The 129,685-nt window shown below is 36.5% G+C and overlaps 3 protein-coding genes across 6 annotated transcripts; 1 reads left to right on the top strand and 2 right to left on the bottom strand.

Annotated features, from left to right (window-relative positions):
• Window positions 1-17,375: 17,375 nt before the first annotated feature.
• On the bottom strand, window positions 17,376-35,575 carry LOC129283223 (5-hydroxytryptamine receptor 1A-like). The gene is made up of 2 exons (XM_054919062.2): window positions 34,477-35,575; window positions 17,376-17,491 (listed from the first exon to the last, which is right to left on the bottom strand). The coding sequence occupies exons 1-2, from the start codon at window positions 35,573-35,575 to the stop codon at window positions 17,376-17,378; spliced, it is 1,215 nt and encodes a 404-aa protein (XP_054775037.2).
• A 25,453-nt stretch (window positions 35,576-61,028) lies between these two features.
• On the top strand, window positions 61,029-112,949 carry LOC129283245 (neurofibromin-like). The gene is made up of 57 exons (XM_064095560.1): window positions 61,029-61,046; window positions 62,334-62,477; window positions 63,645-63,728; window positions 66,436-66,623; window positions 71,276-71,382; window positions 71,827-71,894; window positions 72,327-72,402; window positions 73,013-73,158; window positions 73,592-73,831; window positions 74,289-74,477; window positions 75,112-75,231; window positions 75,875-76,006; window positions 76,498-76,694; window positions 77,472-77,655; window positions 78,265-78,451; window positions 78,711-78,784; window positions 79,577-79,738; window positions 80,337-80,410; window positions 81,314-81,409; window positions 81,680-81,737; window positions 82,283-82,396; window positions 82,910-83,055; window positions 83,717-83,798; window positions 84,658-84,791; window positions 85,180-85,296; window positions 86,476-86,657; window positions 87,384-87,595; window positions 88,082-88,165; window positions 89,531-89,808; window positions 90,736-90,860; window positions 91,491-91,662; window positions 92,162-92,305; window positions 92,681-92,779; window positions 93,230-93,397; window positions 93,809-93,932; window positions 95,160-95,294; window positions 95,792-95,962; window positions 96,635-96,736; window positions 97,111-97,245; window positions 97,656-97,721; window positions 98,080-98,283; window positions 98,761-98,858; window positions 99,608-99,782; window positions 100,202-100,318; window positions 100,688-100,805; window positions 101,446-101,586; window positions 102,076-102,281; window positions 103,001-103,062; window positions 103,523-103,760; window positions 104,344-104,484; window positions 105,068-105,194; window positions 105,685-105,772; window positions 106,387-106,990; window positions 107,408-107,505; window positions 108,076-108,212; window positions 108,911-108,957; window positions 109,373-112,949. The coding sequence occupies exons 1-57, from the start codon at window positions 61,029-61,031 to the stop codon at window positions 109,748-109,750; spliced, it is 8,313 nt and encodes a 2,770-aa protein (XP_063951630.1). The 3' UTR covers window positions 109,751-112,949.
• Window positions 112,950-115,633: 2,684 nt separating this feature from the next.
• Window positions 115,634-126,926, bottom strand: LOC129283254 (uncharacterized). Of its 4 annotated transcripts, none has more exons than XM_064113011.1 (8): window positions 126,775-126,926; window positions 122,826-122,989; window positions 121,234-121,270; window positions 120,707-120,815; window positions 119,725-119,796; window positions 119,199-119,274; window positions 118,109-118,185; window positions 115,634-117,319 (listed from the first exon to the last, which is right to left on the bottom strand). In XM_064113011.1, exons 2-8 carry the CDS (start codon window positions 122,937-122,939, stop codon window positions 117,244-117,246), a joined length of 561 nt encoding a protein of 186 aa, XP_063969081.1. In that variant the 5' UTR covers window positions 122,940-122,989; window positions 126,775-126,926; the 3' UTR covers window positions 115,634-117,243. The 4 variants fall into 4 exon arrangements, with proteins under 4 accessions (XP_063969081.1, XP_063969074.1, XP_063969067.1 ...); XM_064113004.1 differs by lacking the exon at window positions 126,775-126,926 and adding an exon at window positions 126,518-126,666; XM_064112997.1 differs by lacking the exon at window positions 126,775-126,926 and adding an exon at window positions 126,369-126,649.
• Window positions 126,927-129,685: the final 2,759 nt, after the last annotated feature.

Raw genomic sequence — 129,685 nt, 5'->3', positions numbered from 1 at the left:
TGCGTATAGGCCTGTACGAGACTCACTGTTTTGTGAATTCAGTTCCCCTTTAAATAAATGCTAATCGGCTACCTACCGACACAACCGACATTCGTTCTAAAATAATAAGAAATCTCTGAGAAAGTACTTTAAGACCGGGACACCCATTGGCCTTTTCCATGTCTACACAAATATGAAGTGTTTGTCGCGACTATCAATAACATTGAAATCGCGCTTTCTCAAACGTGATAGTTACGAGATAGCAATGCAAACATTAATTGTGAAGTTAATAAGGCGCCACCGATTCAAAGTTCATAAAATTAAAAGAGCCACTTGCGAAATTATGACGCTTTGTCTATAAAAAAAGCTTAAACTTCAGTTTAATGAAATCTTAAATCCAATCAAGCGTTGTCTGGAAACATCTTTCCGATGAGGTCGTTCCCTTCAAATTTTTCATGCTACGTTTCGGGAAAAAGTTTGTCGTATCCTGCCATTCAGTTATTAAGTAAACACGAAATCCTGACCCCCCGTAACAAAAATTTGCGATAAAATGAAAACATGAAATCATCATTTTGATTGGTTCCTGGTCATATTTTCTACCCAAATGCGCAAGCAACAATGAGAATTTTATTGGTAATTGGCGATTAACAAATGATCGCAAACATTTTCCTCCTTTAGCCACACCAAGCTAGTCCTCCACCATGTCCCAAAACCGTATCAAGTAAATTGCAGGACGAATCCATGTTAATTGGTTGTTAATCGTTTTGCTTATAGCAGACATAGTGAATTATTCGTATGTTTAGTTTTTTGAAATAGTATACAAGCAGGAGCGTCGTTGCCATCAGGGGGGAGGGGTGATCACCCCCTGATTAAAAAAAAAGAAGGATGCAAAAAAAAGGAAACGAGAAAGAAATATACATTCAAAAATTGAGGTCTGGGAAGTGTAATTATAATTTACCCATATGGAAAGCCGGAGACAGCCTCATCTGCCTGGATTAATATTTCTGTAATTGATGTCTATCCAGTTTTTTTATCATTTTGAAATGCATGTTTTATGCACGTCCGCTCAAAGTATTCCATGTTACCAAAACGGTCACACATTGTTCAGGATATTATTTTTCTTTTTGTGTACGCCTTCGAGAAGAGGAATTATGATTTCGACGGCTTTCAATGAATAGATTAGTCGTCATCTTTACAAGATGACGATATGAGATATGGAATGATGTATCCTCCTATGCTCATCATATTAAATCAACACCTCTCTATAAAAAAATGTCAATTATACCAAAATACGATGTGAAAATTTTCCTAAAAAGAAAAATGGTGGCCTGTTCGGGGTTTCCATTTCAATATTTGTTATCGATTTTCTTGATGCCAGGTTTTCCTCTCATTGCGAATTTCAAATGAACCTTTTTTTTTTCAATATCGTATTAATCATGGTAATTATAGGAGTTTGAGGTAGCACTGACAGCCGAATGAGCGAGAATGGAAAATATGAAATGATATATATTTGAAGGATAAATCCACACGATCAACGGTTATTATCGTGGTTATGAATAAATAGTGAATAAAAAGTGGAGCACTGTATTGATGGTTTCTCTCAATCTCCATGACAACTTGCATAACAAAACAATATGAGAATATACAGCCATCTTAAAGATTATATGGGTCGAAATATCTTTATGAATATTTTTATTATTAGAGAGTTATATTGACGGAATCGATTGACGAGTGATTTACATGAAATTGTACCAAGAGAATGAACTTTCAGATGACGGTTCCTGACAGTAAGCATTGGCAGCAGGAATATTTTCAACAAATACTGTTCAGTGCAAATTTTCTTAAAATCCATGATCCTTTATCAATTTTCAAATGAAAATAAGATATTTTTGTAAGCTCGGACGCTTCAATCTCCTGCTTTTACCCTGTATTTTATTTTCGATCATTTTTAAATGGACCCCCCGAACTTTCATGTTTCGTACTGTCATATTCCTTATGTAAAGTTTTAGAGGAATACATGCGATTTCATGTTTTCAATTGTGAAATACAAAAAATGCAACACTTTTGTAGTAATGAAATTTAGATCTAAAGAGTATTTTATCGGTACTCAGAAATCCTCATACAAATCAAATTTGATCAGACAATCGGATAACAAAGTTAGAGGTGCCGTGGCCGAGTGGTATAAGGCGATTGTTTGAAGACCCGATGATCGGGGGTTCGAATCCCGACACGGCACTTATGCCCTTGAGCAAGGCATTTTATCCACATTGCTGTTTTATCGTACATCAAATAAACGAATAATGATATATGCTATATGCATTATGAATACCAATGAGTGGACTCGTTCAAAAAAAAAGAGCCTACTTACTCATTTCTTCACTTTAGAGTTACATCAAACAAGTCCGAGCAATGTTATGATTGACTATAGGTCCTATATGTTTTTACTATCCTAATTATTGTCGAATTCGATTTTTGGAGGGGATATCCACAAGGTTTTGAAGAATGGCAAGAGAAGTGCTTCGAGAAAAAGAGCTATTTTGCTGCGTGACTTTTGGTTGACGATACTTCTGCACATTCGCAGGTGAACCTCGAGTGTCAAGCCAACGTTATCTTGCACCTACAAACAACAATCCCATAATGTAATTGACTATACTCGTCAAAATGGTATCGATGGAGAGACCCCCAAACCGACATGTTACCTTCTCTAGGTATCGGTGAAGTCAGTACGAGAAAGGTAGAACAAGGTTTTGTTAAAGTTAGTGTACTACAAGGAGGAGCTGTAATAGAGTCATGTACTGTAGATGCCATATGTATTTTGGGGGAAACAAGAAAGAAAATAGATTATTGAAGTCTGTATCAAATTACGATTGCCTTCATGAATTATGGTATGTATGGAGCACATGTGGGAGACTGGAAATCTTGGAGGCATCCATCGGCAACGTGATTTTTTGTTTGGACACGATCATACGACTACATGATCCAAACGGTTGTATTATGGGAAGGAACCGGGAGGTGACTGATAAGTTCATGATTGGATGTGAAGCCCTTTAATGGATGGTTGTGGTACTTCGAATGTAAAGTGTTTAACGACCAAGTCCACCCCATCACAAAGTAGATTTAATTAAAAGGAGAAGGATCCAACGAGCGTATATAACACTGAAAATTTCATCAAATTCGGATGTAAAATAAGATCGTGATTGTAATTATTTTTCATCATTTGTCTGCATTAAGCTTTGAATTTTGTAAATAAAATCCTCGATTAGGAAGAAAAAAGAATTGTATTTTTTAGTTTCGCTTAATTTCACAAAACCTGGTCAGTATGCCAATGCGGGGAATGATGATGTCATTCACTATTTCTTAATTTTATGAATATGAAATATGAAATAATCTAATTTTCTCCTCATTGTCATGTGAAACGAAGTTTTATTCCTCCCTGAACTCTTAGAATTATCATTGCTTTAATATTCTATGATTCAGTCAAGTTGGTCCTTATTTTCAAATCTGTAAAAATTGAGATGATGCATATTAAAACAATAACAAAAGAAAAGAAATAGTGAGTGAGGGGCATCATCGACTCTCTCATTTGTATGTCACCGAATTGTGCATATAACCGTTTTGTGAAAAATAAGCGAAACTTTAAATTGTCATAACTTTCTTATTCTATATCCGATTTTGATGAAATTTCCAGCGTTATGCTTGGTAAATCTGTCTCTGATAATTCAAATCAACATTTCTCTGGGGTGGACTTTACCTTTAACGGATGTGAGCCATAGAATGATTATGGCGTACGCACAGAAATGCACGATCTTCGCAATCATTCACGTTTTTGACAGGGTAAACTTGGAACACGTGAAAGTTTACGACTCGCTTTTAATAACTAGTAAGTCTGTTTACATCTCCATTGTAAATGTAACGCAGATGTAGCAGCATTTATCTGCTTCCGCCATGATTCATCAAAAGTGACAAAATATTGGCCAAAGAAACTTCAAGACTGGATGTTTGTGCAAATAAGACCAAATAATGTATTATGTCATCTATTTTACCGCGATGGCAGGAAATGTAAATCAGAGCCCCACCTAAATAGGGAGATGCGATTAATCAAATCAAAATCACCGTCAGTTACTTCTGTGACAATGAATTCATTCAATCCACTTTTACACAATAATATGAAATTGATCTGGATCAATTACAACCCTTGTAAGACGGTTTCATGTCATGCCTGGTATGTCAGGACACTGGGAAGCTGTTGGGCAGCGAGGGTCATGACTTCTGATGACATTATCGATGGCCAGTCCGAGACACCGGGTATCATGTTTGAGAAGTTATGCCAAGGTATAGATGGGCTTGGATCGACATTATAGAGTGTCGATTACCAACCTTCCATTTTTTACTGTAAGTGTATGTGTAATATTTACCCTCGTACCATTGTGAATTATGAAATTTAATTGTTTGTAATCCAAAGTTAATGGGTCTAGCAAACTAAGACATCTTTGCCAATTACTTGGATGTATAGGTTTCCTTGCCTTGACCATTGAAGATAAGTGAGAATAAGTTCCTTTGCAACAATGCTAAAATAAATCGTCATGGTTATCCAAATGAGAGTAAATAGTGTTAAAGGGATGGTCCGGCTTGAAAATATATATATCTTTATACATAGAGTAGAATTCACTGAGCAAAATGCCGAAAATTTCATCAAAATCGGATAACAAATAATAAAGTTATTGAAGTTTAAAGTTTAGCAATATTTAGTGAAAACAGTCGTCATGAATATTCATTAGGTGGGCTGATGATGTCACATCCCCACTTTCCGTTTTTTATGCTTGAAAATATATATATCTTAATACATAGAGTAGAATTCACTGAGCAAAATGCCGAAAATTTCATCAAAATCGGATATCAAATAATAAAGTTATTGAAGTTTAAAGTTTAGCAATATTTAGTGAAAACAGTCGTCATGAATATTCATTAGGTGGGCTGACGATGTCACATCCCCACTTTCCGTTTTTTATGCTATTACATAAAATCATAATTTTTTCATTATTTCACACTTGTGTGAATAATAAGTTGCAGCAATAATGCACTAAATCAGTTGTCAATCCAATTTTTCTAGTTCTTGGAGGAAAAATTTGAATAAACCTAATTTCATATAATAAAATACAAAAGAACAAGTGGGGATGTGACATCATCAGCCCACCTAATGAATATTCATGACGACTGTTTTCACAAAATATTGCTAAACTTTAAAATTCAATAAGTTTGTTATTTGTTATCCGATTTCGATTAAATTTTCGGCATTTTTCTTAGTGAATTCTACTCTATTTATTAAGCTATAAATACTTTCAGCCCGGACCATCCCTTTAATCAATCACGGTCAGAAGTCCATTCACGGGTGTTGCTACAGTCACAAACAAAACCGACCGGATATCGAAATAGATTTGATCGGTATGGAGTCGGTTTCCGCGGGGTGACTGTGACCGTATAGAGTGACATATTAAATTCTTTATATGCTATGATCCCAACGGAGAAACCGACTCAAGAACCGCCAAAAATTATGACATTATACCCAATGGCATAGCGCCGGTCGGTTTTGAGTCGGTTTCATGGATGCATTTGGCTGCACCAATATCCCTCTTATTTGGCTTTTGGCGTCCTGACCAACGCAAATGTTGTATTATTGATATTCCCATCAGTCACAAGCAACATATTTAAATACTACTGCGTTTCAAAATGATGATGATCAGCGGTACATCTGCTCTTTAATAATTACGTTTGACCTAATTGAGTATGTCAAACCAAGTAAATATCAACAATCAGTAAATCAAAATTGTGACTCTGTAAATCTTGAACCTTGCTCTCTTCATCAACGTGTTTGAGATGTCTTTGAAGATGACTTTGAAAATTTGAATGGCACAAACATATCATGACATGATGTGTTTAGAGGGGATGAAAGCTGAGTCCATTCGATTACTAAGGCCTATCCATGATCTCAATAATCAAGCCATTGTCCGTGCCTGTCCTCAATGGAATCGTGATTGATCTCGAGTATGATGTCAAGGGTATTAAAGGTACTCAAATTCAGTTATCTAATTCAGAAGTCAGTACTTCGTCTTCAGGATGTAAATTAAAATATCAAGTGATTCTTAAAATAATAAACATTGTTTTTTATTAATACATGCACTAAAATAATATCGAGTTGAAATGAAATTCTACCCTTTTTATCATTACCATTAATATATTTGTTTTCGCAGAAGCCTCGGGCATGACAAAGACACGCTTATATCATGTACATTGAAAAGGCAAATGATAAGTTATAGTTGCAAAGGCTCATTAATGAAACACTCATGTCTTTTTTATGTATCGACAAAATTATTTCAGGTCTCCTTTTGCAATTTCACTTCTATTATAGGATAAAAGAGTGAATAATTCAACAAACGAAATAACGAACAAATGAACTGGCTTAAATTGAAATGAATGAATTGAAAAGATTGAATGGAAGTATGAATAAACGAACAGAATAATGTTTAGATTCATGAACGAATATGTAAATAAATAGATAAATATATTTATAAATATATGATATTTCAATCAATGAAGTTCAGATTAATTAATAAGTAACCATTCTAAGAAAAATTGTTGATGCCACTCATGAATGGTTTAAGTCTCAATATGTTTACATTTTCAAGCTTACATAATGGAAAGTCCGTGCTTAAATTATCTTAAAGAAATGAAGAAGAATGAAGTTAATATATAGAACATCGTAATCCCACAAGGTATATGCTACACATGCGTGTCTGGTCACGTGATATATGGTCCAACTTATAGGCCTAAACCAATCCCAAGCGATTTCACTTGGAGGCATCCTTCATCAAAAGAGAATCAGAAGATAATCTAAAGTCGTGAGCTGGACATGAAGATGGAAGACGTCTGGATTTCAAATAGAATTTTCGGTAAATTCTCCCTGGAATCAAATTCATATCTTAGCATACTTAGACATTGCAGCTCTGCGGGGATTTGAGTGTATTTCGTCAGTGAAAATTGAAAACTACGGTGTTTTCGAAGTCTCCCGCAAAAATTGGTTGAAGTGCGTGACGGATTGCATGACACGGCTCCATCCATTTTTTTTTTACATTGGTAGGAGTGTAGACATTGATACATCCATACATTGGCGGCAGAAGCCAAAAATAATTAGGGGGGGGGTCCGCCTGAAATTTTGGGATGGATACAGGTTAAAAATTTGACAAGCAAAAAAAAAAGAAGGTTATCAACAAAAAATTTAGGGGGTTCGCCCCCCCCCCCCCACCTCAAATTTAAAAGTCAAGAGTTTTACTAAATAGCTAATTTACTTAGTAATTAAATAAACAGAAAAATACCAGATACATAATGAGATATATAGATAAATATGTAGGCAAAATACGAGAATGAATGAATTAATAGAGCCAGCACATTTAAATTTTGACATTAATAATAATAACCTCAATCATTTTGCTGAAAGTATAATCATGAAACTCCCTTTCATCATCTCTGGAACTAACAATCAGAAGCAACTAAGTTTTCAGTCAAGTCTTACTTTTCTCTTAGACATTTAAATGCTGTTTAAGGGAGTCCTTCCACAAGAAAATTTCCTCTATCAAAATGACAAAAAAATTAAAATATTATGAAATATGAGTTATTACAATATAAAATGTTATAATGCAATGCAAAGCTTCAAAGTGGTAATTTCTTTTCTGCATCATGCATTGATACTGAAAATATTTTGTATGTTTTCAACTTTGCCTTTGATTATAATGTGTAATTAACTTACCCATTTGTATTAATTACCTGATAAGAACTATAATTATTTTGTTTTATATGTTATTCATGTATTTAGATTGGATGCCTTTTACTTTGTTGATTTATTTATCGCACGGCCCCAATGCAAATCAGACTGTTTTGGTTTTTACCGTGTGAAAATAAAATTCATCTAACTTAACAATTCTAGATGTGATAAGACAACACATTTATGAGTTCCAATCAGTTCCAAAATATCGTATCTGAAATATCATTTAAAATGAAACTCAATCGAATGAAGCCATCACATGCTCTCGTAAAATGCGTATTTGGTTTGATTGATAGGTTAGAAAGGTAATGAGAAGGCTTTATAGGCCTAACCATGTTCAAGCCCAGCGATGTCACTATCAATCATGATTTATATGATAGCTGGTCGGCAGGGGATGGCGTTGTCCAGCTACCTAGATCCATGTTTAAATCACATGTCATGAATGATGGTTCAAACAGTTAATGAGAAGTGTATTCCTGGATCTAACTATATAGATCACATAAAAGCCAACCAGTATAGATAAAAGAGGGAGAGCTGTCACGGAGAGACACACTAGCGTATATGAACTGGGAGCTTGGGGCACTTTACCACCCCCCCCCCCCAAAAAAAAAATGACCAACACAAAGATAACGGAAGAGAAAAAGGGGAAAATGAAAGGGGTGAAAATTATATTGTATCAATTCTGTCAAAATAAGAATTCCGTTTTAAAAAATGTCAGCAAATTTCGCTCCCTCGCAACATATTAGAAATTTGACAGTATATATACACCATGATCGGCCTCCTCAAAGTTTTTTGGTTCGTTACGCCATGCACTAGCGTGACTGGGAAAATCTATTTACATACACCCCCCTTTCCAAATTATTGTGGCAGTATTCCCCTTCCCTATCATTTCTCAAACAGGTGCCCCTACCCCCATTTTCCTGCGTACGCTACTGTAACAAGATAAATAATTATGAAAGCAAAATGGAAATTGAAAAGAAATAATAACTGTGTGAGAGTATGGGGGACTTACAGTAGGGAAGAACAAGAGAGGAAAATGAGTGAAATAAGGGGGAAGGAAGAGAAAATCGGAGGGGGAGAAAGGACAAATGAAATGAAGAAAGTGAGAGGAGGAAACTTGAAGTGAGAGAGGGGAAGAGAGAGGGATAATACAAGGGAAAGAGAGAGTCGAGAAGAAAGTGAAGATGAAGAAGAGACTGAAAGTGATCGGGATGCCTTCTCGGGAGGTGTGATAATTACATCTCGCCCGTCATCACTACTTCACTCATCGGTTATCAATCTAAAACATCACGTGATTGATTCTCATCCATTCATAACTTACACATGTCAAGACGCATTGCATGTGAGAATGAATGAGTCCATTTCTAGATGGTTCCTTCATTGGGTCAGATGCATAAAAAGTAGAAATTGCTTTTGCTATGCTTTTGCTTGATTCCGTATGCATAAAAATGAGCGAGCAAATGGTGACTGACTGCTAGCACTTCCTTGACGATTATAAGCTATTGCTAAAAAGTGTATGCATAAAGCGAATATTTCGCTTGTGCGTTTGAGCGCAGTTGCTTGGTTTTTTTCAAGCTCCGTCAGTGCAGCTCGAGTGTTTGCTTGATCAGGACGTTCGCGTTTTTAAAATCATGTTTATGCACCTGAGAGAAAATCTCAAGGTGTACCGTAGCCGATATGTACATGTTTTCTTCCTAATAAGTGTTACCAAATGCCAAATATATAAAAAGAAACAAGCTAGTTTGACACCACTAGGAAAGGATGTTAGATCAAAGAACCGGTAATTTGCACTGCCTTACCTTTGCGTTCGAGTCCTGCCTTTTCTGTGAGTCGTGTTCGCAGCAGCGTGACGTCGTCTTTGTTCAAACCGCTAGCAATTGCTTGTGCTTGAAGTAATTGCTTGCGAGCAATTGCTACTTTTATGCATCTGACCCACGGAAATAAAAGGAAGTGTTCTTGCACAACGATGCAGAACGCTTTTAAGAACATAGAAAAACTATTTTCAAATGCCTTTCATGAAAAAAGTTCTTGTATAAATTGATGAATATAAAAACAACAATGTCGTCCTGGACTCTGGACAAACAACATCTTTACAAATTTCCGTCAGCTCCGAAACTCAGGACGAACTGCTCTTTTGGTTCAATAATTTTCGACAATTCCAGCTGTTTATTGTAATTTGACAGGCATTGTCAATAGATTTACTTTGTTTTTTAATTCGTTCTGGTTAATGGTGCGAAATCTCACTAAATTCCTTTCATGATCAAAATGTATCCACGTTTCGGCCTCTAGTTTCATATGACTACAAATAGTCAATCCATTCATTTTTATTATTGTTACAATGTCATGAATGTCAGGGGGGCACTTACGCATAATTGGTTTCTATCAAACTAAAAATATCAATATATGAATAACAAGATAGTGTTTTGTCATCTGCTCAATATTTGAATAGAAATCTCTTCAGTTCGCCTGAGATTGAGATGTCAGTATATTGGTTTAAGATATATACAGGGATATTCTAGTTGAAATCAACACAATTCTACTCTCAAATATTCATTTAGAGTTGATAAAAAGTAATTACACTATTAAACAAACGACGCTAACGCTATTGGGAATTTCGAAAATTTAATTTAGGCATACTAGAATTTTTCAAAAATGAGTTTTAAACAGTAATTTCCTCATTTTTTGTCACTCGTAGTTGGCCTGCTGTTTAAGGCAATAATCATCCGATTCATAACAATCGTAAACTGTTTTCCAAATGCTCACCAGAACTACTGCCAACTTTATATAGAATAGTGATAATACTCTGCGCAAAATGTTGAATTGATTTTTACACTTATCTTGATAAATTTGGCCCGAATAATGCTAATTCCCTGGATACTATAATTCTCAAATTTGGCTTCTGGTTGTTGAAAATTAAGTTCCATTTGAATTATATAGATAAGTTTAATTTCACCTTTCGCTCCAACCGGCGCCAGCCCGCAGAGATACCAATATGGTTAAAAACTTTAATGAAATCGATATAATCTGATTTGACTGTACGTGTTGTTTTGTCACATGCATCTTCTCGACATTAAATATGATTATTAACAAGATTATTTATCTTGATTATTACATTATGCGCAAAAACATGTATCGGAGAGGGATTGCGTTGCTTATAATAATTATTGTTATCATGAATGAAATGAATGTTGATTCTATGTACAATGCATGTATACCCCGGGAACGGTAACGTTATATGATCACGAGAGGGAGAATTATACACACCCTGATGGCTAAAAATAGATGTTTTTCCTGGCGATAAAGTGATCAGCGCATCACAGGTTGATTAGATAGTGGAGCGAATATACAGCGTTCGTGAGCCCCATTTTACTGTTTTATTAACGATTAAAAAGAACTAAATTCTACTTCGACGTCAGAATGACGTCATCTGTTGACATAGTATTTCGAGTGTTGGTGAAATGTAACGGGCTTACTTGAATTAAGACCGATTACTTGCCATTAAGGAAGAAAAATTGATAATGACTGGGAAGATATAAATATTGTTGAAATTTATTATGTTCTTGCACGACAACGGGTGTGGTTTCTGACGTACGAGATTTAACTGCAAACCATATTAACAAATTTGGGCGTATGCAAGTAATGTTACATCGATTTGATAATCATTTCAAAACAATTTTTTTAATATTTGTTTTGGCTAAAGAAAATTAGTTTGTGACCGCCACACAAGCTTAACCATAAAAAGCGTGAAAATATGCTGTCACTTCCATTCAAAACCATTCTTATGCTTGTATTATTTCCTGCTATGTATTCATGTTTCGAATGGTTCGTTCTAGCCAAATTAAAAAGTGTTACTTGTCTGAATGTGATTGCGTTCGTCAGGGATAGCGATGATCTAATATCCCCAGATGAAATCTGATTAAGAAATATGAGAAATCAAATAATATTTTTTCATCTCATCCAAAAATTCAATAATACTAACTTATCGTGACTCAACATAAAGCATCTTTTACATGGGATGAAATCTATCACCGTTGAAATTTCGTAAAGAAAATGAGTGAATAGCGTCACCTTACCCTTACCGCCCATGTTAACAGTGTAAGTTGTGAAATGGAGTCAAAATTTTAAAATGTCATATAGCTTTACATTTTCCCTCGTTCTGGTTGAATTTTCAGTGCTATATTTGTTAAAATTCTGTCAAAATATTTAAATCAACTTGGTCTTTAGAAAGGCTTGGCTTCAATTATAGTTTAGATGAACAATTGAAACGCAATTCTCTAAGTGCTGTAATTTGGAAATACATTGATTTGATTTGATTTGATTTATTGTTTTCTTCTGCATCCATAACATTTGTATAATACATTTTTCATAACATAATAAACATAATATGCTAGCATTTTTGGCATGAATCATAAATAAAGAGTATAAAAAAAATAATTCCAGACAAAAATGATTAACTATATGATATTCACAATTTGCAGGAGAAGGATTGTCATCATAAGCAGACTGCTCGAAAAAAATGACATTGAAAGTGACCATACTCTAATCTGATCTAATATAATCTAATCTACGTGAGCTACATCTCTGTGTAATGATCATTATTAAAAGAAGAGAAATCATTAAAAAATCAAAGACAGACTATTTTTTTTAAGAAAAAAAGGAAATGTCTTCAGAATACCATTTAAATCTGATTTATAATAAAAACAAAACAACAGCAGTAGTCTGATCTCGTCATTTACTTATCAAGGCTAGTAGCTTATATTGCTGAGAGCATAATTATTTGATTAGTGTCAATCTCATATCCCCTATAGCGACGTGTACAGGTGGCTGTTTTTCATCCTACATCACATCACTATTTATCATGTTCATATTTGTATCATCCACCTGCTATGGCGGATATCACAAGTTTTCTTTGCCAACAAGAATCAATAATTTCATTACGCACAGATAGCTGCACATCTTCATGTTTTTATCTCTCTTTTTCTATGCTCACATTGAAAATTATTTCTTTCAACTTGTTTGATATTCTACTTTATTACGAATGCTATGTTAGAAACCTGCATGAGAAAGCAATGTGGTAAACCCAGAGCATTGATGGAAGTAGAGAAGAATAGAAAGAATGGGATCCTTGTTTAATAGTTTATTACCAACTTAAAGTATGAAAGAATAAAGAAAATGTAAAAATAGAATGTTTAGACTGGAGATGTGATTGTATGTGGTTAAATACAAACCACCAATGACAGAAATCTAATGAGATGAAACAGCAGAGTGGGTGTGTGCATGGGATTGTGCACTTCTTCTTCTCCTCCTCTTTCTTTTTTTTCCTTCTTCTTCTTAAGGAAAGACACACACTCGCACAGAGAAGTTTTTAAAAAATCACATAATCTTTGGTAGATGTGGAAGTAGTGTGAATCGTTTGTTATCTGTATATGCCAAGAATTTTATGCCTTATTTTAGAAACAATACCATGAATACATCTTTCCGTCATCATCTATAATTTGTATCGAGAAAACACGCACATGCAAACCCACACATCCAACATGCACACTTACACACCCACCCGTACCCCTACACTGCAAAAACTCCGGTGTTGATTTAACACCAGCCCGGAATCTATAAATGTCCACACCAGAGAAGTATTGAAACAACACCAGTTTGGAATCAAACCGATGCTGTTTTAAAACTAATTGGTGTTGTATACACACCTATCTGGTGTTAGACTAATACCAAACCGTTTTTTTTAACACTTCTCTGGTGTGGACATTTATAGATTCCGGGCTGGTGTTAAATCAACACCGGAGTTTTTGCAGTGTAGGGGTACGGGTGGGTGTGTAAGTGTGCATGTTGGATGTGTGGGTGTGCATGTGCGTGTTTTCTCGATACAAATTATAGATGATGGCGGAAAGATGTATTCATGGTACTGTCTCTATAATCAGGCATAAAATTCTTGGCATATACAGATAACAAACGATTCACACTACTTCCACATCTACCAAAGATCATGTGATTTTTTAAAAACTTCTCTGTGCGAGTGTGTCTTTGCTTAAGAAGAAGAAGGAAATAAAGAAAGAGGAGGAGGAGAATAAGAATAAGAAGAAGAAAAAGAAGAAGAAGAAGGAAGAGGAGGAGGAGAAGAAAACAAGAAGAAGAACAACAACAACATCCAAAACAAAAGAAGAAGAATAAAATAAAAGAAAAAGAAGGAGAAGGTGAAAAATAAAAATAAGAAGAAGATGGAGAAGAAGAAGTAGCAGTAGTAGTAGTAGTAGTAGTAGAAGTAGTAGTAGTAGTAGTAGTAGTAGTAGTAGTAGTAGTAGTAGAAGTATAAGAAGAAGTAGTAGTAAAACAAGGAAAAGAAGAAGAACAATACCATAGGTTAAAGAACGGAAAGATGATGAGAATTGTAGACGAGTAAAACGACAGGTCTATGTCTAAGAGTTGAGTATTTATGGAAATACTATATTACGTCGTAGACTCTTATTCCCTCGTGGTGTTCTGAGCTACTTAAAGTGACCCACAGTTTGCCTTTGAAAGGCAATGATGACATTAAGACGGTCAGTTATCAAGACAAAGCTTCCTTGACCCATCGAGGTCTTTAGGAGACGGTCGGCTTCCTTCTTGCTTACCTCAATTGGCAGTCGATGATACAATGGACCAGTCATCTTGAAAACTAACACTCTCCAAGGCCTCGTAACCTTCTATATATAGCCTACTTACTCAATGAACACGGGAACAGTCATACCGATGAAACTGACTCCAAACTGACCGATAATATGCCGTTCGAAATAACGTAATAGCTTTAATCAGTCTAAAGTTTGTTTCACTATTGTAGCTGTAGATGAGGGGCACTCGTCAATAAGGGAAAAAAATATATTGAAGATTATATGATTTGACCTCTTGGGGGTAATAGGCTTACCGTTCAAGATCTATTTTGGGTGTTTGTAAAACATTCTGATAAAAAGTTTTGCGATGTACAGATGAAGTGGAGACATAAGGCAAAAAAGAATCTTATTTACCTGTATATCTTGAGAAAGTGAAACAACCTAGCGGATTTTTTTTTTTTTCATTTTATGTCGTACAGATTTATATAATTGGCAAGTTTAACAAAAGTTTTGTAACAACGATTAGTCTATTCGAAATATGGCGTCGCGAATTAATACAAATAGTGTACAAAATGACTGAAATTGCGATCCAAGTGCGATATGTTGGTCGACAAAATCTTGGGGGGGGGGGTCGGTCTAGATTTTTTCAACTTTTTTTTTATATTTCTGGTGCCAATTGGATCCAGTAAGCCCTAAGGTGGCAACAATTGATGGCTTTAATTTTTCCAATGTAATATTTTTGGATGCTGGAACAGTACCTGATATTGATAGGATTTTCACCAAAAGTATGTCAACACCATGAATTTTAATGTTTCCAAAACCCCTTGAGACCAACATACATGTCCTGTCCGAAGATGATCAAGCAGAGCAATATACATTTCGTTTCCAATTAAACTTCACGATCTGCATCACGTCAGCGTTAACGTGCAAAATGTTATATCTCAATCCAAATAATTCCTTTTCCATTTTGAGTTGGGGATTTCTTCTCTATTTTCCCATTTAAATTATGCGTCAATGTAGAACACCTGCTCCCCGATTCATTGTGACGTTACATTTTATATAATAAGATACATTGAAAGGTGGTGTTGTGGAGGTGACAAAATGTCAAGACATATTCCAGGGCCCCGTAACACAAAGATTAGCGATGAATAGCAAACATGAGAGAAAACTTCTGATTGGTTCCTGGTCAGTATTTTGCGCCAATCTTTGTGTTACGGAGCCCAATAGGAAGACTGTTTCATTCAGTGTTGATCTTGCCCTTAAAAACCATGCTATGTCCCTCGTTAGCAAAATGAAGAATCAAACTAAATTTATTTTTAAAATCAAACTCTATCCAGTACTCAAGCATCAAAATAAAAAATGTCCAAGACGTGGAGCAAAATCACGAATGAATGAATGAATGAATAAAATGGTTTGTTTTCTTCTGACGTGACGATTTCTTTCTTAAGAGCGTGTTATGTCACAATTTAGGATAAAATTAGGAACATTTTCAAAGAGTATGATTTTTTTTACAGTTTTCATCTTCTTGATCCAATGCTGACCGGCAACACAAATGTTCAAACACAGATGTTACAAAATGCGGCGCCACAGCGAAAACCTTTACATATTGAAAATACAGTTGGGCTCTTGATCTACTTAGTATTGAAAAATAAAACTGCATTTTCTTGTCAGACCGTGCTATATATCATCATTTACACATGGGAACAAAACAGAAGGTAGATATCTATCCAACATTAAGGTTTCATCATCCGATTTGTTTGACATTCTTTGATTGAAACTACATGAAATTGCTTTATAATTTAATAACGAGAAACATTCATGTCAGCTTTAGCACATTGGGGAAAAAAGAATTTGGTTATGTTCGTATCCGATATTGCATTTTAGGTCACAATTATATCGGGTTTGTTTAAGATCCTGTTAAACATTCATGATCATAGGGCGAAAGATAATGTTTTCTCTAGGTATAAATCATGGCCCTGGGAAGCGGGGGTGATGCGTGTGTTATTTATCATCACGCAGGTATGATGAGAAGGAAAAATTGAACCAAAATTACTTTATTTTGCAGAGGAACCCTTTTTTTTTGCTTGTCAAATATGCCTTACCCAAATCCCCAAAGCAGCTTTATTTGGGAGTATTTTTTTTTTTGCTTCTCAAATATTTCTTCCAAACCAGCACCCCCTATTAAAAATACTGAGTAACCAAGGCCCTGATATTGTCACTGTACATTTACAGGTATGCATCTATCATGCATTGGTAGTAGAATTATGACCTTTCGTCGTGGTAATTGTCATCACCAAAAGTGATTAGTGGTAGTATGAAGTGTTCGTAAGTTGTAGACAACGTGTTTTACGTATCCCGTACACGTATAGTGCCCCCGAAATTTTGAATTTTCAGGTCATTATAATTATGCTATATTGCCCCCCCCCCCCGCCCGCTTGGACCGGAGTTACGCCAATGGATAAACCAAGGAGTTACAAAGAGGAGCATTGTGGAGACTGCATGGAATAAGATGACATCATTTTTCTATTAAAAAAAAAACATAGGTCTATAGGGCCTAAAGAGTATGAATGCACTCCTCAACTTAAATTCTACTTCTTTTGCTGAATGAAATAATGTTGATAATAATAATAATATTGTTTTGAATAATCGTCTTTTTTCATCACTTGACAAATAAAAGGGCAATCGGTCCCATCTGTAACGCCAAGAAATTTGTAAGTTTGGCACACTTCCTTGTTCTCACAATACGAATGTTAGAATTTCCCACATTCATCGCCTCCATAATACGTCAGCAAGTATACGTGAAAATAAAACCGGGATTACCATGAACGTGATTGGTTTGCCTCATCTAACCACGTGATCTAGTTTAATGATGGTCGATTCGAAAGGTTAAGTGCCGGGTTACGTAATTCTACGCACACGTTCGTCTTACTTTATTGTTTCGTTTAGTGGATTACTGAATCTGCACTATTTTGCGAAAGAATTTAAAGATGGCTGCCTGGTTTGACTTCAGCTGAACTGAATGATATACATGTACCATGGGTCGGTTTGGAATCGGTTTCATTGGTGTAGCGTGTGACTGTGATGTTGATGGGTAAAACTAGACAAGGACATTTTTGGTAAAATATCAATATTATACATTACCCCCCCCCCTCCTCCATCATCCTCCATTGATTCTGTTCTGTCATTGATTTGGCGTCGACTTAAGTGAATTGTGACAAATTTAGTAAACAAAAAACGTTGATTAAAATTGTGATCTTGAAAATTACTATACAATGACTTAACATAAAAGAAATTGTAAAGTTTTAGGTGGTTTGAGCTCCCCCCCCCCCCACATCACCCTCGCCGATCCACCCCCACCCCATCCTCAACCGTTCAATAGAGTTAATAGGGAAGCTGAAACCACACCAATTTGGAACACTGATCGATTGCAGACTTGCATCCATTATATAAACGGAAGCATGAAAGAGGCTCATATACCCTTAAAAAGTGTCTGAAAAAACCTGGATGAAAGTATTAATTATTGGAAGTAAAAGGAAAAAAAAGGCAAAGACATCAAATTTTGCTGAGTGAGAGGGTAGTTAAGTTCGGCACGCATGCGATGGCCCATAAACCACTAAGTAATGACTGTCGCTCCCATTCCACGCAAAGCTTCGTCTTGGGATATTATCGGGGACTTATCCGTCTAATCTTGCGTTTTGATAATTTGGGGGAAGAAATTGTTCTTGACAATTTTCAAGTTGACAAATTAAAAGATTGACAAGCAAGCACATGCTTCTGACATGTTAATGGAAATCACATCAACTCCATAATTCCAAACACATTTGATTAATTGGTGCGTGCAAGGATACACGCATACTGATGTGAAGAGCAAGATTATGGCGGCACCATTCCTTTTTGTTTTCCTGATATTTTCACAAAATAGTTTTGTTATATTTGTCGTGCATAACCCTTTCATTCTGTATGGAACCAGCTAATCGATATACAGGGTATTTCTAAAAATAAAGGTTACCGAAGTTCAAAGGTCAGCTATATCAAAGTACAAAATATATTATTGTGATTACATAACTAAGTAACTAATCAACTTTAATTTGACACATTCCTTGCGTCACAATTGTCACGGGCCATAAAGTTATGATCTATCGAAGGCAAAAGGTACAAAACCCACCTTTTCCAAGTTTTGGGTTTTAATGTAGGCGTACATGCACGAAACCCACCTTGTTGTAAGGTCTTTGTTTCATCAGTTTTCCCTTACAAATTTCCGTGAAATGCTATCCCCTCTGTTAACTTATTGTGGGTTACTGGCATTTGCATATTAACTGCCTATCTTCAATCTCTGTTGAACACGTCACGTCGTTTACCCCTAACTTTTGCACCAACACTCTCAACATTTTCACAATACCTCACAGTCGATGGTGTATGTCTTGCATTGCTCTTCTAACCATTGCGGGATTGTGACGAAGAACATTTATCTAATGCTAAACATGTACCTGCAAGTCAACAAGGGTGTGCTGAACGAAAATTGAAACTAGACACCAGTTTTGTAACATTTACTCGCAAAAAAAGTTTTAAGAAGGGTCACTTTTCACCGAAATTTGCCGGGAAAATTTCTGATGAAACCAAAACATGTGTTTCGTGCAAGTTCTGTCAAAATCTGTCAAGGAAAACATGAGGTCATCAAAATGCTGTTGGGGCTCTGTTCTGCCCCCAACCACGGTACGCTAGTGGTCATGATTCTTCACTCATCAGATTGCCGAATGCAAAATTTTGGTTATGTAGTCTTATGATTACAGAATCATATATTTTTTTAGTTCCTCTCCACAATATTCATTACCCATTTTGTTACAGGGGGCAAGATGGGGTACAATTTTCCTTTCAAACATTCCCTTTTTCTTAATATAAATTCAGATCAAATTAAGGGTATCGTTTCTCAATACATTTTTTTAATGTTTATTAAAATATACATACAAAGACTATTGTTACACTACTTGCCAATTGACAGATCGATCACTAATTTTCTCAATAAATTGTTGACTTATTATCAACAGGTATATAATATCGAGACTATCGCTGTAGCACACACGCCACTTAAAAACTGTTTGACCTCCTCAGCAGACAGTCTAATTTTGAATGACTCCGTAAACTTTGAATGTTCGGCAAACTGAAGGGTCCGTATACCACTTTTTCTGAACATGACGAATATCTAGTGCTTATGCGCCAGTACTGCATAGACAGAAGTCACTCGAAGAAAGAACTGGACCGGGAAATAGAAATGTACTTCCTGTAACATTTTGAAAATGTTAAGTAATTGGGGGAGACATTTTAAAAGAAATAAGAGGGAGAGGTGTAGACTGCGGAGAATATCAATGACGGAAAGAATGAGAGAGCAGTGTAGAGTGAAAAACAAGAGAAACGAAGGAAAGAACAAAGTAGAGATGGGCATAGAAAGAGAGAGGGAGGAGCAAACAGAATAAAGGGAGGTGAGAAAATTAGCTCCTACTAATGATGTAGTCGCTCTAACTCAGAAAAGGCCATCAGAAGATTAATACTAGTCATGATCATAATGATGGGCAGACTTCAACTCGGGAATTGATTATTGTATTGACATGGTAACATGACATTTGTTGAAGGGGACATTTGTAGCAACAAAAGAATAATATAAAGAGAGAGATAGACAGACAGACAGACAAATAGAGACAGACCTACAGACAAATAGACAGACGAAGGGGAAATTATTAGTTAAAGCTACTTTGTATGATGTAGTCACCCCAACAGTCAGAAAGAGAAGACAGGCGATTGAAAATATTATCATGATCAGGGGCGGCGAACCTGGGGCACAGTGCCCCCATACTTTTTGAAGCACTGACGAGTACCCGTTTTAGGTGTTACCAAGTGCCCTTTCGCGTATAGGCCTAATAAGTGCCATTTTCCCCCGAAAAAAATCCCCTCACGGACATGTTCTGTGCCCTTTTCACCTGAGAAAGACCCGTTTTATGTGTTAGCAAGTGCCATATCTCGTATCAGTGGCAAATTTTAACGAAGAGGTCCCCCTCACGAACGTGTTCTGTGCCCCTTTCACCAGACAGGTTTGAAGAAGACCTGTTTCATGTCTGAGGAAGCTCTCCCTTGCCTTCTTGCAAGTGCCCTTTCTCGAATCAGTGCCCCTTTTTACCCAAGAAATGTGCCCCTCACGAACATGTCCTGTGCTCCTTTCACATTAGAAGGATCCGTTTTATGCCGTTAGCAAGCGCCCTTTTTGCCACCTTTTAAGTGCCCTTCCTCGTATCAGTGACCCCTTTTACCAAAGAAAAGTGCCCCCACGAACGTGTTCTGTGTCCCTTTCACCTGAACCATTTGTGCTCCCCACCCAACTTTCAAATTCGCTCCACTGCCCTGATCATGATTATGACGATGATGGCTAGACAGTCTCCAGCTCAGAAATTATTGTATTGACATGGTAACATGATATTCGTTATCATGAGACAAAAAGCAAGAACATGTCGTATAACCAAAAGAATTTCAGTCAGGTAATCGAAGTATAGAGCCCTCACCATCGTTCCCCGAAGGCTCTTCCCCCATGCCCCTCTCGTTGTCTCGTTCGTCTCTTGGTATCTGGCATCTTTTGATTATCCTCGCAGCTAGTTCTCTGGAGATGCGATCAAAATGGACATGAAATATCAAATGTAAAATGATACGAATGCCATCTGATAGTAAGAGTATAACTCCTCGTCGTGTCGGTGGATAATGTTTACTATTACCCGGAGGTAAAGAATGCAATATGACAGTTACGAAATTTCTCGGTATTCTTTCAATCGAAGAAGATCAAATTCGTCTTGGCATTGGTGTCGACATCTCTTTGGCTCTCAGGGAAAGTTCCTTAGCTCTTATTGGTTGCCATTAGTAATGATCAAGGGATGTGAAGGACGGTCGGAAAGAGGTGAGGGCGAACGACCTCTTCAGTGATGGGGGTGATCATGACGTATCTTATTTCATTTCTTCGATAAATATGATTTATAAAGGGACTGCAAGGGGAAAACTTGTGCAACGATACAGGCGAAGTCCAGACATTACGCTTTCTCTCAATTATACATAACGCGGTGTTTTCTTATCGTTTCTTTAAAAACACCTCCAAACGCACTCACTATTTTGCTGTAAATGTTATTATTATTCATTTTGCTTAATAGTATATAAACTATGCGTGGTATTGTTATTAATCTTAAAATCTTATATCATCTAGTGGGAAGAACGGTATGTACTTTACAGAAAATATAAAACGTCGCGTGCTCTTTAATTATATGCATATTCATGTCCAGACATGTGACAGTGATTGTATTACATTGTCACATGTCTGTACATGACCCTTGGAAACAGTGTCATTTGCTTTTATGCTATCCAGAAAGGACGTAATTTGGTTTTCAAAGCAATCACAATCATCTCATCATCTCATCATTGCACAGATGAGATCTTGTCATCTCCCAGAGCGTGAGGTTTAATATATTTTTGAAATACGTATTCCACCTGCAGCACTTATTAACATCGTGGTCCCTGGGTATTCGGAGAAAAGAACTGAACATGAGCTCGACAGGTTCATTTCATTGAGTCACAGCGCAACGATTACCAGAATTGATATGTTTGTTTTGGGCGCGACACTTGTAGCTCCCCTGACATGAATGTGTCTGATCTGTCGAGGCGATTCGAGTTATTTTATTTTGATTCCACGTTTGAGTTGTTGGAAGGTTAATCAAGTTCGGTCTCACTTTCAGGGTCAACCCTTGGTCACACGGCTAAAGGACAGGGACATGATCATTGGGGAAGATTGTTGTCAATCTGTTGTGATGGGTTCGTCAAAACACGCACCCGAGTCGAAAAACGACCCGCAGTCCCGTCCAGCCCATGGCATCTCGACGTCTTTTCGAGAAAGTATGGGTGCGTATAGGTTATTGTTTTCTCGTTCGTCACTACTTTCAGGGATGCAAAATTGCTTTAACATCTGAATTCAAAATATTTGTCTCTTAATATTGCTCTTTGTCACTTTATCTCTGAATAACTCAAGTGTCCTTGTGGCGTGAGTGCACCATAACACGCCAAATATGAATGCGACATTACAATCATTATTTCATTGCTTGATTTTCTTTTAAATCTTCTTGACTTTGTTTCACAATTTTAGCACTGTTGAGAAAACGATTCAAAGACTTTGAGGCTAAAAAGAATGATTAAAATTCTTAGGATGAGAAATATGATGTGAAAATGACGCACTAAACTATCACAGATTAAAAAAAAAATAATGTGATTATTGAAGAAAACATATATACCGAGTTGCCATGAATTATTTTAAAGCAAAGATCGATAGGAAATTTTCGAGCAGCAAGCGTCGACAGATGACCCAAATTTAAGATTATCTTAGACTAGCTTCTTCTTTCTTTCCTTCTTTTATTTTTCCCTCCAGGGACTCATGCCAATCACAAGACGAACCCTCAGAAGGATGACTGAAACCACATTTTCCTCTTACTAAATCGGAATCCATAAATGAATACTGATTTTTTCCCTGTTCATTATTTTTCGTCAATATTCCATCCATATAATTTATTTCCATTGAACTGATCACCTCGTATAGCCACCTTGCGATCAGTGACCTTCTGCTTGTTTTCCCGCCAGGATAACGATTCTACTATCTACTGTCTCGAGTTATCTTCCTTTCAGAGCCAATCGCTTCTCCGCTTTGTTTCCCTCTTTATTATTGTTAACTTGGTCCCTCGCGCCGTCTCCATCCATATCGATATCACTTAAAGATAGCATATCACTTGTGAGTGAGCAATATCAACAACTTCTGATGACGAAAGTCTTCTGATCGATCACATTAAGTATCGCTTTGTATCATTATTAGTGCCGTTGCCGAGTGGTCTTAGGCTCCTGGATATACATGGAAAGTCCCGGGTTCGATTCCCGGCTGCAGCACCTATGCCCTGAGCAAGGCATTTAATCTACAATGCTCTTTTATCCTACTTTCAAATAAATGGAAATGCTATATGCATAATTGGTAACTACGTGTGAATCAGGGGAGGTCCTCGTGATCAGTATGTGACGTTAAAACTGATCGGCATGGATATTTCTCTCCGACCGATCAGTTGGCGTTATAATTATTTTTAATGACATAAGAGAGTATTCACACTGAGACATACGGAGGATTACAGAAAAGAGAAAATGTATTGTTAAACGCCCTTCATGACAAAGTACATCCTAGAAGTCTTTGTCAAACTAAAAAACAACCATTATAGTTCTTGACTCGAGACAAACGACATTATTTGCCATTTTTCGTCAGCTCCGAAACTTAGGACGAAACAGTTGTTCTGGTTCACCATTTTTCGACAAAAACCTTCCAGCTGTTCTTTGTCATTTGACGAGCATTTTCAGTCAATTTAATTTATGTTCTGGAATCGTCGGCACGTCGTGGAGCAAAATTCCCTATTATTGTCACAACGCCGAAACCGACTACGAACCGATCGATAGTATATGTCGTAGGAAATAGTGCAGTAGCTTTGTTCGGTCTAGATTCGGTATCGTTGCATTAGATAAGCTTAAAGTCATATGCAAGTGGTGGAGTTACTTTACTTCATTCAGTGTTGTTGTTGATGTTGTCGATTTTTTAATAATTTTTGTAGGGTAGTAACAGGGGTCCTGATTAGAGGGAAAGAGGCTGATACACCAAACAATAATTGGTACAAGGTCCTGTTTAAGATGATCGTACGTCATCACGACGTCATCTCTAACATGTCTAATGTAGGTCTTCAAGTTTAAAAAGCAAGAGGTGTTCAGGAAGACAATATCACATTAACTCTGTTAATATTTGAAAATATATACGGGATCAGTCGAGAAGTGGGTATCCTGTAGTAAGCCGATGTGTCATTTAAGAAAAAAAATCAGTTGGAAATCCATCTTTATTCCGCATCTCAGAATATCGATATCTTAGGCGTAAATCCTTTTTTTACAGATTCTTTTCACTGATTGATGTATCATAAAATTAAATTAAATCAAATCAGAATATGCAAAATAATAATATTTATATTCTGTCGCTTACAACTACTGTCCGAATGTACATTCTGTCTTTAAGTATTGCGCTCGTTAATGAAGTCAGAAAAGATTACTGCCAGGGAGGCAACCGATTGGGTGTTTTGAAGGAAGGAATGGCAGATAGGCAGTTGAGAAAGTGCGAAAAGGAGGGATGGAGATTGGTGGAAGAGTGAGTGAGAAAGAGAGGAGAGAGGGGCTAACAAATGGGAGAGAAAGAAAAATGAAGCCTTTAATGAAGGGGGATAATATTACATTAAGTATCATAATTCACACATATACGTAATTTCGTATCATTGTGTCTATAAAAATGTATACATATCTTTTGAACCATGAACCATGGAAATATGTTAATTTATTAAACTTATCGGCCTATCAGTCATGAGATTATAATGACTGGATTGCCGGCATGAAACTTCGTTAGTCTTTGATGCATTAAGACCAAAACTTCATCAACATGTTGTTATCTTTTTTTTCTGATTTTGATAAAACCTAAGCCGATTTCAGGGTAAATATAGCGCTTTGGAATCATAACATAAGAAGTGGTATACAGCGCGTTAAAAATAATGGAGCATAATAGCAGAGCAGCTTAAATTCCCGCCATCTACTTCCGTTTACTTCACCTGGGTTGAGAGCACTATATGGATAAATCTATTGCTGAAGGTATAATTGATCCACGGAGTAGGATTTGAACCAATGACACTCTTATTAAGAGTTGGGAGTCATAAACCATCTACGCATCCGTCCTTTTAAAGTTTTCATGGGCATGTATGATGTATGAATGGAGACAGGGAGGGTCAATGCAGATGGAAGTATACATTACAAAAACAACAAACAAAATGTCAAATAGATACAAGTAGGGCCTATATTACCAAGTGCGAACTCTCAATGACTAGAGGTCAATACTGAAGTTACTGTACAGCAAACATCGTAACGTAGTGTTAAGAATCTAAATGAGTTCATTGTTTATATAGATATTTGATAGTTTTTTAACAAAACTACAAGCGGATGCAAAGTCACCTTTTCATGAGTTACAAATGTTGTAACCAACCTCTCGGAAATCTTTAGGACACAAGTAAATAATCATCGAAACTTAATAAAAAAAAAAAACGAAGGAAGGAATGAAAGAATGTTTGGATAAATTGATAAATCATTATCTATAAAAAATAGATTAAAAAATCGATAAAACATTGCGTGTAAACATACGCACACACCCTCACCCACATTTACATACACACACGCATATACCCAGATAAAGAGGAATCATCAATAGAAATAATTGTATGAATTAAACAATAGATAAAAGAGATAAAAATGAATAATTATACAAATATGTTTTGCAAATAAGTGAAATGTAAATGAACAAATAAATGATGAAATATGATATATAGTTTATCATATTGTTAAATACATGAAAAGGAAGAGGCTGTTAATGAAAAAATGTACGAATCATCTTCTCTTCTGAACATCGGTTTGTATGGAATGAGATATCTCTTTAGTGAGGGATAAAAAAAAAATCATATCTAGAGCGGGTTCATATGAAACTCTATCATACATTTGAAATTATCTACTGTGATTCATGCGTATGAGATGATTAGAATTCTCTAACAACAGAATCCTTCAAACACCGGAATTAAATATAAGGAGAAAGAAAATTCATTCTCGAGTGGGAAGCAGATCCAAATATCACTTGAAATTGGACACGATATTGAACCTCCGAACCTTTTGTTTTATGAGGAGAAAAAAAGTCCAGTTTTCTGGCGAGGTTTATCATGATTTTTTATGGATTATTTGCATTGGCGGATAATGTACATGAAGTAGTATACTACAAATGCAATCAACGGAGGAAAATTTGATTATATACTTTTTCATTGATGAAAGAAATGGAACAAGATTATGTATTTCATACGAAGGATTTTGTAGAAAATTCAATAAAAGAAGTTTGTGATGATTCAGAATAGTGAATCGGCTAAAATGAGGGTTTCATATTACAGGTTCAAAATTAATAAGATATATTTTCATCTATACAATAACAACTTTATGACCATTATCAAGAATACTTTTTTAGAATTTCACTGACTCTACATGCAGTCTTTAAAGGAAACATGCTGAAACAAAAGTATTACTTTTGGTATGGGGTACTTCGTTTCTATAACTCATTCCATGCTTTTTTCTTTTTTTTGGTCTTGGTGGCGGATTCCAGTGGATATTCTTGCCCCTCCGCCTCTTTTACTAAAAAAAAGAAAAAAATGCATCATTTATAGAAGCCATGAATATTTTAATCGGAAATCACCCCCTCCCTAGTCTAACATGAGATTTTTGTTAGTTTTACTTGTCAGGGAATGTGTTTGTATTTAACTTCAATAACTGATGCCTTGTGGTTCTAAAAAAAAAAAACTATGGAGAAGTTGAAATTCGGTAAAGTATATACAGGATCGACACTCAATTGTTTTCGATGGTTCTTTATTCTTATCACTATAAACTATTTGGGGAATTTTGCGAAACCCTCTTGACAATCCCATGTAGCGGAATGGGTAAAGAACCACTCAGAGTGTGTGGAACGGTTTCACCTGATCGCACTGCCTAAAAGTAAGAAATGCATATTGTATTGCAAATATGACGTTCAACCAGACGATTGACGGTGTTAGGTCGTTTCCATGAGACTTGTTAACCAAAAGTAATTCCTTGTCAAACGAATGAAGTGTATCAAGTCGTTTTCGAACCCTTGCCGCTGGCCTGCATGACCGATCTAACCATGCTAATGGAGTCATTACGTATCAGTCAATACTGAGGTGCCTTATTTGACAGACACCAAACTGGGTGTGGTTCTTCTCACTCCTATAAATAGCCTATGACATTGGTCTTGAAGATTGCGGATTCGCAGAGGGGTGACATAATGAACAGTGTTACACAAAAGGCACAAAAGGCATTTTGTCAGGGGCAGAGAATGGACTAACTTGTATACAATAATGGCCCCATTCCACTCCCTTCATTCCTTCTCTTCCTCTCTCTTGCTAAAACCCTATCTATTTTTATTTATCTTCCTCATTATGTTCGCCCCCCCCTCTCTCTCTCTATCTCCCTCGCTCTTTGGCTAATATCTCCCTCGCAACCTCCCCGTTCTTCTTTTTAATGACCCCGTCCCTACTTTCTGATGCCCAATTCAATATTTATTTTGTAACCCTCCTGTGCAAGGGCACGTTAACAAAGTTCTCCTTTGATTACTTCAATGTTTTTCATTACAGACAAGATACATCATATTCGACGAGACAGACCTATATACGTTGCATTTGTTTGAAACGTGTTCAAATAAAAAAGGACATGATCAAACATTTGAACACATCAATAATCCATCATTATCTTAGGAGCAATCAGATCTGTCTGTTGTTTCAAGACGAGCAGTCGAAATCTAGAAATTAACTGACCAAATCCAATTCATGTCAGAGCGTCAGTACTCAATCTCCCTCTCTGTATTTCTCCCTTCTTTCTTCACACCCCTCTCTCCCACTCTCTTACATCATGGACCTACTATGCTTACACACACCCAAACCATGCACACACACACATACCCACTCACCAACTCTCTCCCTCTCTCTTCTATTTCTTACTTCTTTCTCTCTCACATGCACACACACCTTCACGCACCCACCCACATCCACATACACTTTTTTCAAGAAGGCCTACACTCAAAGATATACATACATAATCCCCCTCCCACTCTCTCTCTCTCTTTCTCTTTTTCACTCTTTCTTGGTTGTACAGTGTTTGTTTAGGAGGTTTGTCTCGAAAGATAACGATCAGAATGACGGGATTTTGAATAATGCTTGAGTGACACAAACAACCATCTAACATATTTTTTCCTGTGATAGACACGAAGACATTCTATAAAGGATCGACTACCAAGCAGAACCAACGTCCTGCATACCAGTCAAGAGGGCAAATAAAAGAAGTTTACAAATTTCTGCCAGACCGATATCCTTACGAAGTTACAAGACCGAGTGGTATTTATAAATGGGTAATCCTAAGGCATTCTCAAAAAACAGAGTGATCCATCTATAACAGGCTCTAGAAAACATCCTAAAAGCTCACCGAGTATACATCTAGATAAATATAGCAAGCATCGTGGAGGAATGGAATGACTCTAATGAAGACAAGTGTCCAATTCGTCCCTGCCATTCAATAAACATGATAAAAAGCCGCAGAAATCAGATGGTTTGTTTGCTAATAACCACGTCTGTCCAAGTCACAGCCGTATAATGATAAATGGGCTACTGGTATTGGTGTCACTGTACGATACACGGGGGTGTCGCCCCCCCCCCCATCCCTCCGATAAATAGGGTGAAAAGGTGTATGAGTGTATAGTGAGGAATTGAAAAAAAAAGATATATCGTGAAAACCAACTCCCATATCCTCAAATGCATCTTTCATTCACTATCCTTCACGAAAATGAATTACCCCCCCCCCTCGTGCTTACCCGTGCCTGTTCAGATCATATCGTTCTTTCGCTCCGTCTGTACCTCTATGAAACATTTTGATATAAATTTTCTACCATTTATCATAACTGCATTGTATTAGTCTATAGCTCTCGAACGTTATGGTATTTGAATGACATGATAATACAGGCCTATATTTGTGATTTTTTTGTATTTCCCTTAATTTTCTTTAATTTCGTGTATCAGTTTTTCTTTATATTTAAGATAACTTTAAACACGTCTTAATAGCCTAAAAGGAATATCATCCATCCATCCATCTTGTACAAGTGTACTTAAAAAAATCTGCAAACAATTGTATTCAGGGGTAATGATTTAAAAAATACAGTTAAATGCACAAGTAAATGAATATATCAAGAAATGATAAATAAATAAATGAATATATTCATGACATAAATACCTAAACAAAATAAATTTAAGAAACTAAATTCATAGATAGAGAAGTGATGCAAACATTATAGGTCTACAATGTGTGAATCGTTTTAAGTGCAAATCTCTGCAAATAATCATAGTGTTAAAATTTGTTGAACTTGTAATATAAGCCTATCGTGTGGGTCTTCCTCTACTAATGTTTCTTTTTCATTTGGCTCGATATCAATATCTATTATTCATTATATACTATTTTGGTAGAACAAGTGTAATCCGAAGCTGTCTCGAAAAGTGTGGCTTATGTGTATTTCCACGCATTAACATTCAGGTTAACGAGGCAGCATATGGTGACAGCCTATAGTAATCACTGCAGATCATGTAATGGATGAATGATTGTCCTCGTATACAGTCATGATGTGAGGATTGATTCGAAGAGAGAGAGAGAGACTGAATCGTGGAAGAAACTAAGATGGGAAATGGATCAAGGATGTTAAACGAGAAGGCTAATTTGAAATTCAAATATCATTAGACATAATGTTAGAAATATGTTGCAGCAGGCATATAACAGAGCACTGGCGATTGTTTAGATTAGAATAAGTATATAGCAGAGGCGACGCGACAGGGCCGCCGTAGGAGGGAGATCATTCTCTATGATTTTCGAAAAGATGGTAGAAAATCCAGGGGTAATATGAACACAATGAATGGAGATGATAGAAGTACAGATATAAAAGAAGAAGAAGAAAACAAAAGGAATTTGCGGACATAATACTTCACTTCATCTAAATGGACCTATACCGTTTGAAATAATGTCCGAATCCACATTATCAATGACCTTTCACCTCTTTTCTTTAGTAATCACTTTTATAATTACATTAAAGAGACAATCCATTGAAGGTCTTTTCAGCGATGTTTACGGACATTTCGATAATAGCCAATCAGGGCCAAGAGTTTCCGTAGCTTACAACAGTTTCAACGTATGATCGCCGATAAATCGCACCATGAAACAGTCCCTCGCTAACTTCAGTAGATATGAACCCATTATAAGTGTGTTTCGTAGATTTGTCATTACGTCATGATGCAAAAGCTTTTCAAAGTGACCGTTTCTTTTCTTAACGGAATCTCCTATTCGAACCCACATTCCAAGGACTCAACCCATCTGCACTAATATTCCACGAGGCTTGTATTCAAGTTTTTAAATAAATGTAGGCTTATTTTTTAGTCTGTTAAAAGTCAGTTTTGAAGCAGTTAGTCTTAGTTATCTAAATGTTTATTTGGCATGTATATATGGTGGGTCATCCCCCCTCTCTCACAAACACACACACACACACACACTCCCTTACACACACTCTATATGTACCTATCTCTCTCTCACACACACACACACACACACCTAAACACATACCCTCTCTATCTACATATTTCTCTCACAAACATACCCATCTTCCTCTCTATCTCACTTTCCTGCATGCATTAAAAAATTGAAACTAAAGTAAAACCAGGTAACATAAGTAGGCCTAACAGTTCACTTATCAAAGTCAAGTTAGAAAGCGTGCATATCTGCTATTCCTCGAACCGTCTCACATTCTAGACACTCACCATCATGACCATGATCGTGTTTTCACATGCTCTAAGTTTAACCACATTTCCATCTAAATTTCCTGGGCCGCAGATTATGGCTACGAGTCATTGCCCCCTTATAATATGAAACGTGTTTTTAAAAAATACGGTAGACTTGTCATGGTATGTTCTGGCGAAGGTTTCGCATTTAAAATAGCACTAATTTTTAATTCAAAGTTTACCATCATTCTTAATGTATTCATCCCTTCACTTGTGGCTCATCTCAGGGTGACCAGACGTCTCGGATTTCAAGGGACAGTCCCGTATTTCAGCAATATGTCCCGCGACCCTTCCCGGTGTGCTGTTTTGTCTCATATTCCACGATTTCGAACACATTTATGAGAGAATATTCAAGCATTATCTTTTTCAAAAAAATATGAACAGTAGCAAAATGGGTAGAGGTGAAATATGAAATCGTTTTTAAGAGTATATAAAATCTATCACAAAATGTTTGCTCGCTCGATTCGCTTGCTCGAATTCTATTTTTTTAATGATTTGTCAAATCTGGTCACCCTTGCTCATCTATCCAGTCTCTGACTTATTTTCGGTTAATCGATTAGATTAATCGTCTACTGGGCTATTTACCCCGCTGACATTTTTAGTTTGACATATGGCACAGCTCATTATAAAAGATAACGGGCATTCAAATAAACATGTTTGTTCATTAGTGAAAGCAATGTTACAGGTTTAATTTGTACCATCGATTAGGATGGACATTAATGTTACGACCCGAGGAGCTGTTATTTATTTTCAATTGCATGCAAAGAGAGAGAGAGAGAGATAGAGGGGTGGGGGAGAAGAAAGAAACCCTTGAGATGTTTTGATTTCGTTATCTAAATCAAACACTGGACAAAGTGTCGATAATGGGTTAGTGACGTATGTTCTTAAGAAGGGGCCTGGATAAATTGACCAGTTACGTATATTCGATTCTCTTTCCATTTTCCATGTATGAACGGTTCCCCTTCCTCTCTATCACGGTCTCTCTCCCCCCTCTGTTATATCATATTCTCAGCCTCTCTCTCTCTCTCTTCCCCTCCCCTTTCTTTCTCTTATACCCGCCTCTCAACTTCTCTACATCTTTCATTCCCACCCCTCCCTCTTCCACTTCTGCGCTCTCGTTCCTTTTACATATAGGCCTACAAAGAAAGAAAAAACATCCCCTTTCACTCTCTCGCTCAGAGATGATCGAAAGAAAGCAATCATGGAAACGTTATCCTTTTTATTTGAATTGAAGTTTGGCTCCAAACTTGCAAAGATAGTACATACGATTGCAGGGATGTAAAGAATAATGTAATGATATTTTTTACATTACAAAAACTCGTAGAACCCTAAAGCTGTCCAAGCGTAATCTGGAACTAAAAGCTTAGCCAATAATTAAATGGTATTTGTTTACTACTGGACTGGTCATATTTAGATCTTCATATTATGTGTCAATCATAAATATGCCTTAAAACTAATCTCGAAGTTTTGTCCTTCAGGTCCCTGTTTCATTTTGGCTGCGTTTATGCGACCTCAAGCCAGAATCATTCAAATCATGATTCAAAACACAAACATGAATCACAATACCACAGAATCATCGTTTAGACGACCATTCTAACGCTGTTTCTCCTCGGTTTCGGGCCGAGCCAGTGCGCATCACAGTGCGCAGTTTGACCTAGGAGGTACAGGTCAACTTTTTGCGCTTGTTTCGGCTCTCGAAAAATCAGTCTTTTGCTTCCAGAATTCAGTCTATTATACCTAATTTTGTTCACTTTTATTCATCTTGTCGGTTTATCAAAAATGATGTTCGGAAGTGAATTTCAGCGTAATCTAATTTAATATTGACATTGTCAACTCAACAACAACTGAGATCATTGTCTATTCAGTTAGTTAATTTACTAGAACTTACAGTTGAAGCCATGACAAAAAAAGCTGTGGACGATGCGATGACCAACAGTCCAACACAGAACTTGAAGTTAAATGCACGTGACAAGAAATGCATGTATAACACATGCCACATATAATAGCGCATGCCTTGAGCTTGGCAAGAGTCAAACCGGAGAAGCCCGATACAGTGACATCATAGAATCATGATTCAAATTACGATTGCGTTTATACGACCTTTTTCGTTCGTGATTCTACAGAAACGTCTTTCCAAACGCCCCTTTTTCCGTGTTTCATGTTCGTGATTTGAAAGACGTTTATTTTAACTTTTGACTAAACGCAATCGTGATTCTGCAAAATCATGATTTGAATCTTGATTCAAATCGTGATTCCAGGGTAGAAAAGTAGCGCATAAACGCACCCTTTGTCCAACATCAAGCAGAAGAATGAAGGATGGTGGTGATATCTCATGTGACAAAAGCCATAATAAATCAATGAAATTCGGATGATCCTTCATTACTTGGAATCAATTTCGACATTTTTTGACGATAAGTATTTTGACCGATCCTACGTAGTCTCCATTGGCTTCCGATAAAAGCTCGCATTTTGTTTAAAGTCCTCACTCTTGTTTTTAAATGCGTTGATGGAAATGTCCATGCTTACCTCAGTGATCTTATTCAGACATATCAACCCAGTCGAAATCTTTGTTCACAATCAAAAGATCTTCTCTCTGAAATACGAGTAAAGTCCAAGACTTTTGGTGATAGAGCTTTATGGGGAAAATGGTACCAAAATTGTGGAACAACCTACCTTATAATGTAAGATCAATAACAGATTTCATCAGATTTAAATCTGTTTTAAAAACATACCTTTTTTTAAGGAGCACGTGGATTAGCCCTATACAAAAGTAAAACAATTCTTCCACGCGCATAGAGACTATTTATATGGTATTACGTGTTTCTAAGAATTAATTACTATTGTTGTTGTTATTAGAAGAAGAATAAACTGGGAGTGTCTGAAGTATGATATATCGTAGATATCCACTTATAATAACAGCAATTATTGGTGTTAATTTTTTTTCATGCGCATTCTTATACAAATAATCCTCAACTTGATGAGAATCGAATATTTCATCATTACTGTATTTTCGGTGTCAGCGGTGGGATGAGGCTGTATATCTACGCTGTTACATTTTCCATGATATCAGGTGTACATTCTACAGCATATCTACGTAGTGATGACCTGTGTTGCACATTAGGTACCCATTCAGATTGTCTTGGTAATCACATGTTTTATACCAAGAAGTTATATTAAAACAAGATACATTTAGGGCCTATAGGTTTGCAGTGTTGATCAGTATATGCTAACCATGCAGTTTCAGTTAAGAAGTATTTCAAAGAATAGCTTAAAAGCAATCGACAGAGACAATAACAAAACGATGATTACGACAGTTATGCTTCGTGTATGACTCTTGTCCGTTGGTCATACAAAAAATGGACACATTACACATTGAAACGAGACCTTATAAACAAATAAATTTATAGACGTAATGTTAACTCTCAACGAACCAGATGAATTTTATCTACATGGAATTCCTCATGTTTATGAGATTGGAGACAATGGCATGCAAGAGTTAAAAGAAAGTGCTTTTAATAATAATCTAAATAAGATGAAGACTTACCGAGGGTTTTAACCGTCTTGACCTCTGTAAACCTCCTCTTTTCACATCTACCTGGTGGATGGAATGTAAATATCGAGGTTTTTATCCGTCTTAACACTGGTTTAGTGACGTGTGCCTCTGTGGCTTTCGGATATCCTTGGAACGCAGCCTCGGCAGATGCCGCTGCTGTCGAATTCACTCTTGCTAAACACCGTGAACTGTTTTCTAACCTGTACAAGTCGGTTCTCCTTCTTGAAGGTGGACAGGAATGTACCTGGTCGTAGTGGTTACGGGTTTGGTAGATAGACTGGTTGTTACCTTTTGGTTGATTATGGTGATGATGGTCATGTAGCTGAGGTGCGGAATTTCGCCTGAACTCGGCACCTCTTCGAGACACTTGGTAAATCCGAGTGTATACTATCACCATGACGAGAAGGGGTATGAAGAACGATCCGCACGACGAGTACACGACGTACAGTTTGTCGATGTCGTACTCGCAGAGTTGCGCCGATCTATTTCGTGAATGTGGCCAGCCAATCAGGGGTGGACAGGCGATTAGAAAAGATGCTATCCAGACCAAAACGATCATGACCGCCGCTCGGCGAAATGTTTGTTTCCTAACGTAATGGAGCGGAGAAGTGATGGAGCGACAGCGGTTGATTCCTATGGTACACAGATGCAAGATTGACGCCGTGCAACAAGCGACATCGGTGAAGATAAAGAGGTCGCAAACTTGAGGCCCAAGGTCCCATCTGCCCCCTGATAGCTCTACTCGGACAGACAACGGGAGCACCAACATGGCAATTGACAAATCAGCAATCGCAAGGGAAGCGAAAAAGAAGTTCTCAAAGGTCCTCAGCTTCTTTTCTAAACACACAGCTAGGACAACAAGAGAGTTTCCCAGCATGGTCAAGGCTATCATCAAGCATAAGATGGCTCCTTCGAAGATCTGTTCGGCCGTATCCAGTGAGGTCCATTCTGATCCGGTCTCATTGTCGGAATTCACTGTGGTGATGTCAAGTGTGATGTCAGCCATGTCTGACCACAGTGCGTCGGTGTACGGCACCGCCAGGCCAGACTTATCGGTGATACCTAATAGGGTGGGCGAATCCATATCCATTATGCCCTATTAACTACGATCAAGGATGGTACGTTGACTATAAGCATACACTTACATGTAGGTAATTGCAGAAAAATCCAAACAAAGTTATTGATGAAGTAGTTTCACGAGAAGACTCAATCACTGCTCCTTCATGATCACAGTTGATTCGTCTCCAAAGATTAAGTCATATTGAGAGAGAAATGTTAATGAGGTAGGTTATCTCATCCTTCAAGGCCGATCTTTGCCAAGATTAACTTCCCTTATTAATGAACAAAAATCCAGACCAGCATGAAAATGCGACAATATGAGCTGGTCGTGGAACGATTAATCCTCCTCGCTTGGCATTGTATTAATCCGATCTCCTCTTATTTCGATAACTAAGGTTTCATTGGATACAATTTCCACTTAAATCCAGGTTTTTCGATGTTACCAGTAATATACTTCAAATCCCAGTCAACCACAGAATAATTGATCTCCAGACTATGCAATCAATCTCTATTCCATTCCTTTCCTATACGGTCAACAACAAAAATTGTGAAACCTTTTGTCACCTGAAGTGTAATAAAATGACAGATACATCAAATTAAGATAGCACTCCTAAAATGAAGATTTGACTTAGATGGACATTTTGGCGCCAGGTAGAGTGTGACAATATACAATTTCAGGACACAATTTGCCATGAAGTACTTTAGCGGACCTCGTTTCGCAAGATGAAGTTTGGATGATGTTGTTGTTGTTCTGCTGCTCCTGTTTACATACAAGTAGTATGTCATGACAGTCATGTACGTCTGGAGTGAGATTCTCACTAACGTACGTGGTTGGTCAGACATTTGGTTGGCATGGCAACTAGAAGATAGCCTCCTCCTCCTTCTCCTCCTAGTCACTTCACATCATTGATTAACATGAATGAGACGGAATACCGCAGAGCAGACGATCAGAATGGTCCGTGATTTTGTTTCATGCTCGCGTTGAAAATGCAGCAGATTGACCACGCAAGAACCTTTTCGTGTTCAGAATTTACTCAGCGCCCTCTTTTGATATCAACATTCAGCGTTGGAAAGATCAATCGTTAAAGGCTCCTTATTTCCTCGGTGATTTTTTTTTTCGTTTTAATGTTGGTTATTTGTGGTAAAGTTTTTTCAGGTGTGTAGTTTTGTGTCTGTCTCTCCTTATCGATTTTCAAATTACTTAACTCTTCGTCAAGCCCAGTTCCCGGAACCTTGGAGGGGACCAAACACAATTGTCTCTACGATTAAAACCACACCTATACCAGATTAGCGGAACACCAGCGCCTATATAATCAGTTTGTCGTCTTTGACGTCTTGTCGACACATATGCGGTCGATGTAATCATTACCATCGTCATCATCATAATCACCACCGTCATTTTTTATCATTATCATCATCATTGTCATCATTCATCATCATCATCATTGTCATCATCATCGTCATCATCATCATCAGCAGCAGCAGCAGCAGCAGCATCATCATTATCATCGTCGTCGTCATCATCATCATCATCACCGTAGTATAAAAAACCTAAACCCACCTGTCATGTCAGCAGCATTCAATGGCTTCTCGTCCTCATCCTCTTCTCCATCATCATCATGATATCATCATCATTATCATTACAACCACAAGTCCACCAACGCCACCATCATGACAATCTCAGCCAACGTCAACTTGAAGCCAAAATCGGTATTATGTTTTCACATTTATTACATTATCATTATCACTACGTCATTTATAACTATCACCTTCTTTATCATCATCATCATTATCAATGTTTTAATGATAATGATCATCATGATCATCATCATCAATATCATCATAGTCATCATCACCATCATCACCACCATCACCATCATCATCATCAACGTCGTCTATCATCAATTGTTACTGACGCCATCATCGTCTTTGCATAATAAACTTTGATGAAAGGTATGAGATTCAAGGAGATATTGAGAGTAAATTTATTGTGAGTAAATTTATCAAGTCGTGTTGGCATTCTCGGTCATTAATATTAAAATCAGGCCTCATCTACGGACGGTATCATGAAAATATCATTGTCAAGGAAACGAAACTGTAAACCTCTTTACAAACTACTCGTTGTAATGCCAGATTTTAAAACCGGTGACAATTCACCGTTCATAAGGACTATCACGGTATCAATCTTACAAGGATCTATAATGGATAATCGATTCTCACAATAATCTGCTGTGAGAATATAATGTACTTTTATGGTTACATATCCAGTCACTGATCATATAAAAATCGGTTCTTTTGGATAGCGGATCAATAGGATCCTATCAATTATGTCAATTGTCAAACAAAAGAGGGAATCTATCCGATTTCTTACATTATGAATTTGTGCCAGAGACAATGTGAGAATGCCCGAAACAATACTTATGAGTTCCTTTGATAAAAATGAATCAGATTTTATCATTTTCAAAACACACATCCAAGCTTTACACACTGATACCGAAGAGTGAGTTATGATTATTTGAACATGGATTATTTCAATGACAGAATATTGTATGAATATGTTGGTAACGTATAAGGAGAAAGAGGTGGGTTCGAGCAGATATACTGTATATTTTGTGGGAATTTATTCATTTAATTCATTTTGGTGAACAACGTTTGGACTTAAGATGGCGATATTTACCAAACATATCGGGGACAATCAATCCGATACCCTACATGTTCTCTCCTCATGGCAAAGCAACACTTGAACCTATTTCCAGACCTACTTTAATCGTCATCAGATTTGCATTATGATTTCAGAAATTTTGTGAAAATAATTTAACAAACCTAACAAAAAAATTAGCACATTAATGGCTACTCTACCCAGTTGAAATGATAATCAAGAATAATTATCATACTTAAATCAAGGGAATCCACCAATAGTGACTCAATTAAATAATGCGAGTTTAAGTGCGAGCTGTAAACATTCTCGCTATTCTGACCCGAAAACTGCACATTCTAAGCACTTTTTGTAACCATGAACATGATGGGTATCTTACTAAGCCTGATGAGAGTTTGAAGTGCGACCTGAAACATTTTTTTTGCAGGAGTTTCTGCATTTATTGTAAAGTCAAAATAAATTTACAATACATAAACATAATCGTAGTATGACATGAAAGTACATTGTAATGTGACAAATTTATAGTAGAGTCATAACAAAATTTAGACATTAATACAATTTAAGGATAAGACAAAGTAGTGAAAAAACAAATGCAGTGGCAAACTATATAAGCAAAATAAATGCTTGAGTAATAGCAGCCAAAAACATTGCAGACCTTTCATTTTCATTTCATTTTCATACATAATATACCTGGACATTTTGAGCACTTTTTGTAGTCATGAACAGGAAACGTATCTTGCTAAAATCAAAATAATGAAAACTCGTTTTGCGAGCAGAATAATTTGTACCTATTACTTGAAAATGGGACGTGTTGCAGATTATTATCATCTCACTCAACAGACAATGATCCTTACGAGCGCGAAGCGTGAGCAAAATCGAAGTGTTATATATAGGATAGGCCTATATATTTTTGCTTCCTCTCTTTCCCTTATTTCATTCACTTTTCTGCCTCATCTTATCTTTCCCCCTATTTTTCCCCCTCCCTTCCTTTCCACCTTCTTTTTGTTTTCCTTTTTTGCGCCGCTATTGAGGGGGGGGGGCGTTTTGGTCCCCCTAGATCCTCATTTGATACCACGTAGTAAGAGCTTCTGTATCACTTGCTGGAGGCATGTTGCGTCTGAATTGACTGTCTTTCATATTTTGATTGTCCATTTGACCACAATAAGCCCCTTTTACATGCACCTTCACGGATGCAACAAGGATCATTGTCCGGGATTATCGTGCCCGTTCCGAGGACCCTCCTTTTTACAATAAGCCCGCTCCAAGGCCCCCGTTTTTCGTCTCGCCCGCGGCACACCCCTACCACTTTTTTGGTCGAGTGCCCCCCCCCCCCCGGGCTTACTCGTCCGGCGTCATCCTTGGTGTACAGGCATATCAGGAGAAAAATCGAACATTGAGTTTTTCATCCCGGTGTACACGGGTGGATAATCATCCGTGTTCCTCCTCGTAGCCACATTGTACATCCGTTTATATAGCTACCGAATGCATTTCGGAGGCTCCGTGTACGAACCGGAGCAATCTAGCAAGATGCCAGCGACAAGAAAAGGCAAAGTTCGGGCTCCACCCCAAAAGGTTTCCATTCCGAATCCATCTTCTTCCTGCCAGTGAACTTGAATCCAATGGCGTATCGTCACGGCACGGGGGGGGGGCACGAACACAAATTGCGAGTCACTTATTGAGCGCGCGAAATGCGCTCAAAGCCGGGGCTCAATGCCTGGTATATGACCTTAAAAGAGACGTTTTAGGGTCCGTTTGTAGGAATTTATAATGACACTAGTATCTCCATAATCAAACGACGCTATTGCGCGAAATGCACGCTAAAGTTTGATTTATATTCAGACTTGATAACTGGACATTTAAGCACAGTTTGTCATCACGCCACCTATATCACTAAACACTGTATATATATATATATTTATATATATGAAAGACCCACGATACGCCATTGGATATATATATATATAAATATATATCCTCTCTTTCCCACCCTTCCCTCTTTATTTCTTTATTCTTTCTTCTTTTTTTTTTTGGGGGGGGGGGGGTTCGTGCTCTCGTGCCCCCTGTAGTTACGCAACTGCTTGGATCAAAATGATGACAGCAACATGACCACAGGAGCTTTTTATATAAAAGAAGAAGTTGAGTCAACCTGCACGACAGGTGGCTAATTTCAGAGGAACAGGGGCAAAATGTATAGCCTATCACTAAGAGGCTAGGCTTTTTTGGGCTTTTCTGCAGCTAAGAGGGGGTCCCTTGAATTTTCTGAGGGAGGGGGTGGTTCACTTCACCCCCCCCCTCTTAGCCACAAAACAGCCAAAAATAGCCCCCCCCCCCCCCTTTGGAAAATCCTGGATCCGCCCCTGATCATAATCATCATAATCATCATCAGTGGCGGACCGTGACCCGGAGGAGACAAAGCATTTGGGGGGGCACAGCATTGTTCACAGACAATGCAGTGCCCCCCCCCCCCCAATGCTTTGTCTTCTCCGGGTCACGGTACGCTACTGATCATCATTATCATCATCATCATCATCTTCACTGCACCATCATCATCTTCATCATCATCACACGTAGAGCTAGAGAGGGCGCTTTAATTTCCCGAGTAAATTTTCTGAATGAAGTGACCGCTCTGTCGTCGGCAAGCCCATGTAAATTTGGTCAAAATTATAACAGAATGGCCGCCCAAAGGCCTATAGAATGGGTGGCATTGCTTATTCTACGCTTTGAAGATCAGGTAAGACATTTGATTTCATTCATAGTTTGATTCAATGGTACAATGGAAAACAGATTTTATGTTAATTTAGTCGACATTTTTTTTACAGCTTCCATTTTCCATTTGCATTGACTTTGCATTGCCATTGGCACTGTATACAAGATCGCGATCGCATCTGCCATTTGGATTGTGCACATGTATGATACTAGTATGAGCTATGCAGGCACAGTCGCGCCATGGCATTGGCATGCACTGGCGCTGGCTTGAGCTGAGGCTGAGGCTTATTTTTTATAGGGCTTACCAGGGTGACCAGACGTCCTGTATTTCCCAGGGTCATCCTGTATTTTGTCCCGGCGTCCCGACAAACCCTTCACGGGACGCCTATTTGTCCCGTTTTCAGAATATTGAACAAAATGTAACTTTACTAGTTAGACAGTTGAGTTAATTTAAAACTTAAATAAAAGTGACAAATTTCAGTAGAGGCGCTGGTCCAAAAATTGGGATTGTCCCAGAAAACAAGGATATCCTCATAAACCAAGACAAATCATGTCTTGATAAATTGAGACTGTCCTTGTTTATGGGGACGTTTTTTTTTCACTTCCCCCTACGGGACAAAGACGGCAATTACGGGAATTGAGAGTGCTAAAAATAGATTCAGTGACCTCAATTACCCGCAGTTCACCGTCTATTTTTCATGACTTACTGTCTTCCAATAATCTTGTTATGAAACCCGATATGTTTACATTGACTAGCACACTTGATTGGTGTCGGCACTTGACAGGTGAATGAACTTTCCTAGATTTCTTGTGTGAAGAAATCCTTATAAAATGAGACAGTCCCTGTAAACTGGGACGATCCCAATTTTCTGACCAGCGCCTCTACTGAATTTTCATCAAATAGATGACGAAGCAGAGACAACAATAAAATTGATAACTAAACTTTTGCAAGTTCTGCTGTGATTTTCTTGCTAACCCAATACATTGCAAACGTACTGGCCTCCTGCGGCCTCTTGCCTGTGTGTGGCAGGCTACTACTACTAGCTAGGCATGTAGGATTGGAGCAGATTCTCAATGGTGCAAACAATGACATGATGTCATGATTAACAGTTTTTCCACCAACATAATCACAAAATCGACAGGAAATTTGTATAATTATATTATGGATTCTCAGGTTATTGATTTGGAGATGTAAACGGAGGAACAAGTTATTGGGTTTTCATAATAGATCTAGTTGTTTCAGCTTTCGTTTTGAGTCTTGTTGTGTATGATGCCCAATGTTTCATCTAATTTTTAAGTTGACAATGGGTGATTTCAAGTTCGGTGTTGGTGTTGGTTTTGAGAGCGTAAAAAGTCCGCTGAACCGAGCTCCAACACCGAGCTGGGTTCAGAGGAACGATACCGGTTGCGTTTATCGATAGCACATGACGTCACGCCTCTGCGCTGCGCTGCTAAATCATCTCAACTTTACGCGAGAAGTCTCGACGACGAAAATGAAATTGGAGAGAAATGCAAAAAAATTATCATCGTACAGAATACCAATGCTTTAATTAATTCAAGATTTCGAAAGAGTGAACATTATTCTTCATAAAAATATATAAAGCTCAAATGATTTGTACTCATCTTAACTGTAAAAGCTAATTTTACGGGGATGTTTCATCGTGTTCGCCGCCTGTTCACGAGCTTGAGATTGCCAACACCAACACCGAACTTGAAATCATGATTTTCCCAATCTCTGGGGGTTGGTGTTGGTGAATGGGGAAATTGCACGTAGATTGTCCACACCAGCCGCAGTGCTGGGTTTAGCAGACGACATTCAACACCATTCTTCAACACGAACTGCCGGAAATACGTCATATTTTTCGAGGTCAATCCCAACACCAGCCTGATTTCAAGTACGGTGTTGTGGCTGGTGTTGGTGTTGTCACAACACCAACACTAGATTTCAACACCGTACTTGAAATCACCCAATGTTTCACTTTGGAATTTTATTCCTTTCTAAGACATTTTAGTTTTAAAAATTTTAAAATATGTTTAAAAAACACCACCAAATATCATGATTTTTGTTAGATGATTGGATTGTTTTTGTTTGCTTGAAGTTTGAACTTTTTTCTCTCTGTGTTCATTTTTATTTTCCTTCTTTCTCTTACCTGCCTTCATTAAATTTCCTTTTTTTTTATTTCCTTCATTCTTTCTTTCCTTAAACATTTATTTGCTTCCTTCTCCCTTCCTCTCCTTTTTCTTTTCGTTCTTTCTCTCCCTCCATTATTTTCTCTTTTTTCCATTCTTTCCTCCCTCTCTTTCCTGCTTTCTATCATTCTTTATTTTATTTTTCCTTCTAATCATTTTCCATTATTCTTTCTTTCCCTCCCTTCCCTTCTTTCTCCCTGTTTTTCTTCTTTCTTTGTTTCTTTCATAGAATGAAGGAAACATTTTTCTTTCCTCCTTTTTTCTTACTTTCTTTCCTCCTTTTTTCTTACTTTCTTTTTTTTCTTTCTCTCCTTTATTTTGTCTTTCACACATTTATTCATCTTCCCTTCCTTTCTTTTTTTTTCTTTCTATATTCAATTAAAAAAATGAAGGAAACATTTTTTCTCTCTTTTATTATTTCTTTCATCTTTCTTTTATCCTAAGCTTCTTTTATTCTTTTTTATTTTTTCCTTCTTTTTTTTTCTCAATTCATCTGTTTTCTTTCGTCTTTTCTTTCTGTGTAGCCTTCTTTGTTGATCTTTTTTGTCAATTGTCCCGTTACCCTGGGGCTTACTGCATAGCTGACATGATGGGCAGGCCAATCCGAGGTGTTTTTTTTTTCTTTTTGGGGGGGACATTATTATGAAATTGGGAACCACCTTCATGACTGTCTTGACTTGTTACTGTTAGTCTGAGAGTGAGACGAGTAGCCAGGCCCAAGCCAAGGCTTCTTTTCTGCCCCTGTCTGTGATGATAATTTCATAAGATTCTAAATATGACAACATCATGAAAATATCACTGGCTACATGTATGTCATGACATCGTAATGTCTTCATACGTACAGCAGTGGTTTAAGGACGTTCCACAGTTATGTTTGTGCACATCATGATCTGCGCATAATTTACACTCTGCGCGCTGACGTCACAATGGATGAACAGGTGATTAATCGGGTGTAGGTCTGAGCTGATTTTCCTCATTATCTGCACTCTAACTGCAGATCCTAATTGTTATTTCATGAAGCTAATAAACTGGAATTATTCCATGGACCATTTTTTTAAATACCTCTACAATTTCAAAATACTTTAGGCCGACATGTAAGTAATGCTGCAAACTTTATGACAAATATGACCCTGAGTTTGAATTAATGGTAGAGTGGTTTGGAATTTTTTCCTCACATAGATACAAAGCATTTGGCATGTTTTTGGTGTTTAAAAAAGCACATTTGCTGTACAAAATAAAAGTGCTGATAGTTTGAAAAAAGAACATGAGCCCTTATTTTTTTATATTTGAACCTTTTAAGTATACCTTCCTCTACAACTTTGCAAAGTTTGGTAAATATGACATGGATTTTGAATGAAGTGCAGCGTTTATTGTACTTCTCAAGTTTGTTATTGAAATTTCACATTTATTAGATTCGGTTTTTGTTTTCTTTCACACCACTTTTAAGAACTTACAGTGCTGTAAGACTTAAAAGAGCAAACAAATCGCAATATAAATAGATTTTTCATTTTAAGGATATGATTATGGACAAGTCCACCCCAACAAAAAGTCGATTTGAATAAAACAAGAAAAGTCCAACAAACATAACGCTGAAAATTTCATCAAAATCGGATATAAAATAAGAAAGTTATTGAAATTGTAAAGTTTCGCTTAATTTCACAAAACAGTTATATGCACATACTGGACGGTATGCAAATGAGGAGACTGATGACGTCATCCAATCACTATTTCTTTTGTATTTTATTATATGAAATATGAAATATTTTTTTCCTCATTAACAAGTGAAGCAAATATTAATTCCTCCCTGAACATGTGGAATCAGCATTGCTTAATTCTACTGGTATATAGTTCAGTCAAGTTGGTCCTTATTGTCAAATCCGTAAAAAATGAAATATTGTATAATTCAAACAATAGAAAACAAAAGAAATAGTGAGTGAGGGACATATCATCGACTGTCTCATTTGCATGTCACTGAGTTGTGCATATCACTGTTTTATGAAAAATAAGCGAAACTTTAAAATATCATAACTTTTTTATTTTACATCCGATTTTGATGAAATTTTCATTTAAATCAAGATTTTTCTGGGGTGGACTTGACCTTTAACTACATTGCAAAATTTGATGGAATTTTCATGGATTTGGACTTAGTAACAGAGGTTGAAACTCATTGTAGTGATATCGTGAGGTCTATAAATGCCAAATTCTTTTGAATGCGCAATTCTTAAGAACATCTACAGTATTTGGGTAAACTTTGAAGCTCTATAGCAAAAAATCAAGCACATGGACCTATTTTAATTTTTGCATATGTTTGGAATATGCAGGTGCTAAAGTGTCTATGTGCAAAGTTTGGCGAAAATGACATGGATTTCACTTTGACTATGGAACGTCCTTAAAGCCTTTAATATTCTATTCAATCTCATGCTTTGGTTGACTTTGACTTTGTGCAAATAAAGTGGTTCCAAAATCCATGATTTGGCCATCATATTTTTTAGCTTACAGTATTATGTTCACAATGTACTCACATTGTATCTTGTCTTCTGTCTTCAGAGATCTGATCATCTGAGACATCTTGGTCTAGAAATTTGTCCATTTATAATGCAAGCCAAACCTGAAAAAGCATGAAGGTTTGGTCAATTAATGTTATTAAAGCTTTTACTCAGCGTGCGACACTGGCACTGGTCCGACAGTCCCAGACTGGTAAAAATTTCTGTCGGGCCAGTAACTATTCAGAAATAGCCAGATTTGTTGGTCCAAAATTACCAATAAAATTAACTGATCATACAAATGATATTGTCTTCTCTTTTGTAAGTGATAAAATGGCTCTGCTATCTCAGGAAAATGGCTCTCATGAATTATGTTGTGTGTCTTTTTTATGTTTTCTTTATCTTGGGGACCAGTACATTTTAGGTTTGGACCATAAAAAATGGGAAAACTGGGTATCTACTAGTCCGAACTGATCAAGTTGGACCAGTAGAAAAAGAAGGTTTAGTGTGGAGCCCTGTTTTACCAATTCAATTGGATCCTAGTTGAAGTTTGAAACTCGGCACATTCTAAAGGCCATTTCAGGGAGAATTGGCAGTACAAACGCTGGGCTTATCGTAATCAACACATACATGTATTTACTAATTATGATTAGAGGCTTAGAGCATGAAACCTTCAACAGTGTTACACACATATATCTTGTCGAAATCTTCATTTTAAAATAAAGATGTTCATTTAAGTCAGGTTTGACCTTTGCTGACCTAATGGTTTTACAGTTGTGATCTTGACTGCCAAGGGTTGTCTATAAAGGTCAGAATAGGGATATTGACACTTACACTACCAGTCACAATTCTTTGACTACCTGTTTACCTGTGACCGAATCTATTGTTCTCTGGTGGTACAGGTAAACAGGTATTCAAAGTATTGTGACTGGTACTGTAGCATCACTGGTTAAAGGTCAAGTCCACCCAGGAGCAGCAAAAATGTTGATTTGAATCAATAGAGAAATATCAAACACTGAAATTTTAATCAAAATCAGACCTATAAGAAAGTTTGGGTTATTTTTTCATAAATATGCACAACTCACTTGCATACAGTGTATGCAAGTGAGAGATTCAAAGATGTCCGTCACTCACTATTTCTTTATTTTTTATTGTTTGAATTACATTTTTTACAGATTTGCCAATAATGACCAACTTGAATGAACCACAACAAAAACAGTGGTCACATGTTCAAGGAGGAATAAAACTTTGTTTCACATGTCAATGTGGAGAAATTTAAATATTTACTATTCGATATATAATGAAATACAAAATAAATAGTGAGTGGATGATATCATCAGTCCCTTCATTTGTATACTGACCAGGAGGTGCATATAACTGAATTGTAAAATTAAGTGAAATTTTAATTTTACATGGTCCGAATTTGATGAAATTTTCATTGTTATGCTTATTGGATTTTTCTCTTTTTATTCAAATCAACTTATTTTGGGGGGTGAACTTGTCCTTTAATGATATGCAAGCCCATCTTATTACACTTACCGATTCTCTCTAGAATATCATTATCAAATGATTATTTTTGTAACAAACCACGTTTTTCATGAAATGATGGTGCAAAACATTAATATCCTGATATTTCAAGATCATTTACCTGAAAGTCATTGACCTCAAGAGGTCAGCAAATGGAGCGTATGACCAGTACATTGGTGAAAGTTTCATGCTTTATGTACACTTGCAAAATTGTTATGATCAGGCCAGTGGCCGTTTTATGAAATCCTGTAAAATATTTAAATAGGCAGCCAGTTTGGATTTATGCAAATTTGACATCTTTCCACTACTGAGATTTCTGGATTTTTAATGTAATTTGGGGACTGTATAAATGGAAATGCATCGTTTATTCTGAAATATGTACATGTACATTGCAAATTTTACACGAGAGCCTTCATAGGCTTGTTTATCAATCGTTAAGCAAACTTAGCAAAGTGTCAATATTTTTGTATTTTCATTATACAGTACTTTCATAATGATCAAGTATTTAATGGATGAATGTAATTACAGGTCACCAGGCAAAGGTCATTTGGGTGTCGTTAAAGTGAATAAACTGATTGATATCAACTTTCAAAAAATGGAACCAAAGGTTTGGATGTTAAGTTTTCAAGAAAACATTGAAATTATGGATGGATTTTTCTACATGTATATGTCCTAAAGTTGTACCCAAAGGGACACTTTTTTCTTTTCTTCCTTTTTCTTTTGGTTTTTGATTTTATCTAATTATTAAACTATACATTTACATGTAATTGTATTTTACTATTCACTGTTATGTTCTTTATTGGAAAGAAAGACCTTTGAGTTTAAAATATTTTGTCTTGCCTGCATTCATGTAGCAGAGCGAGACTAAAGACGTCATTTTTCCGAAGCCGGCATCATCAACATTGACATCTTAACCACTTGAGGTTAAGTTTTTGAAATGTCATCAAAACTTTAAAAGTATATGGATCTAGTTCATGAAACTTAGAAATTTCATCATGAGTTAAAAGTCACATGATCAAGGTCAAAGGTCTTTTAGGGTCAATGAACTTTGACCATGTTGTGGGTATTTGTTGAAAAGAAGTTATAACTTTGAAATTTTATGGATCTACATATACATGTAGTTCATGAAACGCATAAGGGTAGTATCACTGATCGTCTTTGATGAATTTTAGGTCACATGGTCAAGGTCATATTTCATTTAGGGTCAATAAGCCTACAAATGTAGTACTCTATTATTATATGAATGGTGTTTTTTGTGAATAACTAATAAACTATTCATCTTGTTTTCAAAGTCAGCACTGCTGCTACATTGAATCGTGTAATGAAGGTGAGACTTCCATAGGCATTCCACTTTAATTAAAGATCTTTTTTTCCTTACCTGGCATCCATGTGATTCTCCTAATCCCATTGTTTCATTTATTTATATTTTTATACCAAATAAATAATAATAATAAATTATCTGTCAGTATTATGATAAAATGGATACATACATTGTACATGTACATGTATTTAAAGGCTATTTCAGATCATGGATGAGAATCGATATTACTACATGTTCACTATTAGTAAGCCTGAGTCATATCGATTATTTTGAAAACCGGTGTTCGACAGCTTTAATTCGATCGAACATCGATGCATCGAATGTTGAAGGCGGGAAAATCAAGTCAATTTTTTTTGCTCCGGCTGTCACGTCGATGCGCTATGCACGCACTGCATGCACTAACTGACGGTAAGCACTGGCATGGCCGGGTGAGCGTTGCACAAGCAGATGACATAGCAAAGTTCGTTTGTATTTTCCATGATCACAAAACACAAAAAAAGGCCGAGGACCAATGCAGAATTCTTCCCAAAATATCTTCAACAATGATATTTGCAGATGACAACATATAAGTTTAAAATGAAACAATATCAAAGACATGAATCACGCAGAGTCGATCCAAATGATTTTCAGTCAACTAGCATTCGCAGTCCAGACTCGCACACACCTAGCCCCGTACACTCACTTTCCCGAAACGACAGGCGTGCTTGCCAGCAAACAAGTGCAACCAGCGGCGAGCACTGTAACTTGCCTGAGATTGTGTACTTGGATCCAAAATGAGCTCCAAGTTGATGGGAATAATTATAATACGTAATTTTCTCTGGATGGTCATTTGAATTGGTATCAATGCTGATATAACGATTGTGAGGAATGATTGTGGAATATGAGTTATGACGATGTTCGAGAATTAATCCTAATATGATACTAGTAATCCATTTTTATTTAGACACAAGTCTCGAGAGCATGCGATCGAAATAAATACGAATATCTCGGATCAAGCTCTAAATTCATTTAAATTATTATTGGATGTTATTGTTAAATAATTACGATTTAATAAGATTTGATGGTCATACTAAAAATATTAAAGATGTCAGCAAAGTATGTTATGTTCATATGGAAGTATTAATACTGGCATTATTTTTATTTTTTATTCCATCTAGACGTCTCGGAGAAAAGAAGCACAATGCGCATGCGCTTTCGATGACGTATGACATATTTTCCATTCATGAAATCAGAGCCCAAAGTTGGGCATAAACGAGCTTCAAATTGATGGAAAAAAATATCAAACACAATTTTCTCTGTTTTGTCATGTAAAATGTTATTATATGGTGATATTACGATCTTGAAAAGAGTTTCTGCATGTTGACAATGTTCGAGAATCAATCCTGACGTGATAAATTTTTTTTTAGACAAGTGCACTCACTCAAGTCGATCTTCATGTGATGTCCGTCATTGAAAATTGAAACGAAATACAAACGTTTCACTTCAAGCTCTAAATGCATATTAATGATTATCATATGTAAATTATTGTTAAATATTACGATTAAATGATATTCTATGGTCATGATATTAATATTGTTCATGAATGCAAGGTATATTTTATGTTGATCGCGTCAATTTTCCTGCAATTTTCTGGTTTGATTAAAGCACAGTACTGCGCATGCACGATCGATGGCGATGACTTCCGGTTAATTCCATTCATGAATTCATCGTGCATAAATTATCTCGGCACGAGCAGAGGAGTATTTAGTAAGACTCGAACTATAATCAAAATAAACTTCAAATTAATGGTGAATAGGCATCATAATTGCACAATCTGTTTCATTTTGGGGGGAATATAAATCAAGTAAGTAGTAGTCAAGTTGGACATTACTGTTTATTTTAATGATTGTGTGAACCAATTAACGAATCGGCCGGTCGACGTATTTTTTTTTTTTTCGATGCACCGATTTTGCAAAATCTGCACCGGCCCTCGATGACATCGATCGAACACCGATTTTAAAATCGATTCGACTCAGGCTTAACTATTAGTATGTACAAATGTATGAGATTGACTTACTTAATGATCATGAAAAACATGTCTTTTGGTCAAGGTCAAAGTTTATGTATGGCCAATGAATTTTATTACATTGTATGACTTTGTTATGAGTGTTTTTTTCCCTCTCTCTTGTTGCTATATTGAGTTGTGGAATGCTGGCGAGACTGCTAGAGGCATTTCACTTTTACTCTATAAAGTCTACTTGAATCACACTAATAAAGAAATAATTGAATTGAATCTACCTGTCGCTCTCTTCTCCCAATCTTTATATCTACCTTATTCTCCTCTCTCCCATTCTCCTATATAGATCTACACTCTCCCTTCTCTCAACCTCCTACATGTACCTCATCCTTCCTCTCCCAATCTCCTACACCTTGTTACGATACTGCAACAAATAACAATGAAAATTTAGTTTTAAATTTGATTTCCTTTTTTTATTACAGGAAATACATGTAAATCAATCAAGAAAATATTAACAAAACATCTTACATGTCTTGAAGAGTTAGATGTGCAATCCAAGGAAATGATATATCCAAATAAATCCAAGTTGGTTGGCGAAGATGGCGATGTTGAAACTGATGTTGAAGCACGATGAATAACAAGAGTCACTGTAACGAGTTGAAATGTCTGTGAAGACGATGTTGATGATGATTAACAGTTAATTTCAGCAATCCATGGGTTGAAAAGCGTTCTCGAGAACTGAGAATTCCTCTCTCAAAGTAACTGCAACAGTTCATTGATGGTGTGCAAATAATTCCACAGAAGATAAATGTCGTATTCCAGACTATGCTCTGACATAAAGTCTGACGTGAAACTCTGAGTTCTGATCTGATATGATTTGATGTGATCTCCTTGAAGAAACTGCCAGCTTATATACAAATTATTCACTTTTCTGGAAGCTTCTAGTATTGTCTACAAAAAGAACATTCTGCCAATTTCTAGAGCAGTCTAATTTGAGAACATTCTTGAATGACTCGGTGAAATTAACAATGTAAACAAAATAGCTAATCCTATTGTTCATTTCCACTACCACTAGGAATCTCTATTGTATGCAGTCTATTATTCAGCCTATTAAATAGACATGCCTAACAAAGCTTTAATGAGACATTCTGGAATGTTCTTAATCATTCTATGCTATGAATATCCTTAAAGAGAAAATAACTAAATAAATGAATGTAATTGCTCTTACAATTCTACTTATATATAACAACCTACCTTATCCTTCCTCTCCCAATCTCCTACACCTACCTTATCCTTCCTCTCCCAATCTCCTACACCTGCCTTATCATTCCTCTCCCAATCTCCTACACCTACCTTATCCTTTCTCCCCCAATCTCCTACACCTACCTTATCCTTCCTCTCCCAATCTCCTACACCTGCGTTATCATTCCTCTCCCAATCTCCTACACCTACCTTATCCTTCCTCTCCCAATGTCCTACACCTACCTTATCCTTCCTCTCCAAATCTCCTACACCTACCTTATCCTTCCTCTCCCAATCTCCTACACCTACCTTATCATTCCTGAAAATTAAATGAAACTCATCCAATCTTTTATATAACAAGCCAATATCAATCTTCTATATCCCCCTTTCCTCTTCCTATTTTCTCTGTTCTTCCCTTTCCCTCCCTGTCACAATTCCTGCCCTCTCCCCTCTTTAACCTCCTCAATGTCCCTTCCATAGTTCCATTCCCCCTCTTCTTTCTCATTCTTTGTCTTTTAATCATCTACTCCATCTCCTCTCCTTCTTTCAAAATGTCCTCCCTTTCCTTTTTTGTCTCCTCAATCTCCCTCCCCTACCAACTATTGATCTCCTTTGCCCTTCTCTTGCCGTCATTTCAGTCTCCTCAATCTTACTCCTTATTCTAGCTTTTGAATTGATATCCTCCAAACCCATCCCCCTTCCCATTTTCAATCTCCACAATCTTCCTTGATATCACCCCCTGCCCCTTCCCTTCCTTGGACGGTACATTCCCCACAGAGCCTGTCAGTTGACAGTCGTTAGCATTTGTGTAAACATCCGGCAAATGTCACGTATTGTCCTCTGTGACCCATTTCCGCTCTGTATTCCACCCACATGCATGTTCCAACATTTTGCTCGCTTGATGACATTAGACTTGATTGTATCCCTCTCATTCTACATTCATTGTCACAATATGCATGGATATCATTATAATGCAGATTTTGCAAATTTTATTGTGTGCACTTCATCTTGCATGTATACATATCTACAGTAATTACTGATATTTACATTTATCTCTTAGTGGGCCATATTTCTCAAGAATTCTGTAATCTGATTGATCGAATCACAATAGGATTCATTTATGCCAATTCCAAATGTTATTGGAGGAATCGAAATCCCGCTCAAATTTTGTTAAACAAAATAATGAGAAAATTAAAATATACAATACATGTACATGTATCATACAACAAAATTTGATAGCAATTAGAGTATGTGTAACATGAAATGGTTCTGTAATTTGCACATCGACCAAGATATGCATATAATCATTTTAGTAAATTAGGCAAAATTTCTCACTGTCAAAATAGTTTTACTTTGCATTTGTATCAAAGTTTTTATTATTGTTTATTATTTTTATTTTTTATTTCTTGAAATTGGAATGAAAATTTTGGTGGGGTGTACTTCCCCTTTACTATTTCCATGGAATGTAGGGAATGCATCTTGTTTTATCCATGAACAAAATTGTTTTAAAAATATGCAAATCAGTAACTGGACACATGTTCGTGTTCCTTTCATCCAGGCCACTCCCTCACATCGACCAGTCTTACAGTCTAGTAACAAAAATGATGAATTAATTATAATACCATCACACAACGCCCCGCACAACATTCACAGTGCTTCACAATAAATATTTCACTTTCGTTCATACATGCAATCAATTTTGTGGAAAACAAAAACAAGGCGTAACCACATTCAAATACCATGTTAGATAACTGATAAAAGTTGCTAACAAAATATATTTATGGGGCGTTGCAAGAAACTTACGTTCAATTGCAAATCTAAAGCAAGTCTCAAATTTAAATTCAAGCGTAATAAGGTTGAGTAGCAATTGCAAATCAACTACATGTTTGTGTTTAATCAAAGGACTTACCCTTGATTTGAGACTTATGATTGAGTTGGAATTTAACACAAGTTTCTTGCAATGCCTTATTTACTAACATTGTGTAGGGACAGTGATTTTCCGTTTAAAAAAATTGCCTTTTCCATTTCAGAAAATCTAAAATTGTGTTTCAGCATGTCAGAAGAACGGAAATTTTGTTTCCCCGTAGACTTGTGTACATGAAAAAGTGACAATTTCGTTTACCCATTGAATAGCAATATCACAACACTCGCGCAGGTCAAAATTTGTATCTGCCACTGTACCAGCAACGCAATAGAATCCGTTCTAATCGGATCTATGCAGGTACACAAAATATTTTGACAAACACATTTAACATTTATACATCCTCACCTTTCACATTATTATCATTATTTTACGGTTAAAGGTCAAGTCCATCCCAGGAAAATGCTGACTTGAATAAATAGAGAAAAATCAAACTAGCATAGTGCTGAAAATTTCATCAAAATCGGATGTAAAATAAGAAAGTTATGACATTTTAAAGTTTTGCTTATTTTTCACAAAACAGTGATATGCACAACTAGGTGAGTCAGTCGATGATCTCAATCACTCACTATTTCTTTTGTGTTTTATTGTTTGAATTATACAATATTTCATTTTTTATAGATTTGACAATAAGGACCAACTGGACTGAACCATATAGTATTAAACAATGCTAATTCCACATGTTCAGGGAGGAATTAATCGTTGTATCAAGTGCTTGAAAATGAGGAGAAAATTAGAATATTTCATATTTCATGTAATAAACTACAAAAGAAATAGTGAGTGTATGACGTCATAGTCTCCTCATTTGCATACCAGCCAGGATGTGCATATAACTGTTTTGTGAAATTAACCGAAACTTTGAAATGTCATAACTTTCTTATCTTACATCCGATTCTGATGAAATTTTCAATGTTATGCTTGTTGGATTTTTATCTTTTTATCCAAATCAACTTTTTGTTGGGGTGGACTTGTGAAATTTCATTGACAATTTTTTTTTTTGGGACATCGTTCAACGATTTTCGCCTATCTGCCATTTTGGATATTAGGCCTATTGGATATCAAGACCCGATATCGTGCTGTTACATCTTTGAACCTAGAGGGCAGCAACGCACGACCGTGTTGTTGAAATCAAACGATATGTGTGCATGTGAATTTTTTCGATAAGCCCAACCCCACCGGCGCCCGTCCGGGTACGGGCGGCGAGGGGTACGATCGAGTGTGATAAAGTCGAGTGCAGCCACAATGTGTGAATTGTCATGATTGTAGCGAAGTGAGATCGTGTTTTCTGGGGTTTTGTGGTCCTTTAATATTCATATTTTGTTGAGATTTAGGAGTAATTTCTGTTGCTGTTCTGTGTATTTTGAGGAAAAATATGTTTTCCGTGATTTTCCGTTTAAAATGCCACTTTCCGTTTCAAAAGGCCTTTCCGTGAATTCCGTCCGTTTTCCGCGATCGCGGAAAATCACTGTCCCTAATTGTGTTGAAATTGTGAAATTGTATGTTCTTTTTTTGTCAAGCTGTATTCCTGTCCAAGCCAGTATTCTTTTTCCTCCTCAAAACTGTGCTCTAAATTGTTGTTTTCAATATTGATAAAGATGATATCATTATCATACTCAGCAGGAAAATCAATAAAAAAATTGCAAACAGTAACTCCGGAAAGCAAAGAGTGGTAAAAGAAAAAAAAATGAGTGACCATTTCCAAATCATAGTTATACATGTACATGTATGTAATGATGGAATCTCCTAGAGTGAATAGCAATATATAGTACTCAGCAGCAGAGACCAGAGTCATCAAGTGTGCAGATCTGTGTGTAAAAGAGACTAATATGAGAGACCATTCTTTTTTATACACAATCAAGAAAATTATTTTGGGCTAAATTATGCCTGCAATGAGACCCCAACAAAGCGAAAAATAAATAATCATTCAAAATATGAATTTTATTAATGTTGTTGATTATGAGAGACGAATACTGTCTGCAACAGCCACAATTTTGTTAACAAAATGGTTTCTAAATACTACAGAGTACCGTAGTACCAGACTTTTTAAACTCTTTATAGTCGAGAGACTGAGCTGATCATCATCTTCATTCTTAAAAGTAATTTTAACAATTTTCATTAAAGATACTAACTAGAGATACTAACTAGAGAAATTCTCAATTATAAAAACTTTGATGGAATTTGGAAACTTGATAATCATTTAACTGAAAGATTAGATGATAGATCTAATTATTGAGCTTCGTTTACATATAGTTATAAATTTAAAGAAGAAAAAACAGGTCCACGCATGAATAATATTAATAATCATGCTTGTCATCCGATATTCTATTTAAGTCAGCATTACAGAAATTTCAACATATGGGACCAAAGGTGAAACTCTACCAACACACGAACGTAATTTTTGCATTATTTCACGCCATCGTAGAGTGAACAAAATGGTTACTTTCGGTTAAAAAGTAAATTTCTTGATATTTATGGTATCATTTTCTCTAAAATAAAATATAAGGTGAGTTTGCGTCCGATTGGTTCTTACATATTTTGAATGGTGACTTTTCTTCTTTCTGAAAAAATCTTGATTGAAACAATTTGGTTGTATAGTAGGATCATAGAGATGTATACTAATAACGCTAGAGGGCGTACTTCGTCAAATCTCTGTGATTACGCGGAGACCGGCCGCCATTACTCGATAGGTCTTCGCAGCCTACCATGCGCGTACATTACCTATGGGGCATGTACAGTGATAGCACAGAAACGGAACAAAATGATGACATATGAGCTTGGAAGCAAATGGAAAAGCAAAATATTGTAAATCGCACTGGATTAAAGTTCAAATTAACAAAGAATCTATCAAAACTGAGGACAAAACTGCCTATATAGACCTATCTATAGGGCATAATATATCCTACAAATAATACAGTCCAACGATAATATACATCCCCAATCGTTTTTGCTTTGGTCATAACATTTCGATGTATCCTATATATGACTTCTATTTTCTGATGATTTGAAGGGATGAATATTAAAAATAACATGCAGCTAGGCCTAGGCATTTCGTTCTAGGTCCTGCAAATTTAACATGATCTGGTGTTCAAGTTGACCTCAGAAATTTCATAGGCCCTTTCACAGTGTCTGATGCATCCGAGACACAAGCTATCGAAAAAACACGATTGCATTTTTTTTCAAGTATAGTTTCCTAATTACTATTGATGCTGATTGCTGATAATTTATTTCTTTACTTTTGATAATTTTTATAATTCATTTTCCATTTAGATCTACACATAGAAATCATATAAAGAATATAGAGCCTAAATCCTTTTTCCATGGTTTTAAACGTCGATGTAACCAACATCACAATAACTTGTGAGTCATAAAATGACTTTTATTGATAATATTTAAAAATGATTTATGCATTGGTCCAATTAATTGATAAGTTTATGATCTAAATTTCCAATGCTGTCAACCATTCGGTCATATTGATTACTTATATACGTGCGAGCAATTAAGAAATGTTTGTTGACAGCAAAATTTGCATATCAAATGCGCGCATGCAGAAGTACAATTTTGCAATGTACAGGAGGCCATGGGGTAAAGTGTAGGATGTTTACCGTGTATTATTGACTTGCAAACATTTCAATATTTCGGAGAGTAAACAAATTACAATGCGTGTTTAACGCAACATAGAACAATTTCACTTTGATTTTCTAGAATCGATTTTTTATTCGCTTTTTAAGGGGTGGGTGTAATTAAAGACTAGTGTCATACGCACCCATTAATCGAGCAATGGCCGACCACGCTCCGCGCAATCACAGACGTTAAGTACGCGCGCCTATGGCAACTCCGCACTCTAGCGTAATTAGTATACATCTCTATGAGTAGGATAAATGTGTAGCAAAGTCAGGAACCAAAAGTGACATTTTGACTACAAAATCGTAGTTAAAAAGCACCAATCAAAAAAGTAAAAATGGTAAATTGAAAAGGCGAAATATGGGAAATTATATATCAAAATGTAGATTTAGGTCGTGTGAATAAGTTACCACAATTAGTTCCAACGTAAACTGAAGTTAGCGACCAGTACAGAGCTAAAACTTAAACCCCCCCAATTCACTGGGAAAATCAGGCAAAATTGATCGAACTTTTTCGTTCAGAGACCGTTAGGGGGCCACTGAATAAACCTTTGTGAATTCATAAGCTCATTGGGTTGCAGTCTGACTGTGTGAACTTGATCACATGCCGTTTCATTGAGCTTGACTGATACCCCTTTCATATTGCGCCTTTCACCGGCGAAGTTCGCCAGCGAAGGGGAAAGTGTCCAGTATGAAAGGTACATAGGAGAACTTCACCGGTGAAGTTCGCCGGTGAACTTCTCCACCTCTAGAGGTGGAGAACTTCGCCGGCGAAACTGTTTCACCGGTGAAGTTCGCCGGTGAAAAGGCCAGTATGAAAGCAAACCGGAGAACTTCTCCTCTTTAATGACGTCAGAGGTCAATTTTTTTCTCTCCCAAAGTCCCCTGCACCGAGATTCCGCGCGCGATAGTTGCAAGCTCAGCTGAATGCTATGGCCAAGTAGATACCCTCGAACATTTTTTTTTTTACTAACAATATTTATTAAAAAGCACTTTTTACATGTATAAAATGCGCTAAGATATAAAAACAAGGTGATATTGTCTGTTTTTATCGTAATACTTGCAAAATATGTTGTAATTAATTTTTTTGATACCTTTTTGTAATAGGTAAGAAGTAATGTTTACAATTTTCGTTTGTTCTGCAATCGCCCGTTGACTTTCGCCGGGGAAGAAATGTCAGTGCGAAAGGGTACATTTTTTTCTTCGCCGGGGAAGTGAGGAATGCGAGGCGGAGAAGTTCGCCGGCGAAGTTTGCCGGTGAAAAATGAAGAGGGCACTATGAAAGGGGTATGAAAGAACATAGGTGAATAAATCGCACACTTCCCTTTGCCTTGGGGATGATGATGCTGTGGGGGAGAGAGAGAGAGAGGAGGGGTGCTTCATGACAATACAGCACAACTGTTTTACCCCCCTGCGGGAGCCGGAAAGCCACATCAATGGAATACCTTTATTGCAGCTGTATTATGCCAGGAATTTGAGCCATGATCACAAGCTACATACATGTAGGTCAATGAACTCTTTCACCTCACCAAGTACACATGAGCTCATTCACACCTACCCAATCAGGAAAATTATTGGTAGTGCTGTTTACCTGATCAGTACACTTCAAAATAAAAATCATTTTAATTGCGATTTACCTTATTTAGCAAACCATATAATTATTAAACAAAATTGATAAGTTCATATTTTTAGGAAATCTCTTATTTTACAAATACACCACATAGAAACATGGTTGGATCATGAAGACAATCAGTTGCACCTGCTGTGGTGAAAAAAGGTGCATTACATGTGCCGTACATGACAATTTCGTATTATAGGAGATATTTAGACATTGCCGAATTTGGATAAGAAAATGAAGAAATAATGAAATACTGATCCTATTTCCATTGTCCAATTTCATAATTAAAGTTTGAATTTGAATATACATGTATGTTTGATATGCTTGATTTCCCCATTTTTTCAGGGACATTTGCAGCAAATTACCTTTTTTCTGAAGGCCTGGTGGGTGTTTCATAAAGCCCTTCGTAAAGTTACGCACAACTTTACGCACGACTGGAACATGTTCTTAGGTCATAAATCAATTATACAGCAATATCACATAGCACAAGAAAGGATCACCAGTCGTGCGTAAAGTCATTCGTATCTTACGAACAGCTTTATGAAACACCCACCAGGAGTATGCACATCTTTGCTATCTGCATGTAGAAGTGCAAAAATGTTGTTGCAGGCTGGTACAGGTACTATATCTGTTAATAAATAGGTGGGAATATGCAGAATTATATTGAGTCTCGAAGAAGTTTTTCATAAATATAACAGGAATTGTCCTGAACAGGCAGGTATAAATACATCTCCTGTAGCGCCTGGCTACACTGTATTTATGGTCATGCATGAAGTGAGTGATGTGTTGTGTACATCTTGTCAATGCTTCCACATGAAATAGTGAACAGTAAACACAGATAATCTACACAATATGCCTATATGTATTCACGTATTGATCTTCAGTCTCATTTTGTGTTCATGATAATGACATGTATTTTTTTTCTATGACAAAAAAAATTATAGGGTGATAATTATAATAATATTATAATGCCCATTGGTGATGGTGGTGATATTTGTATTGCTATAAAAAAAAGCTTGTGAGAAAAAACAAGAGGACTGACAGCTTCAGGTCCTTCCCGAGAGACCTCATCATAAGGATGCAACTTTCTCTGCTCATTTTCTGTACACCTCAGACAGAGCTAATGATAGTTGACTCTACAATGTTAGGGGTCCAAATGGGAGTATTTGATTTTATCCAAAAGAAAATGCAGCCTTCATACATGTAGGCCTGTATATATGTACAAGTTTGACAGATTTAACTTGCACTGATAAGGGATACATGTACATGTATGTACCATGATTTTAATTGGGGGAGGGGGATGAAGGAGGTCAAAGGTCAATATATGTGTAGGCAAGGCTCGACATTAGCGGTGGCCCGGGGCCACCAGAAATTCACCTCGGGCAACCATTATTGATAAAATGTTAAGTTTTGGTGGCCCGAATCGGGCAACCAATAATTTTCAGAATAGCGCAATTTTTCTCCCGATTTTGCACGCATTTATCAACTTTCTACAGTTCAAATTGCAACCCAGTTCGTCATGCGCCCTTTTTGTTGATCTTCACATATACAGCTGTGCTCTAGCTCTAGATCTAGCTCAGCCTATTCAGACTCCGGGAGCTGCGATATAAAATGTTGCTGCTAAGAAATCTTCCACAGAACTTTGAAAATCTGAGTCAAAGTCACATTTTACACCAATGAAATGACATTCTACAGTCTATATTACGAAAATTTGGTGTACCCTGATAATTTGCAAGCATTAAGAAGAGGAATTATGACCTCTCTTTTGACTACAAAAGACCGATTTCCAAATGAATTAATACACATAAAAACACATAGGCAAGTACATCACAGTCCCACGTGTGCATTTGTATGTATGTTGATACTTGGTTTCTTTCGAAGCTGTGTCTTTTCTAGCCAAAAATAAACAGACAGTTTCTTTCTTTTTTGTTTATAAATGACTTCTTAAACTTGTCTTGAGAAAGTAAATACTTTGGGAAGGCATTTCATTGATATGAAATGTGAATTTTTCCAACATTTTGGCAAAAATAGGGAAGGACTTTTCTCACACTTTTTTTCCAGATATAACTTTTGCCGTTTTTTTTCTTTCATTTTTTTTTACAGTGGTTAAACCATTTATACCCCTTCCCATTGAATATGCCTGATTAAAAAATATGTTTCTACTGAAAATAAAATAATACAAACTAAAGGATTTAAAAATAAAAATGTGCCATTCCCAGAAGGTAAGTGAGAATTATTTGCTTGGCTTTTAATTATATTCCAGTCAGAATAGACTGTTGCCACAGCTGTTAAAAAATATTTGTAATGGCTTCTTAATTTCCCCTTTTCCCCATGTTTATATTAATTTTGTTTTATTCATTTTTCTTTCACTTTCTTTTCTTTTTTTTCTCTCTAAATTTTTTCTTTTCTTTTTTTCCCTGTTCTTTGTTTTTTTTTCTTTCTTCATTTTCTTTCTTTTGTTTAATTTCACTTATTTCTTTTATTATTTTTGTTTTCTTTTTGTAATATACTTTTTGAAAATTATTTTCATTTGTTTCCCCCTTTTATGCATTGTTCTAATTTTGCAGCATATTTTTCTGTGATTTTCTCCTGCTATAATATGCTGCAAAAGAGAAAACAGAAATAAACTGGATTTGGGGCCTGCATAATCTAGGTTTTAGGATTCAAAGAGGAAGAAATGAAAAACCATTGTTTTGTACATCTATCTGAGTTTACTATGCACTATTTATTTATTTTACCATTATGAGTGTGTGTCTATACAGAGATTTTAAAAAAAGTCCACACAACCTGCGAACAATAAAATTCATTTATTCTCTTTCAATCATTTCATTTTTACAACGATAGAAACAATTTATATTTTACCACAAGCCAATTAGCAAAGTAAAATAACAGCAAACAAGGTTTACATACGAGATGATTAAGTGAAAGTAACTTAGTGGTAGTGGCTGCAGAATTAATATTTCAGAAGTTTGTTTTATTAATTTTTAATGTGTTTCTTTATATTTTTCGGGCCACCAAACTTTAATATCGGGCCACCAAAAAAAATTATTTGATGGTTTTGGTAGCCCGAACGGGCCACCACCAAAAAAAGTTAATGTGGAGCCTTGGTGTAGGCCTACATGTATGTTGCTCATTTAGATGCATGTGTATTGTGTAATGGTTTTCCTGTGATATTAAATTTAGGAATATGTACATGTTCTTCACTGTGCACACTAAAAAAACCTACTGGTCAAGTGAGATATTTGGAGTTTAGAGGTCAAGGATTGCAGCTCACTGTACATACTATTGGTTTCTATAATATGTTTTGGGGAGAATGCGTGTAATGTGGATACAAAGTGTGTCTAGATGTACATGTACTGTAGCTGTATATGTATAATTTCTGTAATAATGACTGCAAACAAAGTCGACAGTACACGTATTCAAATGTCATGAGTCTCAAACACATAACCGCACAAGGACCAAATTTTTGACAGCTTTAAAACTCCTGTCCTGTATGTTTATCTCTACAGCTTCCAGGGCGTCCAGGTGGTCAGGCTAGTCATGCCAGACAAGACTTGGAACGCAACAAAGAATGTTTGATCAGAGTCAGCAAGAATCTGTTCTCTCAGGTCATCAGCGGCCTTGCAACTATTCTCAAGAACCTTGCATCTGCTGTAAGTATTCAAATATATACCTCTACATTAAAAGGGATGGTCCGGGCTGAAAATATTTATATCTAAATAAATGGAGTAAAATCACAAAGCAAAATACTGAAAATTTCATCAAAATCGGATAACAGATAACGAAGTTATTGAATTTTAAAGTTTATCAATATTTTGTGAAAACAGTTATATGCACATCATCATGAATATTCATTAGGTGGGCTGATGACGTCACATCCCCACTTTCCTTTTTCTTATGTTATTACATGAAATCATAAATGTTCCATTTTTTCATACATGTGTAAATGATGTGGCTACATTATGATGAAATAAGTATAACTAATGCACTTAATCAGTTGTCAATCCAATTGTTTTAGTTCTTGGTAGAAAAATTATGAATAAACCTAATTTCATATAATAAAATACAAAAGAACAAGAGGGGATATGACATCAGCCCACCTAATGAATATTCATAAAGACATGCCTAGAACTGTTTCACCGGAATAATGCAAATCTTCAATAACTTTGTTATTTGTTATCCGATTTTGATCAAATTTTCAGCATTTTGCTTTGTTAATTTTACTCTATTTATTGAGATATAAATACCTCCAGCCTGGACCATCCCTTTAACATTCAGAAATTCAAACTGCGTGTGCATACATGTACATATTCCTTTCTTTCAAGAAAAGCCCCATTCTTTTTACACAATCAAAATCATTTTTTGCTAAATTATGCCTGCAATGCTGCAAGCTTCATTAGACCCTAGCTATAGATGTCCTAGTTTCTTATGCAGTATGATATCAGGCCACATCACACTTTACGAATTGGGTTTTTACCTGATTCTAAAGTTATGAATCATCATATATGTACAGTAGAAATACAATAGATGGACATTTATGGCTATTTCATTTCTCGTCATACTGTTGGTATAAAAGCAAATTCTATTCATAATCATAATTACTTCATAGCAACCGAGCAACCGAAGGATCAGCTAGAATTTTTATTAAGCTAATTTGATCAATTGTTAAAGTTAATTCGATTATTCTAGTAGTTATTGAAATTGTTATATTTTTATTTATAATTTGTTTATTTTTTTTTTTTTATCATTAGAAGTAATGCAAAACACTGTTGAAATTGATTCAATTTTTTCCCCTCCTGTTTATACTTTTGAATTTACAGAAGGGGCTGAATCCAGACCAAGAGAAAAGCCTTTTTCAGTCGCAGCTCATCATTTTAGACACTCTAGAGAAATGTCTCTCAGCTGTAAGTCTTCTCTTTCAATTATACCAAGGGACTGTAACACAAAGCATAGTAATGGATCAGACTGTTGATTTGTTTGTGTGATCGCATTTAAAGATAATTGTAATTTAGAGTAAACATCAGCCCTATGCTAAGCTCTGTGTTTCTTGCCCCTCATCTGGTACCCATTATGTCATTAAGTTATTTATCCTCAACCCTCCCTCCCTCTTCTCATGGACCCTACCACAAATAGTCCATGCTCTTATCCTCTACCGCCTTCCATCCTACACTCCCTTCCCCATTCCCCTCTTCCCTCTTTGAGGCCGTTCTCATTACGCTTTCTAAAACTAGTTTACTGGAAACCGATTCAGGAAACCACTTTGGAAGATCGCTTTGCTAGCGTTCCCACTTGATCACACGAAAGTGGTTTTCAAAATCACTTCACGTAAAGCGCTCTTGTTGCTATGGAAACGCTCTCAGTGGGGTGACACGTTTCACGCGAAATTCGAAACCGAAGAATAGGCATTCTACCCCTGTCGTGTGGAGTAGCGCGCTCAAAATGTGTGAAGATCGCTTCCCGAAGAACGGTTGTGTCCTCACGCTAAAACCAGTTTAACGAGGCAAAGCGATCTTGAAAACTACATCGAGAGGTGGTTTTCCAAACTGGTTTGGAAGATCGCTTCCAAGACCGCTTCGACCGTTCTCACTACGCGTTTAACTAGTTTCCACTAAACTACTTTCTAGTTTTAGGAACGTAGTGAGAACAGCCTCTTAAATGTTTCTCATGGAGCTGAACCCCACCCCCACTATCCATCCCCTCCACTCCCCCCTTTTCCTTTGTTTGCTCCCATTATCTTTTATTCTATCACCCTTCCCCTGAAACACCCCATTTCCCACCCCGATCCCCTTCCTGCCGTTTTCTATTATCATCTGTCTGTCCACTTTGCATCTCTTCTCCATTCTCACTCATCTCCTTTAATCCAGCCCATCTTGCCCTCTTCTTCTCTCATTTCTTTCTGCCTTCCCACATTATTTTACACTTGTCCCTCTTCTCTCTTTCCACCACTTTCCCCCTCTCCATTCCGCTCCATTCGCCCTGCACTCCCCATCTCTAACTATAAAGCTTTTGCATTCACTTCCACCTTTCATTTATGCCTCTTCCTCCATTTTATTCTTCTTAAATTCTCCTCTCTTTCTCTTCTCTTTGTACCCATTCATTTGCAATTTTCTTCAAATCAATCTTGTAATTTTATTTTTGGTTTCCTTCTTTTGAGTACTACATGTAGATAACATGAAACCATTATCCTCATCATTATTTTATGGTAACATTATTCATGGGGGAAAAAAATGCCAAGTTATGAAAAAAAATAGATAGAACCAGTAAAGCTTGGGGATAAAAAGACCCCCCCCCCTCCACACACACATGTATTTTGTCCATCATTCTGTGATTGTTTGATGGCCATTGATCCTTATGGAGGCAATATCAGTAATTGATCTTATATCAGACACTTCAAAGATTCTAATATTGACATTGTAGTCTTTGAATATCATAAACTGATATTTTAAAACCAGGGTGTCACATCAAGTTCATTTCTTTAATTGCTTGCTGAAGCTATTGCCAATGCAGGAAGTAATGAAAACTTATTACCAGTAATTCTGTCATTGATTAATAATTGCATTCATGGCAATGGAGGGAATCATTCAATAAATAATATGTATACACTCTACTCTTACAAAGTGAAACTTGGTCTACTGGAAATTCCCCAATTGTTCAGTGGTACACCATGTCACCACAATACATGTAAATATAACAAAACAATGCACTCAAGTCAAGAGGAAAAAGAAACTATTCATCACAATTGCATTCAACATTAGATTCTATTGTCGGAATACACCCTCTGTTTATGGTTGCTTTCTCTCATGAAGTGATAATGGAAAGACCACGTCTACCTAACTGTCATGGTACGTGTAGTAAATGAAACCAAAATAATTGCAGAAGTGGAATTTCATCTAGATTAGGATATCTGTGAATATGTGAAGGGAAGACCTGTACAATAGGAAGTTACCATTTATTTTTAAGTTTGACATTGTTCATAGATCAGGAATGTGACATGTAATTTCATTTCATGAAATTTCAAATGCATTATATCAATTGATAACCAGCTCTTCCATGCAACACATTATGTTATGGTAATATTGATTTCCCTTGTTTGAGTGGAGTCAACCACAGGATCTAAAATCTGAATTCTCTGTATGAAAAATTCTTACCCTTCTTTGTCATTAAAAAACTTTTTGTTGAAAAAAAATTATGATCAATTCCAATCACACCATCTTTTGGTTTAAAGAATGAACTACTGTAGAGCATTAATTATAATTGAACCTACATTTTTAATTCGAATATTCACATTGCATTCATACAAGACTGTGCTGGTCTAGTTCCTTCTGTATTTTATTTGATACCTCCATGTATATGTATTGTGCAGTTAATTTTGTTTTAATTTTGTAAATTCTTATCAAAGACACGTTACATTCAGACAAAACCATGTTGGTCAAAATCCTTTCATAATACCTCTTTTATGATCCACGATTGCATTTTGAAATTATTCTTATCAAACCTGTAGCAACACAAAGATACGTCACAGACTAGACCATGTTGGTCAGATTCATTCATAATTTTGTGATTCATATAATGTCATTGTATTTTTAAAATCAATTTTGATCAAACCTGTAGCAACCCAAAGACACGTCTCGTTCAGATGAGACCATGCTGGTCAAATCTCTTCTGCCAGAAATCTGTCAGCTGCTGAACGTTATCTCTGAGAACCCTCTCACACACCAACTTAGAACGTCTGCTTCTAGAGTCTTGTTTGCACTGAGTCTGAACAACTTCAATGCAGTGTTCAGTAGGATATCAGCGAGGTAGGTAGCTCTTGATGAATATGATAGTGATGATGATGATGATGATGATGATGATGGTGATGATGATGATGATGATGATGATGATGATGATGATGATGATGATGATGATGATGATGATAGGGATAGTGGTGATTGATTATGATGTTGGTGGTGATTGTGATGATAATGATGATGGTTGTAGTGATGTTGAAGATGCTATTAACAGTGATGGTGATGATATTTTATTGAAAAATTAAAGAGATCTACAAACTGAGTGCATACTACATACATGTACACTTTCAATGAATTGAATACATTATCAGACCCTCTGCACACATTTGATTATACACATACAGTATTTCTTACTAATGCGGTGCATTTTTAGATACAGTACATAAGGATTCATAATATAAAAAGATGTTTTGAAACAATTCACCCAGCGGAGGAAGGAAATAATGACAAGCATCAAGATCATATTGCTAATATATATGCAGCAATATGATACTTTCAATGGATACTGATATTTATTATGAAATCCGATACTTCCTCTCTGCACCAGCTTGATTTCATAGTATGATTACTCATGATTGATGAATATAGTGGAAACTGGCCCCATTACACGAAGCAAAGCAATTGGTTTTAGGACTGATTTTTTTTCTGAGAGTGATTGCATTTATCATGTGTAATCAATTGTACAGATCAAGTTGATCAGTATCTAAGCTTTTTGATAAAGGGTCACTCCTTTGGATAGTATGAATACATAGTAATCACTTGACAAATCATATTTGAAAAAAAAATTGTCAATTTTGTCCATTTATTTTCTATTATTTTCTATGAAAGAATATTTGTTGAATCAAGAAAATGAAAGGAGAGAAACAAAACTACTTGTCCTTGTGTAAAGTGTCCTGTTTATTGTACCCCGTTATCATAGTTCTATTCACCTTTGATGCTGTGATAAGAAAGGCCCCATAAGTATTAAAAAGCAATTAAATCAATAAATCAAACTAATAGAAGTATTGCTGAGCAGTTTGCATTTAAAGAAGGAAACTGAAACTAAGTCTTCTCTCATTTGAAGTGTTCTTGTTTCATATCGTATACCCCAAGGTCGTTGCCTTGGTTTTACTTTTAATACATGTACATCGTGATGGGAATGGCAATTCACTGTATGTAATATTTTTGTATTTGGAATGTTGCAAGAATCTTCTTTTTTTATTAATTGCAAATTTGATTGTAAAGTGATAGAGAAATTTTAAAGCAAAGTTACTGTAAAGCTAAGTCACTGTATCTGCAGCATGGTTTCATTATGAGAGAGTGTTTAAAATGATGGATACATGTATTATCATAAAAGTGTTGATCTGGTTCATATAAATCTTGCTCTGTGAATTCAAGAATTCTAAGCTGAAAAGTGATCACATGATTATCAACATAGATAAATAGATAAACATGCATGTGTTGGAGTGTATTACTATTGGCTGGAATATTAATTTGTCAAAATCTCAGCAGTTACACATTTTCCATTACGGTAAATTTGGCACATTCGTGTGTACAGTTTACATAGATGTTTAACACTTTATAATAATGCGTGGTACGTGGTCATTTATTGAATTCAATTTGAACTCATTTTCATATCGTTCCCACAACTGCCATTTATGTTTAATTGGGGCAAGTTGCAGACTAACAATTGAAAATTTGTAATTAATTGCAAGACTTATTATTGATTTACATCATAGGGACCAAAAACAGCCCTACAATTGATTGTGAATTAAATGCGATCTCCCTTTCACTAAAGTGTACATGTGCGTGTTTGGATTTGAAGGACAGATAATGAGATGCTTATTAACGATGAATGGGAGCGAAGCAGATTAACGTTCAGAACAAGGCCTCAGAACAATCTTTAGCAACAACGTGTTTAGATATATATCTGGGTCTTCCTGGTGATGGAGACTCGATCGTCCACTTTTAGGAGCAGAATGATATTCTTAGAGGGCTTTTGGGGGTGCTCCATACCGTAGGCCTGTCACCATAAGCTCAATTTAATCCGCTAATCCTGCACATAAAAGTTAGTTAATTCAACTTCGCCATTCAATTGTAACTTTTGTGATTTTTTAATTGTGACTGAACACCTTATCTTGGATGGGGTTTAATGATGTCACCCTCATCTGGCGGTGGGAGCCGCCCACCCCCGAACAATCTGTTTGCTGCTTAAATCCCCAACAGTGATTGCTCATTTGATAATGTTTAATGGCAAAGTTACCACAATAATATTTTTTATGCAACATGTTTGATCCAGATCCAGGAAAATTACTTGATATGAAATTATTTGTGTGCAATATTGTGGGTTTCTTAATTAGTGTACGTATTGAATTGAAGTCAGCATTAGCATTTTTTAAATGATGAATACGAGACTGCTATTTCTCAAGTGAAGATACACTCTGATATTTGTCCAGGTCAGTTCATTCTTGGTAGAAGCACACATGCCAATTAACACGTGGAGCAGTGCACCCGCTTCATACACATACATTGAGTAATTTCAAATTCGTGTTTGTGCTGGTGTTAATGTTAGAAGCACAATTCAAAACTGCCTCTCCCCTCTAGCTTCAAAACATGATTAGAGATTTTTTTTAAATACAAAACTGATTCAAATCACATTATGGATATATGGACTAGCTCAAAACCTAGTGCGATTCTTCAGAGGTTAAACTTCATATTGAGTTTGATACTATGCTTACATAAAAAATTTAACCAATATTAACAATGAAAGGTCCACATCGAATTTGAAATCACCCAACCATGTGCATGTACATTTAGGCTAGAGTCATATCCCATGCTGGAGTGAGCATTCCCCTGCTTGGGCTGATTGAGATGAGGTTTTAAAACTGCATGATTTTTTCTTTGAGCTTGAGCAAACTTGGGCTGATGGAGACAGAGCCCGTGGTTGATTTGGGAAGCTTTCGTTTAATCACAGGAAGGAACTAATGACTGATGATGATGATTTTATGAGAATATCATGACAGTTTTTCGGATGTACATATACACTTTAGAGCGATGTCAATTCTCTTAGAATTTGGAATTGTGATGATCAATTGCCCACACACATGTCCTCTGAGAACGATGTGTACTCTCTTCTTATATTATAGTTTTTAATTATGATAGTGGACAAGTCCACTTACAGTGTATTCGTAGACCTAGATCTGGGGCCCATTTCATAAAGGACTTACAACTGTTGCAACTTTGCAATTATGGCAACTACCATGGCAACAGGGCCCAGCAGTCAATCAAAATCAAGGTTACCATGGTAGTTGCCATGATGGCAAAGTTACAACAGTTGTAACTCTTTATGAAACTGGCCTCAGGATATGAAGCATTAAAGTGTTGTAGAAACTTTGTTCAATTTTGTACAGTTTGAAACCCTTTTCGGTGGGGGGATGTTGTTTGGAAGGGAGAATAGAGATAACCCCTATCCTCCCCCCATGGAATTATTATGATCATCATCATCATGATAAAGTGATAAGAAATATGATGAATTAAATGATGAATAGGATGATGGTGATGAATGACAATGATAATTATTAGTTAATGAACAAAAATTATGCTGCTGGTGATAAGTATAATCCTGATGATGATCATCATCCTCCTCCTCCTCAACATCATCATCATCAGATTGAAAGATTTAAGCAATTTTTTTGAAAATATGTGAAATTATATTTTTGTATGTGTTTGTTATTATAGTTTTAATAGACATCATGTACACAGAAACCATCTTTATTTCACAATTCAAGGGGAAAAAGAAATACATGTACTTTGCTTATTGGCATGCACGTGAATCTTTTCAATTATGCAGGCACGGAATTCAATTTAGAGAATGAACAGATAAATGCCTCTAAATTGTGTTGTAAAAACCATTGTATGGGTTTTTGACGGAAGTGGTTTGTTGATGCATGGGAAGGAAAGAGTGGTTTATTTTAATGCATCGGGTTATTTATAAATCTTTCCAATCTAGTGGCCTGCATTGAAAATTGAAAGATGCGTAAGAGATGATCTCATAGATTTATACTTCCTCTTATATTGTAAACATTTTCATCAAGTGAATTCTTTGTTCTAATTATACTGTGTATGAAATTGTTCATTACATCTAGGGTTTAATAGATTTCTATAGCACCAGACTTCAGTTGCTAATTTTGATTAATTGATTTCGGTGTTCACAATGATACTGTATATTACAATAGACATTACAAAACAAAATACATCAATGATCTTTGACAAAGAAAAAAGTGTTTTGTATGTTTTCAACCCTTTCACAATTCATGGCATGCATGTACTATACGTATATTTGTAAAATGACAAACATGTACCTTCTATGAATTTTTTTTTTTCTGTGTTTGTTTTTATAGGGTTAGGGGGCTTTTTAATGAATCTTATACAGGAGATAAAGCAATCGCCCACAACATGCATTACCTGTCTGCTTTTATTGCTTTGGGTTTATTTAATCTTTAAGTATTTGTTTCAAATTTTGTTTATTATTGATTTTGTTTAATTTGATAATACGCCAGTGGCAGACTGAACCATAATAGGAGAAGTTATATATTTGATTTTATTTGTTTGTATAGTAATATGCTCATTTGTTATTTGACCAATTGTTTTTATATGATTTTTTTCTCCCACTATATATGTAGACTGGATGCATTGAGCAAATCCAGTGATGAAACTTGTGATGAGAGTGATATAGAACTGATACAACACATCAATGTTGACTGTGCTAGACTTACAAGACTACTCAATGGTAAGGTTATATTTTCTTTTATTCATATCATGTAATTGAAAATCTACTTTGAGGGCCCTGTTTCATAAAACATACTGCCTATTTTTATGCTACAATTCTATTGCAACAATGTTGATATCATTAAAAACCTCTTTTTATGAAAGAAATTATTTATTCCAGTCATCCATTTTATGAAAGAGGCAATAAACTGAGAAGTCATTGGGGGAAAGTAGGCATATTTTGGGGGCTTTGTCCTGCAGGTTTGATACAAGAATGATGTAGTGCCATGATTTATTGCTCAATCTTTGAAAGTTTGTGCAGTGAGAAATCAGTCAAGCAGCTTATATTGATAATACTGTTCATAAAATTTTTTGTTTTTTTATTTCATTCATTCAATAAATCAATAAATCAACCAATCATTCATTCATTTCAGATAATGCAAAAACTGTCTTTCTTTCTCTCCAGAAATCATCAGTAAGTTCCACTCTTTGAAGAGAAATGCCATGACGGTGTTAGCACAAAGCCTGGAGAAGGTAAATTCCTGGTTCATCTCGTACTTTCTACCTATACATGTACTTGTGTAGAACCCAAGAATAAATAAGTAGCCTTCATTTCAGGACAGAGGAGTCACAGACCCTGTTTTGCTTCATGGTGGTAGTATGGAGGTGTCTGCAGAAAGTGCTGCTCCTTTGCATGTTAAACTCAAACGACACTTATCCATTACTGATAATTTTTCTGAATCCACTAATATTGATGTCATTATCAATGACTTGAACATGGTCTTGTGAGCTAAATATCAGATTCTCAGCCATTATATATGTAATGGGTCACAAACTCTATCTCTGTCATTGCAATGCATGTATTTAAATACGCACACTCTTTTTAAAAAAATCCTCATTTGTTCTGAGAAGAGTCTCTTCTGTTCTATGTCATTTGATTGTTTTTGTTTGGTTAATATTACCCAGGCAATCTGGAATTGGATGGACAACTACCCAGTGGAATTCATGCAACTTCAAAGATATCAACACAGAGATAGTGATGGTAAGCTAATAATCATTTAATATGAATATAATGATACATGTATATAGGGAAAGAATTGATTTTATGTATGACCCAAGCCCACGGCAATTCCTTTAAAGTAAAGCAAGAATTTGTTTTTTTTTGGGGGGGGAATTGTCGAATGAGGATTTGGCCAAGTTTTTCATTCATTTTGATTGCTTCTGGAGTTTTGGCTGGAATTCTGGGATATAGATTACACACAGAAATAAGCATTTCTTTTGTGTAACTCAATTTGCCCATAGATGCTGTTAGTGTCATATTTATTGATTTCTTTTACAGGCCTGCTGTTCTGTTGTCATTAGCGATATAATAAATTCTTATCAGTATACATTTTTTTGAAATAAAAACAACCATATTCTAATCCATCAACATGAAAAATAAATTCACTTATTTGAAATGAAATATTCTGATTTGTTTGTTGAAATTCATCACAATTTTTTTTTGTACATATGCATACTGTATATATGCAAATTGTAACTTTTTTTTTTTTTCATAGTCAGTTCTTTTAATCTGACATTTTCATCAAGATAATGAATGAAACGGATACAGAAATAAATTTACTTTTAATTATTCTTTCAAACATTTCATACAGGTGTGAATTCCCGTCTAGGACTAACCCCTCATCATTGTGCCGAGTGCTGTGAGAAACTCTTTGATCTAGCGGAAAGCCAACAGGAATCCACTAAACGAAAGAGCTCAATGCTTCTTCTTCAGGTCATGCTGCTAGTCTTGTGCCCAGTAAGTCAATTTGATAAAGAGATCTCTAATGTGCAATTGGATATGCACTACTTACTTTCTTTATGAAGCATTACTAATAATATTTTGCATCATTCACATGTGAGATGCTTGGGAATGGAAGAGATGGTTACATTTAGATTTTGACAAATCTCAGAGCTACCCAACAGCTTTAGAAAGGAGAGTAGTAAACATGGATGCTAGATCTGAAGAAAGTCTGAACCTCAGCCTAGGAAGGATAAACTCTATTCCCCAAGAATTAATGTCAACATCTTGTCAGAAGAGGCACCAGTGCCCCAGTTGGACTTTTTCAATCGATCTGGCAGCTACAGGACCATGCTGAAAAACGGTATATCTCAACTTTTTATCCTGTATAAAGATATTTTTGATAAGTGATAAAGACATTTACAGTTCTGGTCCTTCCTCTCTCTTTCAGGGTCCATTAGCTGAAATCCTCCATTCCAATCACTCCAACCTATCCCCCAAGCAAATGCAGAAGAAGCAGTTACTGGACTCCCTACGTCGGTGGCTAGAATCCCCCGGCAGTAGCAACAGACAACAGATGGAGTGGGCTGTGGTGGCCTGTGTCAAGCTGTGTAAGGCTGCATCTTACCTGCAGAACTCCGAGGGGAACGCCCTCTATGATTGGGTGCTCAAGATGCTGGCAGATCTCAATGTACGTACAAGTGCAGAGAATCAGTACTCACACATGATATATGGAAGTACTTTTAAGAAGCAATAAGATATCTTCAAAGGTTGAAAATATTGTGTTCAAGTTGTACAAGTTGCATGTTTGGAAATGGAAATGAGCTGAAGATACAAAAATGAAGCCACACACAAGGTTCCTTTTTTAGTCAATAAATTTCATTCAGTATTCTTTAACCATTGCTCGTATGTTTGAAACTTAAAGATTGATAAAACAGGCTCAGCTTCAGGTTTGAGAATTCCTAGTTATCTTCTTGCCTTCATTTGCCTTGGTTTGGGGCATAGATATACAAGGACAACCCTGACTTGCCCATCAGTATATGCCTTGTTTACAGTGCTGTCCACTCTTTATACTTGTTGCATCAAGTATTTAAATCCTGATGAATTAATGAATAGCCATATAAATGTGTTTTTATTTGAATGAATAGAATCAACTGTTCTGTCCGACACGTTCACTTCGCTCTCAAGTAGACGTTGAGCTGCTGATAGACAGTGCTGTGGCCTGTTACCGGCTCAGGCCTTCGCTGCCAGAACACTTCCGGACCTGCCTTCAGGCTCAGTCCCCCACTGTATTCCACCTGGTACTGGCCCAGGCTCTGCATACCATTGTAACAAAGGTATGGACTAAAATGTATTCTGCTTTTTAAGGAACAAATATTGTAGGAAAGTGATAAATAATCATTATAGGCTTTCACAATCTTGTCATATCATGTAGGAAGAATATTTTTTGTGAATTGGTCTACAATCTTGAAGTTGTGTTGATTTAGCCATCCTATAATTGTGATTAGTTATTAAAGAGAGAAGTAACTTTTGAACTTAGACAAACATTATTTCTCCTGAAAATGAACTATTCCCCAGTCAAAATTCAATTTTCATACCATCCTTGTTGATTTTGATGTGGATTGTTACTCTGTATGAGAGTGGATGCCACAACACTGCAATACTTTAATGATTGTTAAATTTAGGTAATTGTCCTTGATGACATCATACCTTGTTTTTAGATTGCATGTAACATTTAAATTCAGAAAAGACTTGACTTCGGAATAAAATAAAATTTGCTTGTATTTGATTACATAATCATATATTTTGTAATTTTTGGCACATAAACTACAAATGTGGGAAATTGGCCTCTTTGCATGCTTCTGGAAATGCACCTGTAGACCACTTACTTTATCATGCTAGATCTTTAGTAAAACCTTTTATTATAGTTCATTGATGTTTTTCAACATGATTTTGTTTGTCTTTGAATAGTCTCACATGCCTTGGTGGCCAAAGATTGCTCAGCTCTACTGTTTCTCTGAGAACCTAAGACGACTCTTTGAACATTATCGGAAGTGCAATCAGAACCACAACACTGCAGTCAGAAATCCGGTAAGTAAGCTTTCTAACTTATCACACAGGCAAGGCAGAGGGATTCGAATGAGGGAAAATGCAGATCCAGTGATATGTTAAAACTTCTTTTCATACTTGAAGAAGATGAGTTCATAGGAACAAAGAATTATGCATACCGTACTGCTATTGACTGCCGTTGGCATACGTTGATATCAATCATAAGATTGATTGTATCTTCTATGTTGCAGGGTACTGGCGTACAATTTAGAATTAGTTGTTATTTGCATGTTTTCTTAAACCTCCTAACCATTCTGTATTTGGAGAAGAAAAAAATCTGGGCACTTGCATGAAAATTATTATCGTTCGAAATATGCCCTCCAATGGTTATTACCATAGTAACAATACTCAACAGCCAATTAAAGTCAAGGATTTCAACATTGAATGGTAAAATTACCGTAGAAGTAAATTTTATGCAACAGGGCCTTGAATTTTACCATTCGGAGAACTTCTGTTGACGTGAATATCTTACTTTGATTATAAGTTTTGATTATATATTCAATTTCACCATTTAAAGATTCATGGCTAGTTTGAGATTAATTGCTAGTTATTTATATTTTCACCTGGATGGATCAAAGCTTCTATCGATTCCATTCTCACTTCCGTTCTTATATCCCCTTAACAGCCAAGCTTGACAACACTGAAATCCAAGATGCCAGGATGGAAGTCAAGGGACAAGTCTAGTGAAGACTTCCCTAGTGCTGTTCTTCTCTGGCTTGTTAAATTAGTCCATGCTGATCCTAAACTCATGCTGCATGTAAGTCATTGGGTCATTTCAACTTCAGTGTTAGTGTTGATCTTGTTGGTGTCATTGTTAGTCATAACTGAGTAAACTTGGTAATCTTCAGCTTATCTGAAATTTCCCAAAACAAATAAAGAATAGTGATTATGAAAATTAGAGTTGTCAGTCATTGTTATTTGTCTTGTTTCCTATATTTCAAGACTTTACCAGACCCTACATAATATAATGAAATTGGGGGTGAAGTGTCTACAAAGGAGGGTGTTTTAAATGTAGCAGCAACCTTCAGTGTGCTCACTTTTTACCTAATATTTATTTTGATTTCATATAATTATGTTTCCTGACACATAATAGATGTAGATCTACGATAAGCTGATAATAATTGACATTGATTTTAAAGTCTTTTGCATGAAAGCATTTATTGCTGTGACTATTAAAGATTAGCCATGTCCGTGTACAAACAAAAATCTGATTGGTCCCCTTATTCTAATGGCTTTTTCTTTCTCCAGAGCCAAGGATCTGCTGGACATGTCATCCAAAACAACACATACCAGCTGATCACAGGGTTAGTGAATCTCATGTGCCAGTATTCAACCATTCCAGACATCTCAGTAGAAGCCATGAAAGCTCTTCTTACACTCCATCAACCAGGGAATGTTGAGCTCTGGAACCCTGAGGCACCCATTGCAACATTCTGGGACATAAGGTAGGTGGTTCTTTCTTTGCATCTAATGTGACTTTGTGAAAGACACCACAGAGACTCTCTACTTAATATCCTGCAGCTTAGTTACAAGGGGCTATGAAACCCTGAGGCACTATTGCAACATTCTAAGATCATCAAAGCTGACAATGTATGGTTGTGAATCAATAAAGAACATGTGGAAATCCACAAGGTTATTTCTCCCCTTTTTTGTATTTATCAAGAAAAGGTCCTCCTATCCTCCATGATTCTTGTAGCAAAAGCTGTCATCAAACTACAGTGCAAACTATGTATAAAGACCACCCAAGGGAGACAAGAAAAGTGGTCTTTATGAACAGTATCTTGTAATTGATTCAATGGGAATGTTATTGAAGTGAAACCAAATGTGCTGTCTGACAGAAAGGTGGTCCTTCTATGCAGGTTGTCACTAAAACAGTTTAGATTGTATCATTGCACAAGAATAAATTGGGGGAGCAATTCATGAATAGTTTTGTCAGTGATTTTCACACTTGCTCTCTGCCAATCAGATGCAGGATTTGTAGGAGTTTATAACAATGGTCAGGGAAGATCACTGACTAGTTGTTTCATGAAACGCTCTACAGGTTCCCATAACACAAAGGGTTAGCGATTGATCTTACACTTGATTTTCATGATTAATTGTACATTTTGGTCAATGCAATAAATTGCAAAAAAATGTACAATTATCGCTAAGCTTTGTGTTACAGATCTTTGACCCCTCTAATGATCATTTGGACCAATGTTCTTTGTTTTATGTGTGTACAGCTCTCAGGTGTTGTTCTCAGTGGCTCAGAAGCTTCTTACCCAACAGATTGTTAACACCACAGAGGTACTCAAGTGGCTCAGTGAGGTCCTTTCTCTCCGAAACCGATTCCTCAACAAATACAAGGACCATGCAACAGTAGATAGCAACATTCCAAGAACAAGGGAGGCTCAGAACAAGTTAGAGGTAAGTTCGCCTGAAACAGAAAAGTGATTCATATTTTGTTTATGCAGCATTTACTGTAAGGACAATGTATTTAGACAGTTTACAGAAGTCACCTTGATCATTCAATGTAGTCTTGGCTGCACAACTGTGCACATTGTGCACTTACTGGGGGAGTAGTCTAGTCAGATTCCCACAGCGCTGACCAAACTATTCTGACTTTGACATATTGTTGGATACTCCTTTATCAGGGATGACAAAGGCAAACATAGTTCAGAGGGTGTCATTGTATCGGAGTTGTATCTTGGAAAAATCATGGTGACGTTTGGCATATGTTAGTTGTGATATTGCTTATTTGCTCTATAGGCTTGGTGATGGTGCACTAAATGTGCGAAGCAGCAGTGATTGATTCCAATAACCGGGAAATGTTTACATGGCTAAACCGTTATTGAAAGCACTATTACATATAGATGTAATCATGACTATTTGTTTACACCTTTTCAAAGGCTTGTAATAGCACAGTGGAATTTGGACATAGTTCAGAACTCTGCTTGGAACACAAATTGTACATTTCTGGCACATCTATGCTAAGTTGTTCTAACTTATGATTTTTTTGTTTTATTTTGTTGATAGTGTGTATTCTTTATGAACCTATGGAGCTGTGACCAGGAAGCTACGTCCACTGCCCTCTCCTGCCTGGGTCAGCTCTGTGAGGAAGCAGAGATATGCTGCGGCACCGACGACCTTGCCCTCACTCAGGTGGTGCCCAACTATGGTGTCTACACAGAGCTAGCCCGCCTCCCACAAATAGGACCACAGGGTAAGGGGGTTGTTGAAGTGGGGATATGATGATGATGAGAAGGAAGATGTTGGTTTGATGGTTATAATAATGATGATGATGATGTATTACCGATGACTATGCCCGCATGATGTGGCAACATGGGGATGGAAATATTGGTGGAGATCATTGTAAAGATGATGATGGTGATGATACTAGGTAAAATTTTGAATAGGATTATCATTGTAATTTAAATTATGCTAATGTGCACTTTTCTTTTGCCATCTTATGTCTTTTATAGAAAAAGTAGCTCAGCGGAAAAGAATATTTGCATCTTTAAGAAAGATTGAATATGTCACCGATGGAAACAGTCAGGTTAGTTGAAATTTTATTTATTTATTGGAACTGATGTGTACCATAATTGATTTTATTTTCTTCCTATTTCAGATATTCATATTTGTGTGAGTTCATATAAATGAAAATAATTCTTTCTGTTCACCTCTGAGGTACGTGTATCATAATTATTTTGCAGATGTCTCTAAAAATAAATTGAGGCAATTGAATGTTCTCTATTTTATTGATTCTTGTCAAGAGCAAGAAAACAATAAAATTTGATAAAATTAAGCTTTGTTCAGATACGATGTAATTAAGCAGCATTTTTCAGGTGTGTGAGACAAATCAGTTCACTTATGCTAATAAGCATGTATGTATTGTATTCATTGTATGCTTCAAGTCTTGGAAAGAGTAAAACTTGTGTCATCATAATGATTCCATTATGTCCATCGTGGTTGTATCAGTCACTTTCGGCAGATTATTTTGCCTACCCGACTGAAAAAAGTCACTTGCCCCGACATTGTTTTATGCCTCATATCCTGTTGATATTACATTTAAAAATGTTGCTGAGCTTGGTCATACCAAATCTGAATGAGAATCTATACGTCTTTTCTATGGTATTTAAAAAAGAGAGACTAAAGATGCTTCAAATAATTTATTGCAATCAGTCCCAAGTATCGAATGCAAATATAAAGCTGAGGTTTTGATAAAAACAGTTTAGTTTATACTTTCTGTTGCAAAAAATCTAGCTTCTTTGACCGAAGAATTGACTTGCGATCGACAGCAAGTTTTGTTCAACTCCCTCAAATATTAATTTCACTCCATTCTTGGCAGGCATGGGATGAGACATACACCCTTTGGGAGAACTCCACAAGATCATTAGGATTGTACAAAGGAAAAGGAGAGGACAGTGCCTCACTGGATAGTAAAGGGAACATGAGACGGACTGGGAAAGCATCACACAGTGTACTGCAGCCCAGAGAGCAAGAGTTTGAAGTAAGCACTCCATTACTTATCTATCATCTTCACCATTTTGCTCTTACTGAATTGAGAGGAGATTCTTTATTCCTTCAAATTGCTCAAAATGTAATCAATGTTGACTGATAAGAAAAAGTTGGTGTTGGTTTCGAAAACTGTCTGGGATACTTTTTTTCATATTTTCTTTAAAATCTTGTTTCCTTCCATTCGGAGGTTATTCATTGAAAACTGAGACTTGATCACGGTATTTCCTTTGAAAATACATCAATATAAACAACTGATATATAGTTTTTTATTCTTTATTGTTTTGAGAGTAAACTCAGCTTTGCTGTGAGTTTCAGAAAATTCAATACTGAATTGATTCGCAATCCATTGCCACAAGAATGGGTAAAAATTTTATGTTTTATTTGACAGTTCATTTTAACTGTAATTTACAAACTGAAGAGGGTTATTAATTCTATTTTTAATCCATTAGAAGTTGAAGGCAATTTCATATCTTTATGATTTATCAGTAGGAAATAAGAATTTCCATATATATTTATATATATTATATTTTTACTATATTATATTTTTTACTTTATTTTAAGTTGAATTATTGATTATTTTTTCTAAACAGGAATGGAAGAACATGACTGGTTTCTTATGTGCATCAGGTGGTATGTGCCTCAAGTCTAGAAACAGGAGACCAAGGTAAATTGGATTTTACTGCACACGTTCCGCTCTCCAACCCAAGTGCAGAGCATTCTTGTGTCTGAACAATTAACCTGTTTAGATATTTCTTACCATTGGTACATTTAGGGGGGGGGGGTCGTTTATAGTGCATCACAACTCATCATCATTGGGTCAAACCAACCAGTCAAACCCCCCTCTTAGCAAAAAGCTAGATCTGCTCCTGCTCACAAGTCTACAAAGTGAAAGGGTGTACTCTAGGCTGAAAATTACTGTATATGATTGGAAAAGAACGAGTAGATTTTGGCAAGTGAATCACTGAAATCCGCAAAATGGAATGAAAATGAGATATTTCTCACAAGTCTATGAAGTCAAAGGGAGTACTCCAGGATTAAAATTATATGTTCGGAAAATATAGAGTAGATTTTGATGATTGAATCTCTGATAGCAGCAAAATGAGATGAAAAAAAAAACAATGTTAACAAATTTTAAGGACTAGTATTTTTTTAGTGCAATGGTTTTATGCATGTATTTATATGCAATAAGTGAGGTGATATAATGTTACATCATTCCTTTCTATATTATTTTTTTTTTCGATATCTTATTTCACTTTTTATACATATGTGTGAAAATATCTTCCTTGTTGCAAAATAGATTACAGCAAAGATGACCTTCAGCATTAAATCAGTCTTCAATCATATCAAGACATTTCAAAGCACTGAAATAATGGTCAGTGATTAAATTTCCCAATGACTTATTTCATGATCTTATATTCCTATAGATTTGATAACTCAAATGTCAACTGATTCATTGGGCTAACAATAGTTCAAATTTGAATAAGTAAAATCGGAGTGCAGAAATTTTCAGAACATTTTCCTAATATCTTACTAATAGAATCGTTTTCATGAATGTATATTATTTTAGATATGATTCACCATGTGAAGCTGGTCCAAGACACATAGGAGCTCCAGTCCTTGCTTCATCTCCAGTCACTGAGGAACCTACAGATCAACTCAAAAAGTGAGTATAATATCTTTCTCCACACCCTGTTTTCATTAAATATTACATTTCATACAAAATCTTCAGGTTCCTGTTATTGGAATATAAGATATGTGCAGTTAAATGATGCTGTGAAGAAAACAAAATCACAATATTTTTTTCCTAAAAACATATCTACCATGATAGATTAGTTTTGAATTTTGATTCAAGATGGTCTTAACTTGTATATAGTGTTGCCAGAATTTCTTTGATTTTATAGTTTTTGCCTGTTTCATTTTCTCTCCCCTTCAGTTTCATGGCCAGTCTATTGAGATTACTAGTGTGCAATAATGAGAAACATGGTGCTAAGGTAAGCACTTTCTACCATCTCCTCTCTCTGTATTTCTTGGGGTTTTACAGATGTATCATGAATCAGATGTTATTATTTATGTTAGGGATCAACGTTTAATATGACCATCTAAGAGACTGAAAGAGCAGTGAAGATAAAGAATGTTGCTCTGGGGCCTAAGTGTGTGAAGTCGGGCTCCTTAAACCACTCGGCTACTGCACCTCCTCTCTCTCTCTCCATCATAATTTGTTTGTTTTTGTCTTTTGATTCCTCTGTCTATTTCTCGCTCTCCACTGATTGATTTTTTCTCCCTTATCGTTTCTGTATCTCTCATGCCTTTCTTCCCTTTTGAAGCACGTTTGCCAATTTGAGGATCCCCATAGAAAGTACAACAAGACTTTTTAAACGTCCATAAATTGCTTATTTCATAACCGATCTTGATGAAACTTTTTTGAAATTGTTCTTCTCATTTTACTCTTTCCAATAAGATTGCTTCTCTTCTTTGGTTTTGGTTTCCTTTAAAATACAAACAATGACACCATTTCTTCATCATTTTTTTCGAACAGGCTCGAGACTGTGTGAAAGAGATGATAGGAGAGGAACTTGATCCAGCGCTCTATCCACAGCTCTTCCAACAGATCAAGGAATATGTTGATAAATTCTTTGACAGTAATGGACAGGTAATAACAAGTTTCAATATAAGGGAATGACTGATGGGGAATGGGTGTAAAGGAATGACCATCAGGAAATGATTAAGAGAAAAGTCATAAAATGATGCGCAAGCATTTCACAATGCACTTAATACAAATTTATCTTTAATCCACATTCGGTACTAATTCATCATATTGGGGGTGCGTGTTCGGGAAAGCAATGCCAGGGATTGGTTAAGAGAAAAGTCATGAAATGATGCACAATTTTTTCATAATGCCCCCCCCCCCCCCCTCCCCCAGCTATTCTGGTAGAAAAAATGACTTACCTGCAAGATTCTAACGACACAATACCAGGCACTTTGTTGAAGATGCTCTTGGGGTACATTCATGTTTTTTGTGTATTTGTAGATTACATAGTAAGGTAAATGGTACTTTTCATGTTGGCTAATTATCAAAGTTTATATGCAATAGTCTCTTATGACAAATATTTTTGCAGCAGTTATTTTCACAAAAAAAAATCAACCTCTTTTCTCTGATGAACAGGTTGAAACAACAGAGGCCAATACCTTGTTCATCAAACACGTCATCCAGGTGCTACGTCAGGTCCTTGGGAATGGTAGCGAGGAAGAAGAGGTAGCAGAACATCTAGGCATTGTCAGTATAGAGGGCCTTATACTCTCTATAACAAGGTATTCATGATCATGGTGATGATAATGGTTGTGGTGATAATACTGATGGTAGTTGTGATGATGATGATTAAAAAAATCAACTTTTATTTTATGATAAGAACTACAAGTATACAAGGAAATCTTTGTACGAGTTATAAACTGGGAAAATACAAAAGAGATTTTATCACAAAAGTTGTTATTGCAATATGGTATGACAAGTGTTTTGCGATGGTCCATTTTCATCAGTCACAAGAATGGGCTACTGCAATTGGTAGTCCATCCCCCTGCTCTGCACCCTTATCAACCAATATAATGCATCGAATGTTGACATGAACTCATTGAGATTGATCAGGGGGTTGTTTCCACAAAGATTTAAGTATGACTTAAGAGTCGTACTTAAATGCCGTACATGATATGCAACGCGCAATCTTGTTGATTAATACGCAGTAGTGCACGTCCTCTTGGCATGATCTGTCCAATGCGGTCATGCCTTTCATAATGCATGCAACTATGCATTTAAGTGCGACTCAATGTCATACTTGAATCTTTGTGAAACACCCCCTTGGCCTTAACCAATTCAACTAAGTAAATACTTAAAGAAAGGTAGAGAAACAAGTGTTTTAATGTGTGTATTAAAGCTTCGTGGCATATTATTTTTGTTCATAATTGCTGTCTTCATCAGGTATGTAAGGAGACTAGATCCCAGCACAGCCAATGAGAATGTTGTAAAGATCAAAGTCCAACTGTGCAAGCTTTTATCCATGGTGAGTGCATGAAGTAGTCAACATATTCCCTGGTACCACCTTTCCCAAATGAACACTTACAAGGGCATCTCCCCCAGTCTGTTTGGGAGTTGTTGTTATACTGGGAATGTCCTAGGAGCTCCTCTTCCACAATAAAAATGATAAAATACTAAAATACTAATAATGATAAAAAATAAGAATATACATAAATTCATGAATAAATTGAAAAATAGACCAATGATAGAAAAATGATGATTATAAAATCTAATAAAGATAAGTAATAAAAAAAGATTTTTTGAATGAATTAAAAATGCAAATCATTTATTAAAACATAAAAAAATAAATAAACAGAATAATGACAAAGTATAAAACTCTGGTCTAGAAAAGAAATGAATGAGTGGCCAACCTGTCATAACAATAAGATAAACCCTTCGAATATATATTAAGGATAAATTGTAACTTAATGAAACAAATAGACAGAAATACAAGGGCAAGTCCTTAAAATGTGTATGACTGACCTCCTATATGTGGGACCTTCCTGAAATGATTTGATGATAGTTCATATCTCATATTTGTATGGCGCCTTTTCTGCTAGATACATAGCCCTTTGAGATGTCATCCCTGGTCAGCACAGGAGATGAAATATGTACAAATTACCAGGTAGTGACAGTATTTGTCTCTGTTTTCATGTTTATTAAAAAAATAATTCTCTGAAATTATCTTGGCTCAAGCAGTTCTTGAAATGAAGTAAAATTTAAGAGAAATTGGTTTTCAACATATCAAAAGATTATTTAATGAAATCGCCCAGAAGCAAAAACAAGGGCATCAAAGTGATTCAGGTTGATGAAAATATTTGATATTTCTTGTTATTCCTCTTCAGATGATGATGAGAAGGGATTGTCTATCATTCAGGCAAGAGATCCGTTTCAGGAACAAGCTAGTAGACTATCTCTCAGATTGGATCCTTGGATTCTCAAATGATGGTGCCACTGATGAAATCAAGTCTCTTACAAGGTATGGGATTATTTAATTCTTTTCTTGACCTGGGCCCAGTCGCACAAAGGAGTGTGATCAAACTCAACATATGTGAGCTAGTGCTATTCATTGTTTGATGTAACTATTGTTTATACCTTGTGCACTTTTATCTCTTCTTATTACATCCTGCACAGTGCACAACTGATTGCCACATTTACATTGCATTTGTGTCATATATCATATATCCAGTTCTTGTGACAAGCATGACCAGGCCACAGTTGAATGTGACAAAATTAATCAATTTATGTTGAAATCATCAGAACCTTAATTTGATTGTTCAAGAATTTCTATTCTGGGTTGTGTTTCTCTGTTCTTCAACCATTCAGTACCCCCTTTAAATAAAATTGAAATATTTTGATAATTACAGAGAGTTGGATGAAGCAAGTATGGAAGCCATGGCCTCTCTGCTAGTAGCACTCCCTCTACAGCCAGAAGAAGGAGATGCTGGTGATATCATGGAAGCCAAATCAAAACTATTTCTGAAGTAAGTTTAAATGTCTTGTTGATCATAATTTTGTTTTGATAATGGGCCATTCTTGGTCATGTGCTTGACCAAAATTATGACAAATCTTGATTTTAGTTATAAATCTAAAACTTGTAGAGATTTTGTAATTCAAAGGTTGTATAAACATATCTTAATAGTCAGCTATCATTTGGAAACATTTTTTGCAGTCTCCAATATGCAGGTTCAAGGTCAGAGGTCATAAGAAGTGGGTCACATGTGTGACTTTACAGAGAAGTATGATTTTGACAGTTTAATTTCATTTAGAAATTCATGTGAATTTCAAAATAAAACTAAAATTCCAAAATAATCATAATTAGTTACAACTCTTTCAAAAAAATTAAGATTTATAACTTAAGTCATGATCTGTCATAATTCTATCACACATGTGACCAAGAATGGCCCTAATGCACCTGTTAAATGAAGGAAAATACCACTTGATTTACACAAGTCTGTTGATGATATAACGAGTTTACAATTTTCAAAAGTTGCTGTATAGGTTCATCTAATTGGTGCTACAACAGATGTGGCAACAGGGTTTCTGGGAGGGAGGGGGGCAAGACAGCCCAATGTGATGTTATTGTAACCAATAAGATTTGATTATTGAAATGCAATTATTTAAAAGCTGAAAACCCTCAAAGCTTCAGATAATTTGATTTTTTATCACCACCAACCCATGGGGGGGGCCGATTCTATCCAGAAATGTCCCCTCCGAACTTGGTGTTTTTATGCATCGTTTAGACATCACTTGATTAATAACGTTTGCGTCTACAAGAACACTTGTATATGTGTATGTAACAAATTTGAATATAGAAATGATCAAATACAGGTTGAAACAACAATTACATGTAGTTAATGAAGTCATGTGCCCGTTGCATATTTTTGCATATTCGCGCAGGCGGATTAGGCCATTCAATATGGTCTCATATTGCACAGCAAGTTTTGTACAGTGGCCTATGGGATATTCATCGGATTTCGGTCTTTTGTTCAATATGCTCTGGTATTGAGCGATTGATACAGTCCAAAATGCATTTTTGATGCATCACTAAAACAATCTTTATAGGTTTTAATTCATTGTATTGAATCTTTTACATGAATTTATTTCAATCTGTAAGATTCATATTTTTCTATAACAGTAATCTTTTCTTCCCTCCTTGCCAGATATTTCACATTATTTATGAAGCTCTTGAACGATGTAATGGATAGAGAGGAGGAGAAGAGCGTTGAATCAACAAGGTCTCTTCCCGAGACTAATAATCAGTCTTCACTCAGGAAATGTACTATACAAGCAATGTCAAACCTACTCAGTGCAAACATAGACAGTGGTCTTAGACATTCCATAGGTAAATTCAATCTATGTTTATTTTTCACATACATGAATATTGTAGATTTAATTCATTTATAACAAATTATATGTGTCCATTTATGTCAGACCTACTCAGTGCGAACATAGATAGTGGTCTTTGAAATTCCATAGGTAAACACAATATTCACTTTTTGCCTACGTACATGCGCCATGTATCGATTTATTTACATCACTTAAATTGTGTTAGTTAATGTCTTTTAATTCATTTCAGGTTAAGATATGGGCATTTTATTGTCTATTATTGCTTTTTCTTGTTCTGTTTTGTTATGAATATAATGTTATATTGTTTATGTATTCAAAGTTCAATTATGTCTACTTGTCTCGTTTAGCTGTGATTAAGAGCTTTAAAATCCAAAATACCTAGCTTATACTGGATCTCAAGTTCTTTCTCCCTGTGGTAATAATATAATATCATTTTCCTATTACTAACATTGTAATAAACAGGATGATTGTGTGAAAATATTTTAAATATGTTTGAGAAATACAGTAATGCCTAGCTGAAGCCAGCATCTGCATTTTTCACTTTTAAATGATAGCACCCCATACAAAATGTCCAGTACCTTTTTTTCTGCACTTGATCAATCACACTTACAATTAACCTTATGATCTCACAAAATTTACAAAATTCACTTTTGTAAGACTATTTCAGACTGATTGAGCTATCCCATTCTCAATGCTGTACTTCGTGCCTGTTTTTTTCTAGAACTGGGTTATCACCCTGACGTCCAGACGAGGGCAGCCTTCATCGAAGTCCTCACCAAGATCCTTCAGCAAGGAACAGAGTTTGACACCCTGGCAGAGACAGTCCTTGCTGACCGGTTTGAGAGGCTGGTTGGTCTTATGACCATGCTCGGTGACAAGGGGGAACTCCCCATCGCCATGGCCCTCGCTAACGTCATTGCCTCATCACAGATGGTAAAGTCACATATACCACAAATTTTAGGAGTTGCCGTCAGAAGGTGTTAGAATTGATTGTTACAGTATTTGTCGTGATTGATGAATTTATGCTTGTGCTGTTCAACTGTAGTCAGATTGAAACATTTTTAGTCCTCTAACTCATTCACTTTTGAGCAGGAAATGGGAAATTATTATTCAATGTGAAATAATTATGAAAGATTTATAGTAAATATTGACTTGCCTTGAGAGGGAAATTGAAATGTTGCTTGTAACATAATTGTAGACAGTTGATTGACCAGGGCAATGGGATTCTTTTAGGACATCATTTTCAATGTTCCTGCATAGTGGAGCAACGTCAGTACAGTTTGCATTAGAAGGATATGATTGTTTTATCCATAGGATGAACAAGCCAGGGTGTTCATGTCTCTGTTTAGATCCATTGTTGAAGAGATTACATGATGTTTAATAACACTTGTTAAATAGATATGATTGTTTTATTTATAGGATGAACTAGCCAGGGTCTATGTGACTCTGTTTGATGCTAAACACTTGCTCTACCAACTGCTGTGGAATATGTTCTCGAAAGAGGTAAAGGTATATACTAGATGTTGAGTGGAACTCAGGTTGAGTATTATGTGTTCAATGTGCATGGATGTTGTGAAACCAAAAGTTCCCTGGAGGGGAATGGGGATCCATATGGTTGAGGGGCATAGCATAGGCAAAAGTAGGATGGGCATTGGATGAGAAGTTTGGGCATCTGGTGGGCACAAGAATAACACAAAGACTTTTTGGAGAAAAAAGGAACAGATTCTTCTTCTTTTTTTTAAATTGGGTACTCAAAACTGATTCACAAGGTACAAATTAAGGTTAAAAAGGGAACAGATTCTTGTAGTGGCTAATAAGTCTTGTGACATCTTAATGCCATTGAAACCTGGAATATCTTATATTTGGCAAATTCTTTCATCATTTACCTTTTCCAAAACCTACCAAAATATCACAAAAATTCATATTATAATTAAAGATTGATGTCTTAATGTCATTAAAACCTATAGTTTTGGTAATATATTTAACAATTTTTTTCATCTCTGGCTGGGTTGTGACACATTAATGTCATTGAAATCTGGAATTTCGTATGTATTTGACAATTTCTTTCATGTCTGACATCAGTCAAAACCTACAAATATCACAAAACCTATAAAATAACCATAGATTGGACAGCAAATGTTTTTCTATGGGTACCTATGGGATACAGGGAACTTGTTTTTGTATTTTGAAGTGACAGTAGTATGTGTGCGTGTGTATGTGTGCATTGTTTAGATTTAAAACAGAATTAGTGGGAGAGTTTAGGCGTACATAAATAGAGATGAAACCTACATTATAGGTTCAACACAACAATATCTTTATTTTAAAGAAAATAGAAATCAAATTAGAGGTATTGAAACAGTTCTAAAATTTTAAGAAATAATACTGTGCAAGACATTTGATATTATGAAGCTTAAAAGCATTATATGTTCAACCAGAATGATATTAGGTGCAATATCAGATTTGAAGGCTATAGGTAGATTGCATGAAAATGTTAATAGCTGTTAAGTGTTTGCTTTTGAGAGGAATTATCAAGGAGTTGAATAAAATTTTCATTTTAAGAAATAAGTTTCATTTTTTCCCAACACTTTGAATAAAGTATTGAAATAATATATATATTTTTTTCATTTCAATTTTGAAAAGAATTGCTGCCCAAGTAACTTGTGTTAACTGTCATGTGCAGGCATGCGATTATGGAAACAAGATGCATTACAAACTGAAATATGTATCATTCAACATACCATTCCTTCTAGGTTATTGACGTAAAATAAAAAAGACTACTGTTAGTTCGTGCCCTCCTTGATAATTCCTCCAACTAGTCTCCTTATTTCTGAGCACTTCCATTGATACATAACTGGCCATCATGTGCAGGTGGAGCTGGCGGACTGCATGCAGACCTTATTCCGAGGCAACAGCCTGGCGTCCAAGATCATGGCTGCCTGCTTCAAGATGTACGGTCAGAACTACCTCAAGCTCCTCCTCCAGCCGCTGGTGCAGGAGATGATGACGGGTCCGACGAGTCATATCCGCTACGAGGTGGATACTGCTCGCATGGAAGCACATGAAGAGGACAACCTTCCAGAGTACCAGGCTAACCTTATGCAGCTGGCCAAGAAGTTCTTCATTGCCATTGTCACTTCAGTCGATCAGTAAGTGATGTTCTTGAAGGTCTGGAGACTGTTTCTCCAAGAATTGAATTCAAACTCAGATCGCTCTTAATGTCATAGTTCCGTGCCATGTAACATGCATCTCAGCAAAGATCAGATACTGTGAAGTCATCACTGAAAGTATGTGTTGAATGTGATGTGTGTATTTGCAATTAGGAATAATGTCAAGTTGCACTTAGCACTTTTGGGGGACAGCTCCTGGATTACAAACTCATATTTTGATAATCTCTAATTGTCTAGTGTAGTATTTCATTGCAATCATATGTTCAGTTAATCGGGAAGTGTGGTTCTTAATAAGATCTGAGACTCCCATTTGCATAGAGTTTAAAAATGCTGGTGATATTGCCATTAAACAGAAATTAGTTTGGAAACCTTTGATTGATTGGCTCTTTCTTAGTGCTGCCATCAACATGTTTAACGTTGAACCTAACCATGATATGGGTTTATGATGAAAAGAGAAAGGTTTTTATTAGTAGGTAATGTGAATAGGTGTGTATAAATATTCGTCATCATAATAGTAAAACTTATGAGGCTCTATTTTTAGCGACATGTACATTATAGATGGATTGATTTGAAGGGGAAAAAATAGGTACTTTTTGTTCGTGGTAGGGATAAAGCTTTCATTGCAGCTCCCAAGAGTATACAATTTCTTTAGTTCTTTCAGTTCTTTAAAATATTATAGACCTGGAGTGAGTTATTACATGTATGTTGATTGAAGTACATGTATTTGTAATTGCTCTGATCATAGATATGTGAAATTTTTGCAATGTAACATTAATAATCATTGAATTGCCACAAAGTGGATTAAGTTGCTTATGGAATCAAGCTTATCAGACATAAAAATACTAGTTACAGTATTTTCTTATGTAATTGACTATTAAATTACTGTGCAATCTTGTTTTCATGTAGGTTTCCGCCTCAGCTGCGTAGTGTATGCCATTGCTTGAAGGAGGTCGTAGCCCAGAGGTTTCCAATGAATACTTTAGGGGCAGTGGGAAGTGCAATATTCCTCAGGTTTATCAATCCTGCCATTGGTAAGTTCAACTCAAGTGTAAATTTCATGTTACTAAATTGGAAAAGTCAAAAGAAATCAAAGGGGTTTCTATCACAGCTAATCATATTCTTTTATATCTATGAAAGCTAATTATAAAGAAAGGTTCTGATTGGTCAGATTCAAGCTTGTAAGGAATTGATCATAGTGAACAATGTTCAGCTTTGAAAGCGGAACATGCTTTTTATTCTTATATTTGATTTAGTTGTGTGACTTATACTATCCACTTTACATGTGGCCTAGATTTGACTTATATGTGACTTATGAATGACTTTATGTGGTTTATGCTTTATCTGTATGTGACTTTTGTTTTCTTTATTTCTGACTTATACAGCACATTGTCAGTGCGTTGTTAAAACATTCTATCTGAAACAAACAATTTTTAGGACAGCCCGGAAACGCTTATTAGAATTATGGCACAAGTGAAAAACTTCCTTTGCCTAGAAAAAGTTCTTTGAAAGAATTAGGAATTTGCAACCATTGTCCTAATTCTAAAATGCAGCTTTTTCTGAGTAATCCTGACAGTATTTTAATAACAAGATATGAGGTTTAAACAGCCCACTGGCAACATGTGATTTATATTTGACTTACATGTGCACCTCTTTCCATACAGTATCACCCTATGAGCATGGGATTGTGAACATGAAGCCGTCATTGAAGGTTCAGAGAGGCCTCAAGTTGGTCTCTAAGATCATGCAGAATGTTGCCAACCAGGTGCAATTCAAAGAACAGCACATGATGCACTTCAATAAGTTTCTCAGTGAGAATGCCGTCCGAGCCATGAGGTACGCTCCCATTTATTGTATATACGCCTCTTTCACACTGAGCAGATTTCACCTGAATTTTGCCACAAGCTGGGATCTTGTAGCAGGCAAATATTAAAAGGTCTGATACTTAAAGTTACTCTGCTGCAATTCTGCAGTGGAGTAAACAGAAGTAACAACATAATCACGCTCACAAACCAGTATTATAATGTTACAGGCTAGTAAATTCAAGCAAGAAATCCTGTTCGGTACTCTTTCCAAAGCTCTATTTGGTTGATTAAAGGTTTAAACATAGTATCATGTAAAAGTTTTGATTTGCAGATCTAAATAAGGAACTATAGGCCGTCTTTGGTGAAACCGCATTTCTTATGTATTTCTTTATTTTAGTGGTCCACCAACATCAAATGAAAAATCCCGAGCAATCACCAGTCAAACAAAAAACCATTGTGACTCTGCTCTGCTACAAATCAGTACATATAGAATTAGTTATTTGTAATTATTTGTTCTTAATTCTTTCCAGATTCTTCCAGGACATTGCTTCAGACTGCCATACCATTGAGAGTGTCAGCAGTACTTCCTACATCTCTGATGCCAACGTTCTTGCCCTTCATAGATTATTGTGGAATCATCAAGAGAAGATGGGTGCTTTCCTGTCAAGTAGCAGGTAAGCTCATATATTTATATTCCTACATCACTCTATGGTCAAGTACAATTTTCACTCTTTGCATTTCCCTTGACATTTTTAATATTGGACATGACAGAAATGAAGAAAGAAATGAAGAATTAAGAAAATTGAATATGAAAATAGACTTGAAAGGAATGAAGAAGGGAAAAAAAAAATATTTAGGAAAATTGGAAAAGGAGACAGAAAGACATAAATGAATGGAATTATTGTGCAACAAGTAGTAAAGTACATTGATTTCTTGCTTTTTTTTTATTGTGAATAATCCAATTCTTTTTTCAATGAAATCATATGAAAATAAATGATGGTTATGAACAGCAATCTCATTCCTATTTGAATGTTATATTTTTAATGCAGGGATCATCGAGCCGTCGGACGGAGACCGTTTGATAAGATGATCACTCTCCTGGCTTACATTGGCCCTCCGGAACATTCCAGATTGGTCCTCGATTCACAGTAAGTCATGGGGCTAATATTACCTTGAAATGATATTTATTGAGCCAGCATCCCACAAAGTGTAAGGATTATGCTGTCATGGAAGGAAGTGGAATTGAAGATGCACATACAGGATACATGTACCTTGAATTTGGGCACCCCCCCCCCCCATCCCTTTATATTGAATCCCACATGATGATTTTGGAGGCCCATACTTAAAACTCGACCATGTTAAACACAGCTTACTTTATATATGTCCCCCAACAACTCCTTTATCAGAGGTCCCAAAGCACTTCACAATAATTCTCTAAAATTGACCTTTACTGAACATGTTTGTATACTTTGATTGGGAACAATCAATTGTTTATTGTTATTTTCACTCATATGTGTGCCTTGAGGGCCTAAGATTAAAACAGAATCGGTCAGGCATTTTCACCCATCTATATCACGCGTCTTTCATTTTATTTTCAGTTTTGGGAGCATGGACCTGACAAGCAGCAGCTTTGAAGAGATGATGGCCAGACGCAACATCTTCAACGAGGAAGATTTCAAGCGTCTTAAATCTCTCAATATCTTCTACCAAGATGGCATCTCAAAGGCAGGCAACCCTGTCTTCTACTATGTAGCAAGGAAATACAAGTGAGTAGGAATTTCAAGTTGTTCCCTCTATCTCATGCCTCTTCTCTCTCCTCTTGCTCATAAACATGCTCTTTGATTTTCTTCAGGTGGACAGAATACAACCCGAAAGATCAACTTTGTAGCTACATCACCATGCAGGCCCATTCCAAACCCATCCTCAATTTTATTTAATTTTTTTCCTGTGGCACACGTCATCCACTTTAAATTGATCAAGATCTCATTGAGACAGAGATCAAGACAAGACACATGACACAGTATCCCTGTCTCAAGAGAGAAATGTGTCTCATAACACCCCAACACTGCCATGTTTATTTGTTTTTTTCTTCACTACATTTCTTCTACAATTTGGCAAATTGTAAACCCCTTCCATCCTCTTATTCTCAAATTGTTTTCTGTTCATTTCTGATTCAGGTGTTCAGAGATAGACTTTGAGCAGTTGATGTACCACATCTTACTCACTCTCAAACCATTTGATAAGAATCCATTTGAAGTTGTCCTAGACTGCACCAACTTTGGACCTGACAACCGCTTCAAGGTATGTCATGTGGGGGAAGTTATGTAGCACAATTTATTTTCCTTTGTGACAAATGTATCTTTATGACCTAAAGATATATGATAATAGGAATATACAAAAAAATGTGTTCTTTTAATGATCAGCCAGTTTTGAAAGTTCATAAAATGTTTTCATGTAAAAGGATCCAAACATTTTACTTGGTATTTCCAGAATGTTAAAGGTCGACATTTCCATGCTGAAACTTGTACAATTCATTGAACATATGCTAAAAATCAAGAGTAAGTCAAGGATATGAAGGTTTTTGAATTTCAAACACACAGGCCCGAATTCACAAAGGTGGTTTTTAAAACCATCAGTTGACCACATGGTTGTATAAAATACGCTTTTTTACCACGCACATTAAAAATTCCAATGCTGATGCGCGCTTTTGTCACAGTGCGCTAAATTGACGCCTTTTACCATGGTTAGATACGCTATTTTATTCATGAGTCCACTGTTGAAGAGTGGACTAATATGGCGCACTGTGACAAAAGCGTGCATCAGCATTGGACATTTTTTTTATACACATGCCCAATACGTGGCAAATTAAGTGTAATTTATACAGGAAATCTGCATAAACCATGGATTCAGCCGTGGGTTTTCAAAACCACCTTTGTGAATTCGGGCCACAGTGACTGTAATGATATGGGAAATGGACAGTGAAACCTGTATCTAAAGACCAACCAACAGAGACAAGAAAAGTTGGCTATATGGACAAGATCCATGGACATGGAATTCTATTTTAAAGGATACAAAATTTAGGAGTCTTTAGAGTTGCATGGTCCTTCTATACATGTGGTTACTCCTGTGGGTTTAATTATATCACATTATTGTGTGCTATCAGTTTCATTTATATCTCTGTGTCCACTTAAAGTTATCTTTTTAACAATGTGCATCTCATAGATTTTAAAAATATTTGGGTTCATCTTTGATTATAATGACCAGTGGTTCATATCTCATCTATGACTAATCATTAAAAGAGGCGAGAGGCTCAGTTGACAAAGCAGTGGCTTCGTATTTTGGTGATCAGGGTTCAATACCAAGTTAATGTGCTAGTGACCTTTGGTAAGGATTTTATCTATAGTACCAGGTGCCTTGTAGAAGACCTTAAACTGTTGGTCCTCTGGGTGCTTAAATGCTAACTAGCATTTATGCTCTCTTGGCAGACAGGTTAATGAAAATTCCTACCAATCTTGTTTTTCTCTGTAGCCCCAAGTCCTTTCCCGTGGTGTTCGTTTCCCTGACCATGTCACTCAGAACCTGTCCGCTGTCTATGTCTACAACTGTAACTCGAGACTCAAGGAATACATCAAGAGGAATGAAAGGGTCTTCGTACTACTGAAGGTAAATGTTAAAGAATGAAACATGCCTTTAAGTACTGCCTATGGGCAACAAGAAAAATGGTCTTTATATCTGTAGGCAGGCTGGATATCTGGGTAGGTTCATTAAAGGGAAAGTTTATTCTTTGATGTTTTTATAAAAGCAGAAAAAACAAATAACTCTCAGGATGAGGGGTTTATAAAAAGGATGACTTTATGTACCACCCATGGCATTCTTTTTCACTTCGTTTATTCATGCTATGGACCCAGTCCTCTTCCATGGCTTTCATACTACATAAACCCCACCTAGATGCACTATTGTGTCGACAGGCAGATTTCTTTATACAAAACCCTCTTATTTCAGATGATGAATATATTTGGTACAATAGTATGTGCATATAAATACCAAATTATGTAATCTTAAAAATCAGTAAAATCCTTTGGTGATTGCTCATGAACCGAAGAATTCCTCATTTACATCATCGTAAAAACTCATTCAAAAATATTTTGTGATACTTTTAGGGTACACGGAAGATCATATTCATCGAGTCCGTAGCCAAGTTGGGTGAATACATCGAGCCTGATCAACAGAGATTGCACAAGGCTACCTTAGGATTGGATGAAGATCTGAAAGTATTCAACAATGCACTCAAACTATCAGACTCCCACAAGGATATCAAAGTAGCCATCAAGGTAATGAGAAGTTTTATCAGCAACTGATTCATCTGGAGAAGACTGGCCCTTTTTAGATAAAGTTCATGACAGAAGCCAAATACAAATACTTAGTACAGAAATTCCCAATATAAACCATTATTTGCATTGCAGTGTATTTAAAAGTCATGCCAGGTTTTCTTGGAGAACTATTTCTGTTTATTTCAAGTTTTGTCTAAAAAAATTGAACAAATCTTCAAAGATAATAATTCCTAAGTTTGTGTGTTAGTATCTCTGAACATGTCAAAATTGTGGTTTTAAATGCCAAGAGAGGGGGCTATCATTACCCCCAGTCCTTTTAGAATTGACTAGCCACTACAGGTTATGTTTTCAATAAAACAGGAGGTTCTAAAGGTTAAACATGTAAGGTTTCAACAATCTCATATGGTTGTCATCTTGGCAATCCCATCTTGGATTTTATGACTGTCTAATTCCAGTCCTGTGCTTCTTAGATCTTGTATTTTGTGTTGTTTTGTGTTATCATAACTGCTCTCTTATATCTTGCAATGAGAATCATTCTATTGTACTCATATTTTTTACATCATCATATGGCATTTTATTATGTTTTATCGGAAATGAATCAATTTTAAATTGGATTATAATGAATAGGTGTACTATTCATTTTACCAATGGTTTCTTTGTTATTAATCTCAGGTTGGTTCTAGTGCAATCCATGTGACATGTATGGAGAAGACTAAGATCCTTGTCCAGCCAGTTCTACTCAATGACATCTACCTTGCTTCAGAGATTGATGAGGTAAACACTTTGTGATATATTGTTTTGCATGAAAAGTGACCATGGTTAAGCAATACATGTATGTAACTCAGTTAAAGCTTAAACACCAGCATTGTTGGATAGGTTACTCTGGTAGATTACCAAGCATGGTGGCTCAGTGGTAATGCACCAACCTCATGAATGGCAGGTTATGTGTTCAATCCCTGGTCGAATCATGCCAAAAACTTATAAAAATGGGATCTTCTGCCCTCTGCTATGGACTCGGCAAGCTGATCAGATAATGGAAATGATAACATCTTGTGTTATGTAGGGCCTACTGGTAGTGCAAGTTCATAACCTAAGTGGCTCCCCTGGATAAATAAAACATTTGATCATTGTTATTATTGTTTTGATAGGTTGCCCTGGTTGACGAGAATCAGTTCACTGTGACGCTTCAAGAAGGTCGTCTCCTATCTTTCATGCACCAGGAGTGTGAAGAGGTTGCTAAAGCTATTCAACACATCAGAACAAGATGGGAAAGATCTCAACCGGTAAGAGGACAAATTATCTATTAACTTTGAAAGCAGATGTCTTGGATTTCTCTACAGTATAGGTGTGGTTATTGAAACATTTATCTGCATTCATGTATTTGCTGTCATGTCGATAGCAACGAAATGAATGAAGTGTCTTTTCTCAATGAAAGTCCATTGACAACAGTCAGATTCTACTTTTCTCATTCTTTAAAGGTTACATAAAGCAATCCCTTTAAAGCTGTCCTAAGTATTCATATCAAGAGGGACTATTCTTATTTTATTATAAAGATGTATCTGTTCTGAAATGTTCACATGTTGCATTACCTAGTACATGTATGTCAAATTATAGAATGATTTTAAATATGAAATATAAAATATGTTTGAGGTATGATATGATTATGCTTCATTTTTCACATCTCTCTTTTCAGCAAGAGACAGTAGCAGTACATTCCAAGATCAAACCCATGGATGTTCCTGGCACTCTTCTCAATATGGTACGTCAACCATTTCATTTTTTCAACCTACAATATAATTCCTAGTCAACTCAAAAGTAATATGCAACATTCAAAGTTTGAATCCATTGGCAGATAAAATGAATATGTACTTGGAAATGTAATTTGCATTGCAGATGAGATCTAAAATGGAAATAGCTTACAACAAAAGTTCTGAAATATTTTTATTACTTAAAAATTGCTAGATGTACTATAATTTGATCACAATGATGATAATGATGGTGACGACGAGGATGGTGGTGGTGGTGGTGAAATTTATGTTATTTGTTGTATCCAGTGTTATATGAAATCACCCGGTTAAAAATAAGAACCTTTGTACTCCTTGTTGTTTTCAATATAGGCCTTATTGAACCTTGGTAGTAATGACCCCTGTCTGAGGTCAGCTGCCTACAACCTGCTGTGTGCCCTGACTGCGACCTTTAACCTCAAGATTGAAGGTCAGCTGCTTGAGACGGCTGGATTATGCATCCCAGCAAACAACACAATCTTTATTGTCAACATCAGTAAAACATTAGCTGCTAATGAACCACATCTTACACTAGAGGTAGGTCTTAACTATTCAAAAAAGTAATATCTTTGTCTAACACATGTACATTTGCTTGAAGGGAGAAGGGGATTGATAACAAAAGATGCACAGAATTGCACAGTATAACACACTTTCAACTCATCTGAAATTGTTTGCTTTACATCAATTTTTTTAATGAGTGTGACCATGTTTTATCATCTAAACTTGCCAGAATTTTTAGTAAGTGCAGTATATATTACATATCAAAATGCAACATTTTATGATACATATAATAAGATATGAATTTCAAAATTATTTTTGATCCAAGAATTTTAAAAGACATTTTACATTTTTACAATCAGGAGTTTTTAAGGGAAGCTTTGATATATAAATGAACACAAATGTTCCCTATCTAGATTTTGTTTTTCTTTCCCCATTTTATAGAAATCAAATTTGATATGCAACTTCTTTGTGTATGGTACATTTATGACTTTTCTTTACAATGCTTTGTTACAGTTCCTTCAAGAATGTATTACTGGATTCAGTAAGATCAGCATTGAACTCAAACATCTGTGTCTGGAATACATGACACCATGGTTGCCTAACCTCACCAGGTAAATCTCTATATTCTCTGTTTGGAGAAAGAAGAATTTATATTATGATGATACTTTGGTTTTTTGGTACATTCAAAAGAAAAATTTAAGATCAGAGGAAAAAGAAAGAAATAGGATTCAAGATGTAAGATGTATTTCATTTTATTTCATCGGTTAACAAAACAATCATGATTAGCATAAATGTACAGAAGTTCAATATAAGATAAATAGGAAACATTGAAAGTGAAAATGAAGTCAAGGGCTAACAACAAAGCAGAGTTAGTGAAGAGCTGCCCCCTGATTTACCAAGAAATGTATGATAACACATGATCCTGAAGGTTATGTATTAAGAGACCCTCATACCTTACAAGAAATGATTCATGCTAATGTTTTGGACATGAAGGAAGAACAGAAAGGCTAGTGACTTACTTGAATACAGGAAGATGAAGATGAGGCTTAATAAGGAGATGGGCAATCATATTCCCTTTTTAAAGTACACAGAAACTGTGAACTGCGTAATGTGAATTTTTGTCAATGCTTTCTTTTCATTAATATGTATGAAAGTTCAGTATTGGTCAAATTTTCACCTATGTATTATTAATATTACCAAGACTAAAATAGAGTAATGATTCTGTGTTGAAGGGCATTGCCTAGATATCTTCTACAATCCATCCTCTGAAAGATTTTAATCAGTGTCGATCAGAGAGGCCTGTCGTGGGAGTTGAAATTATCATGATCTTGGAACAATTTTATGATACTTCTTTGTTCAGGTTTAGCAAGAGATCAGATGAATCAAAGAGATACAAACTGACCGTTGTCTTAGACAAACTGATTCATATGACCATCACAGAGAAGCAGATGTATCCATCGATTCAAGCTAAGGTGTGGGGTAACATCGGACAGGTAGAGGATCTCATCGACTGTGTTCTTGACAGCTTTATCAAGGTGAGCATTTCTATGTCTTGAGGAATAGGATGGTGATGAGGAGGATGGTATTGGTGATAATGATGATGGTGATGATGATGATGGTGGTGATGATGATGATGATGATGGTGATATTGATGATAATGATGATGATGTAACTTACCCCTTGCTTGTTCAAGGCTTATTGCGTGTTATTATGCTTGAGAGCTTTAAGATACCTCTAATTATATAATTATGATCATGTTGGTGAGGTTGATAATGATGATAACTTTCACCATATTCATTTTTGTTGGAGTAGGATGAATGATATAATCCCAAGCACTGTGATAACAAAATTTTTGATGTGTAGACTGTGTTGCAGATACTGACATTGATCAGTAGTGATGTTGATTTTAATAATCTAATGGCTAGATCACTAAAATGTTTTATTCATGTTTCAGACAAGTGTATCTGGTGGTGGACTACCCAGAGCTGAAGTTATGGCTGACACAGCAGTAGCATTGGCATCAGCTAATGTCAAACTAGTATCTGCCAAGGTTATCGAAAGGCTATGCAATGTAAGAACTTGACAAATGTTTTCATAGTGGGATCATACAAATCTTTGCAAACTAGTATTATTTAGATGAGATATGAACAAAGCAAATGAAGATATATAATCATGCTGCTGCTCCTCCTTCCCCTCATGATTCTCCTCCATCTTTTTCTTCATCTTCCCCATCTCATCCTCATTTTCTTTACCTTCTCTTTCCCCTTTTCTTTTCCTTTTTCCTCCTCTTCTTATTGTCCTCTTCCTTGGACCTCCCACCCATGCTTGCTTGTATGATCTACCTTCTATGTGTCTTTGAGCTACTGAAAGACGGGTCAGATTTGCCTCAGACAAAAGTACGATGACATCTGTACCCTCCTATTCTTTTCTTCTTCTTCAGATCTTAGAGAAAACATCCCTGTCACCGACTGCAACTCTTGAGAAACACCTGATGTGGGATGATATTGCCATCTTAACTCGTTACCTTCTCATGCTGTCTTTTGATAACTGCCTGGATGGTAAGCCTCTTGGCCCTACTTTGACAAAAAGAAGCATGTAACAAAAGTGTAGTTTCTCGTTAAAATTGCAAAATGTGCTGCCATTGACATACATGCCAATTTACCAATCATCGTGTATCTCATAGCGGGATTAGATTTTTTTTAAATGAAATTTGGCCTTGAGGAATAAATCAATTTGTAACTGTTAAGATATTGAATTCTCAATATCTGTTTATTCTGCCACTTGATTCCTTTTGTCAAGAGTATGGCAGTTTTTTATTTCCTTTTTTTTTTGGGGGGGGGGTGGTGTTTGGGGGTAGTTTTTTTTAATTTCATTTACACATTTTGAAAGCTTGGAGAATTTTAAAGGGGGTGATGTTTTGATTATTTTGAATTTGAAAGGATGTCAAAAGCAAACTTGGAACATAAAATAATTGTTAATATTTGTTTTAAAATCTGGAATTCTAAACAATTAGGGGAATATGTAATATTTTTGGATCAGTTTGTTTTGAAGACTGAATTCAAATAATTGAGTGGAAAGTTGAAAATGGGGGTTGGACAAAGGATTTATTTCATTGATTTGGCCATTTGTGTGTAGTTTATTTTTCTCTTTTAAACATACGAATCTTGGTTTTAATTATTTGTCTCTTTTCCTTTTTAGTTGCCAACAACTTGCCAGCTCTGTTTCACATAATCACCATGCTGGTTTCAACAGGACCACTAGCCCTAAGGGCCTCAATACATGGGCTAGTGATAAACATTATCCACTCCCTTTGCACATGCTCACAACTCAAGTTCAGTGGTATGTATATTATGCAATGTGAATTGCAAACAGATGTGTTGTAAGACTTCAATTATAAAAGACTGGATTTTTGTGACAAATCTCTGTTGATAGATATTCAGTTCATCAATATTTGGGTAACTTGAAAAAAAAAACCTTCAAAAGTACAAGATTTCTTTATTCTCAAAGCATGGGACCACAATAAGTAAATAAAAGGAACAAATAACCCAAACAGAGTTTGATGTTTTGGGCTACTCATCCTCTAATCTGAGATTAAAACATGTTTTAAGTTTAAATGGGACTTAAAACAACAGTTTATTGGCCCCCCATGAAATGTGTGTCAGACAAAGCTGACCAAAGCTATGCAGGTTTCACTTGAATTTAAGTTCTTTCATATATCCATGTCATATCCTATGCAAGTTTGTCTGTTAAAAAGCCTGCACTCTTTCAAAAGTAGAATCATCCTATGAAAGCTTACCTTAACTTAGTAACCTAACCATTCAATTGCAGAGGAGACCCAGAAAGTCCTTCATCTTGCCCTCACTGAGTTCTCCTTGACAAGATTCAAGAAGATGTTTGGTATCAGCAAGGTGAAGTCGGCTACAGTCGCTGCTTTCAGGTCAAGCTACAGGGAGAGACCGTCGGGTCAGCAGACTGAGATCATGCCTTTGAGTAGCTTGGAGGCCATCACTGATGCCTTGCTAGAAATTATGGAGGTAGGTTAGAAGGGAAAGAGAGAGAAAGAAAGGGTTGGAAACAAGAAAGGGGAAGTGACTGAGGTCATGCCTTTGAGTAGCTTGGAAGCTATCACGGATGCCTTGCTAGAAATTATGGAGGTATGTTAGAAGGGAAAGAGAGAGAGAAAGAAAGGGTTGGAAGCAAGAAAGGGGATTTGACTGAGGTCATGCATTTGAGGAGCTTTAGGTTATCACTGATGTTCTGCTGGATATTATGGAGGTCGGTTAAGCGGGAGGGAAAGGAGGGAAATGGGGAAGGAGGCTTGGTGAGGTATGATAGGGAGCGGAAAGGGGATTAGGTAGGTAATGGAATACAGAGAGATTCTTTGCTGATAATGGATGGAGATGGTGTCTCTGAGTAGCTTGGAGGCTATCACCGATGCCTTGAGATTATGAAGGTACCTCTAGGTTAGAAGGGAGGGAGAGAGAAAGAGGAGGGGTAGTGAAAAGATTGTAGACAGTACTGATTATTGCACATTTTTAAAGTCTTATGGAACATTGAGATGGAGAAGATGGTGATGTGGGGATGAAATTGGGAGGGAAAAGAAGTGGTATTAAGGGAGGGAAAATAACTACTGTAGTATCCATAGAACATCCTCACAGACTTTTATTAATTATGAACCAATAATGCTCAATGCAGTGGTTTCAATTTTCTTTTGTGATTATTTAAGGTTGCAATTGTTTGTTTCTTTCTGCAGTCTTGTACGAAGGACATTCCAACATGTGAATGGCTGAAAGAATGGACAGAACGCACAAGGAAGTGAGTTTGATTAATGGCTCATGTAGTGCATTCATTAGTATGTATACTCCCATGTTCACAAAATATAATGTTCCATTCATTGTTTGAATGTCATCATTTTTGTATGCATATAAGGGGAAGTTAATAATGATTTAAAAACATATTAAAGATTAATGATTGTTCAAAGTACAAGTGTCACTTTAAACATAAGTGCCCTTCATTCTTGATGCACATGTTATCATTGAAATATTAATAGTTTTTAGGGTCTTTCAACCAGGGTAATACAAACTCATTGAGTGCTGAAAAAGATGGATATGTGCACTATATAAGTACCCTTAATTATTATTATTTATTAATTAATTTATTAATTAATTATATAACAATGTCTATGAAATAGGGCAATCTGCATTTTTTCTGTCCCAATTTGTGTAGGTACAGTATTTTAATTGGTTTTTACATTCATTTCTTCCTATCCCATCAGGTTTTCATTCCAGAACAACCCCGCCCTTCAGCCCAGAGCCATGGTAGTCTTTGGCTGCATCAACAAATCCACATCACCCAAAGAGATGCGTAGTCTCCTGCTCTTCTTGGCCCAAGCTGTACACAATGCCATCAATCAGAAGGATTGCTATGGGAGTGGTATTCAGCAGAATAGCTCCTTGCTGTACATAGAGTCGATTGTTATTGCTATGACCAGATTGCAACCTCTGCTTGAGAAGGTACGGTTTATTAACTTTTCTTTAACCAGAGATATACACGAGTTTCTTATGGTCAGAATTAATCTGTCTTCACTCCCAAAGATGGCAGCAGTTTTTGAAATAAAAAGGTGTCATCCAAAACCCTCCAATACTTGGAAAAGTGGATCACCAAGACTAGAAATAGAGAATGGAATAAAAATGAGTCACGCTAATGATACAGGCAGCAGAGCACTGGAAGGTGATGCCACAATAGTCACTTTGAAAAGCAACATGGTATAATAGCAGGTTGCATAGAAAGACCTTTCACAATTGAAAGAAAGAAAGGGAAGCATATCAGATTCCACCAAACATAACTCAAAGCAGACATTGATGTTGATTTGATACTGTCTTTGTAGTTTTAAAATATGGATAGAACATGAGTAGAAATTAATAATTAAGAAATTCTACTAAAAATTCATCTATATACCATGATGGGTAGTAGACTTTGAAATAAATATGCAACTGCTTCAGACAAGTTACCTTGTTTGAGTTCTATGATTAATCTGTTAACTTCACTTACATTGCAATGTTTTTCATGTGGTATTATTTGATGTTTTCACTCCAGGATTCTCCAATGCACAAGCTGTTGTTCTGGGTATCCATAGCTGTCCTTCAGCTGGAGGAAGCTGCTCTCTATGCTGCGGGTATGGCCATGTTGGAACAGAATCTACACTGCCTAGATGAACAAGGACTCTTTGAAGACACTGTAAGTTGTTATAAGATCCAAAGAACTTAAAGTACATAAAAGACCTGTGCTCTTTGAAGACACCGTAAGTTCTTGTTGTGTCAATAAAAATCAAAGTGCATAAAAGACGTGCTCTTTGGAGACAATGTAAGTTCTTTTAGGGTCTATAGAAATTGAAGGTCTATACTCATTCAGGTTCTTTATTATAGTATTTAGTTTGTTCCAAGAAAGAAGTGGTTCTGTGAATAGGACACACACACACAAATCTTAATGTAATGAATCTTATCACACACCTTGGTTAAGAATATTATTTGTAACTTTGCCATAATGGTTACCACCATTTTAGCAGGGTTCAACTGGAAATCAAAATCAAGGTTTCCATTGTAATTACCACAATTGCAAAGTTAAACATTTGTTAGTTTTTTGCTACAAGACTAATGTTTGGCATTTTCAACCTTTCCTTTATTTTTTATATAAACTCCATTTTTAAACAAATGAAAAGCCTTGATGTCTCCTAAACATAATGTTTGTTTATAAGAAGTTCTGAAATTCTGAATGACGGACCAAATGTTGAACCTTTTTACTATTTATTGCTTTCTAACAGAGTCCGGAGGTTGTGCTGATGGCCGTTAGAGAACCTTTAGATTTCCAGTTCAAGCAAATGGATCTAGCCGTTGGTCTTAGCTTCAAGTACAACTTCAACTTTGCTCTTGTTGGACATCTACTCAAAGGTAAGTAGTTGTAATTTATGCAAATGATGTCAACTGTATTCAGACATGACTTTGTTTATGATCAGTATCGTATTGAAAGGGGGAGTCAACCATAAAAATTTAGCATAGTTCAAGTTACTGAAGATATCTGTGATTTTTTTTAAATTTAGCATTGTTGTTTTTATTGGATTCAAAGTAGAAATTACCTTAACTGTGCCTGGGGGTCAATTACAGAGATCTCAAATGGGGGGGGGGGGGCTGCACCCTCTGGTCATATAGTCTTACAATGACCCCTGTCTAGTTAGGGTTAAACAGCAACCTTTCTAATTTCTTGAAGATTGGAGAAGCATTAATAGATCAGTTAAGAATCTGAGACGTTCCTATGTATTAGTGCCATATTAAAGTGGAATATTATTGTTACCATTAGTAACCGTTGGTATAAATATAAAACCTGAGTTATGTGTTATGGTTTCCATCAAGTATTGATTGACAATGTTTTGTTTGACCCCAGGATTCAGGCACCCTACCAGTGCTACAGTATCAAGAACAATCCGTATCCTAAACCTGATGCTAGATATTGTCTGCAAACACAGAAACTGGTAAGAATCAGAATTCAATATTTATTTGGTATATTGGTATAAAGCCATGAAATTGCAGTCATTTGATACTAAAGGTATGTCCCAAACAAACACTTGATTTATGAGTTAGGATAACATGGAACATCATTCAACCCTTGATTTAATTATTTCTGCTGTTTCAAAGAAACAGCAAGTCTTTGTAACCCTTTGCTTAGAAATGTAAAATTCAAGTGATTTTAGGAGGCAATGTTACTTATTATCAATTCCTCTCTGATCTATACATCCGTGTTCTCCACCACATTGGGTGTAAGCGAAAAAGATCTCTAGTAATCTAAATCTGAATTCCTAGAGAGCATTTCATCAGTGTTTGTTTTCTTACAGTGTGTTACTGTTACTATTGTAAATTTGGGATACAATATCCAACAAGTCCTTTCATAAAATGCTCCCCAGATCAGCAAAAGAGTAGAGACACACCGTGCCAAATTGAGGTAATGCATGGCATAGTTGTGTTGAACTGTACATGTGGTAATTGAGTTTGTCTCATGATGTACTTGTCTATATTCCCCAATAATAAATTACGTAAAATTGGCCACCCTGATAGAAAGTTCATAATCTTCTTGTTGTTCTATATATAGTGACAAGTTTGATGTGAACATGGAATCAGTAGCGTACCTTGCAGCCCTCCTACCAGTATCTGAAGAGGTTAGGAGTCGCTGCAGCATGCGTCGGAACTACCCTAACCTATCCCCAGAGACACTAGAACTTGACAACTCAGTCTTTGTTCAAGTCCAGTACCCTTACCATCCAACACCCCACCAAGGTCAACAGCAGAGGTCTCCCTCCAAGAGGTTACGATCTCCGCATAAAACCCCCGGCATCACGAACGCCGCTGTTAAAACCCAGCGGAGTTTGGATTCGGCACTCAGACAGCAGCAAGGTCCGGTGACGATCGACAAGTCTCCGTTGAAGCAGTACAAGAGCTTGGACCTGCCACCTCACAGCACGGGGAGAGGGGCGCGCAGTCCGGAGGTGGTGGTCAGCGGGGTGGCTTCAGGGGCCAACGCTGAGGGAGGAGTAGGGGAGAGGAGAGTTCGGCATGAGAGGAGGACCAGTGGGACTGCTATGACGATACCACAACCGAGAAAGGAACGGAAGGTCTCCACACCGTCAGAGAATGTACTTCTCAATGATGAAGTCCTCACAGAGTCGGGTGTGCAAGCTTTGTTGCTAACTGTTCTGGTAAGTCAATAGTCCTAATGTAGGTTGTCATGTTATATTTTTAAAGTCACTATTAAATTTTATATATCTGAACAGAAGAGCACAAGACAGGTGTGCACCGTGTATTCATTATTTTAATGCCCTGAGATAACTTACCTGATCTTAATCTTCAGATATAGTATTTCTATTAAATATTGGTCGTATGGCAACTCCATAGAATATGTATGATTAATCCCTATATTTGGGACTTTCCTGTGATCATTTGCTGTTGTTACTGTTTCAAATTACCATGACTTGAGCAGATCAGTAAGAACGGAGAAAAATGTGGGTCAAACGTACAAATAGTCTTTACATCTTGGATCTTTTGATATTAGATTACAGAATGCTTCGTCTATCTTTTCTTTTCTCACTATGATCATTGTTTGCTTCCACTTTTAGGCTACCCTAGTACGTAACATGAATGAAGGAGATGTAGGCATCCTGTATGAATACCTAGCTGAAGCAAGCCAAGTCTTCCCTCAAGTATTTCCCACTGTGTAAGTAAACTCAAACCTGGAGATCCTTCATGGAAGATCTTCATAAACAGCTTGAGTATGGCAAGCCAAATTGGTTTCTCAATCATTTGTCATTATAGTTGTGTCTTTTTTTATCAAAAATTCTCCCTAAGGCCTTTTTGTTATCATAGTTGTATTATGTGCTTAGAACCTTCAAAAGCCAAATAATACAACCAAAACTTTTCTTCAGATCAATATTTAGGGGAGGCCTTTGCCTGCTTTAGTGACCACATGTATAGGAGTACCACCAGTCAATAAAGACCTCATGGTTTGTTTCACTTGAATTGTTTTATCCATTGAAACATGAATAAGGAAACTACCCTTAAAAACCACCAGTTCATGAAGACTGCCCTCTCTTGTCTTCTAGGTGTAGTCGTCAAAGACAGGTTTTACTGTATGATGTACCGGTAATTCTTTGTCCTCTGTTTGATTTTGGTGTAGACAATCCCCTTTTAACTAAGTTGCTGAACCGTGTGGCATGGTTTGGTGGAATTTTTGGCCTGTGAATCCTTTCTCGAACTGAGAACTAACTTGTAATTCTATTTCCATTAGGTATTCATTGCTGGATTCCAAGATCAGTAATGTGTTGAGAACATGCAACAACCAAGCCATGTTAGCTGCTGTCCAGAGCATCATTCAGAATACTTTGGCCAGTGAGGAAGGCCAGATACAACCTACAAATCTTCAAGGTAATGGTTTGGTGTATCACTAGAAATCCACTGATGAATTTATTATTGAAAAATCTTTGATGAACCTTGTCACCAGCATACTAGCATATTAGAGTCTAGAGCTTCATTCAGACTACCTTGGCTAGCAAAGAAGGTCAAATAAAATCTTTAAACCAGGCAGGTATTTCATAAAGCTTAGATTATTAGATGCTAAGTCAAATGCATAGGGATATATAATTAAATACAAGAAAGGATTCACCAGTAATGCGTAGCATTATTCGTAACTTCCAAACAGCTGTATGAAATACCCACCTGTCCAAGTTAGCATCTCAGTTTAGTATTAGATATTCGAGGTGGATCAAGGTGAATATTATAAATTGAATTACAGTACATGTACCTACTTTATTTTCAAGCATTATCAATAAATTTAGCTCACACTTGGCTCATTCATTCATTTCATGGAGAAAGACAGAAACCACTTAATAGTTCATGAAAAATACTTGAGTAGTTGTTCCCAGTAAATTTCAGATAAAATTCATGATAACAGCATTAACAAAAAAAAATAGATTTATTCTTATTTAATGTAAACCAAACACTAGCAAACATAGTAAGAAGGTTGGGGGTAGGGGTTGATGGAAGATTGAGAGAAGAAAAAAATATTGTTTTGCATAGTCATTTGATTCATATATCTTCAATGAATTTATTCCTCTCCCTTACAGGCATTGGATTTGGCGGCTTATGGCGATTCAGCAGTCAGTTTCCACAGGTGAGCAATATGCATGCCTTGATCTGTTTAACAAAGTTATAAAGTTTGACAACTTTTATAAATGGCATTACATTAAATATGTTTAATACAAGTTAACTGTATAGCCCAGGTGCTTGCATGTCAAATTATTTTTCTTTTCAGACTCTCATAGCATTTTTTTGAATCAGATTTTAATGTTCCAATATTAAGTGGATATAGGAAATTGGGAAAAATTTGCAAAAGAAAATCCCACAACCAAATTTATTTTCATATTTTACAAAGCAAGACACAAAACTGAGGTTTAAACTTTAACCACTACAGAAGACGACACCATCATTTACACTTACCTACATTGCATACAATGGTTAATGTTAGATGTACTTTTCTTAAGCACTGCTGATGATGAATTCCCTGACTAATTCCCAATCATTTTCAGAAATCTGAGATCCGAGGTACATCCGACCACTTTGTGAAGCTTCTACAGGCCATGGCAGAGCAGTGCCGAACAGGAGACGACAATGATTGGCTGTCGGTACCCACGCTAGAGTTCTTCTCACTGACCACGCCCTTAGTGGTAGGTAACCTCTCCAACTCCATGTCATCTCTCTGCTCCTCCCACTCTGCGTCCGATGTTGAACAGCTTTCATCGTCCCACAGTGCTCAGCTCTTCGCAGTGCCATCCCAGCGTCTAAGACACTGCTCGGACCACCAAACCATGATGACCTCCACAAGCTTGACCGGGAACGTCCAGGCCAGGCCGCAGCACCGGAGTAGCTTCAAACGGAAGAAGCAGCAGCAGCCTTCCAACAGGTAGCACTGACCTAGCACCAGATGTTTGTATTTATTCAAATCATTACCTTATTTAAAGACTTGTACAATGTGCTTCTGCACTTATCACAAATGCTACAATTCTCATGGAACTGGGATTTCAATGAAATGAAAATATGTTCATGAAAGAAATTTATTTATAATTGATTATAGCAAGATTGAAACTGCCCATAGAAGTGGGGATATGGTAACGACTTAAAGATGTGAAGTTTTATTTTGTAAATGTATCAGAGTATATGTATTCCGGTGATGAAAGTTGGATGGGACAGTGTGTGTTGAAGCAGAATTTATTCAATGTATGTGGTACTTATTGAGATTGATTTTGTATTACTTTTATAAAGTTTGTTGTAGTCACCAACAGGGAATGTTCCCTTGTCAAAAATGGTATGCAAGTCAATACTTAACATGTTAGTAAATAGAGTAATTGGAATTAGAAATTATAGCAATTGCCGGCCTTGCTCTAAATGAAGACAAATTGCATCCGACTATTTTCTCAAGATAAATTCTTCCCTGAGGGAATCACATTATCAGGTTTATCTCATTGCATTGGAAATGATATGTTGCAACCCTATACACAGCACTAATTTGATATAATTTGTCCAGAGATTTCAAAGGTTATTTCAGTCACAGGTTCATAGCCACTGCTGAAATATGGTGCTTATTTGAAATGTACATTTGGGTTCCATTACACAAAACGCAGCTATTGATCATAGGTGTGTAGTTTGTTATTTCTCTCTGCCTAGTATTTGCTTCATTTTATCAGACATACATTTCCACACTATTTGGCCGCCCCTCCGCACTCTCCTTGCCTCACAGTCCATCGGAAATGACACAAAAACCCCAACAAAACCAAGGAAATTAAGGGTAATAAACTTTAATTCCATCACACTTGCATCCTCAAATTTCTATTTGTAATGACAAGATGAACTAATAATTAGAGGAAGAAGGTTGAAAAATCATATGTCCTCGAGCCAGATCCAGGCCCTATTTTGTTACTGCCTATGCTAATATTGGAAAACTTTTGCTAGGTTAATAAACTTTAATTCCATCACTCTTGCATCCTCAAATTTATATTTGTAATAACAAGATGAACTAATAATTAGAAGAAGGTTGAAAAATCATTTGTCATCTAGTATCCAGGCCCCATTTTGTTACAACCTATGGTAATTATTGAAAAACTTTTGCCCGACAAATTTGAACAATAGGTGGTGCTATTGGAATAGATTGAGCATTAATAATAGGGCTGATTGTATGATTGATTGCATCATTTCTTATTCGCGATCAATCATACAAATCAAGTGTATGGTCAGTTGCTGTCAAGGTTTGTGTTATTGGGACCCAATTCTAGTTATCATTTTTGTTTGAATCTTTCATCATATACTGCCCTACATTTCTTTTGCTGCTGTAAATCATGACTGCCTTCCTATCTGATGGAAACAAGGTTTTTTTTGTCAAGTATATGCACATGAATTGATATTTTTGAGAACAAGGTGAACAGGAGAAAAAAAAAAGAGCTATTCCATTGTATGATATGATTCCGCTACAAGAGTTCCGGGCCCTGTCTTACAAAGAGTTACGATTGATCCGATAAATCTCAAGTATATGGCAATCCATCAATGTCATAATTTTTTCTTTTGGAAATTTGCTCAATGTCCTTTGAAAACAAAGAGAAGCCTACTGAATTGTCAAGAAAACATTGAATGTATGAATATATGTCATTTCTAGAAAATATTTAGAACAAACATGTATTTTAAATGCTGACGTTGCGGGCTTTCCATAGTTGCGCTTGACTGGATCAAACACAACTCTTTGTAAGACGGGCCCCAGGTCAGTTTGTAGTTCATGCACCCATCGCATGCAAGACCTATGGCTATAGCTTAGGCAGACCAATTTTCACACAATAGCCCTCCAAACCCTATAAGAAGGCAAGTCTTTAATTTGGGGTCATATAACTGTTGGGAAGAAAGCTTTTGCTTCTGGCAGGCATGAGTGAAGAGGGATGTGTTGTGATGAAAAATAAATTGGCCATTGGTTTGTATGCATGATCAGCCTCAACAAGAATTGAGATTTTTAAACAAATTTCCTTACCAAGGGCTGAAATCCTTGTCTGGACCGGTTATTTATGCATTCACTCGAGTTTCCACAATATAGCAAGTCTCTGAAATGTCAGACATGATGTCTCTAAATGCTATGATAGCAATGGCATGAGCCATTATCACTTAATTTCAAGCTATAGGCCTATTTGATAAGAATTACACTATAAGGATTCATAGATATTTTTGTATAGTAGATTGAGAATACTCTATTGACCTTGGGTAAGATAATGAATATTGCTTGCTAAAATATGCTATCTGCAATCCACCAGGAATTCCTTTATATATCCGTGTCCCCTTTCTTTTATTATGTCATCATGCTGTAGATGTTTGGTAGAAACAAATTAGTAAATCAACAAAGAATATAAATGCACTTTGCAAACATACCTCCACATGAGTTTAGTTTTTACATTTAGTTTTACATACAGTTTGAATGATTTTATTTTCCAGATGAATATGTTTTGTGTACTGTACATGTAGATAATTAGATACAGAAATGCATATTGAGATAAAGTATCCCTCTCCACACTGTTTGCCTAATCCCAGTTTGTAGATCTTTTAACATTGTTGTAAAATACATACTGTAAAAGGATGTAGAAAGAGTATTGTACAAAATGTGAATATATATATTTATGTACAGGGCCATCGCTACTGGTTCAGAAACTACATTGTACAATTCATTGTATATATATATAAAAATATATATATACTTGTAGAATTGAACATGCAGATGGAGAATGTTAGAATTGAATGAAATGATATTTGTACAACTTGCCAGAACTATATACCTATAATAGTATCATGATGTATTTGAAAAATGTTTAATTAATATGAATATATGCTTTGTTAAATATGCAAAACATGTGGATTAGTTGCCTGGGTCTTCTACGATGTGTTCAAGCATTCATGTATTTGTGTATAGATCACTGTGTTTGTAATCTTTTGCATAACTCAACACATGTTTGTTGGATGTCCAGTGCTTCATGTAGCTTGTTCCCATTGCCAATTCCTCTTTGATATATGACCAGTGATTCAGTCTAGTAGTCCATTTCTTTTCTCTTTGATTCATTAAATCCTTCCACCTACCACCAACTTTCACGTGATATATCTTTGTTTTAGTAGATACTGTTACTAGATATATTTCCACAAAGAGATTACGATTATCGTACCATAGATTTGCATAATTTTACATTGCATATTATTGAATCAATTGTCAGAACTTTACTAGGACATGTTGTAAGGCAGAAATCATTTTGTTTATTGATTAAAACCAGGTTTCAACATTGAGGCTTAGCAGTCCAGAAAAGGACCACTCAAACTGCTTTTTTTTTCAGTAACAATGATAGCACCCCGTTTCCCTAATTCTGATGAAAATCACTTCTCTCTCACCAAAGAGATAGTCTGTGTATTCCACTGCTTTTTTCTCCTGAAATGAAGCTTCTAAACCATATCAAAGGGATGACAAATCCCATTTCATAAGGCTCGTTAAGACATGGCACAGGCAAGCAACCCTGCTCCAAGGTGACCCCAAAATAGGGACCATTAAGATTTTATACAAAAAAAAAGAATAATCTGTTCAAAGTTGCACAGTCAGTCATAACATTTAACATTCATCATGACTCATGTTGGAATAGTAAAATCTTTTTGGCATATGATGGGAGTAACGTTATAAGGGAGTCATGACATCATAAAATTGTAGCCACACAGCTTTGGACAATTTGGCCTGAATTCACAAAGGTGGTTTTGAAAACCATCGGCCGAACCCATGGTTTATGCAGATTTCCTGTATAAATTACGCTTATTTGCCGCGTATATTGAAAAATGTCCAGTGCTGATGCACGCTTTTGTCACTGTGCGCCAAATTCATGCCTGTTGCCATGGTTAAACACGCTATTTTATTCATGAGTCCACCGTTTTAAGGGTGGACTCATTACTTCAAAACAGTGGACTCATGAAAATAAAATAGCGTGGATAACCACGGCAACAGGCGTCAACTTGGCGCACTGTGACAAAAGCGCGCATCAGCATTTGAATACTAGGAGTTTTGTCTCATCATATCTGGATGAGGCTTTCTAGTTTTCAGGAAGCCACGATACTGAACTTTCAACTTCTTATTTAATAAAGAGATGCAAGGTTCTGACGCACATACAATGATATGTTGCTTTGCCTAGAGAGCCACAAATGCCAAGAATTGTGTTCCACATACCCAAGATTAAGAACTAGTTGACGTTTACATCTAGTGACGTTTTAATAATATGGGTGATAGACATACTATCACTTGCTCTGTTATCTGAAAAGTAATGTTATGTTAGACATTCAAATGCTACTTCTGTCAGAAGAATGTTGTTTGAACAAAAATGGTTCCATATAAATGCTGTTATCATCGCCATCATCATTTTTCTTCTCCTCCATCATCCTCATCATTGACATCCTCCTAATCTTTCATCAGCTTCACTTTGGTAAGCTAGATACATGTACATCTAGATCAGCGATGTCTCACCTTCACTTGCCCAAATTACTTGAGTTCAGTTATTTTATTCAGCAAGTGTGATCAAGACAGTGTTCTGCTTGACTTCCAGTTGTCACGACTTTGCCATTGAATGGTAGCTGCCATGTGAATGATGCTTAGCAACCAATCTGAATGAAGGATTCCATGGGAGTTGCCATTGGATGGTTAAATTACCATAATAGTAGCCTTATGCCATAGCCCCCCCCCCCCCCCCCCCCCCCCGGTGTATAGCATCATATTGTTTATTTAGGATCAATTAATCAATATCCAGGTGATTTTAAGTTTTATATATGGTGGTCATATCCATGTTGTGTTATGTGTTAATTGTACCCAACTTTGTTGACAAAACTTGCATCAACTGTCCACAGTTCTCTGTTAATTATGATTATGTATGAAAATGGCATATATATTTTGTGCTTATTAAATAAAAAACAAACTAAGAATATATGCCTTATCTTTATTTCAGTATGTGTACTTTCAGGTGGTTTGTTGTTATTGAAAAATTATCTTTTAATTTTTTTTTTCCATCCCAGGGCCCAGTTGCATAAAAATTAATATTATGATTACTTTGCCATCCAATTGTAACTACAATGGTCACGCTGATCAACAGCCAATCAAAATCAAGGATTTAATGCAAGTTACCATTGAATGGCAAAGTTACAATAATGGTAACTTTTATGCAATGAGGCCCTGGTATTGGTTTTTTTTCTGATTCCAGTATCAACTTGATCACTCAATTGATTCATCTTTAATAAAGGAAATGGTTTTTCCTATCTACACCTGGGGTCCATTTCATAAAGCTGTTCGTAAGTTAAGAGTGACTTTAAGAATGACTGGTGATCCTTTCTTGTGGTAAATGATGTTTACCATTATATGTTCATTGGTAATTATTTAGCGCGTGAGAAAGGTTCACCGGTCGTTCTTAAAGTCGCTCTTATCTTACGACCAGCTTTATGAAACACCCACCTGGAGGAGGCACAACAGGCACACACCTCTTCTCTTACACTGCCAAGGGGTGTTTCATGAAAAGAAATGTTACACGTTTTATAAGTTCCCATAGTAACAGTCGGTCACCTGGTGGGTGTTTCTTAGCATGATCTGACCAATGCGGTCATGCCTTTTATAACGTGCACAACTAGGTATTTAAGTGCGACTCTAAGTCGTACTTAAAACTTTGTGAAACAACACCCTCCTTGATTTCTCATTGCCTTATTGAGAACGTGGGTTTTTATTTATAGAAAACAAAATTGAATGAAAAACAGGTGTCTGTCATTTCAGTTTCATCTTTAATATACAAAATCCACAAATAATATATTCACATATTTACAAACATATGGACAGATTTACACAAAATATCTGGAGATTTCATCTGAAATGCTCTATTAAATTCTGAAAGAATACCAGGGAATAACTTTGCATTACAAATTTGAACAGAATTTTTGGTCATGAGAGAAAAGCTCTCGACTAAGAAATGTACAGTCCTATGTAAAAATATGCTATACAAAAGACTTCATGCATAGCAGTCTTTCAAAAATGTGGAGCAAATTGCGATGCAATACCAGGAAAATTATTTCCTGAATACAGAATAGAAGAACATCATATTTACTTTGGTCCCACATGCATTGCACTGATCTTTTTCTCCATATTATGCCCTAAGATCTTCAATTGACAGTCAGTGACTTTGTGTGAAAGGAAGACTCTAAACCCTGAAAGATGGGGGGGGGGGGGAGAAAGGAAAGGAAAAATAAACAGACCTAGGCAGCATTTCATGAAGTTGTAAGTTACAAATGATATCATGCATGACTGGTGACAATAAAGATCACTAAACCTTTCTCGGCCTGTGTGAAATTTGACAAAGACAAGTCATGTTGTGTCTTGGGGCAAATGGAGGAGTTCCCTCAGCCTTACAAGACAACAATATAATAATATGTCCATTTATATAGTGCAGTTACTATGTGCATATACTCAACTGCGCTTTAATACTTGGTATCATATTATTACCCTGGCTGTAGCTGAGCCGCCATATTAATAGGCGCTAAAGCGTTCAAGGAATAAATCCTACCGGGTACCCATTCACCTCACCTGGGTCGAGTGCAGCACAATGTGGATAAATTTCTTGCCGAAGGAAATTACCCTATGGCTGGGATTCGAACCCACAACCCTCTGTTTCAAAGTCCAGAGACTAATCCACTGGGCCACAACGCTCCATGCTAATATTACCCACATGGCCAACTTTACATCCCAATTGGTATGAAGATTGCAACTCGTTGCAGTTTTCAAGATTATGCATCTCTCTCTCATTGTTTGTTTCATTTTGTCCAAACTATAGCCCATCTGCTTTTAACTCTCACAATGCAGTTGCCATGGCAATATGCTCAAACAGCTCATGCACTTTTTAATCAAACAAGAAATATATAATAATATCTTGATGGAAATAATTGAGTTCATAGAGTCAATCTGCTTTCAGTAATTAATATCATGCACCTACTGTACACAGCAGATATGTAGCATTAAAACAGTGCATGTCTTTGAAAAGTCATTGATAGTTATTGGTCATTCTTATCAATCACAACACAAAATCAATCTTAACTGTGCACTTGCAAGTAATAAGGAATGGGTTTCGATCAAGTTTTAAATAAGAATCAGTCTCAATTCTTATAATGGGGCCATGTTTCATTGAACTTGTAATCAACCACTTAATGCTAATTTACATCAATGTAAAATGCAATCTTGACCAATAAAATTCCATGACCCCCTAGTAACAGAAGCTTGGACATTCCTTTGACATTAGCTTCAAGAAACAGGGCCCCAATGATCCCTTTCCCATACTAGTAATCATATCTCAAACCGAATATAATCTCTCCCTCTCTCATCAAATCAAGATTTCTCCTTTCTTGCTTCACTGCTGCCTTTGTCAAGCTTCTCTAAGATTTCCTCCTTTTCTTGCACCGTCCTGTAAAAGAGTACATGTATGAATATGAAGGGGGGTGGAGAGAGACAGGAAGAGTAAGGTAGTACAGGGATTGGCAAGATAGTTTTGGCATAGGAAGAAGGGGGAGGGTAGAGCAAGATGGGATGAGTTAGGTACAGGCATGGGGGGGGGGAGTTGGGGCATAGGATGAGGGGGAGGGGGTGAGAGAGAGAGGGTAAAACAAGAGAGGAAGAGTGTGGCAGAGGAAGAGAGGAGAAACAAGAGGGGAAGAGTTGGGAAGAAAGTTGGGGCATAAGGGAGGGATGAGAAAAGAAAACATTGAGGGAGGCAGAAAGAGAGACAGGTGATAAACGGGGAGAAATTGGGCATAGAGCGATAGGGGGAAAAAAGGTGAAAAAAGAAAGAAAAATGGTGGGAAACAAGAAATAAAGAAAAATAAGGCAGTTGTCTAAAGCAATCATTTGAGTTTGTCTTACGTATGAATAGAAATGGGAATACCATGCTAAACACAAATATGCAATATCTTACAACTCTACTCACATTGAGTCAATAAAAACCTACCTACAGGCCTTGAATTGTGATACTTTAGGGCAAGACCACTTTAGCACTTTTCTATATTACAGCACATGTTGGGAGAGGGAACACATTAAATATTCAAGGCCAATGAGAGGGGATTCAAGGTTAGTCAACAGCTTTTACGGCTATGGCCTTGGTGGCCTTGGATTAATTCAAGCCCTGCAATAACTCCACCCCACCCCCCATACCCTTCCACCTCAGCTTAACATTTCAATTCCTATTCTTTCTTCCTACCTTGTCATTTGCTCCACCATTTCAGACAGGAGTTCCTCTTGATTCGATGCTTCTAGAGCTTCACTTTCTATCTTTCTCTACAAGAAATACAAAATATGTAAGTATGAATAACAGTTGTATACATGAATTACTTCAGCTTGCTTTGAAACAAATACAACATAACTGCTTTACTTGTCAGGCCAACATTGTGAAACAATCATAATCTACATGTATGTCTCATATAAGGAATTACATATCCATTTAGCCTACCATCCAATTTGTATGAGGTTAAACCAGCAAAAGCAGGAATGTCAAAAAGGCAGACCAAGCACCATCTCTTGGCCTGCCCCACCACTGGCATTTGCTTGACCACATTGCACGAGTTTGACTTCCCAGGCAAAGATTGGTCTAATCAGGCATCTTCAAACCCACAAGAACATGTGGTGCAAGAAGTTGTGGTCGTCTTCGCAAGCAAAGGCGGAATCATGCAGTTGATCAGATAGCCAGGGCAGCACTTCAATATAATATCATTGACAGAACTATTTGTGCTTCTGCCATAACTTGATCAAGTTTGCATTCCACACCAAACATCTGACAAATGACACACTCTAATCAAATAGCTAATTCAACCCTCGATTTAACAATATACCCTACCCTAAACCTAACATAAAACCCTATTGCAACCCTAAACCTATTACCCTACATCTTAGACAAAAATAATTCCCGGAGCAATTGTCACAGGATCGAATGTCACATCATGTCACCCAATAAACCAGGCAACTACCTACAGTAAGCAGAGGCATTAAAAAACATACCTGGGCCCGTCTTACAAAGAGGTGCGATTGATCCGATCAACCACAACTATGGAAAGCCAGCAATATCAACATCTAAAATGCATGTTTATTCAAAATATTTTCTAGATATGATGTGTATTCATACATTCATCATTCTTTTGAAGATTCAGTGTGATTCTCTTTGTTTAATAAGGAGATTGAGATAATTTCCTGGAGAAAAAATTTATGGTATGGATGGATTTCCATGTCTTTGTAAGACAGGGTCCTGAAGCCAATTAAATTCACTATGGAATTCATACAGACTGCACCATACTCACACAAGCAGCCTCCAACGTGTTGAAATTTGGGCGTTTAGTTACAGGTGCCTTCAGATTCCAAGCCTTGTCAAGTATCCTAAACAGAAATTAAAAATTGGTGTCCACAATAAAATTACCATGGAACTGTGCAATGATATTGGTTGCCTTTGATAATTGCCGCACTTTCTTTAATAATATTCGAGGAATACAGATACATTTGCCCAAGTCAAGCATTTTAGGACCACATAAATCTGTTCAACTTTGGAGAAATTTTACTGAGAAGTGGTATACAACACATGATTTGCATAATTTTGTCTAAAAAATGTATTGACTTAAGATGCATATTTGACTTGGAAGGTGAACATATGCAAGTTTATCTGTACTTATAATTTAATGAAAGTACAAGAGAAAAGCTTTAGGTCTAAATTAACCTTCATATACATAATTCTGAAAATAGAGATATGAGAAAGATTTTGAAAAATATGTAATTCTCACAGCTTTATACAAGATTAGGAGTGTTGAAATTATTTCACTTTTATATCCTTACCTCTTTTTCAGCCTATTTAGAACGCCTTGTACATCGGCGTAAGCCACAGAACTTGTCTCAGACAAAACAGACCTATAGGTGTAATAAAAATTTCAAATTTGTAGCCATGTCTACTCTGATAATAAGTTGATTTGAATACAAAGAGAAATATCAAGAGCATGCAGTGGATATTTTCTGTTGTTCATCCAAATGAATATACGATAGTTTTTCCCTTGTCACTGAGTTTGACAAAACAGTGATGGGCATAGCACAGGTGGTATGCAAACGAAGAAGCCAATGATTTTTACACTCACTATTCCTTTGTATTTCATTACATGAAATTTCAAATATTCAAATTCTTCTGGTATACTACCGAACATCCCAGAGTATAAGCCAACTGAGCAGGGAGTGCAGGCGTGCCTTTTGTATTCGTAATTGTTTGAAGATCTGTTATTTTGAAAGTTTCTGTGCACTTGATTTTGATGGAAGATATTTTTTTTTTTTTTTTTTTTTTTTTTTTTGGTAAGAGGTTGGGATGAAACATGTGGAAGATTTCCAGAGGGGCATTTGTTATGGATTTAATAATAGAGAAGCTCTTAATTGATTCATTGATAAGTATGGTTGATACAATAAAAATGTTTTGTTCCTATAACGTGTTTTAAAATACAATTGTCAATAATTTAAAACATTTTTAAAAACAATTTGAAACACTTCAAAACAAACAACAAAAATTATTTAAACAACCCTGAGAGAAGTTTCAGTAATGATGCTTTTACATTTTTAAGGAGGAGCCAAAGCATATCTTACAGCAGTGGTGGAAAAAAAATCAAATGTCATATGATTATTTTAAAAGAAAAAATGAGTGTGTAATAATTAATCACAATCATGAATGTAAGTCATATGTGAACTTCAAGTGAATATACATGTACAGATTTCACAAGCACAATGACTTTAATTCAGAAGTGTTGGTGCCTGTCAACTTTGTAGAGTACCCAATACTCACACAATGGCACTATCGATTGTTTGAACAAGCAATGCCTGGGATGATTTACTAATGGGTTTCCAACGTGAGAAGGTTCTTGCAGATACTGTTCGTTCCTTGAACATATCACCTGATTGCAAAACAAATTTATCAATAATAAAGTTTAATGTTGATAAAAACAATCATGATAATAAAAACAATCATTTTCATAGTAATGAAATGATACCGATTTGTTAAACTTTCACTTGTGAGGGTGCAAGCTTTATCAGACCTTCATCGTCGGTGGCGAAGTCCCTGATGCAACACAGAAAACAAAATTGTTTTTAAAAAAGGGTAAAAACCTCATGGCAACAATAAATTGAATTTGGAGAGTAATTTCTAATTCCCGGCTGCAAGACTGTACATGTATGTTGTTTTGATGCATTGTGACTCTCGTTCTATGTACTGAGCTGAATTTCATATATCTAATCACATGACAACTCATGGCAATTAATTCACAGCTGGGATTTGAGTTTTGGATGAGGTTTTAATAGTGTTATTGGACTCACCTTCATTTAGTGCTTTCTTCTTTTGAGGCTTAGAAATCTGATGGAAAATGTAATAAAACAGCACAAATAAAATCTTGAATGTATATTTATCATTCATAAACAAAATTAAACACTAAGACTAGAGTATTTATTCACAGTTTAAAAACATTTACAAATATTTACTGAATCCTTCCTGTTGAATCTTGAACATGATTGCTAAAAGACCAGTTCACAGTTCCATCCTGTGCATGATCAGAAGGTCATTTGAACTAAAATAGCATGAGGGTTTAATAATCAATGAGATAAGCACCAATTTGATGTCTTGATTATTCATATATTCTTTTGAATTGTGCTTTTTATTAGATCCACTGGTAAGCAATAATGTGTCCTTAAGCGACTGGTTGGTCATTGTAATAGCAACAAACTAATGCATTCAAAGTAGAAATGCAAAAAATTGCCTTCAAGTGTTAATTGATGCGCTATTCTAATCACCTAGTCTATGCAATTTCTGCATCCTGCTATAATGCATATCTACAAAATATCTTGCTTTGAAATTTGCCCATCTTAAAGAAAGGAAGGGTCATTTAAAAAAGAACTGGTCTATTAACTAAAGATGAGCGATTTGTTCCAGCATACTACACAACTGTTGTTAATCTTCATTACTCAAAGTGACAATCTAAACATAATCATATCTTCCTCAAAAGTCCTAAGAAAATATGTAAAATCATCTAACCTGACAAAACAATATTCAGTGATTTCAAGATCAGTGTTGCATTAGAATGAAAGAGTAAGACCTTGAACCATGCTGCCAACCCCACTTCATCTGCAGGCACAATCCCTGACAAACAAGACTAACACAGGGCCTTATAAAACAAAAAAGGCATGGGTGTCTCACTAGGCTGCGTAATCAGACCCCTTAACTTAAGTGAAGAGTTTGCACAGCAGACAATACCCTACTTGTAGCGCCAATACATGATTTCATGTTTGGTGTTGTTACTGTTGTTAAAAGCATATGTATCATGCTTCCTACCTTGATGGGTGATTTCAAGTTTGGTGTTGGTGTTAAAAGCTTGAACCATGTTGTTGCCTAACTTACTCGTAGCTTGAAAACTGAATGCTGATGAACAAAAATGATACCAATTGTTAGCGAAAGCGTCAAGTGATATCTGTCCCAGCAAAAGCACCCATTTCAAGTTTGATGTTCAGGCTGGTGTAAAAATTGGTCAAACACCAAATAAAAAGCTGTCAACACATAACTTGAAATCAGTCAATATGTCCCCCCTGAATAGAGGACCGAAGTGTGAGGTCATCAATTTGCCCTTTTTGCATTTCAGCATTTTTGATACCATATTTTGGTAGAGCATGAAGAAATACCTACCCAGCCCAAATTTGATGGGTCTTGAGATATGACCTCATGAATACATTGATTTCAATGGGGTTAAATATGTATTAATGAGGTCATATCTAAGGCCCCAATAGACCGATTCCCACCAATGTGTATTGTGGAGGTATCTCATTATGCTCTACCAAAATATGCTATCAAAAATGTTGTGAATACAAAAAAAGTTTATTGTGACGTAATCATTTTGGTACTCTATAGCACACTATGTTACCTGACTAAGATTTGCAGCTGTTTTAACAATGGGGCTGTCACTGCGGATACTGGAGCTTGAAATCTTCCGTTGCTTGGATTTCTTCTTGCTTGTGCTCGATGTTCTCTTTGACATGTTGAGTGCTTTATCTCTCCTCAGATATTAGGAAAATAGAACCCTCTAGCCTAGGAAAATATCAATTTTCATCATAAGAAAGAATAAAGAGAAGCAATTTTAGAAAGTTCCATGAAAATAGTTCAAAACATAAGGAAAATAATTTGGAAAATCTCAATTCAATATCCATGACAATCCTAATTTCATAAATGTTGTTAACATTTTAAAACATATTTTTTTACTTTGATAGTTGAGATTAAATTAAAAGTGTAATTAAGCTTAATTATTCATTAATTTTTACTAATTAAGATTATTAAATATCAATATACCTGGCTGCATGATCGCGCAAGTATTGTGTCCTTTTTTATAAGCAATATGCATTACATGTAAATACTTCAGTTACGTGTATGTTAACATACAGGGCTTTAGATGGTTTATACAAAGTATTAAAAAGGATTCATAAATCATTATTCTTTAGTAAAACAGTATGCGGTAATAAATTAATAAACAATATAAACAATGAACAATTATAATTTCAGCATTAAAACCATGGTTGAGAGTTGCGGCAAGTTTAAAGAAAGTACAAATAGATCTTAGGTCTTTATGAATTTGAAGAAAAAAAAATTGTATGCATACACTTCAAATTAAATTTGATTAAAAAATCATGGGCCTACTATTAATTAATTCATTGGAGACTGTATTCAGCAATGAGATGCTCATAACATGGAAGTCACTAACAGATCCCTTAAATATTTGTTTTCCTACCAAGAAATATGTTGGTGTAACCTATATTGATGGAATTACAATGTAGTATTTGATTTATTCAAGAGGTGGGATTGGTCCACAAAAAAGCATGGAAGAGGCCTTCACACCACAAGCATGTTATATTATGGAATTGATGTTCCCTGGAAAGGTGACTTTTACTTTATTGAAAAAGTGGATCATGAAGACATACATGTAATGTGTAGATTTGCCTTGTGACTTTCACCTAACCTGGACTATTAGTGCACAGCATGGAGATCACATAGATGAGTGCAATGCTACTCTACTTGATTGTATAATTATTACAAAATTACTTTGGTCTTTGCTGTTATTTTGTTTAGCTAAGGTCATCTTCACTTGAGGGCTAATATACTCCCTGCTGAACACATCTTCTCTGACTGACCACTATTACAATACAACACAACTTACTATACTTGCATTTGCAGGATCTATCTGCTGATCTCCGAAGCAAGCGGAGGAAGAAGAACAAGAAGAAGAAATACACTGGAGTCAAGTCTCTAGACACAATCATTTTGATCATGGCTGGATTTAGATGGGTCACATAATACTAGTTTGGTGCTAGATGATGTATTTTTTATGTTTTGAATTTATCTTTTATCAATTCATGTGTTGATACATGTAACTCGTTAGTTGGTTTAAATTCCTCTTTCTTGTATGATTTTGACTCTGTTTTTACATGCATGTTGGTACGAAATTAGTCTTAGATCATATATCTAAAAAAATATTCCGCCGTGAAAATTACGTATAAAGACGTTAGCGCAAAATAATTTTAATTACCTTTGACCCTATAGTATGTTATATATGTATGAAAAGCACTGAATGAGAGGAATTAAAAAATGACACTTATAAAATTGTAGGGTAGATCTACACCAATAGATCTAGGCCCTGCTACATTTTCTTTGGCTCAATCTTACAGTTTGGACCAAATACCAAACCTAGCGAAATAGATACCATCTTTTTTCATTATTTAAGTGTTTTTGACACCCTTATTACGTTACGTACGTAACTACCTCAAGCGATGTTCGAGCAGGCTCCACTTCACAATTGCTACACCTCGGGGGGGGGGGGGGGGGGGGGTGGAGGTAGTGTAGCGGTAGTGGAGTGGAGCCTGCACGAACATCGCTTGAGGTAGTACTTAACGTGCCCTATCTTCATCACATCACATCACATCAGGTACGGAAATGAAGGACTTCTCCTGTAGGTTTTCCGATCTTTACTTCTGGTAATTGACGATTATCTAGACAGTTTAAACTTGTGAGACTCTACGTGAAAAAGACATCCTTTTTACGTGTTTTTTGGGTTGGGCATGGTATCCACTCGTCAATGTAAGTGGCCCCCAGGCATCCGGGGAACACATGTCACTCAAAACTGGCCAAACTCAAAACGCTTGGCAACACATAAATTGAATGTAAGTTAGTGGTAGTAAAGCTGGACCAAAAGCTTTGGTCTCTGTTATGTTGGTTGTTAGGCTGAACTCCATTGGCTCCACTCACCAAATACAGAGACCGAAGTTCTAGCTCGATCTGTACAGGGGACTCAATGGCCATATGTTTATGTATTAAGTTCGGATAAAACAGGGTTGAAGTTGCACAACAGCCGAAGTAAGTCATTGTTTTTTCCCCTTTTAAGTTTATTTTTCCCCGTTTTGGTTCATTTCAGGCCAAAACGGAATAATAATCTTTATTTTGGTACAATTCTTTTTATATATTTTTATGAAACATCGAAATAAAGACAAAAATCAATGAGCACCGTCGGGGGATTTTGCATTGTTAATCCCCTAGCTAATGGTTGCTGCACGATAGCGAGCCGTCTGTCACTCTGTGTACGAGGAGAAATTTGAAATTTAAAAAAATGTTAAAAAACTCCTCGAAACAGACGGCTGCCAGCTGTCTATACTAAACTTAAGCGGGGTCCGGACAGCCCGACCATCGGACAAACTGACCCTGGACAGCCCGACCCGCTGCCCTGGACAAATCGTCCCGGAAAATTTATTTCATGAAATGTTGGAGAAGAATTCAAGTGGTCGAGTTGTCTGATTCAGAGCCAACCCTGGACAACTCGACCGGGTCGAGTTGTTGAGGGCAGCGGGTCGGGCTGTCCCGGATTCTAGTCAGTAGTATACCCAGTTGTTGTGTGTCCGGACAGGTTGTGTGTCCGGACGATCAAATTTAGAAAGTCATTTGGAAAAATTTGAAAGCGAAGTTTCATAAATTTTAAGTACAAAATGTTAGGAAATATTATAAAGAACAAAATAGAAGATGATTACAAGTATTGAATTCATATTTTTAGTGTAATCCAAAGACAAAAAAGAAGGCTTCAAAAATATAAAGTGTCCGGACACCCGACCCCGGCCCCCCATCCTAAAGCAAGCTTGTCTAGCGGAATAACCAAGGCAAGGAAATTGAAACACAGTCTCAGACTGAAGCTTTTGGTCTAAATACTATAGTCTAGTAATAACTTAATAGCCTTTTGCTTTGCCTTGCTTGGCTTTAAATTTAAGTTTGCCGTTAGGCTTCGGCCTTTGCCTTAGCTCGAGCATCATTTATTTTATTTTTTAAGTTTGACTTTGTCAAGTTTGTGCATGGATTGAGATTTGAGAATCATTTTCTCCAGCTGAGACTGAGTCCACGTCCAGCCGGCCTTTGCCTCTGCTGGAGAATTACTTACCGTATTCTTTATACCCCCTTGCCTTGGAACTTGATGCTTTAAGGTTCCACGTAAAGCTGTTTAAAAAACAATGAATTCACACTTTGAAGACTGATGAAAGTGTAACACCTGATCAGTGGACCTGATAACCGTACTTGTATGTCACTTGCATGCCGCCGCGCTGCGTTGCATGCTCCGGCCGCGCCGCGCCCGGCCCCACGCCGGCTGCCAGGCAAGCAAGGATCCAGCGGCCAGCTAGCTGGGGGCAGCGCTATTTCAGTTTTAGCGCCGGGGCAATTACCGGTATGTCGCCCTCTATTGCCCATTGTATGCAGTAATGTTTGTGTACCGCCCTTAACCTTGGAGCAGGCGCGATTGGAGTTCATTATCGGATCCGAATTTCCCTTTTCTTTGATGAGACACTTACATATAAATGCTTTGACAGGTAGACAGTATTTGAGCTTGAAAATCCACCATCTTGACTGGAACATCAGCACGATTACTTCGATAAAGAGGTCGGTAAAGCGAGCGTGAGTTTGATTGAATGTGACTGAGCATGAACTCGAGTCGAGCTAACCCAGGGCCAGGGAGCTCCGGCCCGCGAAGCGGGCCGAAGCCAAGGACTCGTCCGTGTGATAGGCAGACATGGTCATGGGAACTCTAAAAAATGGGGTAAAATGTGGTCGCAATAGCACTCCAAATAAAAGGGGAAAAAATAAATTGGCAATGCACTTACCTCGATTATATGGATGAAGGTCTATCGTGACATAGAATCCTGACATCGACTCCTCGAGGCACAAACCGGAACCCTGGCCTGGGCCTGGCCTTGTCAGCCGCCCTTGGCCTTGTCATTGAAAAATTAAAAGGAAAAGTTAGACCTCCATGATGTTGCGTTCGTTCTCGGTATCGATCGGCCATTTTGTTTTCAATTTTGAAAGAAGGAGAACGAATGAGACAGAACTTTTCCTTTTTTTGAGGGTCCAGTTTGTGCCTCGATGTCGGGATTCTGTGTCACGATAGACCTAGCCAGGCGGCTTCTTGAGAGTAAAAATTATTTACTAACGTATGCTTACTCTCAATGAAGCCAGGGATTCCTTCCTATTCATCTGCGTGTACCGCAAAAAAACCTGAAACTTTCTTCCCCGAGATTTCCTATTGTACTTCACCAACGTTACGGACGCGTGCGTCGCGTAACGTTGGGGAAGTACAATAGGAAACAAGATGGCGGCGTAAACATCGGGCAAGTCTCTTCCGTCTTTTCACAATATTTTTCTCATTTTTTTAATGAATTCTTGTTTAAAAATAAAACCGAGAGCGTAGAAATGTCGGAAATGAAGTTTTATCCCATGTACATGATTTATGGCTAGATGTTTTAGAAGGAAAGTAGAAATCTCGGGGGCGAAAGTTTCAGGGTTTTTTGCGGTACACGCAGATGAATAGGAAGGAATCCCTGGCTTCATTGAGAGTAAGCATACGTTAGTAAATAATTTTTACTCTCAAGAAGCCGCCTGGCTAGATAGACGTTCATCCATCATCATATCCATTGTAGAGACAAGCACTAATTTTATGTACATTTACATACATCATGTGAACACTTCTTTTAATCTTGATTGTATACTGTGTGAACACAGCCTCTACTATAACAATAGACATTCCCCTCTCTTGGATACAAGATGTTAATGTCAATGCATCCCTTTGTATTATGTTAGCTTTAAGCTGCTGCATTGGGCAATTTATAGGGTTCTATTATAACATCATGCCTTGCTCACCCATGCTTGGCAGTAACTCGTAGTAAGGCACAGGGTATAAATAGGAGACAGTTTTTAGTTAGGTTAGTTGTTATGAGTTGTTATTGAGTGTGCATGGATCCACCGCTGAAAGCTTACCGGCCTGAGGAAGCACCATACCCCGGCAGCTACACTACAGCTAGGACCCAGGGGCCGATTGCACGAAAGGGTCTTTCCAAGGACCGTCCTTCGTGTCGCCCATCTTTTATGATGCGCTATAAGCGGGGTGTTTCTGAAATTTATGATAAACAAATAAAATTCGTAAGCTTGCTTTTAAATCAAATTTTATACAATTTCATGAGATATCACATCATTTTATAAACAAACATTTTGTTTATTTTAACGGACAAATAAAATATATTTGCAGATAATTTATTTGAAATGCGTTTCACATGGCGTATCATAAAAGATGGGCGACACGAAAGACGGTCCTTGGAAAGACCCTTTCGTGCAATCGGCCCCGGAGCGCTCTGCAACGGCACCTGACATCCACTAGTTCGAGTTCCATTCCAGGCCTTCATCAAACTTCGAGATCCATGTATTAAGGTTAGATTAGTGCATAGGTTATTATAGTTTATAGTTTAAGTTTATAGGCCACGATACAATACCATATACCGTAATCGAGGTAAGTGCATAAATTTTTCCCCTTTTATTTTGGGTGCTATTGCGACCCCATTCTACCCCATTTTGGAGAGCATATGTCTGCCTTATATCACACGGACGAGTCCTGGGTTCGAGTCGAGTGTGTTTTGGTGAAATTTCGCGCCTGGCCCGGCCGGATCCGGGATTGCCTAGCCAGGACCAGGAGCGCTTGGCAAGCGAGAGCATGCAGCTGATTTTCTTTAGTTTTAACAGTTTGACAGAAAGATCTGCTGAATCAGAGGAGTTTTAAAAAAACATTTTCTGATATTTAGTTCTCCTCCCGAGTCCCAGGGCATGACAATCCCGCTTCCCATGAATGTTGCCCGGCACGGCCGGGGCAAGTGAAAATGACGTGCTGCCATGCGGGCAAGGATTTCTCAAACATGCCCAGTCAGGAAAGTGGTGGTTTTGAAAATAAAAATAATGATTTGGCAGTAAATTTCTTGGATAAATCACAATTATATCTCATACAACTGTACAATGTCAAACAGGCCAGGCAGTAAAAAAAAAAAGGAAACGTAAAATCAAATGAATCGGCGTCAATTTATTCTACCAATAATTCATTACCAGGTAACTCTTTCGAAGAACCCTAGGCTATTGGGGTGCCACCTTACGTTCTAAATTCATACTGTGCGCATGTTCTACTATCTTGCGCAATTTGCCGATGATGAAGACGAGGGAAACCCCTTATTTCGCCCTGTGTGCTCATGCCTCCATACATCACCATCGGCGCTATATGAGCGATACAGCTGATTCTTGAGCTTGCTGCAAACTTTGTGACTCAGCCTCAAGATTTGTAATCATTCCCAACTGAGTAAATAGTGAGTCGTCAGACTAAAATTAATGAGTTTTGTCATCACGATCGGCAGTGACTTCATTTTTTAGCTCCGAAGGTAGTCAAGCTACACT

Source organism: Lytechinus pictus, chromosome 2 (genome assembly GCF_037042905.1).
Source record: "Lytechinus pictus isolate F3 Inbred chromosome 2, Lp3.0, whole genome shotgun sequence".
Classification (NCBI taxonomy): Eukaryota; Metazoa; Echinodermata; class Echinoidea; order Temnopleuroida; family Toxopneustidae; genus Lytechinus; species Lytechinus pictus.
The sequence above is the reverse complement of the archived record's forward strand: the minus strand, read 5'-3'. Positions and strand labels throughout refer to the sequence as shown.

Coding starts and splice junctions, on each gene's coding strand:
- LOC129283223 (XM_054919062.2), bottom strand. CDS start 35,575: ATGGATATGGATTCGCCCACCCTATTAGGTATCACCGATAAGTCTGGC. Junction 17,492..34,476: donor CAAGACGGTTAAAACCCTCG/GTAAGTCTTCAT, acceptor GTCCTTGTCTAG/TTTTACCCATCAACATCACA.
- LOC129283254 (XM_064113011.1), bottom strand. CDS start 122,939: ATGTCAAAGAGAACATCGAGCACAAGCAAGAAGAAATCCAAGCAACGG. Junction 119,797..120,706: donor ACAATCGATAGTGCCATTGT/GTGAGTATTGGG, acceptor TTACACCTATAG/GTCTGTTTTGTCTGAGACAA. Junction 117,320..118,108: donor ATGGTGGAGCAAATGACAAG/GTAGGAAGAAAG, acceptor ACTCTTTTACAG/GACGGTGCAAGAAAAGGAGG.
- LOC129283245 (XM_064095560.1), top strand. Junction 81,738..82,282: donor ATGAGAAACATGGTGCTAAG/GTAAGCACTTTC, acceptor TTTTTCGAACAG/GCTCGAGACTGTGTGAAAGA. Junction 83,056..83,716: donor CTTATACTCTCTATAACAAG/GTATTCATGATC, acceptor TGTCTTCATCAG/GTATGTAAGGAGACTAGATC.